This window comes from Leucoraja erinacea, chromosome 1 (assembly GCF_028641065.1).
Source record: "Leucoraja erinacea ecotype New England chromosome 1, Leri_hhj_1, whole genome shotgun sequence".
In the NCBI taxonomy this organism is placed as follows: domain Eukaryota; kingdom Metazoa; phylum Chordata; class Chondrichthyes; order Rajiformes; family Rajidae; genus Leucoraja; species Leucoraja erinaceus.
Window position 1 is genome coordinate 60,248,212 of NC_073377.1, and position 144,179 is coordinate 60,392,390.

Sequence of the window (144,179 nt, forward strand, 5' to 3'; positions counted from 1 at the left end):
GTCCAGCTTCCGGGTTCACCCTTCGCAGGAGTTCCCACGGTACACGCAAGAGTCAGTACGGATATCGCACTGGCCACTACGTGCATATAATGTTGCAATGTTCAACCACAAGTGTACAAGTCACTCTTGGAGAAATTCAAGCTTGTTTGAATTTTCTCCCGAGTCACCAAGTTACACGAGTACCTGCCGTTAGCGCCACGGTGGTCCACGGTGGTCCACGAATGCCGTACGGTTATCGCAAGAGGTTCCCACGATGTTCAACTATGGTTAACTCTTGCGTCAAGTCGCCCCGTGAAAAAGGGGTTTTAAGGGGCTATGCGACTCATAACTCTGTTTGGGAGCAATGCAATTGCTCCAGATGACGAGGGCATCTTCCTTTTTGAGCTAGTCTACTTGTATGGCCTTTTGTGCTGGTCTATTTGTGGACATGTCCTTTTCTCATCTCCCTTTTCTTTTCTATCTCGCCCTATGTTCGGCTCCGAGATACAAACAATTAAAACCCAGATCCATGAGTGAATGAAGGTATTCACCTGATTTACTTGAGATTTACCTGAAGATGAACGGATTGCATTGCGTAAGTTCCAGGGTGAATGCTAAGGAAAGAAAGACGATGAGGTTCAGAGAAAGTAATGTTGATTGTGGTTGAATTAAAGAGTGTGCGGCAAGTAGTGACAATGTACAACGAGCAAGAGAGAGAGAGAGAGGGGTGATGAGTGACATGTAGGAATCTGTCAATATTGTCTGTTTCTTTAAACTGTTAAAAATTCAACCCTCTTTCTAAATTGTGCCCACAACTTGGACACAATGCTCCTTTAGCTCATCTTTCATTACTGATGATCATTGGCGGAGAATCCCACGTTTGCATCACTAGGTCTGGAGGCCTTTGGTTACCAATCATTCACAACCTCCCCAATTTAAGTTTGTAGACAGTGTCTTTCTATATAGCTGATATCATATATCTTCAAACCTGCTGGATTGTTTGGAGATGTGACATTACGTAACTATCTTAATTGGATCAGTTGAGTTAAGGTTATGGATTCTGATCTGTTCAGCTGTGCTCGGGGCTTTTCCTGCAAATTCTCACACACGGACACTTTTGCTGCACGAACATCATCTTCAAATTAATAGTAGGTTCGAAAAGTGCAGCAGAAAAAAATCATCTAAAGTTATCACTTGCTGAACTTATTTTCCAGTTGAGAAATCATTAGTAAGATTAGCTGGAAGATTGACATAATGGTCCCATTAAGATATTGTGTCAATTTTTGTAATTCCACAAAGTAAATTAGGTTGGTTGTGTAATGAGAAGAATTATGCCTGAACTTGGTAACCTCTGCCTGAGGAAATCAATTATGTCTGCAGGTGTTGAATTTGAATTAATTTACTTTCCCTAAGTGGCCTACAAACGTCAGCCTGGAAATTGCATTCGTTTGTACCAATTTTTCATGCTCAAATCATGTATACAAATGGATTTACCAACACAGTGCTGATCATGTTGCAGATCATTTCATGGTGAGGTTGGGAAGACAAGAGGCCTGGGCAAAGGGGAAGATGCAATATAAATGGAGAGGACAAATGGAGAGAAATAGGGCGGCACAGTGGGTGCAGCGGTAGAGTAGCACAGCGCCAGAGACCCAAGTTCGATCCTGACTATGGGTGCTGTCAATACGGAGTTTGTACGTTCTCCCTGTGACTGCGTGGGTTTCATCCTGGTGCTCCGGTTTCCTGCCACACTCCAAAGGTTTGTCAGCTTGCCCATTAATTAGCTCCTGTAAATTGTCCCTAGAGTGTAGGTTAGTGCTAGTGTTTATGGAGATCACTGGTTGGCGTGGACTTGGTGGGGTCAAAGGACCTGTTTCCATGGTGTATCTCTAAAAGGTTAGAAGTTGGTATGGAGGGAGGTGTGGGAAAGGTTAATGGACAGAATAGGCAGACGAAAGGCTGCTGGTTTAATCTGCAAGTATTTTAATACAAGGGGCCTGATGGGTAAGGCGGATGAATGTTCAGGAGAGTTTTCTTAAGCAGTATGAAGAGGGCCACACATGTGAGAGGGCAACCCTGGATCTAATATTCGGAAATTGGGAAGGGCAAGTCAATGAAGTGTTTGTGGAGGAGCCTTTTGGGACTAGTGTCCGCAGTTCGATTAGGTTTAACATAATTATGGATCGGGACGGAGAGGGTCCACATGCCCACACAAATGCTCATCAGGGGTAAGGTGAACTTTGAGGGTATGAGAGAAGTTCTCGCTCAAGTTGACTGGAGCAGGTTATTTGAGGGGAAAGGAACATATGCCAAGTGGGATGTTTTTAAAAGTCGACTGGCGAAAGCTAAGGATGTGTACGCCCCCGTTAGAGTGAAGGGCAAAGCAGGCAAATGTAAGGAATCTTGGCTGATGAGGGCAATTGAGGCATTGGTCAAAAACCAAAAGGATGCATGGGACAGGTTTAGGCAGCTGGGATCAAGTGCATCCCTGAAGGAGTTTTGGGAACTAAGTAGTAAACTGAAAAGGCAAATCAGAAGGGCAGAAAGGAGCCAATAGATAGCTCAGGCGGTAGCATTCTGGACAATCCCAAAATATTTTATAAATGCATAAGGGGGAAAAGGGTAATTAGAGAGATTGGGACCTCTCAGGAATAAAAGCGGTCACTCTGTATTTACCGGGGAGAAATACAGTAGGACCGAGTCAATGGAAGTGTTTTGAGAGCAGTCAGTGTTACCATCGAAGAAGTACTGAAGGTATTGTCGTGTGTGAAGGTAGACAAATCTCCAGGGCCTGATCAGATATATCTGAGGACATTGCTGGAAACTAGACAGGAAATTGCAGGAGCCCTGGTTGATATTTGCTAGTCGTCCTGATAATATCAGACATTTTGAGTGCTTGATAAAATGGAGTATTTCTGCTTCTGTAAGGCCTGCTTGTCATAACCATATAATATAACCATATAACAATTACAGCACGGAAACAGGCCATCTCGACCCTTCTAGTCCGTGCCGAACACTTATTTTCCCCTAGTCCCACATACCTGCGCTCACACCATAACCCTCCATTCCTTTCCCATCCATATAACTATCCAATTTATTTTTAAATGATAAAAACGATTTACGAACCTGGCTCCACCACGTTCACTGGAAGCTCATTCCACACAGCTACCACTCTCTGAGTAAAGAAGTTCCCCCTCATGTCATACCCCTAAACTTCTGTCCCTTAATTCTCAAGTCATGTCCCCTTGTTTGAATCTTCCCTACTCTCAGTGGGAAAAGCTTATCCACGTCAACTCTGTCTATCCCTCTCATCATTTTAAAGACCTCTATCAAGTCCACCCTTAACCTTCTGCGCTCCAAAGAATAAAACCCTAACTTGTTCAACCTTTCTCTGTAACTTAGTTGCTGAAACCCAGGCAACATTCTAGTAAATCTCCTCTGTACTCTCTCTATTTTGTTGACATCCTTCCTATAATTAGGCGACCAAAATTGTACACCATACTCCAGAATTTGCCTCACCAATGCCTTGTACAATTTTAACATTACATCCCAACTTCTATAATCAATGTTCTGATTTATAAAGGCCAGCAAACCAAAAACTTTCTTTACCACCCTATCTACATGAGATTCCGCTTTCAGGGAACTGTGCACAGTTATTCCCAGATCCCTCTGTTCACCTGCATTCTTCAATTCCCTACCATTTACCATGTACGTCCTATTTTGATTTGTCCTGCCAAGATGTAGCACCTCACACTTATCAGCATTAAACTCCATCTATCATCTTTCAGCCCACTCTTCCAACTGGCATAAATCTCTCTGTAGACTTTGAAAATCAACTTCATTATCCACAACCCCACCTATCTTAGTATCATCTGCATACTTACGAATCCAATTTACCACACCATCATCCAGATCATTGATGTACATGACAAACAACAGTGGACCCAACACAGATCCATGTGGCACCCCAATAGTCACTGGCCTCCAAGCTGACAAACAACCATCCACCATTACTCTCTGGCATCTCCCATTCAGCCACTGTTGAATCCACTCCACCATTAATACCCAACAATTGAACCTTCTTAACCAATCTTCCGTGAGGAACCTTGTCAAAGGCCTTACTGAAGTCCATATATACAACATCCACTGCTTTACCCTCATCAATTTCCCGAGTAACCTCTTCAAAAAATTCAAGAAGATTAGTCAAACATGACCTTCCAGGCACAAATCCATGTTGACTGTTCCTAATCAGACCCTGTTTATCCAGATGCTTATATATATTATCTCTAAGTATTCTTTCCATTAATTTGCCCACCACTGACATCAAACTAACAGGACTATAATTGCTAGGTTTACTCTTAGACCCCTTTTTAAACAATGGAACAACATGCGCAGTACGCCAATCCTCCAGCACTATTCCCGTTTCTAATGACATTTGAAATATTTCTGTCATAGCCCCTGCTATTTTTACACTAACTTCCCTCAATGTGCTAGGGAATATCCTGTCCGGACCCGGAGACTTATCCACTTTTACATTTTTCAAAAGTGTCAGTACTTTCTCTTCTTTGAATCTCATAGTTTCCATAGCTACTCTACTTGTTTCCCTTACCTCACATAATTCAAAATCCTTTTCCTTGGTGAATACCAGAGAAAATAAATTGTTCAATATCTTCCCCATCTCTTTTGGCTCTGCAGATAGCTGTCCAATCTGACTCTCTAATGGACCAATTTTATCCCTCGTTTTCCTTTTGCTATTAATATATCTGTAGAAACCCTTTGGATTTACTTTCACCTTACTTGACAAAGCAACCTCATATCTTCTTTTAGCTTTTCTAATTTCTTTCTTAAGATTCTTTTTACATTCTTTATACTCCTGAAGCACCTCATTTACTCCATGCTGCCTATAATTATTGTAGATCTCTCTCTTTTTCCGAACCGTGTCCAATTTCCCTTGAAAACCATGGCTCTTTCCAATTTTTACAATTTCCTTTCAACCGAACAGGGACATAAAGATTCTGTACTTTAAAATTTCACCCTTAAATGTCCTCAATTTCTCTTCCACATCTTTCCCATAAAACAAACTGTCCCAATTTACTCCTTTTAAATCCTTTCACATCTCCTCAATGTTAGCCTTTCTCCAATCAAAAATCTCAACCCTAGGTCCAGTTCTGACCCTCTCCATAATTATATTGAAACTAATGTTATTGTGATCACTGGTCCCGAACTGTTCCCCAACGCATACCTCTGCCACCTGACCCGTCTCATTTCCTAACAGGAGGTCCAGCACTGCCCCTTCTCTAGTAGGTACTTCTATGTATTGCTGCAAAAAACTATCCTGCACACATTTTACAAACTCCAACCCATCCTGCCCATTTACAGAATGTGTTTCCCAGTCTATGTGTGGAAAATTGAAATCTCCCACAATCACTACCTTGTGCTTACTACTAATATCTGCAATCTCCTTACATATTTGCTCTTCCAATTCTCGCTCCCCATTTGGCGGTCTATAATACACCCCTATAAGTGTTGCTACCCCTTTCCCATTTCTCAGTTCCACCCAAATAGCCTCCCTAGACGAGCCCTCTAATCTATCCTGCCAAAGCACTGCTGTAATATCTTCCCTGATAAGCAATGCAACACCTCCACCTCTTGCCCCTCCAATTCTATCACACCTGAAGCAACAAAATCCTGGAATATTTAGTTTCCAATCACAGCCCACTTGCAACCATGTTTCTCTGATCGCCACAACATCATACTTCCAGGTGTCAATCCAGGCTCTAAGTTGATCCACCTTTCTTACAATGCTCCTAGCATTAAAATATACATTTAAGAAACCCTTTTGCAGAATATACACATTTAAGAAACATCTTTTGCAAAAGCTGCAAAGACCATGAGGATCGTGGCTCCAGAGCGTCGGTGGCCTGGGAAGCGGTTGAATAGAGGTTGATGTCCTGATGGCCTTTAATTGTTAATATGTATGAAATTTTGCAGAAGGAGCTAGGCCCATTTGCAAAAGCATGCTTGGGATTGGTTGGGAAATGATGGGTTACAATAATGTTGCAGACCATGTTGCATAGTCTTCCTGCTGCCAATCATGATTGGCCCAGGAGAGGGGCCTTACCCTAGATGTTTATTTTACCCTAGAGAATGTTTCTTTACCTACAGAATTGTTTCCCCCTAAGTGCTTTATGTTGAAACTATGTTATGTGATGTTTAATGATTGGGCTAGGGAACTGTCATTCAATGTAATTTGTAACCCTTATCGATAATTGGCTTGTAGGGGTTGTAGAGCACATTGGGGTGTGCCAATCTTCTGGGGTTGTTCTATTCGCATGAGGCTGATGGGTTTGAATTAGTAGAGACAAAGATCAGACCCGCGGTATTGGATTGGGTTTTATAGACAATAGACAATAGACAATAGGTGCAGGAGTAAGCCATTTGGGCCTTTGAGCCAGCACCGCCATTCAATGTGATCATGATTGAGCATCCCCTAATCAGTACCCCGTTTCTGCCTTCTCCCCATATCCCCTGACTCCGCTATTTTTAACAGCCCTCTCTAGCTCTCTCTTGAAAGCATCCAGAGAACCTGCCTCCACCGCCCTCTGAGGCAGAGAATTCCACAGACTCACCACTCTCTGTGAGAAAAAGTGTTTCCTCATCTCCGTTCTAAATGGCTTACTCCTTATTCTTAAACTGTGGCCCCTAGTTCTGGACCCCCCCCCCCCCCCCCAACATCAGAAACATGTTTCCTGCCTCTAGTGTGTTCAAGCCCTTAACATTCTTATATGTTTCATCCTTCTAAACTCCAGAGTGTACAAGCCCAGCTGATCCATTCTCTCAGCATTTGGCAATCCCGCCAACCCGGGAATTAACCTTGTAAACCTATGCTGCACTCCCTTAATAGCAAGAATGTCCTTCCTCAAATTAGGGGACCAAAACTGCACACAATCCTCCAGGTGTGGTCTCACTAGGGGTCTGTACAACTGCAGAAGGACCTCTTTACTCCTATATTCGATTCCTCGTGTTATAAAGGCCAACATGCCATTCGCTTTCTTCACTTGCCTGCTGTACCTGCATGCTTACTTTCATAGACTGATGTACAAGGACCCCCTAATCCCGTTGTACTTCCCCTTTTCCCAACTTTACGCCATTTAGATAGTAATCTGCCTTCCTGTTTTTGCTACCAAAGTGGATAACCTCACATTTATCTGCATTGAACTTCATCTGCCATGCATCTGCCCACTCCCCCAACCTGTCCAAGTCACCCTGCATTCTCATAGCATCCTCCTCACAGTTCACACTGCCACCCAGCTTTGTGACATCTGCAAATGTTCTAATGTTACTTTCTTTAGATTGGTATTGGATTGTGTAATAAAGAAAGTTGGATTTCCAGTGCTTGTATTCAGTGTTTGACTGAACCAGACTAAGGGGGGTAAGATTAGGACCGGAATTGCAGTCCTTAACTACAGGGAAAGTGCAGGAAGACTGGACGGTGGCAAATGTTGTGCCTCTTTTCATGAAGGGCTGCAGGGAAAATGCTGGGAAGGCTGATGGGCTTAACATCTGTAGTTGGAAAGTTACTAGATAGTATTCTGAGGGATAGGTTATACAGGCATTTGGATGGGAAAGGGCTGATTAGGGATAGTCAGAATGGTTTTGTACGTGGGAGGTTGTGTCTCACAAATTTTTTTGAAGATGTGACCAAAAAGGGCGATGTCGGCAGAGCTGTAGATGCTGTGTGCAGGGATTTGAGTAAGGCGTTCAACAAGGTTCCGCATGGTAGGCTGTTCTGGAAGGTTGGGATGGGATCCAAGGAGAGATAGCTGAATGGATGGCAAATTGGCTCCACGGAAAGAAGCAGAAGGTGTTGGTGGAAGGTTGCTTCACAGACTGGAGGCCTGTGACTAGTCGTGTGCCTCTGGGTTCGGTGCTGGGCCAGTTACTGTTTGTCATCTACATCAATGTTTTGGATAAGAACATACAGGGCAAGATTAGCAAGTTTGTTGATGATACGGAAGTTAATGATTTTGCAGATAGTGAAGATGGTTGTGAAAGATTGCCACAGGATCTGGATCGATTGGCCAAGTGGACTGAGGAATGGTTGATGGAATTTAAAACAGAGAAGCGTGATGTGTTGCATTTTGGGATGTCGACCAAGGGCAGGACCTACACAGTGAATGGTAGGCCTCTGGGTAGTGTCGTAGAGCAGAGGGATCTGGGAGTACAGGTGCATGGTTCCTTGAAGGTCTAGTCACAGATAGATAAGGTGTTCAAAAAGGCTTTTGACAATTTTACCTTCATCTGTCAGAGTATTGAGTCTAGAAATTGGGAGGTCATGTAGCAGTTATATAAGATGTTGGTGAGACCACATTTAGAATATTGTGTTCAGTTCTGGGCACCATGTTATAAGAAAGATATTGTCAAGCTTGAAAGGGTTCAGAAAAGATTTATGAGGATGTTGCCAGGACTAGAAGGTGTGACCTATAGGTTGAGTAGGCTGGGTCTCTATTCTATGGCACCGGAGGATGAGGGGGCATCTTATTATGGTCATAAGAGAAATAGGTCGGGTAGATGCACAGAGTCTCTTGCCCATAGTAGGGGACATCGGTTCAAGGTGAAGGGGAAAAGATTTAATAGGAATCCAAGGGGTATAATTGTTACAGAAAGGTTGGTGGGTGTGGAACAAGCTGCCAGATGAGGTGGTTGAGGTTGGGACTATCCCATAATTTAAGAGATGGTTAGACAGGTACATGGATAGGACAGGCTTGGAGGGATATGGACCATGCACAGGCAAGTGGGTAGTAGTGCAGCTGGGACATTGTTGGCCGGTGTGGGCAAGTTGGGTTGAAGGGCCTGTTTCCACACTGTATCACTCAATTACTCTATGACTCTACTGTTTTCTGATTGAGGAAAACGGTTGTAAAATTGGAGCAAATGATCAAATTATTTAAATGCAGGCAGATAATATACTTTATTGAATAGATTTAATGGTGCACCTTGGAAGAAAAAGAGGAGAGGAATCACACAATAACTGGTAAAACTGAGTTAGAAGCACTCAGAGGTTCAAACACTCAAACCATTGCAACGGATAATGTTGATAAACCTGCGAAAGAAAGAACATTCTTGCTTCAAGATAGATGGAGAATGGAGGAAAGAGATAATTCTGAACATACACATAGCATTGGTTAGATTTGGATAGAATTTGAGCAACACGGCACAGGCTGAGAGATGAATCTCGCTGCCTTTTCTCGGCACCCTTCATCTCCCTCCGAGATGCAGGGAAACGTCTCCTGTACGGGCTCTTCCTCCATACCCTGTAATTTCTCCATTAGGTCTGGATACAAAGTGGCGGTCAGTGTTGCCTTTCGGTCATGAGAGGGACCCCCAGTAGGGTCCCTCTACGCAAGGACTCCCCCCCCCCCCCTCTACATCGGGGACCTGTGGTGGAGGGCACTGCACTGCGGAGTCCCTTGCAACCTGTTTCTCTCGCGGTTCACAGACTCGCCAGCCACCTGCCACTTTTCAGAGCTGGAAGAGTCTAAGTTCCAAGTGTATATGGAATGTGTGACATTGCAGCCCCTGTTCGATCATCTAAAGGGCTGCTCCTTGCCTTCTGGCTGAAATTCACACCCACCATCCTCATCTTTGGACACCCTGTGCATAGGGCCGAAGATGGCCTGGTTGGGTTGCACCTGGACGTGGCCAAGCTGGCGATCTGCAGGTCACAGTGCCAGGCGGAAGGGGGCTCTACCCAAGCCGGCTGCGTGCCCCTTTTCAGGGGTTACTTCCATGCCCAGGTGATACTTGAGAGGGACTACGTGCTGTCCATGAGCAACCTAGAGTATTTCCGGTACCGTTGGGCGCCGTATGGGTGGATGTCATCCTTAATAAGGATTGTAATATAGTTGTATAGTAGTTTATTTAGTATAGTTGTTTGTCTTGTGTTATGGTGGTTCATTTTGTTTTGATTTATGTTGCGCTGTAAATATTATTGTTAATGGATTCAATTATGTTTGGTTAAAAAAAATTTAAAAAGAGATGAATTTCTCCATCAGTTTTAACAATTATAGGTCACAGCCTCTGCTTCGATGGTACTGAGAAGTAAATAGCCTGCAGTAACTCAGATCTCAGGAATTGTTATGAGGCAACTTTGATTGCATTAGGCGATTGCGATTGGCACATCTTACTGCAGAGGATGATGTTCTCTACAATAAAATCTTACCTTGACCTTTGTTTGTTTTTGACATTTCAAACTAGTGGAGAAAGGTGAGGAGGCGCAGCGGTAGAGTTGATGCCTTACAGCGAATGCAGCTCTGGAGACTGGGTTCGATCCTGAAGGGGCTGTCCTACTGTGGCGACCAAATCTGCGAGTTTAGAAGAGTTTGCCCTCGACTCAAACTCGCAGCATGGTCAACACAACGTCCTAGGAGGTCCTACAAGGTCACTAGAACTCTCCTTCATGCTCGAGGGAAGTTCCCGTGTACTCGCGGCCTCAGTTTGGTCGAGGAAAAATTTCAGCATGTTGCAAAATCTTCTGCGAGTAAAAATTGGTTGGCATGGTTCATTTGAACTCATAGTGCAGTGGAGTGGGGTCGCTATGTAGTTACAGGCAGTTGAGGGCAGCCGTAGGCAATCTCCTTTGCTGACCGGGCATTTTAATTGGCTCATTTGAGTTTTCAGGACCAAAGAAAACTGACCGGTAATGTTTATTGCCCGCTAAACTTTATTAAAAGTACTTAAATTTTTGAAAAATACAACCATACCAACTGTTAAAATGTGGATTAGGAATATGATGGACATAGCACGCCTTGAAGAAATGAGACTCCGACTAATAGATAAATATGACCAATTCTTAAGGAGTTGGTCTCCTTTCATCGACTTTTTGGAATCATGTGATGCAGCGGTACCGTAAAGATTGCTGATTTCAGTTCATGACGCGGATAGATCTACATCTCCGAATACAGATTTGAAAAATTCTCTTTTAAGGGGCCTTCTCTTCTATTTCTACTTTCTACGTGTGTGTGTGCGTGTGTGCAGACGGTTGATCCGGCTCGTGGTTTCATCGCTGTTTTTCAGGCAAGTGCCCTCGAACTTGAAGGTTGAAGACAGTCGCTGAAAAGTCGCATCAGTGGGACAGATTACGTGAAGAGCCCGCTCAGCACGCATGCGCGGCATACTTCAAAGCAGCGGTGTGGAATCACAGATAGACACAGTTATTGAAGTAAACATAATAAAGACAAGGAGACATCAGTTTATCAGTTTGCCCATATTATTGAGGGTGGGAGCGGAGGGCACATAATCCCTCATCGTAACTCCTCATAAAATACAGATCGAACTTCAAACAGGTAATTTCTCGTTTAATCTTACTATTTTACTTCGAAGTCACGTGAGTGATTCTGTGATTCTGTGAAGACTTCAAAGCTCTGTGATTTCAAACCGTGTAACAGTTATTACTTCACGCACTGCCGAAGTCTTTGAGGAAGTGTTATCGTAATCAACCAATTAATCTGTTTGTAGAAAAACACAATGGTATTTTTTTAACAATAACAACAAAGAAATTAAATTGCTCCCCTGGGCTTAAATTAAATATTTGCAGTCTGTAAAATCTTTCCTGCAAATAAAACAGGTTTTGCCAACGGCTTATTATAAAATTTCTGAACGGTCTTTCCCCCGACCATCCTGCTGTAGCCAGGATGTGGTCCATAGGCACGTCCATTCTTTTAGTCGTCGACGTGGATGCTGCCCTGGTGGAATAAAATTTGTACATGTTAGTGTTTATCCCAACAGTTTTTAGCACCTGCTTGAGCCATCTCGCAATGGTTTGGCTCGTCACCCGACCATAAGGTTTTTTATGACTGACCCACAAGGCTTTTCATCTCCCTCGAATATTTTGGTTGTGTCTATGTAGGATAGTAGGTGGGTCATAGAAACATAGAAATTAGGTGCAGGAGTAGGCCATTCGGCCCTTCGAGCCTGCACCGCCATTTAATATGATCATGGCTGATCATCCAACTCAGTATCCCGTACCTGCCTTCTCTCCATACCCTCTGATCCCCTTGGCCACAAGGGCCACATCTAACTCCCTCTTAAATATAGCCAATGAACTGGCCTCAACTACCCTCTGTGGCAGAGAGTTCCAGAGATTCACCACTCTCTGTGTGAAAAAAGTTCTCCTCATCTCGGTTTTAAAGGATTTCCCCCTTATCCTTAAGCTGTGACCCCTTGTCCTGGACTTCCCCAACATCGGGAACAATCTTCCTGCATCTAGCCTGTCCAACCCCTTAAGAATTTTGTAAGTTTCTATAAGATCCCCTCTCAATCTCCTAAATTCTAGAGAGTATAAACCAAGTCTATCCAGTCTTTCTTCATAAGACAGTCCTGACATCCCAGGAATCAGTCTGGTGAACCTTCTCTGCACTCCCTCTATGGCAATAATGTCCTTCCTCAGATTTGGAGACCAAAACTGTACGCAATACTCCAGGTGTGGTCTCACCAAGACCCTGTACAACTGCAGTAGAACCTCCCTGCTCCTATACTCAAATCCTTTTGCAATGAAAGCCAACATGCCATTCGCTTTCTTTACTGCCTGCTGCACCTGCATGCCTACCTTCAATGACTGGTGTACCATGACACCCAGGTCTCGCTGCATCACCCCCTTTCCCAATCGGCCACCGTTTAGATAATAATCTGCTTTCCCGTTTTTGCCACCAAAATGGATACCCTCACATTTATCCACATTAAACTGCATCTGCCAAACATTTGCCCACTCACCCAGCCTATCCAAGTCACCTTGCAGTCTCCTAGCATCCTCCTCACACCTAACACTGCCCCCCAGCTTAGTGTCATCCGCAAACTTGGAGATATTGCCTTCAATTCCCTCATCCAGATCATTAATATATATTGTAAATAGCTGGGGTCCCAGTACTGAGCCTTGCGGTACCCCACTAGTCACTGCCTGCCATTGTGAAAAGGACCCGTTTACTCCTACTCTTTGCTTCCTGTTTGCCAGCCAGTTCTCTATCCACATCAATACTGAACCCCCAATGCCATGTGCTTTAAGTTTGTATACTAATCTCTTATGTGGGACCTTGTCGAAAGCCTTCTGGAAGTCCAGATACACCACATCCACTGGTTCTCCCCTATCCACGCTACTAGTTACATCCTCGAAAAATTCTATAAGATTCGTCAGACATGATTTACCTTTCGTAAATCCATGCTGACTTTGTCCAATGATTTCACCACTTTCCAAATGTGCTGCTATCCCATCTTTAATAACTGACTCTAGCAGTTTCCCCACTACCGATGTTAGACTAACTGGTCTGTAATTCCCCATTTTCTCTCTCCCTCCCTTCTTAAAAAGTGGGGTTACGTTTGCTACCCGCCAATCCTCTGGAACTACTCCAGAATCTAAAGAGTTTTGAAAGATTATTACTAATGCATCCACTATTTCTGGAGCTACTTCCTTAAGTACTCTGGGATGCAGCCTATCTGGCCCTGGGGATTTATCGGCCTTTAACCCATTCAATTTACCCAACACCACTTCCCGACTAACCTGGATTTCACTCAATTCCTCCACCTCCTTTGACCCGCGGGCCCCTGTTATTTCCGGTAGATCATTTATGTTTCCTTAGTGAAGACGGAACCAAAGTAGTTATTCAATTGGTCCGCCATATCCTGGTTCCCCATGATCAACTCACCTGTTTCTGACTGCAAGGGACCTACATTTGTTTTAACTAATCTCTTTCTTTTCACATATCTATAAAAACCTTTGCAGTCAGTTTTTATGTTCACTGCCAGTTTTCTTTCATAATCCATTTTTCCTTTTCTAATTAAGCCCTTCGTCCTCCTCTGCTGGTCTCTGAATTTCTCCCAGTCCTCCGGTATGCTGCTTTTTCTGGCTAGTTTGTACGCATCATCCTTTGCTTTGATACTATCCCTGATTTCCCTTGTTATCCATGGATGCACTACCTTCCCTGATTTATTCTTTTGCCAAACTGGGATGAACATTTTTTGTAGTTCATCCATGCAGTCTTTAAATGCCTTCCATTGCATATCCACGGTCAACCCTTTTAGAATTAATTGCCAGTCAATCTTGGCCAATTCACGTCTCATACCCTCAAAGTTACCTTTCTTTAAGTTCAAAACCATTGTTTCTGAATTAACAATGTCACTCTCCATCCTAATGAAGAACTCAACCATATTATGGTCACTCTTGCCCAAGGGGCCACGCACAACAAGACTACTAACTAACCCTTCCTCATTACTCAATACCCATTCTAAAATAGCCACCTCTCGTTGGTTCCTCTACATGTTGGTTTAGATAACTATCCCGCATACATTCCAAGAAATCCTCTTCCTCAGCACCCCTGCCAGTTTGATTCACCCAATCTATATGTAGATTGAAGTCACCCATTATAACTGCTTTGCCTTTGTCGCAAGCATTTCTAATTTCCTGTTTGATGCCATCCCCAACTTCACTACTACTGTTAGGTGGCCTGTACACAACACCCACCAGCGTTTTCTGCCCCTTATTGTTTCGCAGCTCTACCCATACCGATTCCACATCCTCCAAACTAATGTCCTTCCTTTCCATTGCGTTAATCTCCTCACTAACCAGCAACACTACCCCACCTCCTTTTCCTTTCTCTCTATCCCTCCTGAATATTGAATATCCCGGGATGTTCAGCTCCCAGCCTTGGTCACCCTGGAGCCACGTCTCCGTGATCCCAACTATATCATAATCATTAATGGCTATCTGCACATTCAACTCATCCACCTTATTACGAATACTCCTTGCATTGAGACACAAAGCCTTCAGGCTTGTTTTTACAACGCTCTTACCCCTTATACAATTATGTTGAAAAGTGGCCCTTTTTGATTTTTGCCCTGGTTTTGTCTGCCTGCCACTTTTACTTTTCACCTTGCTACCTATTGCTTCTACCTTCATTTTACACCCCCCTGCCCCTCTGCTCTTGTACCCATCCCCCTGCCACATTAGTTTAAATCCTCCCCGACAGCAGTAGCAAACACCCCCCCCAAGGACATTGGTTCCATTCCAGCCCAGGTGCAGACCGTCCTGTTTGTACTGGTCCCACCTCCCCCAGAACTGGTTCCAATGCCCTAAAAATTTGAATCCCTCCCCCTTGCACCATTTTTCAAGCCACGTATTCATCTGCAATATCCTCCTATTTCTGCTCTGACTGGCCCGTGGTACTGGTAGTAATCCAGAGATTATTACCTTTGAGGTCCTACTTTTAAGCTTATTTCCTAGCTCCCTAAATTCATCCTTTAGGACCTCATCCCTTTTTTTATCTATATCGTTGGTGCCAATATGCACCACGACAACTGGCTGTTCACCCTCCCCCTCCAGAATGTTCTGCAGCCGTTCAGTGACATCCCTGACCCTTGCACCAGGGAGGCAACATATAAGATCCTGGAGTCTCTTTTGCGGCCGCAGAAACGCCTATCTATTCCCCTGACAATTGAATCCCCTATTACTATTGCCCTTCCACTCTTTTTCCCCCCCTCATGTGCCGCAGAGCCACCCATGGTGCCATGAGCTTGGCTGCTGCTGCATTCCCCTGATGAGCAATCTCCCTCAACAGTTTCCAAAATGGTATACCTGTTTAGGAGGGAGATGACCGCAGGGGACTCCTGCACTACCTGCCTACTGCTCATGGCACATAACCGTGGTTCTGGCGGGTAAGCCCGGAATTGCACGACTGGATTAGGTGTTCCTGGTCTGCTCTGTTTGATCAGTCCCTGGATAACAACAGAGATCTGGTCTGGAGCTGTGAGCATGCTGTCCAGTCGCAATAGGTGTAGTGACTGGACCCTCTGTGCAGATACAAGTGCCATCAACATGAGTGTTTTGAGCATAGATTGTTCCAGGTTGAGGGATCTGGCTGGTGGCCATCCCCTGAGGTATGTCAGGACCACACTGACATCCCATGTATGGGTGTACCTTGGTCTAGGGGGTTAGAGTTGTAAATACCCTTCATTAGTTTGACCACCAGCGGGTGGGACCCCATGGCCTGTTGTCCTGGAGCTGGTTTTAAATAGACAGGCAGGGCACTTATAGCTGTGTTGATGGCTCTGTAGCTGAGTCCTTCATCGTGGTGAAGGTTCGCCAGGAATTCCAGTACGTTGGTAACTGTAGCGGTTGAGTAGGTGGTCCCTGTATCCAAGCAGTACTTCTCCCATTTCTTGATGCTGTACAAGTGCTGTTTTTTAGTGGATGTTCGGAGGGATGCTGACATGGTGTCGATGGTTTGTTCTGATAATCCCAGTCCCAGAAGTGGTTTGTGCAGAATCTGCAACCCAGGAGTTTGATTTTTTCATGGCATGGGTGACTTATGCCCGATACTGGGTGTTAATAACTCTGGGTCATTGGGGAATACCATCGGAGTTTCAACAACCATGTCATGGAGTTTTGGGGAACCATGGCTGCGTAGGCCAGTCGGGTACTATCAAAATACCTGAAGCAGAGTCCATTTGTATTGTGCGTAGTCCCCAACTGATGAGGCAGAAGGGAGGAAATGCATAGAAGAAGAATTTCCCCAATCCAGCGCGAACGCATCTACCGCTGCTGCCTCAGGGTCTGGTTCCCAAGGGACATACATAGGTACCTGGTGATTTAGCCTTGATGCAAATAAATCGATATCTGGCATGCCATATTGCTTGATAACTTTTGCTAATTTTATGGGGTTTAACATCCATTCGATGTTGTCATTAAATTTACGTGACCTGGTGTCTGCCACTGTACTTAGCTTACCTGACAGGTAAGTTACTGATAGCCAAATATGTCTTTCGACACACCATTGCCAAATTGTGTTGACCAACTTGTCGCATAATACCGATTTTATGCCGCCCATATGGTTAATGTAGGCCACCACCGTAGTATTATCTATTTATAACCGTACATGTAAGTGATGCATATTTGTGCATATGCTTTTAAACCATAAAAGTCACCCAACATCTGTAGATAATTAATGCCCAGTGTAAGTGGTAACGATGACTCTGGGTTAGTCCATCTACTACTTGTTAGTGATGATAGTAGGTTGAAATTATGCCAAACGTTTTTTGCCCACCACTGTAGTTATGATATTGCTTCAATGGGTAACTTCATGACACAATCATAATGACCTGTATGTCGTTTTGGTGCCTCTACCTTTGCTCTTTGTAAGTTTTGACAGTGCAAAGGTCCGAATTGTGTAGCCGGAAATGCTGCTACCATTTTCCCAATTACTCTGTTACTTGTCGACTAGTTGGGAGTACGTGAACCATTAATTGTTGCATGATTGTGCCAATTCAGCTGTTTTGTCTCTTGGCAATGTTACAGTCACGTAGACTGAATTAATTGTGAAGCCCGAGCAGTCCACGATTGTGGATGGCTTCAACTTAGATTTATCTGGATGCAAGACAATCCCAGGGTTTTGAATAACTGTTTGGTAGCTGATACAGCTAACATAGTCAATTCCATGGTAATGCCTATTTTTTTATTTTTTTAAGATATCATCAAGATATGCCATGGCAATATGTTTTTGTCTTGTGAATATTGCCAGAGCTGGTTTTAGTATCTTGGTGAATAATCTTGGGCTGATGTGAACCCATTGGGTAACGCTTTAAATTGCCATATCTGCCCCATCCAGGGAAATTTCAGGTATCTGCGATGACCCTTGCAAATGGTACTAAATAGTAAACATCTTTAAGATCAATGCTTGCCATGAAGTATCCTTTGGAAATTAGTTGTTTGGCAGTAACAACCGTTTCTATTTTGAAATGTATATACTTAACAAACATATTTAATGAAATTAAGTCAATGATGATGCGACATCCACCATCTTTTTGAGTTTAGTGACGAATATTTAATACGAATTCCAAGGGTTCATGTTTCCCATGATACCCTTGTAATTAGTCTCACCAGTTCAGCTTGTCCCTCTCGTTTCTTTAACGGAGAGGGGAAAATACCCTCTGGGGTAAATGTTGAACTGGTGGCAATTTTTCTAGTATGAATTGTATTTTGTATCCACTAAAGCCATTGAGTATATACTGATCACTTGTGATAGACTCCCGTGCTTCTTAAAACAGGTGTAATCTCCCCCCTGTTAGTATTAAGCCCCTATTTTCTATACGTTGGTAGGAACCAGACCCGCTTACCTCCATGGTTATGGGTATTCTTATGTTTCCTGCCGGTCCAACGAGTCTTGCACGTTGTCTGACGTGGCGGTGATGTTAGTGGGTGGCGCATTTTCCATGGGGCCTGCTCTGGGCCCTGGTCTGAAAGGCTTACGGGATTGGCATGCAGGCCCCGAGCTTTCACCAGTACCATGAGGTAGACCCTCCTGGTGGACGCGTTAGAGGTACTGCTGACTGGTTTACGTGTGGTGCTCATTCCAGACCCTGCCCTCCTGCGCCGAATATTTTGGACACTTCGTCCAGTTTTTTAGGCTTGGTTTGGTAACTTAGCCAGACAGCAGGATCTGTGGTTGTGAGGTCGGCGTTCTCACAGTCCTGTAAAATTTTTTGAGTTGAGGGCAGGTTTTATAACTTCCTGAGAAGTTGCGGAGCACTGCAAACAGTACGGTCAGGTGTTTTGCCATACTACCCTGACCCTCTGGAAAGAGCATGCGAAAATGATAACCGACGTCAGGGATATCAAATTCATTTTAAGATATTTGGGTTTTTAAAAGCGATGCTCAATGTACCCCCCCAATAACGGTGGGCACTTTGAGTAAATGCAATTTAGGGGGGGCGTGATGAAACCCAACACCTCATGACTACCTGTCTTGGAGAGGTTTTTTGAAAAGAACAGGTAGTAAGCTGGCCGCCAGTTGAGACTGAAAAGCCATCTCGCTAGTGGTGGAGCCACATAGCGGCCATACCCAGCAGCTCTTCCTGATCCTGTACCTCAAGCATACTCCCGATGTTCTTCAGCCAGTGACCCCTCTTCTTGACCAGCCCAGCTCTGGTTCCCATCAATCCCTCGACAAGGGAGATGGCCAGTGTTGTTAGGCACTGGAGTGGGAGTGTTAGCTCCCTTGGCGGACTTGCCCCTGCTCCTGAGGTAGTCTCGCTGGAGTTTTTTAGCTCCATGACCTTCCTCTGGCTTGGAGAAACAGACACTTGTTTCTTGTTTGAAGTGCTGATCCCATCTTCCGTGTCTGTCTCCAGCCTGAGGTTGGTCCTGACCTTGCTGTTAGAGGCTGTCTGCCGTTTTCGGGCGGCATTTCAGCGGTTCTCGGGCGGCGAGTCTCCTTGTCGGGAGTCTGCAGGGGTGCCGGCCGGTTTTAAATTTCCCTCCAGTCGGCTGCTGTTGGTCAAACAGCTGTTTTAGCGGACTGGGCATCAGCGCAGCACCCGTGTCTGTGGACCGCAGCGTGTTCGGTCCCGTTGCCGCCTCTCCCCCCTCCACGGTCGGCTCCTTCCCTGGAGTCGAACGGAGCCGCTTCCCTCTGCTGCTTTGCTCCCCCTGGAGCAAAAACAAATGCAAAGACTGACTTTACTCTGAAGGTAAGTACTTACCAAACGTTCCTTTCCTTCAGGCTCGTAGCGGGAGCGCTTGACTCCCGATGCGCCACTGTTGCACTGCTGGCGTTAATGCCGCGCATGCGTGCTGAGCGGGCTCTTCACGAAATCACTCACGTGACTCCGAAGTAAAATTAACTATCAGCTACATTAAAGCAATGGAGGATTTATGCTAATAATATAAGTAACGTCGGTTATAGTTATTTAGAGTCCAAGATCTGCATCTAGACATAATCCCTGTATCTAGCCACAGGCTTGCTGATCCGTCCTGCACATGAATGGTACAGGCCTTCAGCCGTGCCCCTCACTGGAGATGTCGCCACAGGCATGGTCTCTTAGCAGGAGTTTCTTAGCAGGCGACGATTCAACCAGCACAGGTTTTACAGGGGGATTTGTCGACAGGCTTTACAGGGGTCTTCATCATCGGCTGTCCTTTTGCAGGAACAGAAACAAAGTTCTGATCCCAGAATTGCTCACCGTCTGCTGTCACATGTCCCTCATTCAGATAATCGTTTCATGCTCTGTCCACAACACATCATCTGGGTGATCGGCATCATCATACTGAAGCTGCCTCAATGGCTCCGGCTCATTTACAGGCAGAATATTTCCTTGGTTTTGGCTGTATAGACCTCCACCAGATTGTATATAAGACTTTGGTTCCGACACACCTCCTTGACCGTGCCCACGCAGTCATATCCCTTCTGGGTTTGGAGATGGACCACCTGGCCCTCCGACATTGGTTGGAGAGGACAACTAGAACGGTCATAGAATGCCTTCTGCATCATTCTTTTACTCTACAGATGCGCCCGAACTTCCTCGGGCTCACAGACTTGTGGCTGGAGCAGCTGCTGCGGGACTGGAAGAGTAGTCCTAGTCTGTCTGGACATGTCGCTGAGCCGGCAAACCGAGTGTGGGATCACGTGGAATGTTGCGGAGATTGAGAAGATTCAAAAACACGGCAGACCCGGCCCTGCTGGACTTCTCCATGAGCTCCTTTGCTCTGCGGACAACTCGCTCAGCCAGGCGTTCAACTGGGGGTACTCCGGACTGCTGGTGATGTGCTTAAAGTCCATCCCTTTGCAAAGTCCTTATAACACTGGCTTGTGAATTGGCCACTATTGTCAGACATGAGGGTTTGAGGTACCCCATGGACCGATAAATGCCTCGCAGGTTTTTGACGACCGCCGCAGCAGAAGCTGTGGGGAGCAGATCGATCTCAAACCACCCAGAGTAAGAGTCAACCAGGACAAAGCATTGGTTGCCGCCCCAGTCGAAAATGTAAGTAGCCACCATAGACCACGGCAAGTCAAGACTGGGTGCTGCAAAAGAGGCTCTTTCTATTGATGTAGAGCCATGCTGTTGCACACAGTGCAGGACTGCACTCTCTGGCGTATATAATCTGGCATGGCAGGCCAGAAAAATATGCTCTTTGCTCGTTGCACCCTAGCTTCAGAGCCAGGATGGCCTCTGTGTACGGTGTTAAAGTACTTCTGTTGGAGTGAAGCCGGGATCACTGCCTTGTGGCCCTTTTTGATAACCCCCACCTTCAATGGCCAGTTCATCTCGAACAGAAAAGTAAGGCCAAACAGCAAGCGGAAGCGAATGCTGATTGCCATGCCATCCGTGATTGATGACGTGATCCGTGATGAGGCGAGCATCTGCAGGGTGGCATCTTCTGGTGTGCGAACTACCAAAGTATCCAGATGTGAAGGATGAGGATAATTGCAATAATGTCAAAAGTTTCTATTTCTGATGTGTGCTGGACATTCGACCTCCTGGGAGCACGAGATAAGGTGTCAGCCAGGTACATGTGCTTACCCTGCTTGTAAGTGAGGGAGATATCATACTTCAGGAGCTGCAGCATCATTCCTTGCAGCCACACCGGAGCAGCATGTGTATTGTTTAAAATGGTAACCAAAGGTTGGTGGTTGGTCTCTACGGTAATAGCCATGCAAAAAATGTAATTGTTGAATTTAACACATGCAAAGACCACTGCCAGTAATTCCTTCTCGATGTGAGCATACCTCGTTTCCGTGTCCGTGATCATCCTGGAAGCAAAAGCAACAGGCTGCTCATGCTGCAGACATGCTGCCCCGAGGCCATACTGGGATGCGTCAGTGGTCAAAGTAACAGGTTAATTGACATCTTAATAAGCTAGGGTAGGGGGACACGACATCTGAAGTTTTAGAGTGTCAAAAGCATGTTGCTACTATTCTTGCCATGTCCAGGCAGTGTCCTTGTGAGTAAGCTGCCGCAAAGGAGCCGAGATCTCGCTGAAGTTGGGAACAAATTTTCCGAAGTAATTAACCATGCCCAGAAATCTCTGCAGGCCTTCAACATCAATGGGTGTGGACATTTCGCTAACAACCACAGTCTTAGAAGGATCCGTCTTGAGACCATCAGCCGTGAAAATATGCCCCACGTAGCTCACCTGGTTAACACGGAACCAACATTTTCTGGGGATTCAGTTTTAAGTTCACTTCCCTGGCACGCTCGAGTACCTTCTACAAATTGGCATCATGTTGTTCCATGTCTTTGCTACTAACGATGATATTGTCCACGATGATAGCACAAGGGTATCCATCAAACAGTTGCCCCATGAAGCGCTGAAACACCTCACTGTCTGAACGGATACCAAACGGCATACGCAAAAATCTGTAGCAGCCAAAAGCAGTGCTGAAGGTGGTACGCATAGATGATGCACAATCCAGGAGAATCAGCCAGAAGGAGCTTTTGGCGTCTAATACAGAGAATACCGTTGCCTTACCCATGTGGGCAGCTACCTCCTCCACTGTACGCATGGGGTGATGGGGCCTTTTCAGTGCGGTGTTCATGTCCCTCAGATTAATACCTGTATGAATCTCCGGTTTATTCTTCTTTGTAGCAGCCACCATCGAGGACACCCAGTCTGTGGGTTCTGAAACAGACGTGATGACTCCCAATGCCACCATCCTGTCCAGTTCGGATTTGACCCAGTCTCTCATGGCAATAGATACACGCTGAGCTGGATGAACCACAGGTCGCCCTCCGGGTCTAAAGACATAGAGTAAATGTCTGAGACCATGAAAAACCTTGTAAATAACAGCCAAAGTCAAACCGAAATCCCACTTCTGTCACCATGTGCAAAGTACTATTGATACCGAGTCATTATGTATCATAACACGTACTTTAATGAGAATACATATATAGACCACTGAAATGAGAACTGCAGGCTCAGAGTCACAAGTTAAACAAACTAACATGGCTGCCCGCATTCCACCAGGTTGTAGTGTGGCAACCTGACATGGATTATGGATCAGGTCAGCAGCAAAACTAGACATGAATCAAATCAGCAATGCTGTTTCATCTACAGTGAGCAACACAGGGACCCCACAGAGGATGGTCCTCTCTCCCTTCCTGTTCACCATCTATAACTTGTACTTCAGATATAACTCGGTCTCCTGCCAGCTGCAGAAGTTTATGGGTGACTCTGCAATTGTGGGCTGCATTAGTGAGAGGAGGGAAGCTGAATACAGAGGTGAAGTCAACAACTTTGTTGAGTAGTGTAGGCAGAATTGCCTACAGCTCAACACTGACAAGACAAAGGAGCTTGTGGTAGACTTTAGGAGGAGAGGAACACCCCTGTCCTCTGTCTCCATCAATGGTGTGGATGTGCACGCAAGTAGGACTAGTGTAGCTGGGACATTGTTGGCCGGTGTGGGCAAGTTTGCTGAAGGGCCTGTTTCCACAATCACAATCACAATCAGTTTTATTCGTCACATTGCACATAAAGTGCAAGTGAAATGAATTTGCCAGCAGCGGTACAATGAATAAGAACACACAAAAACACAATAAAAATTTAACACAAACATCCACCACAGCATTCATCACTGTGGTGGAAGGCACAAAATTTGGCCAGTCCTCCTCCATTTTCCCCCGTGGTCGGGACCTCAACCCTCCGCAGCCTCCGGTGCGGGCGTCCAGATGAGTAGACATGGTTAAATTCCAGATAAGTCCTGAATCGGTGCCTCCCCACCGGTGACCGCGGCTTCCAGTTGGTGTAGGCCGCAGGCCGGTGGTCAAAGATTTCAAATTCCCACCGCGCCGCAGCCAGAAGTACCGCAGACTGCAGGGCCGGCGGTCAAAGCTCCCCTCCAGGGATCCCCGGCAAGGGACCCCGCTCCGGATGGTAATCCCCGCCGCGCCCACGATAGAAATTGGCCGTGGACCGGCGGTCGGAGCTCTTCTTCTCCTGGGTCCCCAACGAGGGATCACAGGCCCAGGATGCTGCGCTGGCTGGAGCTCTGCAGACCCCGGCTTCAGGCTGCCACGGGCCAGCGAATGGAGAGCTTCCCTCCGGCGAGCCCAGGCAAGAGTCCACGCTGCGCCTGCTGCTGAAGCCCCGGGCACGTCTCCGTGTAAAGGCCGCACTGATCCTCGATGTTAGGCCACGGGGGAGGTGACATAGAAAAAGTAGCCTCTCCGTGGAGGAGGCGACCAAAGCTGTTTCCCCCTTACCCCCCCACCCCCCCACCACACCCCCCCCCCCCCCCCCCCCCCCCCCCCCACACCATCCCCACACACCCCCCACCACCCCCCCCCCCACCCCCCCACACACAGAGAAAACATTAAAAACATACATTTAAACACACTAAAAAAACTAAAAAATTAGAAAACAAGTTAACACAATGCAAGGTATAACTGGCTTCTCAGCAATCAGTCAACACAGAGATGCTTTGACAGATTGTTGCCAAGTCTCACTAATTTTTGAAGGGGTCCAATTAGTGCAAAATGCAACACATGTTCAGCACACAAAACAGAGTGAAACTTAATTGTAAGCAATCATGTTGCATCTTACATACAATTAACATAGTTGTTCACGTATCTCCTCTTCAAAGTATTTGCTATACAATTCACCATGTCTGGCTTTTGTCTCAGTTTCTGTATGATAGCTTGATTTCTGTTTAGCTTGCACCAGTCTCTGAAAATGCATGAAAAATATATCAGAAAATAAACTGTCTGAATAAACCCAGAATGAAGTAAAGGCAAAAGTAAATTATACACAATTCTAGTCATTTAGGTTTGTATAATTTAGCCCTGACAGGATACATAATTCACAACACAAGAATTTAAGATACAGAATAAATTTGCTTTCATGGAATTTAAGTGAAAAAGATGTAAATAAATCACCCAAAAAAATATTTTTTGTAAGCTATTTCCTGTTTCTTCATATTACAGAAAATCATGATGGGCCATTTTCTAGGAACACAACTCTGTTGCAAAGCTGGTATAGCTGCTGCCTAACAATGCCAGCAATCCAGGTTCAATCCTGACCTTGGACACCATCTGCCTGGAATTTACAAGTGACTGCGTGGGTTTCCTCCAGGTACTCCACAGACCAAAGATGTGTGGGTTTGTAGGTTAATGGGCCTCTATAAATTTCCCCTAGTGTGTAGAGTGGATGTAAAAGTGGGATAACACAGAACAATTCCCACCTCTGAAACAGTGGGGATTGCCTGTACAGCAAATATTGGAAAACAGAAATGAAAGTAGAAGATGCTGGAATTAATTAATGTGCTCTGAAATACAAGCAGAGTGGGCCTCGAGAGCCATACAGAAGTGTTTGCAATGAAAGGCAGGAGATCTTTTACCAATAATGACCTAGAACAGGAGGCTAACAAAGGAAGCATGCTGAGGTATACCCAAACAATGCAAAGAGGGAAATCAAACAATTGCAGAGGCTAGAAATCAGAAAAACCCCCAGAAAATGCTGGAAACACTCAGCAGGTCAGAAAGCATTTTGCAGAAAGAAACAGTTAACATTTTCAGTCTGGAGACTTGCATCAGAACTGAGTAAGAGAGAAACAAGTCTTGGGAGCAGAGAGGGTGAGGGAAGAAGCAAAGAGGTCCTTCAACAGTTGTACAGGGACATCGTGAGACCACACCTGGAGCATTGTGTGCAGTTTTGGTCCCCTAATTTGAGGAAGGTCATTCTTGCTATTGTGGGAGTGCAGCGTAGGTTTACAAAGTTAATTCCCGGAATGGCGGGACTGTCATATGTTGAAAGAATGGAGTGGCTGGGCTTGTATACACTGGAGTTTAGTAGGATGAGAGGAAATCTTATTGAAACTTATAAGATTGTTAAGGGTTTGGATACGCTAGAGGCAGGAAATATGTTCCCGATGTTGGGGGAGTCATGTTAGAGGCAGGAAACACGTTCCAGATGTTGGGGGAGTCCAGAACCAGGGGCCACCATTTACGAATAAGAGGCAAGCCATTAGAACGGAGAAGAGGACAAAGACTTTTCTCACAGAGAGTTGTGAGTGTGGAATTCTCTTCCTCAGAGGAGCTGTGGAGGCCAGTTCTCTGGATACTTTCAAGAGAGAGCTAGATAGGGCCCTTAAAGATAGCGGAGTCAGGGGATATTGGGAGAAGGCACGAAAGGGGTATTGATTCGGGATGATCAGCCATGATCACATTGAATGGCGGTGCTGGCTCGAAGGGCCGAATGGCCTACTCCTGCACCTATTGTCTATTATCTATTGTCTCCCCACCTTCTCTGTTCCCAAACCTGTGACCTTTGGGCAGCTGGTGCATGGCACACCTTTGGCTACAAGTTTCCAATCAAGCTATCCACCATCCTGATTTTGAAATATATCATCAATCCTTCATTATTATCATTCATTCATTATCATTCCAATACCTTGGAACTGTTAACAGCGCTATAGGAAACCTTTCTAATCAATAAATTGGTGGTATAATGAATAATGACTTTTCAGATGACTCCAAGATCGTAAAAAATACTCTCCGGTTATAACAGAATATTGATCAATGGAGGTTTGGAGGACTTTGTTTTCTTTTTGCACTGAATAGTTTTTTTTATTTATTGAACTTCTTTAGTTTGTTTGTTGTGCAAAAGGGTCTGGACTCGAAACGTTGACTTTTCCTTTTCTCCAGAGATGCTGCGTGACCCAGCATTTGATGCTTGAGTTACACCGAAGATAGACACAAAATGCTGGAGTAAGGCAGCATTTTCAGTTCCTTTCGGCACAACTAAAATATGAATCTGGTTAGTGATATCATTGTGATATGATTTTTCAACAGGCCTAAGTCAATTTTTCCCCCGTTACTACATTGTATTCATCATGGGTAGTTAATGTAAGGATTTAATATACTCCCATTGCAGCACCTATTAATTTCTAGAATCTGCTGTGGTGAACTAACATATTAGACAGGCATCTTCTGCTGCGTTCAGGAAACAGTGAGGTACATGAGGAAAATACATTGCAGTTGACACCCGCGAGAGAGCGTTTCTCTCCAAATGTTCAAATTTAACACCAAGGCACAAAGTTTTCAATGAAGCTGTAGATCCAGTGCCAACTTTATCTGTAGGGTGTGGACTGAAATTAGAGATAGGCTTCTCACTTCACTTGGCAAAGTCTTAAGCCATTGGCGCATCCACAAAGAGAGGTTCTTTAATCTGGTACATAATGCACAAGAAAGTCATCTGGTATTCTGATGAGATCATTAATTCAAAAGTAGCAGGACTGTAATTTGCACGGAAAGCCTGCAAATGGCTTAATATGCAAATGATGAAATGAAGAAATTGAAAATTTATAATATTTGTCATGGAACAAATGTCAGCACATTTTGAAGAAAATTATTAAAATTAATCCCAAGATGGCAAGCACAAATCCATAATAGTTAATGGAATGTAACAGTCACAAAATTAAAACTGGTGGGCATACTGAGGACTACAACAAAAACACAAATTGACTATTTAAATGGCCATTTTAAGCAGAGCATGTGGAGGAAATTAGATGATCCGGATGGAATCAGGTTGGTCAATTATTGTCTCCACAGAGTGCATTGATGTGGAAGCTGGGACTAGATGATCTTTTCCAATGATATGAGGAAAAAAACTGATACTGCCAGCAAGAAGGCATGGATTAATGTGGCTGAGGCATTGTGCCCTGATACTTTTCTCAATGAAGGAAGGACTTAAACCATTTAACCAGGCCAGATATCCATCCTGGTGTGGTGTGAAATTGGGATGAGTGAATGGGCAGAAAACAAGAGAGTAGGAACAAATGTATCATTTTCATTTGGGAAGTTGCAAGGGCGCTACAGATACGTGTATTGGGGCCCATTGATTGCAATCTGGTCAATGATTTGGATGAGGAGAATAAGTGTAATAAAGAAAGACTTTAAACTTTTAATCTTCAGAGATACAGCGTGGAGTGATGGCAGCCTCTGCCTACAGTCTGTCTGTTTCTTCGTCTTTTTGTTATTTTTAGTCTGTTTAAAAGTATGTTTTTGGAGATTTCTTAGTCTTTTATGTGGGGGAGGTGGGGAGGGTTAGGAGGGAAACCATTTCTCAGTCACCTCCTGGTCGAGGATGCGACTATTCTCTGAGTCACGCCTTCGTACTCCCTCTGGTGGCCTACCATCTGGATTGGTGCGGCCTTTCCTGTCAGAGACTGACCAGACCTTCAGCAGTGGTGCAGCACTGATTTACCATTGCGGAGCGGGCGATGCCTTACCGGGGATCAGCATGTTGAAGCTCGGAGTGTTGGGCCTGCTGCTTTGACATCGTGGAGCTGTGGTTGCGGAGCTTCTAGCTGTGGGTGGTGCTGACTATAACATCGCGGAGTCCTGGGATCCCTTTGCCGAGGGCCGACAGTGTTCAATATCTGCCCAGCTCGGCCTGTAGACTTTGGGAGCCGTGGTTTCAGGTAAGAAGTGGCCGATTCTCCAAGCTGCTGGGAATGTTATTCCATTCCGATGTCGGAGTTTCGATTAACCCGGTAAGAGGGCCTCACTAGCGGCGACTGTGGAGGGCTCAAAAGGCCCCGACCATGGGTGAACAAAGAAGAAGATGACTGAACTTTATTGCCTTCCCTCACAGTGGGAAACGTTGATTCTGCTGTGTGGGGATGTTCATGTTAAATTCTATCATGTGTTGTGTTCTTTTTATTCGTATGGCTCTATGGTAACTCAAATCTCACTGTACCAATTGGTGCATGTGACAATAAATGTAAATTTGAACTTGAATTTGAATTTGGAAACAGGCCTGCTGATTCTGCACCGGCCAGCAAATACCCCATACATTATCCTACATACTGGGGACAATTTCACAACTTACTGAAGCCAATTAAGACCTGTATGAATTTGGAGTGTGAGAGATAACCTGAGCCTGGGAGGAAACCCATGTGGTCACGGTGAGAATTTACAAACCTCTTACAGACAGCACCAATAGTCAGGATTGAACCTGGGTTTCTGGCTCTATGAGGCAGTACTCTATCACTGCACCACTGTGCCGCCAAGATTTGTTGATGATATCAATCAATCAATCAATCAATCAATCAACCTTTATTGTCATCTTGCAAGCAACAGTTGTACAGTGCAAAATGAAAAGACGTTTCCCAGTGAATAGCAGAGCATCGCACATGAAATTTAAAACACTTCACACATAATAACACTAAAAAAAACAATCCAGTCCCTGATGGAACAGTATAAATAGTTAAAAGCAGGTAAAAAAAAAAACAAAAAAAAAACACAATGTTAAAATACAATAAACCAATCATAAAAAATGTCCGGGGCCGCTGATTTGAGTGGCCAGTGCCAGTATTAAAGTGTCCGTGCCAGCCGCAGAGTCAAGTCAAGTGACTGTGAGTGCAGAGTGACTGTTTAACAACCTCACAGCCTGTGGTAGGAAGCTGTTTAGCAGCCTCGTAGTCCGGGCTTTGATGCTTCGATATCTCTTGCCTGATGGCAGGAGATCCAGGTGTGTGTGGAGGGGGTGCAGTTTGTCCTTGGCAATTCTCTGTGCTTTCTTCAGACAGCGGCTCTGGAACAGTTCTTGTACCGAGGGTAGGGAGACACCAATGATCCTCTCTGCTCCCCTCACTACCCTCTGCAGAGCCTTCCTGTCCGAGCAGTTGCAGGTACAGTACCACGTATTTATGCAGTACGTGAGTACAGACTCCACCGTGCCCCTGTAGAAAGTCCTGAGGATGTTGGTGGGGAGTGAGGCCTGTTTTAGTTTCCTCAGGAAGTGCAGTCGCTGATGGGCCCGTTTGACGGTCCCAGTGGTGTTCCTGGACCAGGTGAGGCTGTCCGTTATTTGCACACCGAGGAACTTTATGCTCTCCACTCTCTCCACTGCAGTGCCACTAATGTTGAGCGGTGTATGCTTTGGCTGCGCCCTCCTGAAGTCGACAACCATCTCCTTAGTTTTGTCGACATTCAATTCTAGGTTATTTTTGCCGCACCAGTCCACCAGTTGTTCTACTTCCTCCCTGTACATTGTTTTTCGTCATCTCCACTGATGAGTCCCACCACTGTAGTGTCGTCCGCAAATTTTATGATTTTATTGTCCCTGAATCTGGCAGCACAGTCATGTGTGAGCAGTGTGAACAACAGCGGGCTGAGCACACAGCCTTGAGGGGAGCCGGTGCTCAGCGTGATCGAGCCTGAAGTGTTCTTGCCAATACGGACTGACTGCGGTCTCTCTGTCAGAAAGTCCAAGAACCAGTGACACAGGGTGGTGTTGAGGCCCAGCAGGGTTAGTTTCTCCACAAGTCTCTGTGGGATGATGGTGTTAAACGCTGAGCTGAAGTCAATGTACAGGATTCTGGCGTAGGTGTTCTTGTTTTCCAGATGCACGATTACTGTGTGCAGCGTGGTAGAGATGGCATCCTCTGTTGAGCGGTTGGGGCGATAGGCAAACTGTAGGGGGTCTAACGATGAGGGGAGGCTGGCAGTAATGTGGGGTTTCACCAGGCGTTCAAAACACTTCATTATTATTGGGGTCAGGGCGACAGGGCGGTAGTCATTTAGGCAGGCAACCTCTGGTTTCTTCGCTATGGGGATTATCGTGGAAGTTTTGAGGCATGTGGGGACAATGGCTTGACTAAGGGAGATGTTAAAGATGTCTGTTAGCACATCTGCTAACTCCTCAGCACATTCCTTGAGCACACGTCCTGGGATGTTGTCGGGTCCGACTGCTTTCCACGGGTTGACCTTAGACAGGATTCTCCGTGTGTCCATTGTATCTATGGTCAGGACTGGCTGGTCAGTTTGTAGGCAGGGGCTGGCTCTCCTCTTGGGTGTGGTGTTTGCTACATCAAAACGTGCAAAGAAGTTGTTCAGTTTATCTGGGAGAGAAGTGTCCGTGTCGGTTACCTGCTGCCTTGCCTTGTACCCCGTCAGTGTTTCGATTCCCTTCCACATCCTCCTGGTGTCTCCTGTGTCGCAGAGGTGTCCCTGGATTTTCCCCGCGAAGGCACGTTTCGCTGCCCTGATTCATTTTTCCAGTGCAGTCCTGGTAGATCGGAGAGCGGCTGTGTTATCGGCTCTGTAGGCTGCATCACGAGCCCTCAGCAGCGAGTGCACCTCTGCTGTCATCCATGGCTTTTCGTTTCCACGTGCAGTGAAAGTTTTCATGATGGTGACATCCTCAGTGCACTTGGCAATGTAGCTTGTTACAGTCTCTGCGTACTCCTCGATGTTGATGAGGTCATCATAGGATGCTGCTGTCCTGAACACATCCCAGTCAGTGTGCAGGAAGCAATCCTGCAGTGCTGAGGCTGCTCCCTCTGGCCAGACCCTGGTGTGTTTTCTCTCCGCTCTGATTTGCTTTTGCAGAGGTCTGTAGGCTGGTGTTAAAAACACTGAAATGTGGTCCGAGTGGCCCAGGTGAGGGCGTGGGGCTGCCTTGTAAGCCTCTGGGGTGTTGGTGTAAACCAAGTCCAAGATGTTCTCTCCCCTGGTCTCAAAATCCACATATTGCTTGAATTTTGGGAGCACAGTCTTAAGGCTGGTGTGATTAAAATCCCCGGCCACCACAATGAAGCTATCAGGATGTTTGGTCTGGAACTCACTGACGGCATCATGCAGGGTTCCCAGTGCTTCGTTGGCCTTAGAATTTACATTTGCACTTGGTGCAACATATACAGCCACAACAAAAACAACGGAGAATTCCCTCGGCAGATAGAAAGGCCAACATTTCACGATGAGGAATTCTATCAGCGGAGAGCAGTGTTTCCCCGCTATAGTAGCGTTCACACACCAGTCCTTGTTTATGTACAAGCACAGGCCTCCACCCCGGCTCTTACCAGAGCTAGCTGCCTCTCTGTCCGCACGGAACAATGTCATTCCCTCCAGCTGTATCGCCGTGTCCGGGATATTGCCGTGGAGCCATGATTCCATGAAAACAAACACACAGCAGTCTCGTATATCCTTGTATGTTGTCCTGAGAAGACGCAGTTCGTCGAGTTTGTTGTCCAGGGAGCGGACATTAGAGAGGAGAAGCGAGGGCACTGCAGGTCGGGTGGGGTTGGCTGTTAGCCTAGCGTGAATGCCTGCTCTTTTCCCCCGTCTCCGCCTCGTGTAAGAGCCTGCTCTTTTACCCCGTTTCTGCCTCCTCTCACACCGCTTGCGTCTCCTCCTCCTCCTCTCTCTCCTCTCTCGCCTCCTCTCTCCGGTCGTAGTCATATCTGCGGCCGATATGTTCGGCTTCGCAGCCGGTAGTAGAAGTCCATAGCGGCGTATTTGGTCTAAATCGCACCAAAACGCGCCTGTACTACTACCGTGGTTTGCCCCGATGTTTAGGAGCATGTTCCTGCAGTACATATATCTTGGACAGACTGGACAAGACACACAACACTCACTTTTTAAAGCTCCGACTATCTCCCGAGGGGCCGCTGCGACTGTGCGCGCCGCCATCTTGGATACTGATGGACTAGTGATATGAAGCTGGATGCTTGTACAAATTGTGAGGAGGATGCAGAAATGGTTAAAGGGGGTTTGGGAAAACAAAATGAATGGCATGGGGGATGGAATAGAATGTGGTCAAATATGAGGTGAAAACTTTTGTGTAAAAAATCAGTGAAGTAGTAAATGGTGAGAGATTGAAACAACTTGGTGTTCGGGATGCCCTGGTGAATGCATCGCTGAAACTCAGCATGTTGGTACTGCAAGAAACTAGTGATACAAGTGTTATGTTGGCTTAGACTCCAAGGGATATCAAGAACTACGGGGCATAGATTTAGGTGAGAGGGTAAAGATTTAATAGGAATCTGAAGGGCAATTTTTCCACACATAAGGTGAAGGGTATATGGAACGCTAGCAGAGGAAGTAGTTGAGGCAAGTACGATAACAACATTTAAAAGACATTTGGACAGGTGCATAGATAGGAATGGTTTAGAGGGATATCTGGCAGTGGGATTAGCTTCAATGAGGAATCTTGGTTGGCATGAGTGAGTTAGGGTGAAGGGTCTGTTTCTGTGTTGTATTATCCTATAACTGCAATGAGTAAAGATGTATTACTGACATTATATGTCCATGGAAATCGAGTACTGGTGAGACCACTCCCGAATACTTTGTACTAGTCTCTCAATCTGAGGAAGGATACACTTGCAATGGAGGGAATACAATGAAGTTTCATCTGATTGGAGAAGATTTTCCCATGTGCAGATTGGGCCTGTACTCGCTAGAGAAGAGAGGTGATCTCGTTGAAACATGTATAATTTGTACAGGGTTTAATAGGATAATTGCATATATGGCTTAATTAAATATTCCAAATAACAGAGAAAAAGAACATTTACCATTGAGTGCTTCCAAGAGCACTGACATCCGATCCATTCACCCTCTTACTTCCTGACATTTCATTTTCTCTCACATGTTTATCAACTCCCATTTAGTTATCCTGCCACCCATCTACATCAGAGTAACTTTATACTAACATCCACCAAGATATTTTGGGGATATGAGAGAACTCACAGGAAAACATATGTGGTCACAGGGAGAACACTCCACACCTTCAGCATTGGAAGTCAGGATCAAACCTAGGTTTCTTGAGCAATGCAGAAACAGCACTAACCGCTGTGCCACTGTGGAGTTATCTACTATGCAGTTTGTCCACCTTGTTGTCCCATCTGCTGACTGGGATTTCTTGAACTAGGGATCATATTCTCAAACTAAAAGTCGCGTTATTCAGGATCAATATGAGAAGATATCCCGTCACTTGACTTTTTTATCCAAGAATACTGTAGTGGCTTAGTGAGTAAATACATTCAATACAGAGGCTGATATAATTTTGTACATCAGCGGGATTAGTGGCGTTGAGGTAAAAGATCAGGCATGATCTAATTGAATAATGAAACAGATGTGGGAGGCCAAGTGGTCAACTACTGCTTCTAATCCTCAGTGCTTCCACATTCCTATCTATCATTCAAAACTTTCAATGAGGCCAAATCGCCTGTGACTAAGTAAAAAATATCATAGTGGCTTAATTTATAAAGTAACCAATTAATCAGATTTGTTCTAATGTGGGATACTGGCAAATTATATAAAATTTTGAGTCTGGTTTTTAGAAGCTGTTGTCATCACAAAAGTTAAGAGTCAAGAGAGTCCCGAGTCAAAAGTGTTTTATAATAATAATAATAATAATAATAATAATAATAATAATAATCTTTATTTATATAGCACTTTTCAACAAAACCAGTATTTGAACCAAAGTGCTTTACAGAGATTGATTAAATTAATTGAACAGATCAAATGTCAATAAATCCATAAAAACAAAAAAAGAGAAAAAAAGACACAGAACAGTACACTATAGAAATCAACATGAAACGTCCCCCCACAGCAGAATTCACTGTGAGGGAAGGCACTAAAAATATCCAGTTCTCCCCCTAATAGTCCACCCGAGGCCGGGGTCTATATGTGGCCTCCTCAGCCAACTCGATGTTCTCAGGCCCTCTGCCGCGAAGCTGGATCATCGGCGTCGGGTGAACGTTCTTCAGCGGCCTGGACTGAAGTGGCCGCTTCCTCCCTGAAGACTGCAATGTCCAAAGTTCTCAGTCCGCGCTGGCCGGACCTCTGACACTGGCGAACTCGGACACCAGGCCCCGCGGTGTTGAAATCCAGTGCCGCCCGCCCGCGGCTGGACGCTCTGCTGCCGCAGCTCAGCGATGTTCCCAGTGCCCAGGAGCTTACCCGAAGGCGACCCGGTAAGGCATCGCCCTTCATATATTTTGGGATATATGATTTTTGTCATATATCCCAAAACGAAACAATGAAATTCTTCCTTCAATGCATCTTAAGCCAGCAATGTGCCACATGCGGTAGAGATGAATAACCAGTAAATATACCTTTGCTAATCCTGAATAAATGCCAGTTCCTTGTGGATGGAGTAAGAAATTGACCACTAGATCTACTTGTTCCACCTCAAATATACAATTGCACAAACACAACAATTAGATGGCAACTTAATCAAGTCATTTTGGAAAGTCCTGAAAAGAAATTGAAGCATATATAAGTGACTGTGACACCATCATTAAATTTGAGCATGTGTCTGTAAAATCGAGTGCGTGTTTCTGAAAATTTGAGAGTGTGTTTCTGAATATTCGAGAGCGTGTTTCTGAAAATTCGAGTGCATGTAAAGCTTTGATATTAAAGGAACAAGTGCATTATTTCAAAATGCATAAATCAAACACGGGTAAAATGCGCCTGTACATACTTAGATTTCCTGAAAGTCTTTAATAATCCCCAACATAAAAGCCTAATAGGTAAAATTAAGACATTTGTGTACAAAATCATGGGAGGAATAGGGTAGATGCACAGAGTCCCTCGCCCAGAGCAGGGGAATCGAGGACCAGAGGACATAGGTTCAAGGTGAAGGGAAAATGATTTAATAGGAATCTGAGGGGTAACTTTTTCACACAACGGGTGTAAGGAACAAGCTGCCAGAGGAGGTAATTGAGGCTGGGACTATCCCATCATTTAAGAAACAGTTAGACAGGTATGAATGAATGAAGTAATACGTCTATTGGCCAAGTATTCACATATAAGGAATTTGCCTTGGTGCTCCACCCGCAAGTGACAACATGACATACAGTGACAGTTAGGAATGACACATAAAACATTAAACATTAATAATACAGCATTATTGATTGAACATGTGAATTAAATAAAATACCAGATCAAAAGGAGGCTACAGATTTTTGGTTATTGAGTAGAGCTACTACTCGTGGAAAAAATGCCGTTTTCTGTCTGGCTGTGGCAGCTTTGACAGTCCGGAGTCGCCTTCCAGAGGGAAGTGATTCAAACAGTTTGTGCCAGGGTGAGAGGGTTCAGAAATGATCTTACCCGCTCGCTTCCTGGCCCTTACAGTGTACAGCTTGTCAATGAAGGGAAGGTTGCAGCCAATAACCTTCTCAACTGATCAGATGATTCGCTGCAGCCTCCGGATGTTGTGCTTGTTGGCTGAGCCAAATCAGACCATGATGGAGAAGGTGAGGACAGACTCTATGATGGCCGTATAGAATTGGACCATCATTGCCCGTGGCAGATTGTGCTTCCTCAGCTGCCGCAGGAAGTACATCCTCTGTTGTGCCTTTTTCCAGGTACATGGATAGGACAGGTCTGGAGGGATATGGACCAAGCGCAGGCTCGGACATGTGTGAGACTTGGACATTGTTGGCCAGTGTGGGCAAGTTGTGCCGAAGGGCCTGTTCCACATTGTATCAATCTATTACTCTATGACTATATAATGTGTTGGCATGAATTGAATGCTGTTTGATGCCGGAGAAACAGAGAGTAGAAGTTTATACGGCTGGCAGATGTTAACTCGTTGGGCTATGTAAAACATATATTGTTGATTTATATACGGAAAATGAATGTATTATTTCTAGCTTTGCCAATGACACTAAGCTGAGGGGGTTTGTGTATTGTGAGGAGGATACAAAAATTTTACATATCATTTAAATGATTGTAAATTGCAGAGTGTTAGGGTACAAAGAAACTTGGCCATTCTCATATTCCAGTCCAGAAATAAGCCTATTGGGGAGATATGGTATGAGCAAGCGTGTTTGAGTACAGGACCACAGATGTCTTGCAGAGTCCAGGACTGCTTCCGAGAGCACCAGGAGTCTTAGTGAGACAACACCTGATTTTTTTTGGTCATTTTTGGATGGCGTACCAAAGAAAATATATATTTGCTCGAGGTGGAGAGTAACAAAGTTTACTAGACTGATTCAAAGGATTGCAGTACTGCCCTACAAGAAGAGAATATGTTGTGTACTTGAGTTTGGAAGAATGAAAGGGGATTTAATGGAAACTTATCAAACTATGCAGGCAGCATCTCTGGAGAGAAGGAGTGGGCGATGTTTCGTGTCGTGACCCTTCTCAGACCAAACTATGACATGGCTGCAGAGGCTGGACATGGGAAGAATATTTCTATATATGGAATCATAGAGCTATACAGCATGGAAACAGTCTTCTCAGCTCAACATGTTCATGTCGACCAAGATGCCCCATGTAAACCCCATCTAAACTAGTCCAATTTGCTTGACCACAGAGGTCATTTTTCAGACTGCGGAATAAGGGATTTAGTTGTGATTTAGGAGAAATGTCTTCACCCACACTTACAGGTACAATCACAATGTTTAAGAAACATTTAGATGGGAACGTGGATAGTAAACGTTTAGAGGGAAATGGGCCCAACGCAGGCAGGTGGGACTATAGTTGATGGGATATGTTGGTCGCTGTGGGCAAGTTGGGCTGAAGAGCCTGTATCACTCTATGAAAAGGTGGCGAACCTGTGGAATTTTCCTTCACATGACAGTGGAGGTCTGAACGTATTTAAAAAAAAGATGGACAGATTTCTGTGCAATGAAAGATTTAAGGGAAAAGAGAATGGAATATGGTATCCACTGTGAACATGCTATATTGTGGAGCAGGCTCAAACACTTACTGTGTGGCCTAATCATAGAGTCAAAGAGGCATCGAGCCATACAGCATGGAAACATGACCTTTGGCCTAAGTTGCCCATACCAGCCAACATGTCCCAGCTACACTAGTCCCATCTGCCTGCGTTTGGTCCATATCCCTTCGAACCCTTCCTATCCATGTACCTGTCTAACTGTTTCTTAAACATTGGGATAGTCCCAGCCTCCTCTGGCAGGTCGTTCCATGCACCCACCACCCTTTGTGTGAAATCCTGCTCCTATTTTCTCCAATGCTATTATTCTGATCAAACTTCACCCGTGCTATTTAAAAGCTATTCCCCTTGAACATAACAGGGATTTGGGTAGTAAAATATGTTTGATATATAATTTTATTTCCCATTCCAACTGGAACTTCACCAGCTTGGCTGGGACGCTTACATCAATAGATCCAGTGTGTTAATTTGCAAAGTACATGCTTTTCTGAACATGTTTCAACTGCTCACAAGCATCGGTAGGTATGTCATGGATTTTCTCGGCAACTGTGGCTGTGGAGGCAGGAATTATATTGATCTGGCTGATGACGGTGCAGCCGAGTGTGACAAAAACTACATATCTATAATGGGCTGAGTTCAATGTTTTTTCAATAGTGTTTAGCTTGTCTGATTCTCAATCGCTATGAGAATAAATAGAATGCAAGAAAAAAAAACTAATGCATTGGACTATAAATTATGTATTTTCAGAGGTTTAGCTATAAAAACATCCATTACTTAGAACAACAGTGGCAATATTTAAATTTGATTAAGTCCATTTGAATTTTAAGACCAGAAAAATGATGAATAGCAAAAGGTACATCTCTGTTGGGTCACACGTATCTTATGAAGGAGGATAGTGTTGACGCAACTGTAATAGCCATTTGCGTCTTAACTGCCTGGACCGGCAAACTATTCATAAATATCAAGAACAGATAGGAGAAGGTATTTCAGTGGTTCAATAATACTCTTAGGGCTAACGGAATCAAGGAATATGGGGAGAAAGCAGGAACGAGATTCTGATTTTGGATGATCAGCCATGATCATATTGAATGGAGTAGGCCATCTGGCTCGAACGGCCAGATAGCCTACTCCTGAACCTATTTTCTATGTTTCTATGTTTCTAAGATGGTGACGGCATCACTTCCTTGAAACATTTGGGGATAAACAATAGGTGCTGGCTTTGGCAGCAATGTCAACATCGAGAGAATTAAAGAACAAATATAACCTTTGAATTTTTACCTGTTGTCTGAATGACTGTATTCAATTTATTATCATTATCTCATATTAGAGACAACAAAATGAATTTTCCTTACAGTCAAGCATCCTCTCCAGGAAGCGACTGAAGGATGGTATCCCCCTTACCGTACCCTCTTCCCCTACATAAAGACATAAACAAAACCCACAGAAAACGCACTTCAATATAACAAAACGATACCGGACTGAAGATGGAGGCAGCTAGCACCAGCGCCACCGGAAATACAATTTTACTTCGGAGTCACGTGAGTGACTACGTGAAGAACCCCGCTAGGACGCATGCGTGTCATATCGCTACACGCATTGCAACGAGTCACAGCAGGGGGTAGGACGTTCCCCTTTAGTGGCAGAATCAAAAAGCCGACAACAACTGGTAAGGGACTCTGCGTTTTTCCAACTTACCTTGCAGGTGGAAAGATGGACAGAGCAACTAGAAGGAAGGCTGCAAAAAAGCTGGAGGGGGAGAACCGCGGAGAACCAAATCCACTCCTTGGCCGGGCGGGAAAGCGAAGCAAAAGACGGATCGAATGCCAGACTCAGACGAGTCTGACTTTCAGCAGCCGCAAGCGGCCAGTGCCTGTGAGCACTGGGGCCGGTTGGAGCGGTTGCAGGATGACGAGCAACAGCCTTGGCAATACAGGGCACTACCAAATGGGCTAACTTCAGCCCCCAGGTTATTCACAAAAATTTTGAAACCAGCCTTGGCGCTACTACGAAAACAAAAACATATGGTAATGGCATATCTGGATGACATATTTATTGTTGGCAAAACTTTGGAATTGGCTAAACTAGCAGTAACAGCCACAAAACAATTGTTTGAAGAACTGGGATTCATCATCCATCCAGTTAAGTCTAAATTAACGCCTTCACCAAAAATGGATTACCTGGAGTTCACCATTAACTCGGTTCTCATGTCAGTGACTTTGCCGATAGAAAAGGTTAAAGCCTTAAAAGAGGCTTGCAGTGAAATCATTGACATCACCAAACCCTCCATTAGACTGGTAGCCAGAATAATTGGGAAAAGAGTGGCCGCATTTCCAGCCACATAATTCGGACCTTTACATTATCGAAATTTACAGAGAGCAAAAATAAGAGCACTCAAAATTAATGGTGGCCATTTTGACAGGCCAATGAAGCTACCTACAGAGGCCATAATAGAACTAAAATGGTGGGAACACAACATCAAGTATTATTCCAACCCACTAATTATCAGCAACCCGTCTATGGTACTACAAACTGATGCCAGTGCAATTGGCTGGGGAGCCACCAATTCCATCTCGAGCTGTGGAGGGAGATGGAATGCACAGGAGACATCATTATTAAAAGCATGGGGTATAAACTACCTGGAAATGTTAAGTGCATTCCATGGCCTTAAGTCATATTGTTTGGGGTTAAATCACCAGCATGTTAGACTACAAATTGACAACACCACCGTGGTAGCATATATCAACCATATGGGTGGAAATAAATCGACATTATGTGACAATCTGGCCAACACAATTTGGCAATGGTGTATCCAGAGGAATATTTGGATATCAGCTACCTACTTACCAGGTAAACTAAATTTAGTGGCAGACACCAGGCCACGCAAATTCAATGAAAACACTGAATGGATGTTGGATAAAAATGTATTTGCTGAAATTACAGCACGGTATGGAACACCAGATATCGATCTTTTCGCATCCAGGCTAAATCACCAGTTACCAAGTTATGTTTCATGGGAACCAGACCCTGGGGCAGCAGCTACAGATGCATTTTCGCTGCATTGGGGGAAATTGTTTATTTATGCATTCCCTTCTTTCTGCCTCATCAGTCGGGTACTAAGGAAAATACAACAAGACTCTGCATCTGGGATTCTTATAATACCCGATTGGCCTACTCAACCATGGTTCCCGGTAATACTAGACATGGCATTAGAACCATGCATCACCATTTAACATAGACCAAATTTACTGGTCCATCCAGTAACACAGGAATGTCACCCCTGTCATAATCATACCAACTTATTAATTTGTAGAGTCTGAAAGCGCCTCTACAACACATGGGACTGACCGACCGAACAATGGACATGATTGCATCGGCCCACAGACAGTCCACCAAAAAACAGTACTTGGTGCACATCAAGAAATGGGGGAAGTACTGTCACGACAATAACCTCAACCACAGATCCAACACCATTCCATCTGTTCTGAAATTTCTGGCCAGCCTTCACTACGATGAGGGGCTCATCTACAGTGCCATCAACTGTGCCAGAAGTGCTCTGTCAAACTACCTGTGGCAAGTAACAGGGTGGCATTCTGTAGGGACACACCCCCTGGTAACCAAACTAATGAGGGGCATTTTCAACACAAATCCCCCAAGAACCAGGTACACCCAAATTTGGGATGTGAGCATTGTATTGACCATGTTGAGAAACTGGTCTCCACCAACAGCTCTGTCCCTACAGACACTAACAATGAAAATGGTCATGCTGATGGCTTTGGTCACGGCACAAAGGGTCCAGTCACTACAAAAACTAAGGCTGGACAACTTGACTATTTCATCTGGGAATTTGACCTTTCATATCCATGACTTAATTAAACAGAACAGACCGGGAACAGCAGGGCAAAAAATAGAATTCAGGGCCTACCCGACGGATGATCGCCTCTGTATAGTAACTCACTTACTATTATACATAGAACAGACAAGAATCATCAGAGGGAAAGAAATGGCACTGGTAATTAGCCACAAACAGCCACATAAAAAAGTGACAGCCCAGACCATCTCACGATGGCTATAACAAGTCCTATTAAAGGCAGGAGTAGATACTAACGTTTTTAAATCTCACTCCACCAGGGCTGCAGCCACATCAGCAGCAAAACAATTGGATGTTCCTATGGACCAAATCCTCAAGACTGCAGGATGGTCAACGGAAAGAACGTTCCAACGATTTTATCTTAAACCGGTCATAGAATCTGGAACATTTGCAGAAACACATTTAAGTTCTGTAATATGATTTTACCCATAAATAGGGGCTATGATTTGGATTTAATTAAAAAAAACTCATCCACCAGCAACAGTGCCTCTCTGGCAGAACAGCTCAACCACTTCTTTAGGAGCCATGAGGGGAGAGAGATGGTTATGCCCACTACTCCAGCTCCAACACACAACAGCCAGACACTCATCATACAGACCTGCTGATGTCACACACATCTTCCAGAATATGAACATACGGAAGGCAGCCGGTCCGGATGGAATCCCAGGACTGGTTCTCAGAGACTGTGCTGTTGAGTTAACTGACGTATTTACAAAAATCTTCAATCAATCCCTGGCACAATGCATGGTCTCCACAGGCCTAAAAAACATCGGAAATAGTGCCAGTTCCAAAGCAGACAGCCATAATCTGCTTCAATGACTTCAAGCCGGTTGCATTAACACCAATAATTATGAAGTGCCTGGAGAGATTGGTTGTTAAGCACATCAAGGCCGCTCTCCCATCAACCCTGGATCCACACCAATATGCAAACAGATCAACAGATGATGCCATTGCCACTGCCCTCCATACTGTTCTGCTCCACCTAGAACAACGGGGAGAATACACACAACCACTACTTGTGGATTACAGCTCTGCATTCAACACAATCGTAGCCAGTAGACAGGTCTCCAAGCTGTCCGACCTAGGCTTCGAACACAACATCTGTCTTTGGATTAAGGACTTCCTTACAGACCAGCCGCAGCCAGTCACTCCCACACTGACATTCAGCACAGGGGCTCCACAAGGCTGTGTGCTGAGCCCCCTCCTCTACTCCCTCTATACCTACGACTGCATACCGACCCACAGCACGAACACTTCATTAAATTTGCAGATGACACGACAGTGGCAGGGCTGATCACTAAGGGAGATGAGTCAGCTTACGGGAGGAGGTACAGAGGTTAACAGGCTGTAGGTAGACAAAAATGCTGGAGAAACTCAGTGGATGAGGCAGCATCTATGGAGCGAAGGAAACAGGTGACGTTTGCGGTCGAGACCCTTCCTCAGTAAATAGGCTGGTGCTCAGGGAACAACTTAGAACTCAATACAAAGAAAACAAAAGAGCTCATCGTTGACTTCAGGAAGAAGCAGGGTGACCATCCCCCACTGCACATAAACTGAGAAAGAGTGGACAGAGTTTCCAGTTTCAGGTTCCTGGGCACCCACATCTCAGCAGATCTCAGGTGGTCAACTAACACGCTTTCCCTGGTAAAGAAGGCACAACAATGGCTTTACTTCCTAAGATCACTCAGGAAAGTCAACTTGCCACAACATCTGCAAATGTCATTCTACTGTCATTCATAGAGAGTGTCCTGACACATGGCATCCTGGTGTGGTACGGGAACAGTTCTGCGGCTGACAAGAGGCTCTGTAGAGAGTCATCAATACAGCCCAGAAGATCGCCAACACACACCCTGGAAGAGATCTATAGCTCCCGTTGCCTGCGGAAGGCATCACGCACACTAAAGGCCTCATCTCATCCCGCACATCACATGTTTGCCCTTCTGCCCTCAGAAAAGCGTTACAGGTCCATCACATCACACACCACAAGATTAACAAACAGTTTCTACCCCAAGGCCATTACCACTCTGTACTCTGCACTGAATACATACCCCCCATGGCCAATATTTTGTACAGGTGCACAACCTTTTATCCGAAAGCCTTGGGACCAGACACTTGTCGGATTTCGGACATTTTCGGATTTCAGAATGGAAGATTTTTAGCGTAGATTAGGTAGGTAGCGCGGGCGGCTTGAAAAGTCTGGAGCAGCTGCCTCCTCCCGGGTGACCGGGAGAATCATTGCATAAATGTTAGTCAGTTAGTTTGGAGGGATTTTATGTGGTGGTGGTGGTGGAGTCGGGGTGAAGGGGGAAACTTTAATTCTTAGTCCCCTACCTGGTCGGCGACTCCCAACCTCGCGGAGCTGGGGGCTCCGTCCGGCCGCGGGCGGCGCCGGTTGGAGCTCCGACCCCGGCAACTCTACCCCTGGCTGCGAGGCGCTCCAAATCCAGCGCCGCCTGCGGTCGGACGTCCCAGCTCCGGGAATGTCGGGAGACGGCGGCGTCGCAGCGCTGGGATACCAACGGGGAGCGGGCAATGCCTTACCGGGTCTGTGTGCGGCAAGCTCCGGAACGCTGTGGCCGCCGACACACAACATCGCGGAGCGTCGCTGGATTTGGAGCCGCGGAGCTGGGGGCTCCGTCCGGCCACGGGCGGCGCCGGTTGGAGCTCCAACCCCGGCAACTCTACCCCTGGCTGCGCGGCTCCAAATCCAGCGACGCTCCGCGATGTTGTGTGTCGGCGGCCACAGCGCTCCGGAGCTTGCCGCACGGCGACCCGGTAAGGCATTGCCCGCTCCCAGCGCTGCGACGCTGCCGACTCCCGACATTTGCGGAGCTGGGGCGTCCGGCCGCGGGCCGCGCTGGATTTGGAGCGCCTCGCAGCCAGGGGTAGAGTTGCCGGGGTCGGAGCTACAACTGGCGCCGCCCGCAGCCCCAACGGCCACAGCGCTGCGGAGCTTACTGCACGGCGACCCGGTAAGGCATTGACCGCTCCCCGCCTCTCCGACCAGGTAGGGGACTAAGAATTAAAGTTTACCCCTTCACCCCCCTTCACATAAAAGCCCTCCAAACTAACTGACTAACATTTAAGCAATGATTTACAGATGTTTAAGCGTCTCCCGGTCTCCAGGGAGGAGGCAGCCACTGCAGTAGTACAGACCTGGGTTGACCGTGGGTCGTTTTGGGTCAAGTTTGGCGCCAAACGCGAGCTTTGGTGCGCAGACGACATCTGGAAAAAATGGCCGGTTTTCGGAACTTTTCGGTTTCTGGAACACCGGATAAAAGGTTGTGCACCTGTACTGCCACAACACAACATACTGTGAAATATTGCACATTCTGACACCGTTTTTCTTGCCATTTTTGTAGTTTCCATTGTCGTTATTATTCATCTGTTACTTAGGAGCTCCTCTCGGGCAGCACGCCTGAAATTTCATTGTATGTATTTCGTTGACAATAAAGTGTATTATTATTATTGTTATTATGAACTCGGCCTGGTTCTTATTCTCGGCCTGGCCCTGGCTGTAGACTCCAGCCATCAGCTCGGCTGCTGCCTGAGCTCCAGTGCAGGCCCTGACTTTATCTCCAGTCTCCAGCCGTCAGCTCGGCCGCCACCTGGGCTCTAGTCCAGACGCCGACTTCATCTCCGAGCTCGTCCCTGACTCCGAACCCAGGATCATCCTTGGTTACTGCGACGGCTTCTTTTTCGGCCCCATCCCAAGCCCGGGGTCGGCCTTCATTCGAGCTCCAGCACCGCCCTCCCCGTCGGGCGCCTGGCGCCGGTAGCCGTTGCCACTCCTTGTTCACCACAAGCGCTGGAGTGCCCCTCCCTCCCGTCCCGTCCTGCATTGTGACGTCACTGGGTTTTTTCTTCCGAAATGGGTTAGTTTTCGGGTTGTTTTTAAAACCTTAAACGGTTATTAAGTTCGGAAATATAGATGGGAATGCGAAGGGAAGATGTTTATCGCCTCAACGGGAAAAATGGGAGTAGGATATGTGAAAATGGGAAGGCTGTGGGCTAGTGTTTGGAAGAAGATAGGAAAAGTAGATTGACACATCGTCGGCACAAACACAAACAATAGGAAAAGTTTTAGCAATATAGAGTTGTCCAGACTGCTGCTTCCTTCATCAGCAACTCTTTTACCTATCCTAATCATTAGCAAAGGCAGCAACTCTCTCTATCTTAATTGCGATAACACTCTTTTCACGTCTCTGCACCTACAAGCCGTTCATCACATTTACTTTTTCATTTAAATCTTCGTCACCCTGATCACCCCTCGTAATCTTTCATTTATTTACTTACATCATAATCCTCAGTCTGGCATTTTGAGAATTGTTTAAAGCTGCTGTACAAATTCAAGCTGTTATTTTCTGACATTGCACTGCTGCCAATGGTACATTAATTCTGTTTTTAACTGGTAGAGTTTGTTTTATTCATTATTCAGTATGCAGGAATCTTGAAAAGGCCAGCATTTGCAGGTATTACCCATTCCTAATTGCCCGTTTCTATCAACCCTTTGTTGCATGTAAACCTAACACCAAATACTTGAGTTTGAACTTAAATATTTTAGTTTTTGGAAATGTGGGTTCTCCCAAATTCAGCCCAACTCTAATTTGTTACTACCTGTACAAATGTTGGTGTAAATGTCTCCACATATGCTGCTAACTTGTAACCTACAAAATGAAAGCTGTGAGCTAATATTTTTTCCTGCATAAATATGTTTCACCAGCTGCTCAGTGTCAAATTGATATTCATTCTAGTTATTTCTAAAAATAGATGCGTTTCCTTTTCAGGAGCATTCTCTTCTGAATAGTAATTTCCCCCATCCTCTACCTCAGCACAGTCATTATTTCTACTTATCTCTCTGAGCTGCACAATTTTTTTTTTTTAATCAAAAAATGTATTCAATTATTAAAAAATAATATTTACACTACAATAAAACAAGCTAGAACCCACCACCATAATACAATACAAACATATATCCATAGTAAACTATTATACAATTATGACACAATCCTTATTGAGGATACATTCTACATCCTGCGGTGGCCAGCGGTCCCAGAGCTCCCTCAGGGTGCCCGTAGACAGGGCGTATTCCCTTTCTAACCGCACCCGGGCACGGACGTATTCCCGGGAAAGGGGCAGGCAGCCGGCTCAGGTAGAGCCCTCCACCGTCTAGCGCCTTGACTCGCGGATGGCCAGCTTGGCCATCTGAGCTGCACAATGGATCAGTTTGGTGGTAAAAAACCAGGGGGTATGGAGAGAACGCAGGTACAGGATACTGAGTTGGATGATCAGCCATGATCATATTGAATGGCGGTGCAGGCTCGAAGGGCCGAATGGCCTACTCCTGCACCTATTTTCAATGTTTCTAAAGTTGTTACCTTACAGCACCAGAGACCCGGGTTTGATCCTGGCTGTCTGACTGTTTGATCTCCACATGCCCACGTGGGTTTCCCCAGGGTGCTCCAGTTTCGTCCCACACTCCAAAATAGTACAGGTTCGTAGGTTAATTGGCTTCAGTAAAGATTGTAAATGATCCCGAGTGTGTCGGATAGTGCTAATGTACAGGGATCACTGGTCAACATGGGCTTGATGGGCTGAAAGGCCTGTATCTCAAAATTAAACTAAACTGATTTAAGATAGATACAAAATACTTGAGTAACTCAAGCATGATCAAAGAAATAAAGAACGGTTCATTGTTAGTTAAGGGGAAGGTGACAACGAGGCATATAAACAATAAAGTTAATGTGGAGAGTGAAACTAGTCGGAGAATCTACGGTGGGGAGGGGGCGCAGAAAGAGAGTAGTAGTAAGGGTTACATGAAGTTTGAGAAATCAATTTTCATACCACTGGGTTGTAAGCTGTCCAAGCGAAATACGAGGTGATGTTCCTCTGATTTACATATGGCCTCACTCTGACAGTAGAGGAGGCCCGGTACGGAAAGGTTTAAGAAAGGTTTAGGAAAGTCTGAAGAAGGGTCTAGACCCGAAACATCACCTATTCCTTCACTCCATAGATGCTGCCTCACCCACTGAGTTTCTCCAGCATTTTTGTCTATCTAGGACAGAAAGGTCAGTATGGAAATTGGAAGGGGGAGTTAAAGTGTTTTACTAGACTAAATCAACTAATCTTATTAAACTTAATTAAACGATGTGTCAAGGTGCTTCCGTCTAGGTTGCTCTTCCAGAGACGAAACTCCCTACAGAAATTTGTTTCGTTTTTTTAGTTTAGAGCTACAGCACGGAAACGGGCCCTCCAGCCCACTGAGTACGCATCGACCAGCGATTCCCGCACTTGACACTATCCTACCCTACTAGGGACAATTAAACATTTTTATACCATGTTAGGCGCCTTGCCTTCCCACCCACCTGGTGAATGCTATGTACTTACCTTTCTCTGTTTCTCTCCCGAGTACAGGCCTCGTGGCTGTGAATCTGGAATCAAGGGGTTAAAGGCTCCTGTACCTGATTGGCCAAGCTGCGTCAGGTGACAGGTGACTCATCTGAAGCTTAAATACCAGAGTTTCCCAGGATTCTCTCTCTTCTTCGCAGACCCTGACTTGTGAGCAGCCTGCTGGTGTGAGCTGAGGAAGGCCTGGCCACATGGCATAGAACTTTGTGTACTTTCACCATTACTTGGTAACAAATATTGAATTGGGATGGATAAGGGCTGACCTTAGTGTTTTCGGGTATTTTGTTTCAGGATTATATCTCTTTAGGCAGGTTTTAGAGTCTCCGGTTCGACGGCCCATTACGTGGCTGGCTGGAGCACTGTTTAATTGTTTGTTAGTCCATCCATATCCCTGACTGGGTTGTTTGAATCAGGTTTGGGTTTTGTGTTAAAATGGAAAAATTAAAACTATTTTTGAACTTGAACCTGGTTTTTGAATTATGTTATGCGGCTCTGCATTCGGGAGTCGTAACATACCAAGCCAATTAACCTACACATCTTTGCAGTGTGGGAAGAAACTGAAGATCTCAGAGAAAACCCACGCAGGTCACGGGGAGAATGTTCAAATTCCATACCGACAGCATCCGTAGTCCGGATCGAAACTAAGATCCGGGTGTCTGGTGCTGTAAGGCAGCAACTCTACCGCTACTTCTTAAGAACTGCTTATTAACAATTTATTGATGCTCCTTCTTACCATTCGACACTTTGAATTGGCATCCATACCCACTTTCAGACTTGTCAGAATATCATGGATGCACTGATGTAGCTGCTTGTGATATTTTTTATACATTTATTATTGGGACGTGGACTAGAATGGCAAACCTGTTATTTATTGCCCTTTCCTGGCTGCCCTCAGAAGTTGTTGGTTCATGAACCACTGAATATGATTTGATGAAATTGACTGGTCTCTTGAGGTCAGTGGAGAGGTAGCTAAAAGGCAAACCTATATTGTTAAAGAACTGAAATCAAACGTAGGCTACAGTGAATAGGAACATGCTTTATATTTGAAGTTGTAGCGGCCGTTGTGGCTAGACGTGGTGTAAGAACCTGTGAGCTAAGAAGCTATTTTGAGAATAAAATAAGTTACAAAACTTAGTTGTCGTTCTTGCGACCGCCATAAAGTACACTAATGATTTCACAACAATCTGGCAGCTTCAAGGCCCCTTTTACCAAGTGTAGTTTTCAATTACAAAAACAAATTTAATTCATTACTGATTTTCAATCACTATTGAGGAATTTAAGTTTATATATTCTGAACTACTAGCTGTTAGTTATATTCATTTTCATATAGTTTGTGGCACGGATGAAATGGAATGATTTTAATACTGAATGTATCAAATTGGCATAGTTTAGCTGCTCCAATAATTGGTTCTCCTTCCTTAGATCTTTGTTTCTTCTCCAGCCACAGGCAAGATTCAGAAGGACTGGAGAGTGGCCAATGTTGTTCTATTTGAAGGTTTAAGAAAGGAAGTAGAGAGAATCTTGGGAGCTATAGGCCGACGAGCCTCATGTCAATAGTAGGGAAACTACTGGAGAGAATTCATTGAGATAGGATTTACTCCCATCTGGGATAGCCAGCACGGCTTGTATGTGGCAGGTTGTGTCTCACTAACTTGATTAAGTTATTTGAGGTGATGAAGGAGAGTGATGAAGGTAGGCTGGTGAATGTTGGAGATGTAGTTTTTAATAAAGCTTTTGATAAGATCCCACATGGAACACTGATCCAGAAGATTAAGATGTACAGGATTCATGATGACTTGGTCCAATAGATTCAGAACTGGCTTATTCATAGGTCAGAATTGTGGTGGAAGATGGATATTCTGGCTGGAGTTGTCACTGGCTGGAGTTCCTCAAGGAACTGTGCTTGGACTTCCCACTGTTTGTGATATGCATATAAATGACCTAGGCCTAAATGTTGGGTTGGTGAGTAAAGGGCCTGTCCCACGGGCGTCATTTGCGCGTAATTTACGCAACATAATTTATGAGTCATGACATGCACGTGATGCGCGCATGGTGCGCATTACGCGTGCATGGTGAGTGGTGATATAGGCAGTGATGCGCGGTTGCGCGCGGCACCCCAGGATTTTGGGATGTACAAAATCTTTGCGCGTCATCTGCGTGACGCACAAGTAGGACAGCCCTTAAGTTTCCTGATGACAACAAGTCAGACGGGTTATAGACAGTGAGGTATGCTGTCAGAAGATACAGTGTGTTATAAACCAGCTGCAGAAATTAGTGGGGAAATGGCAGATGGAGTTTCCCCTAGATCATTCCCTTCCCATGTACAGTATATCCAGGGCACCCCACATACCCACCATTTTGATAATCTCTGATTCCCCAGCCTCCATTGCTTCATCTTCACCATTGATGTTAAGTTTTATACATCTCCATTCCCCATCATGAATGTCTTAATGCCTTCTCCTTCTTTCTGCAGCAATGATCCAAACCGTTCTTCTACACCAATACTCTCATTCACCTGGCTGAAATTGTTCTTATCTTGAACAACTTATTTTTTGATCGCTCCCACTTCCTGCAAGTCAAAGATGTAGACAGGGGCAACTGCATGGGCCCTAGCTACACTTGTCTTTATGTTACCTTTCCTGGAACCACCCCCCAAAACCTTCTCTATTGCATCAACAACTTTATTGGTGCTGCTTTCTGTAGGGATTGAATTAATTAATTTTATCACCTTCATTGCCAACTTCCACCCTGCTCTCAAATTCACGTGGTCCATATTTGTTGCCTCTCTCCCTTTTCTAGGTCTCTTTTTTCCATTGCAGAAAACTTACTATCCACTGACATTTGCAATAAACCCATTGACTATCAGAGCTATCTAGACTATATTACGTATATACAATCACCAGGAACATAGGTAAGCGTAGGTGAAGCTAGAGGGTTTTAGGAGAGATGGGATAGAATTAAAGTGGAACTAAGGGCAATTATCACATATAACAGACATTTGGACAAATACATGGATAGGAAAGGTTTGGTGGGACATGGGCCCAATGTGGTTGATATGAATAAGTTGGATTGAGGGGCCTGTTTCCACGCTGTATAGCTCAATGAGCCTATGGGTCTATAACTTTATCAGCCTGTCTCTTGTAAGAGGCCACCCCTTTCACCCAGTTCCTCAAGGTACAAAATGAGACCTTCCACTCAGGACATCTGAAATATTCTCTGTTTTCAGAAAACTGGCTTCCCTCTTACTATGGTTTATGTTAAACTCCCATGTTTCCTCGTTTCTTGGATACCTGTTTTCATCTCAATTCCCTCCAAGGAGAACAGAGACAGTTTCGCTATCCTAACCTTTCATAGTACTAGCCTTCGCATTCAACATATCATCCTTCATCATTTCCACTGGTCATTATGTTAAACCTGGCTAAATTGGAGAGGCTAAGAGTTCAAAATGGGGTAAAAGCTTCATAGCTGCTGGGAGATTTGGCCAATTTGGAATTGCTCTCTGCAGAGCTGGGACAGCTGCGGAATGGTGCCAGTTGTGTCTGGAGCCCAGATACAATTTGCAAGAAAAGAATAAGAACATCTGCAGACCCTGTCAATTAGGTGCAAAATGCATAGAATGGATTGGATGACTGTAAACCAGACATACACCTTGTAAATAATTATAAATAATGTTGCAGAGTTCAACTTTGCCAAGTGTTAATTGGGTGAGGTATGAGTCTTGACTGTGTTTCTGGCAGATCAGGGTAAATGTTTCTAAGTTGGCTTCCTTGCGAAGTCCGGTTTGAGCTGCTGTATTATTGGGTTAGGGGAATGCATGTTATGTATGAGGTTAATCATGATCTGTAATTGGATTATTAAGAGACCACCTCCATGTGGTTCGGCCCCTCGAGGTCCCGGGACACATAAAAATCCGCTACCACGAGGACCAGCATCGATCTTCTGGGAGAGCGCTTCGGACGGACTGCGTAACTTTCTGGAGTGTCTCTGTCTGAGTGGAGCCTAGAGGGCTTGAACAGGCACATACAAGGATCGAACCCGCGGTGGGATAGGTACAGTAGTTGAACTGTAATGTGCTTTTGTTAAAATAAAGATTAGTGTTCAAGTGCTTGATTCAGTGTTTTTACTGAAACTAGACTGGGGGAAACTTAGAAATGAGCAATTTCCATTGGGGGCTCATCCAGGATCTCAAAAGACCCCCAAACACAAGTTTGCGATCAAGGGTGTTGAGCTGTTTCGATCGCGAGTGCAGAAATCGGGCCAACGATGCGGTTTTCACATTGATTTTTGGCACTTCATTAGTCGGAGAGGATCGATCATTCACGGGCTTGGGAAAGGGTCTAATCGAGATCATTACAACAGAGTCTAGCAAACACGGGTGAGTGGTTAGCATGCCTTTGGGTTAGAGGCCCATAAAACCAGGATGGGGTTAGAGGTCCTGCTAGAGTTGGGTTAGAGGCCCACTCCTGGGTTAGAGGCCAAAAACTTTGATTGTAGTTGGCAGACTGCAGCTACTTTAACGAGACGCAAACGCGCTTCATCGGGTGGGGAGTGGCCCGGGGTTAGACTTGGTATCCAAATTGGTGGGGTATTAAAATACAGGTCTGACCTTTGATTGGATAATTGCCGGGAGCGTGAATTGAAAAGGTCCACTCTGAAAATCGGCATCGATAACTCACAGCGCGAAGTGGCTATGCGCTGAATCCTCGGTGCCCAGCAGGGAGGAGTGTCTGTGTGAAGGTATCTGAGTTTCTCCCTGAAGTGATGGACGAAGAACATCGTAATGGTACTGGGCTTGGATAGACAGAGTATAGATTGGCCGGAATCCTCCAGTCTGTTGAAGAATTCAACTGGGCAATTTTAGTTTGATTCAAGACCCCGGGTAGTAGAAAATATATGCACTAAAATTAAGAGTTCGAGTTTAGTCTATATATGCAAAGCTAAATTTTCAAATACTGAATTTTATATTGAAGTTTTACCAGTAAGGTGGAATTCGAATTCTTGTATATAGAACTTTGGTGTTGGTGCATGTCCGTGATTGATTCCGAATAGCGGCTAATCAACTGTGAATAATAACCCTTTGGTCGATTGTTGACTAGTACCTGATAGCGAAAGAACATGAGAGACGGGAACCTGTTTACTTGATGAAAAGTAATCCGAATAGTGAAGGGTACCCCTAATTTTGTCAAACTTAGAGAGGAGGAATAGAGGTCCCCCTGTAGAAGTCCAGTCTTAGCAGAGGGATAGTAACATTCAGGAGGGAAAATAGTCATTTAAGGAGTAGTACCCCTCAGCAAAGAGTAAGCTAGGAAGGGGAAAATCTTTGTTATCAGAGGGAGAGGTTAACTGCGTGATAACAGCGTGATGCAGCATTGAGATTGAGCTTTCATGAACTGTACGCTAGTGCTTTAAATCATTTTGTAAATTGTAAAAATCTAGTTTTTCGTATTGTCATAGGATCCGGATTTTGTAAATATTCTATGTATGTTTGAATAATTGAATAGGAGTGATTGAATAGGGGTGACTGGGAAACAGTTGAGACCGATTGCTAGAGTAAAGCCCCTGTCCCACTTAGGAAACCTGAACGGAAGCCTCTGGAGACTTTGCTTCCCACCCAAGGTTTCCGTGCGGTTGCCGGAGTTTCCCGGAGGTTTTTTGTCAGTCTCCCTAATGGTCGAAAGTGGTTTCCGCTTCTTCTATGTTCCGGCGATTATTTCGAAAAATTCAAAACCGGCCGCGACTAAAAATAGGTTGCCGCTTTAAAAATCAGTAATTTTTTAGTCGAAGCCGGTTGCGATGCTAGTTGAAGGTGGCTGCTGGAGGTTGCAGGTAGTGGAAGGTCTTCCTGCATGGGAAGGATTGTTCAAAGGACATCAAGAAGGATGAAACTTGGGAAGATCTGGTAACATGGAATTACTTAGGGAATATGAGAGTTGGAATTAAAATTGGACTTAAAATTGGACTTAAAATTGAAAATTAAAATGGGAATTGAAATTGAAATTGGAGTTGGAATTGGAAATGGTCAAAAGAGGAACTGTGAGCAGCAAGACTTCTCTTTAAGAGACTGGACTAAGGAATTATTCAGTAGTTAAGAACTAGTATCAGCGAGAACCCGTAGACAATGAACGAAGCCAATAGAATAAAAGTGAGAACCCCTAGACAAAGAACGAAGCCAACATAGTAAAGAGTCAATATAGTGAAGAGTCTACATAGTAGAGAATCAACACAGTAACAAGTTAACATAGTGAGGAGACATACATAAACCAGAAGAGGTACTGGAGGAGAGACTTAGTAAATTGGAGGGAAAAACTTGTAAAGGTATTGAGAATAGCAAAGCCGATACATATTTGCCCAATGGATTTGAACTGTTTAACCCTTGATGGTAAAGCGGCTTCTATTATCAAGGTGGAAAGAAATAGTCCCTGGATTTGGCAGATGATTGGACAAGATGAAATTGATAGCATATGGAAATTGATTGTTTAAATTTGAACAGCTGGGAATTCCACAAGAATTGGAAGGGAATTGTATTATCGGCTACAATGCTGTGGAACGAAAAGAATGAGATGGATATTGAAATTTGAAATAGTAAATTGAAGGCTGGGACTGAATTTGCTTAAATTGGGCCATTTATCGTTGTTTGCTTTAAATTAGTCACGCCTGTAGGGAAATCTGGACTGAACCCAGCTGAAATTTATATGACTACCCGTCATCAGATATACATATTATAACATGGTTGAGTATGAAGAAGGCTAATTAGTATTGATCCTAGAATAATGAAGTATATTAGGGAACAGAATGGGATAGGGATCTATAGGGTAATATAATAGGTTCAAATAGGAACAATATTGCAGAACTATATTGAATGTATGGGAAAGCATGAGTGCATAATGGTAACTTGCTTTGTCCAAAGTTTTTCAGGAATGGTTTTAGGTTCGACTGTGGAAGGTGAAGGAAGACTGGGCAGCAACACGGATGGAGGGAATTCACGGCCACGTAAACTCGGGAGGTGAAGACTCATCAGATGGAACTTGTGAATTTATGCCCATGAAAACTCGGAATGCTTGACAAGATTCTGGGAAGAAACATCATCATCTTGTGTTGCTGATCATTGGGAAATGTAAAGGACACGCTTATGTATATCTGGTTAGCTGAATATTGAACTATTTGGTTATCATAAATGATGGGTTATCATATATGATAAAAAGGAAGGAATGTTAATCCTGGCTATATTGGAGAGACTAGGAGTTCAAAATGGGGTCAAAGCTTCAGGGCTGCTGGGAGATTTGGTCAATTTGGAATTGCTCTCTACAGAGCTGGGACAAGCTGCGGATTGGTGCCAGTGTGTCTAGAGCCCAGATACAATTGCAAAAAAAGAATAAGAACATCTGCAGACTTTGTCAATTAGGTGCAAAATGCATAGAATGGATTGGATGGATGCAAACCAGACATACACTTTGTACATAATTGTAAGTAATGTTGCAGAGTTCAACTTTGCTGAGTTTTAATTGGGTGAGGTATGAGCCTTGTCTGGGTTTCTGGCAGATCAGGGTAAATATTTCTAAATTGGCTTCCTTGCAAAGTCCAGTTTGAATACAATGTATTGAGCTGCTGTATTTTTTTTTAAATTTATTTTTTTTTTTTAAATCAAAAAATGTATTCAATTATTAAAAAATAATATTTACACTACAATAAAACAAGCCAGAACCCACCACCATAAATACAATACAAACATATATCCATAATAAACTATTATATAATTATGATACAATCCTTATTGAGGATACATTCAACACCCTGCGGAGCCCAGCGGTCCCGGAACTCCCTCAGGGTGCCCACAGACAGGGCGTATTCCCTTTCTAATCCCACCCGGGCACGGACGTAACCCCGGAAAAGGGGCAGGCAGCTGGCTCGGGTAGAGCCCTCCGCCATCTGGCGCCGTGACTCGCGGATGGCCATCTTGGCCAGGCCCAGGAGCAACCCAACCAGGACATCTTCAGCCCTACCCTCTCCCCTACGCACAGGGTGTCCAAAGATGAGGATGGTGGGTGAAAAATGCAGCCAGAAGGCAAGGAGCAGCCCCTTTAGATATTCAAACAGTGGCTGCAGCCTCACGCACTCCATGTACACGTGGTACACAGACTCTTCCAGCCCGCAAAAGTGGCAGGCGGCTGGCGAGTCTGTGAACCGCGAGAGAAACAGGTTGCAGGGAACACCTCGGTGCAACACCCTCCACCCCAGGTCCCCAATGTAGAGGGGGAGAATCCCTGCGTAGAGGGACCGAGCTGCTGTATTATTGGGTTGGGGAAATGTCTGTTATGTATGGGGTTAATCGATATCTGTAATTGGATTATTAAGAGACCACCCCATGTGGTTCGGCCCCTCGAGGTCCCGGGACATATAAAAATCTGCTACCACGAGGTCCAGGGTATATCTTCTGGGAGAGCGCTTGGGACTGCATGACATTCTGGAGTGCCACTGTTCGAGCGAGGCCTAGAGGGCTTGAGCAGGCAGATTCGAGGATTGAGGTGGGATAGGTACAGTAGATGAACTGTAATGCACTTTTGTTAAAATATAGATTAGTTGTTTCAAGTGCTTGAATCAGTTTTTTTTTACTGAAACTAGCCTGGGGAGGGGGGAAGCTTAGAAACAAGCCATTTACAATTGGTCTTGATTAACTTAAATGAGATGAATGATTTGCCAATAATTGCAGTGGTAGTTATATTACAAAGGGGAAGTACAACGGGATCTGGGGGTCCATGTTCATCAGTCAATGAAAGTAAGCATGCAGGTACAGCAGGCAGTGAAAAAAGCGAATGACATGTTGGCCTTCATAACAAGAGGAGTTGAGTATAGGGGCAAAGAGATCCTTCTGCAGTTGTTCAGGGCCCTAGTGAGACCACACCTGGAGTATTGTGTGCAGTTTTGGTCTACAAATTTGAGGAAGGTCATTCTTGCTATTGAGGGAGTGCAGCGTAGGTTCAGAATCAGAATCAGAATGCTTTATTGTCATTGCATGTGTCACATACAACGAGATGACTGTGTCTCTCCATTTAAAAAAACTTCAAACATTCACATACTCATACTTTTTACACTACCTCCCTCCCCAAACCCACCCATGGATTCACATTTACATAAATTAACACTGTCTCCCACCCCCCTCCTTCCCCATAACCCGCTCCCGAGACAGAGTTCAGTTCCAAGATTGCTGATGGGTAAAAGCTGTTCTTGAGTCTGGCAGTGCGTGACTTTAGCGACCTGTACCTTTTTCCTGAGGGCAGCAGTGTGAAAAGGTGGTGACAAGGATGTGTAATGTCTTTCACGATATTACAGGTCCTGCTGCGGCGTTTGGAGTGGTAAATGTCCTCCAGAGGGGGCAGGGGGAGTCCAATGATACCCTTGACAGTTTTTATCACCCTCTGGAGAGCTGCTCTGTCAGCTGCTGAACAGTTCCCAAACCAGGCAGTTATGCAGTAAGTCAGTATGCTTTCTACCGAACAGCGGTAGGGACTCCAGCAGTTTAGCAGATAGATGGGCCTTCCTCAGTGTTCTGAGGAAGTAAAGTCTCTGTTGCGCCTTTTTCACAACTACAGCATAGTTCACAGACCATTTAAGATCCTCACAGATGTTCATCCCCAGAAATTTAAAACTAGGCACCCACTCCACCTCCTCGCCCCCTATCTCCATCGAAGCCCCTCACCCTGAGCACAGGATCGCCCCAGGGTTGCGTCCTCAGCTCCCTATTGTACTCCCTGTACACACATGACTGTGTGGCTAGGTTCAGCTCCAATTCAATAATTAAGTTTGCTGATGACACTGTGGTGGTGGGCCTGATCTCAGACAATGATGAGAGGGCCTACCGGGAGGAGGTGGCTGATCTAGCACTCTGGTGCCAGGAGAACAGCCTCCTCTTGACCATCAAAAAAACGAAGGAGCTGATCATGGACTTTAGGAGGGCACATCATCCGAGGACGTACACTCCATTGAGTATAAATGGGGATCCTGTGGATAGGGTGAACTGTTTTAAATATCTGGGAGTCCACATCTCTGAGGATATGACATGGTCATGGTCATCACACGCCTCAGCACTGGTGAGTAAGGCAAGGCAGCGCCTTTACCACCTCAGGCAATTGAGGAAATTCAGAGTGTCTCCGAGGATCCTCCAGTGCTTCTACGCAGCGGCGGTGGAAAGCATCTTGTCCGGGAACATTACCATCTGGTTCGGGAATTGCTCTGCCAAGGACAAGAAGGCTCTGCAGAGAGTAGTGCGTTCGGCCGAACGCAATATGGGAACTTCACTCACCCCCCTGCAGGAACTATACAACAGGAGGTGCAACTCCAGAGCAAACAAAATCATGAGGGACCTCTTCCACCCCTGCAACAGACTGTTCCAGCCGCTACGGTCAGGCAAACGCCTCCGTTGCCATGCAGTGAGAACGGAGAGGTTGAGAAGGAGTTTCTTCCCAGAGGCAATTCGGACTGTAAACGCCTTTCTCACCAGGGACTAACTGTACAGAACGTTTTTCCTTCTATTATTTATTATGTAAAATAATATGTGTGTTATGATTGTGTTTATAATTTGTTTGGTTGTTTTGTTGTTCCGCGAGCATTGCCACTTTCATTTCACTGCACATCTCGTATGTGTATGTGACAAATAAACTTGACTTGACTTGACTTGACTTGACTCCAGTGGCCTGAGCTCCGCTCTATGTCGCCTGAAATCAGTGATGATCTCCTTTGGCTTTTTAGTGTTCAGAGAGAGATCGTTGTGAGCACACCACTCAGAAAGTCTGTGCACCTCCTCTCTATAGGCGACCTTGTTCCCATTTTAGATGAGCCTCACCACGGTTGTATCGTCCGCAAATTTTATGATCCTATTTGCGGGGTGATGGGGCAAGCAGTCATGTGTGTATAGGGCGTAGAGGAGCGGACTGAGCACACAGCCCTGCGGTGCTCCTGTGCTGAGGGTCAGGGATGTCGAGGTGTAGGGTCCAAGTCTCACGTCTGTGGGCGTTCACTGAGAAAGTCCAATATCCACCGACACAGTTGACTGCGGTTCACTAGGTTAATTCCCGGGATGGCGGGACTTTCATATGCTGAGAGAATAGAGCGGCTGGGCTTGTATACCCTGGAATTTAGAAGGGTGAGAGGGGATCTTATTGAAACATATAAGATTAATAAGGGTTTGGACCCACTAGAGGCAGGAAATACGTTCCCGATGTTGGGGGAATCTAGAACCAAGGGCCACAGTTTAAGAATAAGGGGTAAGGCGTTTAGAACGGAGATGAGGAAACAATTTTTCACACAGAGAGTTGTGAGTATGTGGAATTCACTGTCTGGTCGGTGGGGGCGCAGCGAGTTGGCTGCCCTGCCAGAAGCGTGTTTGTTATTCCTTCTTTTTTTGTTTTATTTGGTGTATTTAGTGTTAGTTTGGGTGTCTCTCTGTGTGTGTTGCGAGTGGGTTGGTGGGGAAGGGAAAGGGGGAACCGTTTCCGGTCGCCTCCTCCAGGGAGCGGCAATTTTTTCCATGTCGCCTCCCTCGCGGCCTAACAGCTTGGATTGGAGCGGCCTTTCCCGGAGTCGGGCAAGGAGCATCGACAGCAGGCGCAGTGTGGACTTTCCATCGCGGAGCGTGCAAACTCTTGTGGGGGATGGCAGAGAGGAGTTCTCCGATCGCTGGCCTGGTGACTTTGGCATCATGGGGCTGGACTTACCATCACCTGGGTAAGTCCTCACCGGGGATCACCAGAGAAGAGTTCCGACCACCAGCCTATAACATCGTGAAGCCGCGGTCTCCGGTAGGAAAGTGCTGATTCGGGGCCTCCATGCCGCGGAATGTGTTCGACCTTCGCGACGTCGGAGTTTCAATCATCCTGACGCGTGGACCTGTACATCGGGCCGTTGTAGCGGCAACTACTGAGGGTTTATGGCCCCGACCACGGGTGAACAAGGAGGAGGACTGGCTGAACTTTGTTGCCTTCCACCATAGTGAAGAATGCTGTATAGTGTATTGTGTGTTCTTTTTAAGTGAATCTCTGCTGGAAAATTCATTTCACTGCACCTTCGGGTGCATGTGTCAAATAAAATTGACTTTGAATTTGCCTTTGCCTCAGAGGGTGGTGGAGGCCATTTCTCCGGAAACCTTCAAGAGAGAGCTAGATAGGGCTCTTGAATATAGCGGAGTCAGGGGATATGGGGAGAAGGCAGGAACGGGGTACTGATTGTGGATGATCAGCCATGATCATAGCTGGCTTGAAGGGCCATATGGCCTTCTCTTGCACCTATTTTCTATTGCCTATTGTCTATTGGTCCATCAGAATGAGTGATGAGAATCAAATCTCCAGTGATAAAACCTCTTGAGAGAGACTAGGAACATTGTTTGCAAAGTTTAAATTCAGAGACAAGATGAAAACTCAATGCTTAGCTCAGAATGTAGCATTGCTGATAAACTGGATGTGCCGCCTTTGACAGACTGTTGCATTGATTGTAAGCTTGCCAGATATTCAGGCTGGTATGCTGCTTCTCATACTATTATTATTCCAGGATGGTTCTTGACATTATTTTCATTTAAATGTGGCCACAATATAAGTGGTTACAAAAGAACATTTTCAGAGGTATTGCTTACATTTTTTGAAAAAGCTATTTGCCTTTCCTCAAATGAAACAAAAATATATCTATCCCCATTGGTCTAATTTTAAAAGGTTATAGTTTTCATTAAAACATCACCTATCATCCTTAGAGTGGCTGTTAAATAAATTAACTCCTGGTCCCTTTTCAGCTGGAATGTCTGTCAGTAGCTGTGCAGTATATATCTGAAGACTGTATCTGTCCTTGACTAGAGGATAGACTTCAGAATGTAGCTGTCATTCATCGAAAATCATCTCAGTTGTAGCCGGATTGCCGCAGTAAATCTCTTTCAGTCACAAAGGTTCAGGGCTTGAGGTCAAAGTTATTCAAAATTCTATAGGTTGCACTGAACGTCACACTGGCAACAGAAGCACCGCTGAAGGTCCATCCATTTCTGCTGTTTTTACTAGATGCACGACTATTATCTTGGTTACTTTACTTTACTTCAGAGCAACCAATTGAGAATTATAAGTTATTCTGATTACTTCGATATGTAAAAAGATGAATGTGGGTTTTCCAAAAAATGACCATTCATTTAATCAAATAATTTCTATTGATTGATTTTTCAGCTGAATCCAGTTGCATATCAGTCAAAATACACGTTCAAATAAATTGAAACTAATCAAACCTGGTGGCAAATCTCACATATAAATACTGCAAGCATGCATCATGTTGTAAGCATTTGCCTGAATCAGTCCAATGTGACCCACTTTAAGTTGATGTATTCTTTTCTGAATTTGAATCAAATTCAATTCCATCTTCTCAAATTATGATGGTGTAGTAACAATATGTGTCTGCTGTTATTGAGAGCATATGTAAAAAACATTATTTTCTTTGTTTTATCTGTGCTGGAAGAGTCGATGAATTTATATTTGGGAGCAAGTGTTTCCAGACTTGTCCTTTTATTAAAAGTACAAGGTGCAATTTACTATTGAATATTGATCCCTGGATTTCTCAACTGAATGCAATTTGTTTCTTTGTCAAAAAGTGAATTGTAATCTCTCTCATATAGTCATTTTGACAGGAGGGGTATGAATGTAGGGCATCTGTCTGTTTAATATTTGAAAGGAATATATGAAATGAACCATGTTAGGTGGTATCAACTGTTGAAAAAACAGCAGTCCTTTCTAGACTATGTTAATGAATAAGAGATTCAGGCTGTTAATTTGATACAATCTATTCTGTACTGTTGTCCCTGGTGATTTTTACCCTTCTGGCTTTGGGCAAGAGTATCTGATTAATTAATCCTTAAAAATGCACAAATTATTTAATTTGCATCTATCTTGAGTTCTGCAGAATAACTGAAACCTTGACTAACAGAGAAAGGGAGATGAGTGATGAGTTGATTGGGTGGAAAATAATGTAATTCGACAGAGAAAAGAAAAACCTATTGATTTGTATCAAACATGTTATAGTCTCTGGATACAGTAAAATATTTTTTGTGTAAGACAAGTATGGGATCTCGGCAATGCGAGCTAGGCAAGCACTTTATGCCTATCTGCAATTGCCCCACATAAGAAGGTGTTGAGTTAATTTCCTGAATTCCACCAATCTGTATACTAGTGACAGGACTGCCATTAAATATGAAGTTCACAAGTTCATGCTATAGGAGTAGAATTAGGTCATTCGGCCCACCTACTCCACCACTCAATCACGGCTGATCTCTGCCTCCTAATCCCATTTTCCTGCCTCCTCCCCATAACCCTTGATACCCGTTCTAATCAATAATTTGTCTATCTCTGCCTTAGAAATTTCCATTGGCTTGACCTCCACAGCCCTCTGTGGCAATGGGTTCCACAAATTAACTACCATCTGACTAAAGAAGTTCTCCTCACCTTTCTAAGGCTCTGCAGAGGGTAGTGAGGGGAGCAGAGAGGATCATTGGCGTCTCCCTACCCTCGGTACAAGAACTGCTCCAGAGCCACTGTCTGAAAAAAAAGCTCAGAGAATTGCTAAGGACAAACTGCACTCCCTCCACATACACCTGGATCTCCTGCCATCAGGCAAGAGATATCGAAGCATCAAAGCCCAGACTACAAGACTGCTAAACAGCTTCCTACAACAGGCTGTGAGGCTGCTAAACAGTCACTCTGTACTCACAGTCACTTGATTCTGCGGCTGGCACAGACACTTTAATAACTAGCACTGGCCACTTTAATAACTGGCACTGGCCACTCAAATCAGCTGCCCCGGACATTTTTATGATTGGTTTATTGTATTTTAACGTTGTGTTTTACCTGCTTTTAACTATTTATTTATACTGTTCCATCAGGGACTGAATTGTTTTTAGTGTTATTATGTGTGAAACGTTTTAAATTTCATGTGCGATGCTCCGCTATTCCCTGGGAAACGTCTTTTCATTTTGCACTGTACAACTGTTGCTTGCAAGATGACAATAAAGGTTGATTGATTGATAAAGGAGCACCCTTTAATTCTGAGGCTATGACCTCTGGTCCTAGTCTCTCCCACCAGTGGAAATGTCCATTCCACTCTATTTATGCCTTTCATTATTCTGTAAGTTTCAATGAGGTCTCCCCTCAACCTTCTAATCTCCAATGAGTAGAGGCCCAGTGCTGTCAAACCCACATCATATGCTAACCCACTCATTCCTGGAATCATTCTTGTAAACGTCCTCTGGACCCTCTCCAGAGCCAGCACATCCTTCCTCAGATATGGGGCCCAAATTTGCTCACAATACTCCAAATACGGCCTTACCGGCACCTTTCAGAGCCTCGGCATTACATATCTGTTTTTCTAATCCAGCCTTTTTGATATAAATTCTCGCATTGAATTTGCTTTCCACATTATGATCTTGAAATGATAAACATATAGTTAATTGTTAATCAAATTTGGTTGTTTCTTTTTGAATTTTGTTTGCTTTGCTGATCTCAATATATTATAACTGGAAGGAACAAGAAATGTGATATAAATCCATTTATCTCACTTAAATTGGGGATTAGGAAATACATTTCAGTGATATCAGTTGAACACTGTTTTTGGCTTTGTGGCTGAGGGATAATGTGAAGCAATACAATCAATGGAACAATCTGAGGAAATAAAAACCATTCAAGTATATTAGGTGCCATTACAAGCTAGAACTCATTTTAAATTAATTCAGTGAAAGCAAGAAGTGGGTGACAATAAATCGACAGGTCATTTAGCACAGACCCATTTATTTTCAATTGGAGTAGTAAATTGGATGCATTGTGCTATTTCGCACTCTCACCTCTGGACAGTTTCACTGCCCATTAGAATGTCTATCATCATAGTACTAAATATAAACATAATAATACTTTTGCAATATTTAGTGATCCAACATCTAATAGTTTTCATGCTTCTGTGATGACGTAAAAGAAGGGAGAAGATAAGAGCATTGACCATTCAAGTTGAGGCTTCAGTAATCTCTTTCTTCAAGATAATTATAACTAGCATGGAACAGCATATTTTAATCTTTCAAAGCATTTGGAAGTGTTGTTCTAGAGATTTTATCCTTCAGGACAAAATGTGGAATAACATTTCTTATCTCTGAAAACTGATGTGCGGATTGTGAGATACAATCGTTCTCCATCCGTTCACCGCGTCACAAGCAGTACCTGAAAGCTGCTGCCAGGCAAAGGTGGTCAATGGATGTCCAGGTTAGCAGGAGGTGAAATATCGGGAGAGGCCAACACTGCTTTAATGCAGCCTGTATGACTTAAATGAGAGGTGTATAGAACTCTTTGGACATATGGCCAACTTTAGATAAGCACAGCAGAGTTGATATCAGGAATCAATGCAATATTGGAAGAGATTTAATGACCCAACGCACATTAGCAAGATCAGTGAATTACTCTTCAAATAGCTTAATGTGTCAATTCAATTGTCAGTTTTACCCCTCCTCCTCCTCCTCCTCAGGAGTAGGCCATTCGGCCCTTCGAGCTACCTTATTTGATTGTGCACGCCGGGTTGATTGCATTCATCGAAACAGTGGTGGACCATGTGAAGGTTGCAATCTTCCACCCCAACCCACCATGCATAACCCCTAACATCAGCTCCAAATATCTCTCACACTTAATTTCAATTTTTAACAATGGGGATTCAAATTTGCAATTCAAATGCTTCATCTCATTCTGATAGAGCCAACGCAAGCACACACATTATGCTTTAAACTACTAACTTGTACACATGGCTAGGGTCTAGAGTCTAGAGTGATTAATTGTTGTTTGCACCAGGGCCGGAACAGTCCAATTCTGGAACCTAGAACAATCAGAACAAGAATAGGTCCTGTGAGTCATAGTAATAGAGTGATACAGTATGGAAACAGCCCCTTCGGCCCAACTTGCCCACACCGTCCAACATGTCCCAGCTACACTAGTCCCTCCTACCTGCATTTGGTCCATATCCCTCCAAACCTGTCCCATCCATTTAAAGGTCTAACTGTTTCTTAAATGTTGCCTCAATCTCCTCCTCTGGCAGCTTGTTCCATACATCCACCACCCTTTGTGTGAAAACGTTAACCCTCAGATTCCTATTAAATATTTTCTCCTTCACCTTTAACTTACGTCCTCCAGTCCTCGATTGGCCTACTCTGGGCAAGAGACTCTGTGCATCCACCATTCTATTCCTCTCATGGCCTTATACATCCGTATAAGATCACCCCTCATCCTCCTGCACTCCAAGGTATAGAGACCCAGCCTACTCAACCTCTCCCTATAGCTCAGACTCTCTAGTCCTGATATATATTCTTCCCTGTTGACAACAGCTTGACAACATCTTTCTAATAACATGGTGCCCAGAACTGAACACAATACTCTAAATGCAGCCTCACCATCGTCTTGCGAAAATGCCACATGACCTCCCAACTTCTATACTCAATACTCTGACTGATGAAGGCCAATGTGCCAAAAACCTTTTTTACCACCCAATCAACCTGCAACTCCACCTTCTTTGTGCTGTACATGATACCAAGATCATCTATCTACATGCACAAAATCCAATTCCATGCATTCCCTGCATATTTATATACCTTTTCAAGAGCCTCTTAAATTACACTTTTATATCTACTGCAACCACCAATCCCAGCAGCACATTGTAGACATTCACTACCCTTTGTGCAAAAATGTCCTGCACATCTCCTTTAAATGTTGCCCCTCTCACCTTAAAGTATGCCCACTAGTATGTGATATTTCCGTCCTGGGAAAATGGTCCTGACTGTCTACCCTATCTATGCCTCTCATAAATTTACATGCTTCTATCAGATCTCCCTGCACTCTACTGTGTTAGAAAGAAAGCAAACCATAAACTTTCCATCTTCCTCTTGCTAATGCCCCCGAATGGAGGAATCTCGGGTTGTGATAGGATGATTCAATTGCCTGATAACAGCTGGGATGAAACTGTCCCTGAATCTGGAGGTGTGCGTTTTCACACTTCTACACCTTTTGCCCGATGGAAGAGGGGAGAAAAGGGAGTGGCCAGGGTGCAACTCATCCTTGATTATGCTACTGGCCTTGCCGAGGCAGAGTGAGGTATAAATCAAGTCAATAGACGGGAGGTTGGTTTGTTTGATGGTCTGGGCTGCGTCCAAAATTTGCTGCAGTTTCTTGCGATCTTGGATGGAACTGTTCCCAAACCAAGCTGGGATGCATCCTGATAAAATGCTTTCTATGGTGCATCTGTAAAAGTTAGTGAGAGTTGTAGGGGAAATGCCGAACATCCTCATACATCACCACCAGGGGCGCCGCACGATTGGTAGTCCCACCAACAGTCTGTTTTTTTTGTTTTTTCGTCTTTTTAAAATTTTCGTGTGTGTTAAAAGCTCGTGTAAATGTTCTCCGGTTTGTTTTATGTGAGGGGAGGGGGAGAGGTCGGGGGAATTTTTTTTCCCAGTTTCTTACTTTGCCGGAGATGCGATTAATGTTCGGATTGCATTCTCCGGTCGCTCTGCGGCCTACATTCGATGGAGCTGGAGGCCTCCTCAGAGGCAAAGCATACTTGGCTAATAAAGTATTATTGTGATTAATACCTCACACATGCTCAGATTAAACTAAATCATACATTTCCCACCCATTCCTGTAGCTGATCTATACCTTGATAGCTTTCCTCACAGTCTGTTACCCTAGCGTTTTGGTGTCATGTGCAAATTTACTAACCAACCCATCTACATTTATGTCCAAGTCATTTTATTTATCACAAACAGCAACATATCCTTGCGGAATTCTACTGGTACAGACCTTCAGCTTGAATAATGTTCTTCCAGCACAACCCTCTGTCTTCTATCACTGAGCCAGTTTGAATCCATAGACCAAGTCAATGTTAATTCAATGGATTTTTCTCTTCTGGATCAGCCTACCAAGGGGACGTTAACAAATGTCTCACTAAAATCCATGTTAACATCACTATCCTACCCTTATCAATCATATCTGTCATCACCTCAAAAGAGTCAATCAAGTTAGTAAGGCATGACCTGCCCTGCACAAAGCCATGCTGACTGTTCCTAATTAATCTGTTTTCTAAATGGTAGTCAATCCTATCTTGAACAATCCTCTCCAATAGTTATGAATGAATAAATATGATTATTGGCCAAGTATTAACATACAAGGAAATTTCCGTGGTGCTTTAATGTTATTAGTTGCCTTCTTGAGGCAGTGATTCTTGAAGATCCCTTTGAAAGCAAACTAAATGCTAGCATTTATTGACGGGGCTTCTGTACAAAAAAAAATGGATGTAATGTTAAGGCTATATAAGGCACTGGTAAAGCCGCATTTGGAATATTGTGAGCAATTTTGGGCACCATATCAGAGGAAGGATGTGGTGGCTCTGAAGAGGGTCCAGAGGAGATTTACAAGAATGATCCCAGGATTAAGTAGGTTAACCAATGATAAGTGTTTGTCGGCACTGGGCCTGTACTTGCTGGAATTTAGAAGAATGAGGGGGAACCTCATTGAAACATACAGAATAGTGAAAGGCTTGGATAGAGTGGGCGTGGAGATGGTGTATCCACTAGTGGGTGAGTCTAGGATTAGAGGTCATAGCCTCAGAATTAAGGGATGCTCTCTTAGGAAGGAGATGAGGAGAAATTTATTTAGTCAGAGGGTGGTGAATCTGTGGAATTCATAGCCACAGAAGGCTGTAGAGGCTGTCAGTGGATATTTTTAATGCAGAGATAGATCTTTGATTAGTACAGGTGTCAGACCTTATTGGGAGAAGGCAGGAGAATGGGATTAGGAGGGAGAGATAGATCAACCATGATTGAATGGCGGAAATAGACTTGGTAGGCCGAATGGCCTAATTCTACTCCTATAAATTATGACTTTATGATGAGGTGGACGTTGATGGTGCAAGCAAAGTTAACTGGCCTCCTTTATTCTTGGGCATTCAAATTACTGAACCATGCTGTAGCGCAAAGAGTCAGTATGACATCTATATCACAATCTATATTACTAAAGGTCTGATCTTGACCACTTCCTGTTGTTCTGTATATTGAATTTTAAGAAAACCGCTGCCACTTACGGCTGGGTTTTTGGCCATCTTACTCAGAATCCCACTCCACTGCGCAGGACAAGAGTATTTTTCCCATCGATGAAAAATAAAAGAGTTATTAGGGTTTAAAAAATGGTGAGGTTCTCTCTCCTGGAGGCCACGCCCCTTCCGGAGGGACAATAAAACCCGGAAGTGTTGAATGCCTCAGTCAGTCTCTGCAAGATGGGGGAGCGAGAGGGTCATGTCTCAGTCTGAGCTGTGAATAACATTGAACACATCTCGAATAAACTGTAAGTGTGGTTTTACTGATCTTGAGTGCCCTTAATGTGGTTTGAAAATGAAAATGTGGTTGGTTTGAAATAAAGCACAGCACATGGTTGGTGGTGGTTGGTTTGTAATCCAGCACAGCAAATGGTTGGTGGTGGTTGGTTTGAAATAAAGCACAGCAAATGGTTGATGGTGGTCGGTTTGAAATAAAGCACAGCAAATGGTTGATGGTGGTTGGTTTGAAATGGCATATGATTAAAGTCTGAACTTGACAACCGTGTTTGCACTGTATATTGATTTTAGATAAAACGCTACCAGTTACGCTGTTATTTTTGGCCATCTTAGTCCCCCTCCGCTCATCAGGTGCAGAGGATTCTTCCCATCAATTAAAAATAAAAGTGTTATTAGTGTTTAAAAAATGTTGAGAATCTCACTCCCCTCAATCACGCCATGAAAGCCACGCCCCTTCCAGTGGGAGAGAGAGATTATAAAACTCAGAAGTGTGGGTATGGCTCAGTCTCTGCAAGATCGGGGTCACGACTCTGTCTGAGCTGTGATTCAACTGAACACACTGAATGTCTGCTGAACTGTGAGTGTAGTGTTTATGTAGTGTTTATGTGGTGTTATGTGGTGTTTTATGTGGTGTTTCACCCTGCTGGTAATGGTATGAAACTGCATTTGAATGTGGTGGCCTTGCACCCTGCATGAAATTGTATGAAACTGCGTTTGAATTTGGTGGCCTTGCACCCTGTATGAAATGGTATGAAACTGCATTTCAATTTGGTGGGCTTGCACCCTGCTTGAAGTGGTTTAAAACTGCACTTGAATTTGGTGGCCTTGCACCCTGCTTGAAGTGGTATGAAACTGCACTTGAATTTGGTGGCCTTGCATCCTGCTTGAAGTGGTATGAAACTGCACTTAAATTTGGTGGCCTTGCACCCTACTTGAAGTGGTAAGAAACTGCACTTTAATTTGGTGGCCTTGCACCTTGCTTGAAATGGAATTTCAAGGAATAGCCGTGAGTCAACTGCCAACCCACCAGCCATGAGTGAGCCGCCAGCACACCAGGCTTGAGTGACTGAGGCACCCCAAGAATCCATTTGGCCCAATGTCCATACTAGCAATGGAAATGAAATGAAATGAAAATGCAATGAGCTGTTTGGACTGCCCTGTGCTTGAAACAGCAATGGAAATGGAAATGAAATGAAAATGCAATTAGCTGTTTAGCTTGCCCTGTGCTTGAAACTGCAAAGGAAATGGAAATGAAATGAAAACACAAAGAGCTGTTTGGCCTGCCCTGTTCTTGAAACTGCAATGGAAATGGAAATGAAAAAAATGCAATGAGCTGTTGGCCTGCCCTGTGCTTGAAACTGCAATGGAAATGGAAATGAAATGAAAATGCAATGAGCTATTTGGCCTGCCCTGTGCTTGAAACTGCAATGGAAATGGAAATGAAATGAAAATGCAATTAACTGTTTGGCCTGCCCTGTGCTTGAAACTGCAATGGAAATGGAAATTAAATAAAAATGCAATGAGCTGTTTGACCTGCCCCGTGCTTGAATCTGCAATGGAAATGGAAATGAAATGAAATGAAAATGAAATGAGCTGTTTGGCCTGCCCTGTGCTTGAAACTGCAATAGAAATGGAAATGAAATGAGCTGTTTGGCCTGCCCTGTGCTTGAAACTGCAATGGAAATGGAAATGAAATGAAAATGAAATGAGCTGCAAGGCCCTGTCAAAAAAAATACATCTGGGATGATGAATCACAGGTTGCCTTGGTAATAATTAGTCAATGGGCTAATGGATCCATTTAACCAATGATCATTATCAATGAGCTTGGGTGGAGGTGGGGGTGTCTAGAGAATTAAAATATGAATCTCTTAACATGGATTTATTCTTCACGAGTATTTTGCTAGACTCTTCTGTTTACTTCAGTTCATGTTAGCTGCTGATAAATTTAAGTTAATGAAGTAATTCAAATGGTTATTAAGGAATTGGTTTGCTTAGGTCCATTATCAATGAAGGTAAGCAAAGGCTAATGAATGCCAGTAATTCAATGGTACAACTATGTGAGTATAAGTTGACATGTTTTTCAAAACCCATCACTAACTTGCAAATGTTAACTGCCCACTTCAGTGAAAGTGGTTTGAACATTGATGTGAGATGAACATTTGCAGAGCCTAGGATGATCTGGCTGGTTGGGTGAGTGCGTGCAGTGAGTTATAGCAGATGCTCACAGGACGAACACTAGATCAAAACCTACTTGATCTTGTCCTCACCGATTTACTATTATTGGTATATCTAACCATGAGAATATAGTCTGGAGGCAATAAACACAACAACTCTCTGTAGTTTAAGTTTTGTTTTCATATTGCGGGTAATTTCCTTCCTGTTGAGCATCATTTTCTTCATAACTCTGCTGGATTGGATAGGCTCAGAACAGAGCTGCCAGCACAAAACCAGCCAGGCATGGAATTCCATGGGTCTGCAGCAAAACTGTGTTCTGCAAGACCAGCACATCTTATTAATGCATAGTCTAATCCTGACCATTATTTTCAAGTCACGGGGGGAAACTCTACTTTAATCATGATAGTAGAAGTGAGGCTAGGAGGCACTGCTGAAAACTAATTCCCAACCCGCAGTCAGAGGGCAACAATCATGTTAAACAGTGAAAGCAGGGTGATCTGGACAGAGCTAAGTGATCCCAGAACCAATTTACCAGATCAGTACTTTCCATCAAGCCATGAACAGTTGTTGACAATTAATAATAGAATCATAGAATAGTTTTGGCACAGAAGGAGATCATTGACTGTGTTCTGACTCTTGGTCATGCTAGTCTATCAGTCATATTCCCTTTGTAATTCTCCCTCGCTCTGCAATTTATTCTCATTCAGAAGCCAATCCAATCTTATTTCAACATTCTGATTGAACTGCATAGTAGGCCCCCCCTCGGTCATTACTGACCATGGGTGATGCATCCTAGTTTGCAGGTGATGTGTGGTCGGATGCAAGCCTGGGCGATGTCATATGGAGAACAGGCTGTTGCCCATGCAGCACGTCTCCCCTCTCCACGTCGCTGATCGATCCAAAGGAACAGCAGGGCCATTATAGTTTGGCACCAGCGCCATCGCAGGAGCTGCCAGAGCGAGGTTGTAGACAACGAAGAACTGCCTTAGGGGCTCCGACTCCGGATTTTCTTGAGCTTTACTCCTGGAGCCTTTTCCATGACTGGATATGGCCAACAGGCAGTGGAGGTTTTAACTCTTGACTCTTGACTCTTAAGCTCTTGACTCTTGACTCTCTCTCTTGACTCTTCCCTCTCCTAGATGGATCACCTTCCCAGGCTGACGAGCCCCATCTGCCCGAGACTGAACTTCAGAAGCTATAATTTTCTTCATAACTTTCCTGTATCTTTTACCCAGAGTTTTAAAATCTGGTCCCCTCAATCTTGAACCATCCACAACATTAGTGAACCATCCAACAGTTTTCTTCTGTTTATGCTACTCATCATGAACTTGTACACATCTGTCAAATCTCTTCTCAGCCATCTTTTATTGAAAGGGAACAACACCTTCTCCATCTTCACTCATCAATTGGACTATAATTGTTCAAAAGTGGCTCACTACCTCTTTCTTAAGAGCAAGATAGAGGCTCAAGGAACTGTAAATGCTCGAACCTTGTATAGAACATTAAATGTTGGAATACGTTAGCGGGTCAGGGAGCATCTGTGGAAGGAATGTTTTGAGTGTGGAAGGTCCTGAACCAAAACTTCACCTATCCATTCCATTCACAGATGCCGCCTGACCCGTTGATTTACTCCAGCAATTTGTGCTGTATTCTGAAGAGCAATTTGGGATGAGTAGCAAATGCTGCCCATGCACCCTGTGAATGAATAAAAGTGACAAATATGATACAATAGTAATAACACTATACAGTACAATAAGTATACTAACCACAAGGATAAGTTTGTTCTGTTTCTTGGTGATATTTTTGATTTCATAATCTACTTCAATGACTGTTAGTTGGTGGATTAAATGACATTGACATTACTCATGTTCAAGTATCCTAAAAAGAGCACGGAAAATTTAACAAATCTTTTATCATAGTCAATGAAATATACTGAAGGTTGAAGACTGGAACATTTGCCACTTTCTTCTCTCTGTCATTGGTTATAGTGACACCAGCTTCAAGTAAAATAGAGACTTTAGGATTAAGCTGAGGAAATTTTTGTGCGATAAACTAGAACATTTTATCTGATCAAAAAAGGATAACTCAGAAAATCTTTAGTAATAGCAAGTGGATCTTATTTAATTTAATTTAGCTTAGAGATAGAGAGCAGAAACAGGCCCTCCGGCCCACCGAGTCCCCACCGACCAGCAATCACCCTGTACACTAGCACTATCCTACACACTAGAAACAATTTACAATTTTTACCGAAACCAATTAACCTACAAACCTGTACCCCTTTAGAGTGTGGGTGGAAACCAGAGCTGCTGGGTAAAATCCATGCGGCCATGGGGAGAACCAACAAACTCGGTACAGACAGCACCTGTAATCAGGTTCGAACCTTGGTGCATATTTTCTGCAAAAAGAAGAAGAGCCAGAGGAGAAGTCCTCTACCCTGAAGATGCTTGGAAGTGGAACAATGCATGAGTAAGTGGGACTTAGTTACACATTCTTACCAGCAACCCTCAACAAGTACACAATCTTTCTTTGTGTAAGGAAGTGGCCTCATGTCCTATTAGCATTCTGTTGCATTGCTGGTGCTGGCTTGACACCATATCCCACTAAACCTGTCCTATTCATGTATCTGTCTAATTGTTTCTTAAATGTTGCAATAGTCCCTGCCTCAACTACGTCCTCTGAAGCTCATTCCATACACCCACTACCCTCTGTCTGAAAAAGTTGCTGCTCAGATTCTTATTAAATGTTTCCCCCTTCACTTTAAACCTATGTCCTCTGGTTCTTGATTCCCCTGCTCTGGGCAAGAGACTCTGTGCATCTACCTGATCTATTCCTCTCACGACTATCTACACCTCTATAAGATCACCCCTCATCCTCCTGTGCTGAAAGCCTTCTTGACTACCCTATCTACCTGTGACTGTACTTTCAAGGAACTATGTATCTGCACTCCTAGATTCCTCTAAAATGACAAACACTGTACACAGATGCATTTATTGTTCCCTTATTCCTGAAATTGTGTTGTACAAGTGTTGTACTTCCGGTGGCGCTGGTGCCAGCAGCCTCCACCTACAGCCCGTTATCTTTTTGTTTTTTTGTTTATTTAGTTATGTAAAAGTGTGTTTTTTTGTGTTTTTTTGGTGTTTTTATGTGGGGGAAGAGGGCACGGTGCGGGGGATACCGTCCTTCAGCCGCTTCCTGGTGAGGACCATATAACCATATAATATAACCATATAACAATTACAGCACGGAAACAGGCCATCTCGACCCTTCTAGTCCGTGCCGAACACATAATCTCCCCTAGTCCCATATACCTGCGCTCAGACCATAACCCTCCATTCCCTTCCCATCCATATAACTATCCAATTTATTTTTAAATGATAAAAAAACGAACCTGCCTCCACCACCTTCACTGGAAGCTCATTCCACACAGCTACCACTCTCTGAGTAAAGAAGTTCCCCCTCATGTTACCCCTAAACTTCAGTCCCTTAATTCTCATGTCATGTCCCCTTGTTTGAATCTTCCGTACTCTCAGTGGGATAAGCTTTTCCACGTCAACTCTGTCTATCCCTCTCATCATTTTAAAAACCTCTATCAAGTCCCCCCTTAACCTTCTGCGCTCCAAAGAATAAAGCCCTAACTTGTTCAACCTTTCTCTGTAACTTAGTTGCTGAAACCCAGGCAACATTCTAGTAAATCTCCTCTGTACTCTCTCTATTTTGTTGACATCCTTCCTATAATTAGGCGACCAAAATTGTACACCATACTCCAGAATTGGCCTCACCAATGCCTTGTACAATTTTAACATTACATCCCAACTTCTATACTCAATGCTCTGATTTATAAAGGCAAGCACACCAAAAGCTTTCTTTACCACCCTATCTACATGAGATTCCACTTTCAGGGAACTGTGCACAGTTATTCCCAGATCCCTCTGTTCACCTACATTCTTCAATTCCCTACCATTTACCATGTACGTCCTATTTTGATTTGTCCTGCCAAGATGTAGCACCTCACACTTATCAGCATTAAACTCCATCTGCCATCTTTCAGCCCACTCTTCCAACTGGCATAAATCTCTCTGTAGACTTTGAAACTCTACTTCATTACCCGCAACCCCACCTATCTTAGTATCATCTGCATACTTACTAATCCAATTTACCACACCATCATCCAGATCATTGATGTACATGACAAACAACAATGGACCCAACACAGATCCCTGTGGCACCCCAATAGTCACTGGCCTCCAACCTGACAAACAACCATCCACCATTACTCTCTGGCATCTCCCATTCAGCCACTGTTGAATCCATCTTGCTACTCCACCATTAATACCCAACCATTGAACCTTCTTAACCCAACCATGAGGAACCTTGTCAAAGGCCTTACTGAAGTCCATATACACAACATCCACTGCTTTACCCTCATCAATTTCCCGAGTAACATCTTCAAAAAATTCAAGAAGATTAGTTAAACATGACCTTCCAGGCACAAATCCATGTTGACTGTTCCTAATCAGACCCTGTTTATCCAGATGCTTATATATATTATCTCTAAGTATTCTTTCCATTAATTTGCCCACCACTGACGTCAAACTAACAGGTCTATAATTGCTAGGTTTACTCTTAGATCCCTTTTTAAACAATGGAACAACATGCGCAGTATGCCAATCCTCCGGCACTATTTCCGTTTCTAATGACATTTGAAATATTTCTGCCATAGCCCCTGCTATTTCTACACTAACTTCCCTCAATGTCCTAGGGAATATCCTGTCCGGACCTGGAGACTTATCCACTTTTATATTTCTCAAAAGTGTCAGTACTTCCTCTTCTTTGATCCTCATAGTTCCCATAGCTACTCTACTTGTTTCCCTTACCTCACATAATTCAATATCCGTCTCCTTGGTGAATACCGAAGAAAAGAAACTGTTCAATATCTCTCCCATCTCTTTTGGCTCTGCAGATAGTTGTCCACTCTGACTCTCTAATGGACCAATTTTATCCCTCGTTATCCTTTTGCTATTAATATAGCGGTAGAAACCCTTTGGATTTACTTTTACCTTACTTGCCAAAGCAACCTCATATCTTCTTTTAGCTTTTCTAATTTCTTTCTTAAGTTTCTTTTTACATTTTTTATACTCCTCAAGCACCTCATTTACTCCATGCTGCCTATAATTATTGTAGATCTCCCTCTTTTTCCGAACCAAGTGTCCAATTTCCCTTGAAAACCATGGCTCTTTATAATTTTTACGATTTCCTTTCAACCGAACAGGGACATAAAGATTCTGTACTCTTAAAATTTCACCTTTAAATGTATTCCATTTCTCTTCCACATCTTTCCCATAAAACAAACTGTCCCAATTTACTCCTTTTAAATCCTTTCGCATCTCCTCAAAGTTAGCCTTTCTCCAATCAAAAATCTCAACCCTAGGTCCAGTTTTGTCCCTCTCCATAATTATATTGAAACTAATGGTATTGTGATCACTGGTCCCGAACTGTTCCCCAACGCCTACCTCTGCCACCTGACCCATCTCATTTCCTAACAGGAGGTCCAGTACCGCCCCTTCTCTAGTAGGTACTTCTATGTATTGTTGCAAAAAACTATCCTGCACACATTTTACAAACTCCAACCCATCCAGCCCATTTACAGAATGTGTTTCCCAGTCTATGTGTGGAAAATTGAAATCTCCCACAATCACTACCTTGTGCTTACTATTAATATCTGCAATCTCCTTACATATTTGCTCTTCCAATTCTCGCTCCCCATTTGGCGGTCTATAATACACCCCTATAAGTGTTGCTACCCCTTTCCCATTTCTCAGTTCCACCCAAATAGCCTCCCTAGACGAGCCCTCTAATCTATCCTGCCAAAGCACTGCTGTAATAGCTTCCCTGATAAGCAATGCAACACCTCCACCTCTTGCCCCTCCAATTCTATCACACCTGAAGCAACGAAATCCTGGAATATTTAGTTTCCAATCACAGCCCTCCTGTAACCATGTTTCACTGATCGCCACAACATCATACTTCCAGGTGTCAATCCAGGCTCTAAGTTCATCCACTTTTCTTACAATGCTCCTAGCATTAAAATATACACATTTAAGAAACCCACCCTCTCTTATTCTCTGATTATTTTCTTTTTCTTCTCTCTCCCCTACATTTTGGGTCAGAGTGCTACCATTCTCTGCCCCCTGCTTCACACACTGACTGCTAGCTTTCCCCATTTGAGTCCCTCCCCCCAACCATACTAGTTTAAAGTCTCCCCAGTAGCCTTTGCAAATCTCCCCGCCAGGATATTGGTCCCCCTTGAGTTCAAGTGCAACCCGTCCTTTCTGTACAGGTCGCACCTTCCCCAAAAGAGGTCCCAATGATCCAGAAACTTGAATCCATACCCACTGCACCAGTCCCTCATCCACGCATTTATCCTCCACCTCGCTTCATTCCTACTCTCACTGTCGCGTGGCACAGGCAGTAATCCTGAGATTGTTACCTTTCCAGTCCTTCTCCTTAACTGTCTACCTAACTCCCTAAATTCTTCTTTCAGGACCTCTTCTCTTTTTTTACCTATATCGTTGGTACCTATATGCACCACAACCTCAGGCTCCTCTCCCTCCCATTTCAGGATTTCTTGGACACGTTCAGACACATCCCTGACCCTGGCACCAGGGAGGCAAACTACCATCCGGGACTCCTGTCTGCGTCCACAGAATCGCCTATCCGACCACCTGACTATAGAGTCCCCAATTACAATTGCCCTCCCCTTCTTTTCCTTACCCTTCTGAGCAACCGGACCGGTCTTTGTGCCAGAGACCCGGCCGCTGTTGCTGCCCCCAGGTAGGCTGTCTCCCCCACCCTTACTCAAGCATGAGTACTTATTTCCAAGGTGTACAGCCACGGGGGTACTCACCAGTCCCTGCCTCTGCCCGTTGTTTCTAACTGTGACCCAGTTTTCTGTCTCCCGTGGTCTTGGAGTGACCACCTCCCCGTAACTCCTTTCTATGACCTCCTCGCTCTCCCTGAGCAGACAGAGGTCATCGAGTTGCTGTTCCAGGTTCCTGACACGGTCCCTTAGGAGCCCCATCTCGACACACCTTGCGCAGATGTGGACGTCTGGAGGGCACTCCGACTCCATGACCTCCCACATCTGACATCCAGAACAGTAAACTGCCCTGGCCCTCATTCTCCCCCTTATCCAAATACAATAAAGCCTTACAATTACAATACAAATACAATACAAGCCAATCAGCTGCTTCTGCTGGTCCTCTTCCACCAATCAGAGGCTTCCACCAGAATCAGAATCCTTCTCTGGAATTGAGAATTGAGATGGTAAATCCTCCTCTCACCAACGGCTCCCCGGGCCTCTGTAGAAGCAAACCCCGCGCTGTTTTTATACTCACAGCTCCAGGTAAGTCCTCCTCTCACCAACGGCTCCCCGGGCCTCTGTAAAAGCAAGCCCCGCGCTGTTTTTATACTCACAGCTCCAGGTAACTATTACCTGGAGCTGTGAGGTACTATTATTCAAGTCGCGTCCTCGCCCCACACCCTCCCCCCACAGCGGCCTACCTACCTGGATTGGCGCGGCCTTCCTGCCGGGATCGACCGGAGCTCCAGCAGCGGCGGGACAGCGCTGAAACATCGCGGGGCTGGCGATGCCTTACCGGGGGTCGCCGTCTGGAGCCCGGAGTGCTGGACCTGCTGCACCGACATCATGGAGCTGCGGTTTGCGGAGCTCCCAACGCGGGCGGCGCTGATGGACAGCGCGGGGTCCTGCGACTCTGCCCGGCTCAGCCTGCGGACTCAGGAGCTGCAGACTCCGGCAGCGGGAGGCGGCTGATCAGGAGGTCCGGGCCGCTGAGGAGGAGGATGCTCACCATCGGGGTTCGGCGTCGGCGTTCCACCAGCCCGGCGTGAGGGCCTGAACATCGGGCCACCCGGGGCGGCGACTGCGGGTGCTCGGAAGGCCCCGACCACGGATGAACACAGAGGGGAGGCTGGCTGGACTATGGTGCCATCCTCACCTTGGTGCCATTTATGTTATGTTGTGTCGTGGACTTTCTGTGTTTGTGCTTTTTTTTCAATTCAATTTCAATTTTATTTTTAATATGTTTTATTATTTGTTTATTTATTATTTATTTATTTTTTTGTGATTTTTTTTATGTTACTGCCTGTAAGGGAAATTCATTTTGTTGTCTCAAATTGAGACAATGACAATAAATTTGAATACAATACAATACAATACAATACAAAATTTCTGAAATTCCTTATTCATGTTCTCCAAAGTTGCTGCTTGCAGGGTCTCGATCAGAAAAGTCACCCATTCCTTCTCTCCAGAGATGCAGCCTGTTCCGCTGAGTTACTCCAGCATTTTGTGTCTTGCTGGTTGACCAGCTGAGTTATATGAGCACTTTGTTTTTTGCTCAAGATTCCAGCATCTGTACTTCCTTGTATCTATATATTTTTGATTATCATAATCTTCTTCAGAATCAAGGCTGATTTGCAGTTCCGTTCTCTGGGTTCTGGGATGACAGATGAGAGCAATGTGAGACCTGCAGGTTTTGGCCTCAGGTAGGCGCAAGTGATGCCTGCTCTAAGCATGTGGGTGAGTAGTTTGTGACATAGTGCCTTCCTTCCCCCACTCTGTGTGCTCCTTTCCAAATACATTTTTGGATGATCAGTTTTTAGCACCAAACCACCCTCTACTGTGGTTCTTGATCCCCTGCTCTGGGCAAGAAACTGTGTATCTACCTGATCTATTCCTCTCATGATTATATGCACCTCTATAAGATCACCCCTCATCCTCCTGTGCTGAAAACCTCCTTAACCACCCTAACAACCGGTGACGCTACTTTCAAGGAACTATGTACCTGCACTCCTATGTACCTGCACTCCAATCAAAAAATCTCAAAGGTGAATGAGAAAAAAGTCTAGGGGGAGAGAAGGCACATAACCTGTCTGCACACATGCTGTAACTGACAATATGAAATAAAACAGAGCACTGAAAGGAAATATAATTGCTAAAGAACAGGCTACATTTTTCCGTTATTAACTGACCAAATGAGGTCTGTGTAGCACATGCGATCACAGGGAGAATGTACACAGTCCGTACAAATAGCACCCTTAGTCAGGATCGAACCCAGGTCTCTGGCACTGGAAGGAAGCTGTCCAACTGCACCACAAGTTGAAGCAAATGGCCATAACGACATGAAGAACACCACTTTATAGTCATCACCACATAGTAAAATTAGCGAATAAAGGGAAATGTTCCCCAAATCCATCACAATGAGATTCAGCCAGTATGTAATGAAGCACTGGCTTACAAAAGGCCATTGTAAACACTAACCTGAGAGTGATTATCTGTCCATGAGCACAGTTCTTCTATGGTGTTCTAAACAGTGCGTTTTTAATAAGTATTTAAACAATTCAATTACTCCCCTGCAATAACACGAGGATAAACAGCTGATTCTGATCATTAGAGATCTTGGATTCAAGGAATTAGGTTCCTCTTTGTTGTCACTGATTCCTCTCGTGGTTCTTAGTAATCAGCTTTACTTTATTCAATTTTGGAATCTGAGCTTTGCTGCAGAGGTCTACACTTGTTGCCCATCTCTAAGTATCCTTGCAAAGCTGGTGATGAGGGTATTCTTATGAATAAAAACAAACAATGTTATAAACATAGAAACATAGAAACATAGAAATTAGGTGCAGGAGTAGGCCATTCGGCCCTTCGAGCCTGCACCGCCATTCAATATGATCATGGCTGATCATCCAACTCAGTATCCCGTATCTGCCTTCTCTCCATGCCCCCTGATCCCCTTAGCCACAAGGGCCACATCTAACTCCCTCTTAAATATAGCCAATGAACTGGCCTCAACTACCCTCTGTGGCAGAGAGTTCCAGAGATTCACCACTCTCTGCGTGAAAAAAGTTCTTCTCATCTCGGTTTTAAAGGATTTCCCCCTTATCCTTAAGCTGTGACCCCTTGTCCTGGACTTCACTAACATCGCGAACAATCTTCCTGCATCTAGCCTGTCCAACACCCCTTAAGAAGTTTGTAAGTAAAGCTCCACTGATCCCCATGTTTCTCTAACACAATTTAATTTGTTTTTAAATGTAACGTTCTATAGATGCAATGTGATCTTACAATATATGCAATGCCTTATCGATGCCTACCAAAGCCTATTGATGCAATCACACACTCGAAAGCTCTGATGATAAAAGTGGTTTGTTTGTACTTAGTAAATGGCAATTGTGTAATTTATGTAGACATTTGAATTAAGTAGTCTGGGAAGAACCAACGAACGTTGATTTTGAATAAAACAAGGTCAAGTATGTGAACATTTTTACAGGGCCAAACACATATAGAAAGCCTTTCGAAAAAGTTACCAGTTGTTACTGTGAATTGGAGACTTGAACAGAGAGATGCACTAGCTCTTGGCTGTGGCTTAAACCACTGTACAAAGCTAGTGCATCTCCTTAATCATGTGTTCTTCTTTAAGCTATTCCAGTGGACTGGATGATGAATATTTCAATTGGTTGCAGATTGTTAAGAGGATCACAGTGTCACATATGCGAGGGGCCAGCTGTCAGTCACTTTTGAATGTTTGTAATACCTTAAAGAGACTCGAGGTTATTGGAGCCTGTAAACGTCTTTGTAATGTATTGTTATTGACATGACATGTTAAATGCTTTAGTCTTTCCCTAACCTTTGTGATTTTTCATTTTAATGGTTACAATATTCCCCCCTTGATAAGCACTACTGATACAGTCATAGAGTCTTACAGCATGGAAACAGGCCCTTTGGCTCAACTTGCCCACACCGACCAACATACCCCATCTAAACTAGTCCCTCCTGCTTGTGTTTGGCCTATATCCCTAATGACCTATCCTATCCATGTACCTGTCTAAATGTTTCTTAAACATTAATAGTACCTGACTCAACTACCTCCTCTGGCAGCTTGTTCCATACACCCACCACCCTTTATGCAATAAAATCACCCTTTAGGTTCCTATTAAACCTTTTTCTCCTCACCTTCAATCTATGTCCTCTGGTTCTCGATTCCCCTCCTCTGGGCAAGAGACTCTGTGCAATTACCCATTCTTTTCCTCTCATGATTTTGTACATTCCTGGACATTAAGTTAGTGGTAAGAAAACTTAAGGAATCTTGGATATTAAACACCTGTAAATATCTTAAAAAGCCTGCAAATTGCTGTTACCATTACAACAGCGGTGGAATATAAAATTGTCAGTATCAGTGGCACTCCAGATCAATCTCCGAGAAAAAAGCCTGCTGCAACTAATCTACGAGTGAGGTACTAAAGGATGATTTTATTTGCAAAAGTATTTCTTTGAAATGACAGGCTGCTGACCATAAAGGTTTATTGACAATAAGTATAACAATGTATTTTTGTGCTGGAGGTCAAAGTAACAATTAAAAAAGTATTTTTAAAAAATCAATTGAAGTTGGTTAGGTCAACAAAATAAATGTTTGTATGTTTGTATGTTGGTGAACCTGTCATACTTTGGTGAGTCTGCCGTACTTTGTTATTACTTTAAAAAATAAATATGTTGAACTTGATCTGACTGTGTCCAGTTTGTCATCTCATGTTGGTGTTTGGTACAGACTGTCCACGTATAGAGGAGTACATTCCTGGTACTGGTATGAGAAAGTACTTGATGGGAATACTGACACCAAGCTCACCAAAGTCAGCCAGAATTCCTTTGATTTCAATGCCAAGAGAAGATGTTAAAATCTCTAGAATGAATCTAGGATGCCTCTCCATTGAAGAGACTACAAAACAGAGGACATTGTAGGTGTGTTGTTGCAGAAGAGGATAGAACAAAGGTGCAGAGAGTGACCAAGGGGGAACAGCTGGTAGAGCCTCTAACTTACTGCAGCAGGGACCTGTGTTCACACCTCATCTTGGGCTCTTTCTGTGTGGACACGGCACTTGTTCCCTGTGACATTGTGGATTTTGTCCTGGTGCCTCATTTTATTCAGATTGTTTTTTCCACTGGTATGTCAGAGGTTGAGGGGAGATCTGATAAAAGTATATAAAATTATGAGATGCATAGTTAGTAGTGAATGGTCAGACCCCTTTTCCCAGGGTGGAAATGTCAAAGATTAGCGGGCATAGCTATAAGGTGAGAGGGGCAAAGTTTACAGGAGAATAGACCGTGCAGACCCATTGGATCTGCTCCCCCAATGCAATATTCCACCACTCAGAGTGGGAGAGGGAGGGGAGGGGAGTAGATAGGGGTGGGTAGTGGAAGAGGGAGGGGGGTAGAATGGGGGAGGGGCAGAGAGAGAGGGGGGTGGAGAGAGAGAGAGAGGGGGAGGAGGATAGCGAGGGAGGGGGGTAAAGTGGGGGGGGGGGGGGGGGGGTGCACACACACATACATACGAGATGAGACTTTTATAGGTATAGAGATGTGTAGGGCAACATCACTGAGAGTGGTGGGTGCCTGGAATATGCAGCCAGGAGTGGTGACGGAGGCAGGTTAATAAGGTGTTTAAGAGATTTTTGGAAAGGCAGGGAATGAAGGGATATGGATTTTGTACAGGCAGATGAGATTAGTATAACTTGGAATTGTGGATCGAAGTGCTTGTTCTTGTGCTGTAATCTCCTTCTGTAGGGTTAGTGGGAATGAGTGGTTGACAGTCAGCAAGAACTCAGTGGGCCAAATATGCTGTTTCTGTGCTGTATCTCTCTATAACTGTCCGCATTTAGACAAATTATCCCTTCACAATTGCTTTCTCCTGTAAGGCACATAGTTGAATTGATTGGGAGAAATAGGTTCTGCAGTGGCCATGAGATAGTGGTTCTAATGTCTGCTGTAAGACCCTGTTGTGACTAGCACAATTAATACACGTCCGACATCTTGTAAGAAAAGTTTATTATATCCAACAGTTTCTCAACAGAAACTACTAGAAGGTCACTTGTCATCAGTCATGAGGTACAGGCACACTCCCCAGCTTGTAGTCCTGGCCTCAAGAGGCATCTGGCATTTACACATTGATGACGCATACAAATGTTTCAAGATGGCACTAGCATTTACATCACAGTGGTCAACCATGTGCTGCAAGTGTGATATATGTAAGTCATCTTAACAACCCTGCCATCTCCCATGCATATTATACTAATTTCCCCATGTTTCACTTCAGTCAGCATATGAAAGCAATCTACTTCCAAGCATTTTCCCAGTGGGTGAATATGATGTAGATTACAATTCCTTATGTCATTTGGGTTCAGGAAAGGAGACAGTCCTATCACTCCTTCTCCAACCAAACACATCTTTAAAATCCCTTGCTATTCTGGAAATTTGGTATTCTACTGAATGATTTTGCATCGGAAACGTTTATTGCACTCTGATCGGTGGAAGTCCAGGAATGTCTAAGTTTAAGAATAAGGAGCAAGCCATTTAGAACGGAGACGAGGAAACACTTTTTCTCACAGAGACTGGTGAGTCTGTGGAATTCTCTGCCTCAGAGGGTGGTGGAGGCAGGTTCATGGCTGATCATCCAACTCAGTATCCTGTACCTGCCTTCTCTCCATACCCCCTGATCCCTTTAGCCCCAAGGGCCACATCTAACTCACTCTTAAATATAGCCAATGAACTGGCCTCGACTACCCTCTGTGAAAAATGTTTTCCTCATCTCGGACCTAAAAGATTTCCCCCTTATCCTTGAATCTGTGACCCCAGAATGCATGAGCCTGTTAAGTTTTGTTTGGGGAGGCACATTGATGCAGCAGTAGAGTTTATAAGGGTGATGTGTGTATGGAGATTGTACATTCTCCCTGTGACCACGTTGGTTTTATCTGGGTGCTCCGGTTTTCTCGCACACTCCAAAGGTTTATAGGTTAATTGGCTTTGGTAAAATTGTAAATTGTCCCTAGTGTGTGGGACAATGCTAGTGTATGGGGTGATTGCTGGTTGGCGTGGACTCGGTGGGTCAAAGGGCCTGTTTCCATGCTGTATCTCTAAAATTGCAAGACTAACGGTACTGGATGATATTGTACGTTATCGGTTCCAGTTTGTGAGGGTTCAGTGAAGTTGATACCTTGAGAGCCACAGTCCAACCTTTCTTCATGTTCTGTGGTCATTCATTTACCTCAGGGTTCAGCAATCTCCTGCAATCTGCAGCTAGCTCTTCATCTAGGTTGACAGAAGGGCATGTGACATGACATTCATGCTTTTGACTCAGCAACAGCTTTGTTAACTGATGCTGTGGCTTAGGAATCTGTGATTTCTCACAGTAACTAATTTATACAACATTTAATCTGTAATAATTTTCCAGTAAAAAATAATTAGAACATAAGTATAAACAACAGTAATGAATTGGAAAATTTAAATACCTCAAACATGTGTTATATTGGTGGTGCATAGTGGGCTAATTGACATTCAAGTTGTGGACCTATCCCTATAAAATTCTGTGGTGCACAAATCCCCAGCACAATCTGCTGTAGAGAAAAGCCATTGAATATTTAATGCTGTGGAAGGCTTTCCAATGGACCTTGAAAAAAGAAACCAGATAGGTTGTAATGTTGGTTTACAAATCTCAGGTCATGGAGTATTGAGACCAGTGGAGCAAAAGGTGTAGCTTCAGTCCAGAGATGACAGTCCTTGTAGGCTGCAACGGAGCATCAAGGAGATGGTGGTTATTGTTGGGATAGGGTGAGAATACACTTTGGGTTGCATGGTTGGACTCTTAATCAAGACGGACATAAGCGATACATTAGTGGAAGGGAGGGATGCTTACTGTTGAGATTATTATCTCAAGAGCTGTCTATTATGACGATTCCTTTTTCAATGTTAAGATGAAATAGCTATTCCACGCCTGGGATTTTTTGCTCAAGAAAGCAATTATAAGGAATGATGGTGCAGGCCTCCCATGTTATGAAGGTCTGCTTCTGCATAAGAGACCTATATTGTCTGTGGGGTTTATATACGTGCATACAAATCATTGAGCTAGAGTCCAAGCAGATTGCTTGCCACTGAATACCACTGAATATTTTTATTTGCCTGCGTTCCATAATGTGCAAAATTATAGAGGAACCTGAAAGAAATATGCACAGTTCATACAGAAAGTACCAGACATTATATAACTAAGTATTCTTGGTTAAAATAACACTGCGAGGGTTTTACACGATAGAGTATTTGCTCTTTTTTCTAATTTTTTATTTGTATTATTAATGTTCTATCTTCTGTGGAATACCCATATATTAATAACTTATTTTTTATGTATCTGCGTGGAAATGGATACATAAATTCTGCTTAAAATTACACTGGAACATTTGAATTTTAAAGGATTCAAGTGTTTTCACTGGCCTCCTTTGTATTGCAATAATGTTTTATTAGGTTTTAAAACATGGCATTTAATTCTATGTATTGATGGTTATGTTCCTTCTAAAAAATACCAAGGCCTGCTAGAATTAATCAAACTGCAGCAGAATGATCCCTCCTTTGAAGCTGCATTGTATTCTGTTTTCCCTTTTTAATTCAAAATCCATTGTAATATCCTGAATAGCTTGCTATGACTTTGGGCTAGATTTTAATGTATTACTTTTTTTAAGCTTAGACTTGAATGAACCTGCAGTTATTTCTCCAGAGCTGCCCAGTATTCCATTATTTTTTTTTAATGAGTTTAATGTGTTTTATTTTAATTGTTAAGATCCAACAATGTTACAAAAGGCTGTTGATAAAGCAGAAAGTAGGCATAGGTTTTAAAAAACTAATTCTGAAGAAACTAATGTTAAAATAAGTTTAGTAGCACATTCATTAGCTATCAGATTTGTGTGGGATGTTGAGTAACATGATTTTATTCTTTCAATTTAAAAGCCAATATTTAAGTGCGTAAATTTATTTATACCATCTTGGATCATTTCATGGAATGGTTTTAAAGTATGGTGAAAGCTAAAATTGTTTGAAAGTTTGGATCTCTCAATACACTGCTTTAATATTCAATGTGTGTTACTGGAAAATGAAAGTGCATTTCTTTCTTTGTCACAGTAAAACTGAGTAACCAATTTGCTCAATGTGTTCCATTTTGCAACAGCAACCAAAAGATTTTTGTAAGAGCGTTTTGCAGAGATAGGGGTCATTTAAAGAAGGTGCCTCGTGGGCAAACTGTGTAACATGGATTTATAAATTAGCACATCACTGACCAGTTTGCATGTTTTGCCCAATGTCAAAAAGATCTAATGGTTTGAAGACAAAACATGGTGAAATCGAATGAAACCATGAATCACTCGAGGCCAAATTGCAAACCATTACAACATACTTGAATGCAGATTCTTTATTTGATTGATTTTGTTTTCCTCCTGTGGGTTTTTGTTCTTCAGACAGGAACCAAATTTTAGAATTGGGTGAAGAAGCAGATTTAGTTTTATTCAGCCTGAAAGCAACTATTGCAAGACAAGGCCAGTCATAACCATATTGAAGTACCAGGTGTGTGTCATTTGTTAAATGTAACAGCACTTAATTAAATGTGTGTCATTTGTTAAATGCAACTGCAACGAACAGACAATACCTCCAAACATTGTTCCGGATTTCTCTCACTCGCTGGAGTTTACATTCCCCCCCAAGCCTGCGTACGTGAGGTGCAAACACAACTCGCTGACCAGGTAATGAGGATAGAGAGTGACTTCTCGGATTCCATGGTCATTGTTTTGGGGGATTTTAACAAAGCTAACTCAGCTGTGACCTTCCAAAGTACAGACTTCAGGTTACCTGCCCCACCAGAGGGGAGAGAACACTTGACCACTGTTGCACGTCAATCAAGAACGCACATCGCTCTGTTCCCCGGGCAGTTCTGGGTCTCTCTAATCATTGTCTAGTTTACCTTCTTCCGACCTACAGGCAGAAACTAAAATCTGCTAAGCCTGTGGTCAGAACAACGAAAAGATGGACAAGCGAGGGCATTGAGAACCTACAATCCTGCTTTGACTGCACAGTTTGGAATGTGTTCAGGGAAGCAACCACAAACCTCGATGAGTATACAGACACTGTATCATCATATGTCAGCTTTTGTGAGGACAGTTGCATTCCAACTAGGACCTGGACCTGGTTCAACAACAACAAGCCCTAATTTACTGCAGAACTCAGACAGCTTCGCCAGTCTAAAGGGGAGGCCTACAGGAGTGGGGATACAGACCTCTACAGGCAGGCCAGGTACAGGCTGAGAAGAGGAACCAAAGCTGCCAAGGAAAGGTACTCTGTCACGTTGAGGAGCAAGTTCTCAGCTAGTGACTCTTCTTCAGTTTGGAAGGGCTTGCAAGAAATCACCAGCGACAAATGGAAAGGCCCCCACTCTTTGGAGAATCATCAGCTGATTAATGACCTGAATGAGTTCTACTGCAGGTTTGACAAGTAGAAACGTAACACTGTAACCCCCTCCGCAAAAAACACAGCCAGACCCCAGTCTACGGCCCTCCTCCCCATTCACCACTTTGCACCTACTTAAAGCAAGACTCCATTTAGAAAAGACTGGACCTTTTCCCACTACAACCAATATTTCACATCCACTCACAGCCTGACCTCAGTCTGCAAAGACTGGACCCTTCTACACCCACTCCTCCCCAATCACCACTTCACACACACTTAAAGCAAGACTCCAGTCTGAAAAGACTGGACCCTTTCCCACCCACCCCTCTCCAATCACCACTTCACACCCAATTACCCATCCCCTCCGTGCTGCACAACATCACTTCTCCATCATCAACAATAAAAATAGAGGAGGTGGAGATGCTGTTCAGAAGAGAGAAAAGCTGGAAATCACCAGGACCGGACAATGTTTCACCCTCTACTCTCAAGCTCTGTGCCGAACAACTGGCACCGGTCTACACAGACATTTTTAACCAGTCCCTGCAAACTTGTACTGTCCCTGCCTGCTTCAAAGTTTCCACTATTGTCCCATTACCCAAAAAGGCAAGGATTACTGGTCTTAATGACCATAGGTCTGTCACACTGACCTCTGTAATCATGAAGACCCTTGAAAGGCTTGTGCTGGCCAAGCTGAAAAATATCACAAACCCCCTGCTGGACCATCTGCAGTTTACATATCAGGACAATAGATATGTGGACGATGCAGTCAACCTGGGCCTGCACTTCATCCTCCTACACCTAGACTGCCAGGGGACCTATGCAAGGATTTTGTCTGTTGATTTTAGCTCTGAATTCAAACCATTGTGCCAGAGCTACGACACTCCAAACTTTCCGAGTTGACTGTACCTGAACCCCTCTGTTGGTGGATCACCAGCTTCCTGGCAGACAGGAAGCAGCATGTGAGGCTGAGAAAGTACATCTCAGACCCACAAACCCCCAGCATAGGAGCAGCACAAGGCTGCATACTCTCCACTCTCCTCTACTCCCTCTACACCAATGACTGCACCTCCACAAACTCCTCTGTCAAGCTTCTCAAGTTTGAGGACAACACAACCCTGATAGGACTTATCCAGGATGGGGAGGAATCTGCCAACAGACAAGAACTGACACAGCAGGCATCCTGGTGCCATTGCAACAACCTGGAGCTCAATGCTCTTAAAACAGTGAAATTGATAGTAGACTTTAGGAGAGCTCCCCCTCCCCTCACCCCACTCACCATCAACAACACCAATGTTACATCTGTGGAGACTTTTAAGTTCCTGGGAACCATAATCTCCAAGGACCTTAAGTGGGGGGCTACCATCGACTCCACAGTCAAAAAGGGCACAACAGAGGATGTACTTCCTGCGGCATCTGAGGAAGCACAATCTACCACAAGAAATTATGGTCCAATTCTACACGGCCATCGTAAAGTCTGTCCTCACCTTCTCCATCATGGTCTGGTTTGGCTCAGCCACCAAGCACGACATCCAGATGCTGCAGCGAATCATCCAATCAGCTGAGAAGGTTATTGGCTGCAACCTTCTCTACATTGATAAACTGTACACTGCAAGGGCCAAGAAGCGAGTGGGTAGATCATCTCTCACCCTGGCCATAAACACTTTGATTCACTTCTCTCTGGAAGGCAACTCCGGACTGTCAAAGCTGCCACAGCCAGACATAAAAACAGCTTTTTATCCACGAGTAGTAGCTCCACTCAGTAATCACAAATCTGTAGCCTCCTTTTGCTTTGGTATTTTATTTAATTCACATGTTTAATCAATAATGTTTTATTATTAATGTTTAATGTTTTATGTGTTATTCCTAACTGTCACAGTATGTCTGTTGTCACTTGTGCGCGGAGCACCAAGGCAAATTCCTTGTATGTGAATACTTGGCCAATAAACTTATCCATTCATTCAATCATTCAATCATGCATTCATTCATTCATCATTCATTCAATCATTCATTCAGATTGAAACATCATATAACCATATAATATAACCATATAACAATTACAGCACGGAAACAGGCCATCTCGACCCTTCTAGTCCGTGCCGAACACATAATCTCCCCTAGTCCCATATACCTGCGCTCAGACCATGGCGATGTTTAGATTCAAGACATCATCACTATTTCAAAGATGATCTACTCAATATCATGGCTGTTAGAAGTAGCAAATTAGCTGCTGCATTGTTAACTTAAAAAATATTTCACTTGTTGCAAAGGACATTTCAGGGCATAATGAACATTCGACCCCCTACATTACCAACACAGTGCAGCTGCTAGGACTAGGGGCTTTAAAGGCCCAGATAAGACTCAATATTTTCAACAAGAAACTTGAAAGTTATAAGATGGTGCCGGAAACGTGGTGACACTTCCTGTGCTGCCTCAGAAGAAATCTACTTTTTTTTTTTACCCTACAATTGTTGTACTCTTTTACTCGTGGATGATTGTACTTATGTACAGAACGATTTTACTGCATAGTATGCAAACAAAGTAGTTCAAAGGCCATAGTATTCCACTGTTTCTCGGTACATGTGACAACAAAGTAACTATTGAACTAAGTACTATTGTAGTCTAAATATACAATGTGGGATTGTGAATCTTTTCTATTTTTCCATGGATTTCCAAGCAATCTTTAATTAAAGACAAAATCAAGTGCATGTTGACATCTCATTTGTTGCACCATGCTTTGTATCATTTGAGGCTCTCAGGCAGACTGACCTAGCATTGTCCTACTTGCTCACAGGGAGCTTGTGCATCAGTTACATTTTTGGATGGTTCATTTCCATTGGGTGGCGCCACCACAGTGGCTGCCTCGCCTGCAGCTGTTAGTCCTATCACCCTTTTTGTTATTTTGAGTGTGTCTAAATATATGTTTTAAATGTTTCTTAGTATGTTCTATGTGGGGGGTGGTGGTAGGGAGAAACCGTCTCTCTGTCACTTACCTGGACAGAGATGCGTCTTTTCTCTGTGTCACATCTTCGCCCCCCCCTCCCCCTCGCGGCCTACCAACTGGTTTGGCGTGGTCTTTCCAACCGGAGATCGACCAGAGCTTCAGCAGCGGCACAGCGCTGAATTAACATCGTGGAGCGGGGCGATCCCTCGCCTGTGTTGGAACTCCGGAGTGTTGGGCCTGCTGACTTTGACACCGTGGAGCTGTGGTTTGCGGAGCTTCTAGCAGCACTGAATTTATCATTGCGGAGCGAGGCGATCCCTTGCCGGGGATGGCCAGTGTTGTAGCTCTGTCAAGCTCGGGCTGTGGACTTCGTAAGCTGCGGTCTCCGGTGAGAAGCGGCCGATTCAGAAAGCCATGAGTGTGTTCTGATCCGTTCCGATGCCGGAGTTTCGATCATCCCGGCGAGAGGACCTGTACATCGGGCTGTCCATTGCGCCGGTTGCGGAGGGTTCAAAGGCTCCAACCACAGGTGAACAAAGAGGAAGATGACTGAACTTTATTGCCAGTGGTGTAAAACGTTGATTCCGCTGTGGTGGATGTTTATGTTAAATACTATCGTGTATTGTGTTCTTTTTATTTGTATGGCTGTATGGTATCTCAAATTTCACTGAACCAATTGGTGCATGTGACAGTAAAAATGAATTAAGCTTGAACTCTATACAATATTCAATATATTAAATTAAATATTTAATTTAATCCCCATCGCAAGCAACAGAGTACTGACCGACATCTACTACAAAGCCACTGACTCCCATAGCTATCTGGACTACACATCTTCCCACCCTGCTTCCTGTAAGGACTCAATCCTCTACTCCCAATTCCTTTGTCTACGCCACATCTGCACCCAGGATGACGTGTTCCCAGTCCTCATTCTTTAGGGAACGGGGGTTCCCCTCTTCTATTATAGATGAGGCTCTCACCAAGGTCTCCTCTATATACCGCAGCTCCGCTCTTATTCCCCATCCCCCTACTCATAACAGACAGAGTCCCCCTTGTTCTCACCTTCCACCCCATTAGCCATCGCATACAACATATAATCCTCCGACATTTTCGCCACCTCCAAAGGGATCCTACCAAGGGCCACACCTTCCCATCTCCTCCCCTTTCTGCTTTCTGCAGAGACCGTTCCCTCCATAACTACCTGGTCAATTTGTCCCTTCCCACCCAAACCTCCCCCTCCCCAGTTACATTCTCTTGCAACCACAGGAAAAGCTACACATGTCGCTTTAATCCGCCCTTTACTCCATCCAAGGACCCAAGCAGTCTTTACAGATGAGGCAGAGGTTCGGCCAACACCTCCGCTCAGTTCACACTAACCAACCTGATCAGCACTTCAAGTCCAGCTCAGCACTTCCCCCTCCCATTCCGAATCTGACCTTTCTGTCCTGGGCCTCCTCCATTGCCAGATTGGAGGAACAGCACTTCATATTTTACACCCCAGCGGTATGAACATTGTCTTCTCTAATTTCAGATAATCCTTGCTTTCACTCTCCTTCCCCTCCTCCTTCCCAGCTATCCCACAAGCCTACTGTCTCTGCCTCTTCCTTTCTCCCCCCCCCCCCCCCCCCCTCCCCCCCGAGCATCAGTCTGAAGAAGGCTCTTGATCCGAAACGTTGCCTATTCCTTCTCTCCATAGATGCTGCCTAAACCGCTGAGTTCCTCCAGCATTTTTGTCTACCTTCGATTTTTCCGGCACCTGCAATTCTTTCTTATATATTTACAGTTGATGTTTTGGGATTTGGAAGTTCTACACAATTCTACGCATGTTTCCCATCTATTGTTGGCTCCATTAAAATTATCCAGAGAGAAAGTAATCCAATTTCTGGAAGAACCTTGCTTTCATCTTCTGCCTATCGAAGAAGATTGAGGCATTTGGTCATTGGAAATTTAAAAAAAAGGATCAGTTTAATTTAGAGATACAACATGGAAACAGGACTTCGGCTCTCCAAACCCACACCAACCAGTGATCCCCGTACACTAGCACTATCCTACACACCCTTGGGACAATTTACAATTTACCAAGCCAATTAGATTCAGATTCAGATTCAGATTCAATTTTAATTGTCATTGTCAGTGTACAGTACAGAGACAACGAAATGCATTTAGCATCTCCCTGGAAGAGCGACATAGCAAATGATTTGAATAAATAATAATAAGTGTCCGGGGGGGGGGGGGGGGGGTGGTGATTGGCAGTCACCGAGGTACGTTGTTGAGTAGAGTGACAGCCGCCGGGAAGAAGCTGTTCCTCGACCTGCTGGTTCGGCAACAGAGAGACCTGTAGCGCCTCCCGGATGGTAGGAGGGTAAACAGTCCATGGTTGGGGTGAGAGCAGTCCTTGGCGATGTTGAGCGCCCTCCGCAGACAGCGCTTGCTTTGGACAGACTCAATGGAGGGGAGCGAGGAACCGGTGATGCGTTGGGCAATTTTCACCACCCTCTGCAATGCCTTCCGGTTGGAGACAGAGCAGTTGCCATACCATACTGTGATGCAGTTGGTAAGGATGCACTCGATGGTGCAGCGGTAGAAGTTCACCAGGATCTGAGGAGACAGATGGACCTTCTTCAGTCTCCTCAGGAAGAAGAGACGCTGGTGAGCCTTCTTGATCAGAGTAGAGGTATTGTGGGTCCAAGAGAGGTCATCGGAGATGTTGACTCCCAGGAACCTGAAGCTAGAAACATGTTCCACCTCCGTCCCATTAATGTGGATGGGGGTGTGCGTGCCGCCTCTGGATATTTCAATTAATCTACAAATCTGTACATCTTTGGAGTGTGGGAGGCAACCGGAGTTCTCGAAGAAAAGTCTTGCAGGTCTCGGGGAGAACATACAAACTTTGTACAGACAGCACTGTAGTCAGGATTGAACCCGAGTCTTTGTTACTCTAAGGCAGCAACTCTACCGCTGCACCACCATGACACTCTAAACTGTTCCGAACTGTTGTCTAGCAACCTGCACTGTAAAGTATTTCTGCTTGTGGATGCTGAAGGACAATAGGATCAGGTTGAAGAAAGCTAGAAGGTGGGGGCAGGACAAATGTTAGCAAGTGATAGGTGGATACAGGTGAGGTGGGGGGATTTATAGAAACATAGAAACATAGAAAATAGGTGCAGGAATAGGCCATTTGGCCCTTCGAGCCAGCACCACCATTCATTGTGATCATGGCTGATTGTCCCCTATCAATAACCCGTGCCTGCCTTCTCCCCATATCCCTTGACTCCACTAGCCCCTAGAGCTCTATCTAACTCTCTCTTAAATTAATCCAGAGGTTTGGCCTCCACTGCCCTCTGTGGCAGGGAATTCCATAAATTCACAACTCTCTGGGTGGAAACGTTTTTTCTCACCTCAGTCTTAAATGACCTCCCCTTTATTCTAAGATTGTGGCCCCTGGTTCTGGACTCCCCCAACATTGGGAACATTTTTCCTGCGTCTAACTTGTTCAGTCCTTTTATAATTTTATTTTGGAGGTGGAGACAAGAAAGCAGGGAGGTTTGTTTGCAGGGAGAGAGACGGGAGAGAGACATGTGGGTCACGTTAAGGAAGGGCAAGGGGCAGAGGCAGGAACGAGTGAGTACTCCAATGTCGGTACACCTCGCAAATAAGTACTCCTGTTTGAGTACGGATGGGGGTGACAGCCTGCCCGGGGGTAGCGACAGCGGACGGGCCTCCATCACAGAGACCGGCCCTGTTGCTCCAAAAGGTAGGGAAAAAAAGAAGAGGGCAATAGTAATTGGGGACTCTATTGTTAGGGGGTCGGATAGGCAATTCTGTGGACGCAGTCGGGAGACCAGGATGGTGGTCTGCCTCCCTGGTGCCAAGGTCTCGGACGTGTCTCAACGCATCCAAGATATCCTTAAATCAGAGGGAGAGGAGCCTGAGGTCGTGGTACATATAGGTAGCAATGACATAGGTAAAAAAAGGGAAGAGGTCCTGAAGGGAGGATTTAGGGAGTTGGGAGGAGAGTTAAGAAAAAGGACTAAAAAGGTAACAATCTCAGGATTACTGCCTGTGCCACGCGACAGTGAGAGTAGGAATGGAGCGAGGTGGAGGATAAATGCGTGGCTGAAAGACTGGTGCAGAGGGCAGGGATTCAAGTTCCTGGATCATTGGGACTTCTTTTGGGGAAGGTGGGACCTGTACAGAAAGGATGGGTTGCACTTGAACCCGAGGGGGACCAATATCCTAGCGGGAAAATTTGCAAAGGCTGCTGGGGAGACTTTAAACTAGAATGGTTGGGGCGAGGGACTCAAATAGCGAAAGCTAGTAGACAGAATGGGAGGCAGGAAGCAGAAAAGGGAAGCACTCGGACACAAGAGGAGAAAGAAAAAAAAGGAAATAAACAGAGAATAAGAGACGGGGGGTTTCTTAAATGTGCATATTTTAATGCTAGGAGCATTGTAAGAAAAGTGGATGAGCTTAGAGTCTGGATAGACACCTGGAAGTATGATGTTGTGGCGATCAGTGAAACATGGTTGCAGGAGGGCTGTGATTGGAAACTAAATATTCCAGGATTTCGTTGCTTCAGGTGTGATAGAATTGGAGGTGGAGGTGTTGCATTGCTAGTCAGGGAAGATATTACAGCAGTGCTTTGGCAGGATAGATTGGAGGGCTCATCTAGGGAGGCTATTTGGGTGGAATTGAGAAGTGGGAAAGGCGTAGCAACACTTATAGGGGTGTATTATAGACCGCCAAATGGGGAACGAGAATTGGAAGAGCAAATATGTAAGGAGATAGCAGATATTAGTAGTAAGCACAAGGTAGTGATTGTGGGAGATTTCAACTTTCCACACATAGACTGGGAAACACATTCTGTAAATGGGCTGGATGGGTTGGAGTTTGTAAAATGTGTGCAGGATAGTTTTTTGCAGCAATACATAGAGGTACCTACTAGAGGAGGGGCAGTGCTGGACCTCCTGTTAGGAAATGAGACGGGACAGGTGGCGGAGGTATGTGTTGGGGAGCACTTCGGGTCCAGTGATCACAATACCATTAGTTTCAATATAATTATGGAGAGGGTCAGAACTGGACCTAGGGTTGAGATTTTTGATTGGAGAAAGGCTAACTTTGATGAGATGCGAGATGATTTAAAAGGAGTGAACTGGGACATTTTGTTTTATGGGAAAGATGTAGAAGAGAAATGGAGGACATTTAAAGGGGAAATTTTAAGAGTACAGAATCTTTATGTTCCTGTTCGGTTGAAAGGAAACAGTAAAAATTGGAAAGAGCCCTGGTTTTCAAGGGAAATTGGACATCTTGTTCGGAAAAAGAGGGAGATCTACAATAATTATAGGCAGCATGAAGTAAATGAGGTGCTTGAGGAGTATAAGGAATGTAAAAAGAATCTTAAGAAAGAAATTAGAAAAGCTAAAAGAAGATATGAGGTTGCTTTGGCAAGTAAGGTGAAAGTAAATCCAAAGGGTTTCTACAGCTATATTAATAGCAAAAGGATAACGAGGGATAAAATTGGTCCATTGGAGAGACAGAGTGGACAGTTATCTGCAGAGCCAAAAGAGATGGGGGAGATATTGAACTGTTTCTTTTCTTCGGTATTCACCAAGGAGAAGGATATTGAATTATGTGAGGTAAGGGAAACTAGTAGAGTAGCTATGGATACTATGAGGTTCAAAGTAAAAGAAGTACTGACACTTTTGAAAAATATAAAAGTGGATAAGTCTCCAGGTCCTGACAGGATATTCCCTAGGACATTGAGGGAAGTTAGTGTAGAAATAGCCGGGGCTATGACAGAAATATTTCAAATGTCATTAGAAACGGGAATAGTCCCCGAGGATTGGCGTACTGCGCATGTTGTTCCATTGTTTAAAAAGGGTTCTAAGAGTAAACCTAGCAATTATAGACCTGTTAGTTTGACTTCAGTGGTGGGCAAATTAATGGAAAAGATACTTAGAGATAATATATATAAGCATCTAGATAAACAGGGTCTGATTAGGAACAGTCAACATGGATTTGTGCCTGGAAGGTCATGTTTGACTAATCTTCTTGAATTTTTTGAAGAGGTTACTAGGGAAATTGACGAGGGTAAAGCAGTGGATGTTGTCTATATGGACTTTAGTAAGGCCTTTGACAAGGTTCCTCATGGAAGGTTGGTTAAGAAGGTTCAACTGTTGGGTATAAATGCAGGAATAGCAAGATGGATTCAACAGTGGCTGAATGGGAGAAGCCAGAGGGTAATGGTGGATGGCTGTTTATCGGGTTGGAGGCAGGTGACTAGTGGGGTGCCTCAGGGATCTGTGTTGGGTCCTTTGTTGTTTGTCATGTACATCAATGATCTGGATGAAGGTGTGGTAAATTGGATTAGTAAGTATGCAGATGATACCAAGATAGGGGGTGTTGTGGATAATGAAGAGGATTTCCAAAGTCTACAGAGTGATTTAGGCCATTTGGAAGAATGGGCTGAAAGATGGCAGATGGAGTTTAATGCTGATAAATGTGAGGTGCTACACCTTGGCAGGACAAATCAAAATAGGACGTACATGGTAAATGGTAGGGAATTGAAGAATACAGTTGAACAGAGGGATCTGGGTATAACCGTGCATAGTTCCTTGAAGGTGGAATCTCATATAGATAGGGTGGTAAAGAAAGCTTTTGGCATGCTAGCCTTTATAAATCAGAGCATTGAGTATAGAAGCTGGGATGTAATGTTAAAATTGTACAAGGCATTGGTGAGACCAAATCTGGAGTATGGTGTACAATTTTGGTCGCCCAATTATAGGAAGGATGTCAACAAAATAGAGAGAGTACAGAGGAGATTTACTAGAATGTTGCCTGGGTTTCAACAACTAAGTTACAGAGATAGGTTGAATAAGTTAGGTCTTTATTCTCTGGAGCGCAGAAGGTTAAGGGGGCACTTGATAGAGGTCTTTAAAATAATGAGAGGGATAGACAGAGTTGATGTGGACAAGCTTTTCCCTTTGAGAATAGGGAAGATTCAAACAAGAGGACATGACTTCAGAATTAAGGGACAGAAGTTTAGGGGTAATATGAGGGGGAACTTCTTTACTCAGAGAGTGGTAGCGGTGTGGAATGAGCTTCCAGTGGAAGTGGTGGAGGCAGGTTCATTGGTATCATTTAAAAATAAATTGGATAGGCATATGGATGAGAAGGGAATGGAGGGTTATGGTATGAGTGCAGGCAGGTGGGACTAAGGGGAAAAAAAAAAATTGTTCGGCACAGACTTGTAGGGCCGGGATGACATGTTTCCGTGCTGTAATTGTTATATGGTTATATGGTTATATGGGAAGATCCAGCAGGCATTATTGGACCGAACGCAAATGTTTGGCAAAACAAATTTGCTTATCCTACGTTTGGTCTCACCAATGTTAAGGAGGTCACATTGGGTACACCGCATGTAGTAGATTAAGTTATAGAAGGTACATGAAAACTTCTGTCTCACCTGGAAGTGTTGCTAGGGTCTCTGGATGCATGGGAGAAAGGAGGTATAGGGGCAGGTGTTACATTTTCTGTGGTTGCTGGGGATAGTATGTGGGGAGGGTGGTTTGGGTGGGAAGGTATAAGTGTACCAAGGAGTTGCAACTGTCACAGTGGTGCTCTCGCTCCTCGTCCCCCCCTTGATGGAACAAGAATAGCGTTCTGGCCCCTATCTTTCACCCCAGTAGCCTCTACATCCAGCACATCATTCTCCGACTACCACAACCTTCAACGCGATCCCTCCACCTGTCACTTCTTCCCATCCCCATCCCTTTCTGCCTTCTGCAGCGACCGCTCTCTCCACATCTCCTTGGTTCATTAACGATAATCTTTTTTGACTGTAGATTAAAGAATGCTTTATACAAAATCAAAGTGTCAGAAACAATGCTGTTAAAATTCAGAACATTTTGTACAGTATTAGAGAATTAAATCTTTAGGGATCTACATCAGGATCATCCAACTTCATAAGTCTCTTTCAGATAAGGGCTTTCAAAGATATAAACTTGTTTTTGTGTCTGCACTAAATTTTTACTTTAACCCCAGTGTCTAATATACTTTTTTCAAATTATTTGAACAGTTCAATCTTCTTTAAAGACTTTCAGTTTAATAATGACAGTCTGATTTTTTTTCCAAAATAAAAGGACAGTTGCTGCAATTACAAACAAAATTGTATTTCCAACCAAATATATAATTTGGTACCTGGCACATCTATTTTTCTATTTTAGTCACATTTTTCTTTACGCTTTATTCAGATATTTCATCAATCTAGTCACTTAATCCTCCCCTGAGTAAGCAGTTGTTGATTCAATCATTTGGAGGCCAATGTCTGCAGAATCGTTGGGGGTGGAAATCATATTCATATTGCTCTTATCAGGGAAGAAGTGCTTACGTGCCTTGTCATGGAAATTGTTATGGCCTTGCAGTTTAATGCTTCAATATATGAATGGTCTTTAGTATGTGTGTCATGTCTCATTTACCGTGACAAGAAGCAAGTGAAATACCAAATGATAATGTGGAAAATGGTGAATTATTTTTGCTGCATTGAGAATTTAATTGCAAATTCCATGTTGCACAAGCCAAATTGCCAACTACATGTAATTATTAATTAACGCATTTGGAAATTAAAAGGACATATTTGTTATTTTTGAATAAAAATGCCAATGTAAGGACAATGGTTTTGCACTTACTAGAATTACTGTGAGAACCAATCTTTTTAATTATTTATTTTCAATACAATATTTAATGTTGGATGAGTATATGAATTAATTCAACTTTTAAGTTGAATTGCTCAAGATTTAAATTTTTTATGCAATTCTGATTCAAATTTGATAAAACCAGCATGAATTCAGTTAGATTTTTCTGGAGAAAAATGAATCGTTTTACTGCAGCATTCTTGCTTCAATTTGTAGCCAGTCTTGAGCTGGTCCAAGGCTGGATAGACTCGGCTTGCACTCGCTGGAATTCAGAAGACTGAGGGGGGATCTTATAGAAACTTACAAAATTCTTAAGGGGTTGGACAGGCTAGATGCAGGAAGATTATTCCCGATGTTGGGGAAGTCCAGAATTAGGGGTCACAGTTTAAGGATAAGAGGGAAGTCTTTTAGGACCGAGATGAGAAAATCATTTTTTACACAGAGTGGTGAATATGTGGAATTCTCTGCCACAGAAGGTAGTTGAGGCCAGTTAATTGGCTATATTTAAGATGTGGCCCTTGTGGCTAAAGGGATCAGGGGGTATGGAGAGAAGGCAGGGATGGGATACTGAGTTGGATGATCAGCCATGATCATATCGAATGGCGGTGCAGGCTCGAAGGGCCGAAAGGCCTACTCCTGCACCTATTTTCTATGTTTCTATGTTTCTATGTTCACTCTGGCTCAGATGGTAGAATGAAGTGAAAATCATTATTTGTGCTCTTACCTTGGTGGAAGGGGATGGAGGTAATGCAAAAGTTCAGTCTTGAGTGTAATATAGAATCCTTGTGGGAATATATTTCTGCTCGTGTATGCTGAATTACAGTAGGATTGGGTTCATCTCTAATATCATGTGTAGTCACATTGCCTCCCTATAGTGATAACCGCAGGCCCACTCATAATGTAAACATGATAATACTCCTCTGAAAGACTGGTGAAGTAAATGACAATGATAGATTTGTGAACTATAATCTGGGGAATGGCTTAGTTTTATTTAGTTTAGTCTATTGTCACATGTACCAAGGAACAGTGAAAACTTTTTAGTGTCAGTCAGCAGAAAGGATTACAATCAAGCCATCCACAGTGTACAGATATAGGATGAAAGGAATAACATTTAGCGCACGGTAAAGTCTGATTCCAGATAGTCCGAGGTTCGCATCAACCAACCTGATCGCCCGGTGGCTCAGCACTTCAACTCCCCCTCCCATTCTGAATCAGACCTTTCTGGCCTGGGCCTCCTCCATGTCCAGAGTGAGTCCCACCGTAAATTGGAGGAACAGCACCTCATATTTCGCTTGGGTAGTTTACACCCCAGCGGTATGAAAATTGACTTTTCCAATTTCAGGTAGTCCTTGCTTTCTCCCTCCTTCTCCTTCCCTTCGCAGCTCTCCCACAGCCTACTGTATCTGCCTCTTCCTTTCTTCTTCCCACTCCCCCCACCCCCACATCAGTCGGAAGAAGGGTCTCAACCCAAAACGTCACCTATTCTTTCGCTCCATAGATGCTGCCTCACCTGCTGAGTTTCTCCAGCATTTTTGTCTACCTATAAGAAACATGCTATCACTTTTTCCAGGTAACCATTATGTATCTTGGAGTTTGATATCACATCAGGCATTCATATTCTCTTTGAGAGAGATCTACCTTTGTTGCATTTAAAATAATTCTGCAAAGTAGCATATCTTCTCCAATCTTTCCATTTTGTTTGAACTTTCTCACAATTAAACCATATAATCCATCAACTGTTTCATCAATTGTTCATTAACGTCATGATCTTTCAGGCTCTGAATAATTATATTTGAACCTGGCCTCGGGCAGGAATATTATCTTCAATTTCGGTGGAAATTAATATTTTCACCCAACATCAATGGAGATCTTCCAAATCTATGCTCTGAAACACAGCATTAACAATGTCAACAGCAGGTGAGGAGGCAAATGATTAATATTCTTTCACTCCCATTTTGGTTTCAATAAAATTTTTCTCTGTGTAATTTTAATTACTTATTTGCATACTGCAATTTTTTTGTAATAGACAATAGACAATTCGAGCCAGCACCGCCATTCAATGTGATCATAGCTGATCATCCCCAATCAGTACCCCGTTCCTGCCTTCTCACCATATCCCCTGACTTCGCTATTTTTAAGACACCTATCTAGCTCTCTCTCGAAAGCATCCAGAGAACCTGCCTCCACTGCCCTCTGAGGCAGAGAATTCCACAGACTCATCACTCTCTGTGAGAAAAAGTGTTTCCTTGTCCCTTATTCTTATATCTACCCCTTATTCTTTTTTTCCACACACTCTCCTTTACATGTGGTTAGAAATGAGGAACTTTCCAAAGAAGATTTTCAATTAGACGGTATCTTGTCACAATGGCTTTCTATGTGACACAATGTAAAATGTGTAGAAGGCGATTATTTCTAATCAAAACAAAGCAAAGCAGCGCTCTAATTTGTAAACCATTTATCGCTAGTTCCATTCATCACCGGTCTTTAGCTCAGCGTTTAATACCATCATCCCACAGAGACTTGTGGAGAAACTAACCCTGCTGGGCCTCAACACCACCCTGTGTCACTGGATCTTGGACTTTCTCACAGAGAGACCGCAGTCTGTCCGTGTTGGCAAGAACACTTCAGGCTCGATCACGCTGAGCACCGGCTCCCCTCAAGGCTGTGTGCTCAGCCCGCTGTTGTTCACACTGCTCACACATGACTGTGCTGCCAGATTCAGGGACAATAAAATCATAAAGTTCGCGGACGACACTACAGTGGTGGGACTCATCAGTGGAGATGACGAAACAAGGTACAGGGAGGAAGTAGAACAACTGGTGGACTGGTGCGGCAAAAATAACCTGGAATTGAATGTCGAAAAAACTAAGGAGATGGTTGTCGACTTTACAGGAGGGCGCAGCCAGAGCATACACCGCTCAACATTAGTGGCACTGCAGTGGAGAGAGTGGAGACTTCTCTCGGTGTGCAGATAACGGACAGCCTCACCTGGTCCAGGAACACCACTGGGACCGTCAAACGGGCCCATCAGCGACTCAATGAGGAAACTAAAACAGGCCTCATCCCCACCAACATCTTTTCTACAGGGGCACGGTGGAGTCTGTACTCACGTACTGCATCAATACGTGGTACTGGCACCACCTGCAAATGCTCGGACAGGAAGGCTCTGCAGAGGGTAGTGAGGGGAGCAGAGAGGATTATATGGCGTCTCCCTACCCTCGGTACATGTTCCAGAGCCGCTGTTTGAAGAAAGCACAGAGAATTGCCAAGGACAAACTGCACCCCCTCCACACACACCTGGATCTCTTGCCATCAGGCAAGAGATATCGAAGCATCAAAGCCCGGACTACGATGCTAAACAGCTTCCTACCACAGGCTGCTGCTAAACAGTCTCTGCACTCACAGTCACTTGACTTGACTCTGCGGCTGGCACGGACACTTTAATAACTGGCACTGGCCACTCAAATCAGCGGCCCCGGACATTTTTTTTTTTTTATGATTGGTTTACTGTTTTTAACATTGTGTTTTTACCTGATTTTAACTATTTATTCTGTTCCATCAGGGACTGGATTGTTTTTTTTAGTGTTATTATGTGAGAAGTGTTTTAAATTTCATGTGCGAGGCTCCACTATTCACTGGGAAACGTCTTTTCATTTTGCACTGTACTTGTTGCTTGCAAGATGACAATAAAGGTTGATTGATTGATAGATTCCATTGGGTTCAACAGAATAAATGGAGATAGGTGCAACAATATTTGTGTGCAGGAGTATTGACATGAATCTAAATATTTTGAAAGGACACGAAGAGTCCTTTAAATGTGTTGACTCACTTCCTTTGAACCTATTTGTGAATGTCTTGAGCAAAATACAAAGTGCTCGATCAACTCAGTGGGTCATGCAGCATCTGTAGACAGGTGACCTTTTGGGTCAGGACCCTTCTTCCTTGGTTCTCATGAATGTACCATTAGCTTCTGTTTAAATACACAGGACAAATGTTAACAGTTCTTATAGAGAGGAAACTATTACAGGATTTTTTAAAGCACAGTTGTCTCTTTGGCTTCACTGAAGCAAATTGATGCTTGCAGATCGTATTTCTAGATGATTATTGTGGTGGAGCCCACTCTTTGCCCTTCAGTCAAAAGGAAACTGAAACCAAATTTCTCCCTTGAAAGATCATATTATTGCTCCATATCATTGAGTTCATTATCAGCATCTAGTTAGAACACAGCAATGCCATTGTTATTTCAGGAAAAATAGTAGGGCAGTCAACCGATGGAAAGGAAAACCAAAAAGAGGCAAACGAGATGAATGCTTAGTAAATGGTGCCATTTACACTGATGTTTAGTGCCCCTTTTAAAATGCTTCTGCCCATTTCCTGTTGATGGGTGGAAGTGGGAGCGGGGTGTTGCTAATGAAACCCCCCCTCTCATCCATCTACCCTTTTATCCTGATTCAACCCCCTCTCCCCCACCCCCTCCCACCAATATCCTCTCTCTGGTTTTACATTTTACTTCTTTTCTTCTTCTCTAATACTGTTTGGATCCTTTTCACCTTCAGCTGTTTTCAATCTCAATCTCCCCTTAACTGCCCGGCTTGGTCGTCTCCCCCCCCCCCCCCCCCCCCCCCCCCCCACCTCTCTTTTCCAGTTTTCTCCCCCTTTACTAATATTAGTCTGAAGAAGTGTCCCGTCCCGAAACACTGTCCTTACGCATGCTGCCTGACCCACTTCCAACGTTTTGTGTTTTGCTTAAGATTCCAACATCCGCAGTTCTTTGTGTCTGCCTATTTTTATTGTCATTCCTAATATAATTCAGGCTACACTAGCTTTGCAGCAAGTACTGTTGTGACTTCACAGCCTCCTTCCCAATTTAGGCAGGTAATGTCAAAAGTAGCATTTCAGCATTTCAACTTGTCAAGTAAAGAAAAAGCAAGACGAAACCATAATTGCATTGATTTTCGCCAACAGTATAGCTATCACAGTGGATCCTGTGTGAATAACTAATCAGTTTAGTTGCAAGGCTCAGAGCATAAGCAGAATTTGGAATTGATAGCTGAAATCATTGCAAATGACAACTTTTTCATGATGGCCCAAAACACATCAAGAATGGCTTGAAAAACTGTTGGCAAGTTGGAAGCTTATGCAGTGATCAAAGTATCATCGCTTTAGAGAGGATCTGACTCAGACAGCTTTGGATCTGGGTTTTATAAGCCATGCATAGCTTCGCTTGTCTGAAATTATTATGATTTGCGAGGATAGAGTAGCACGCTGAGACCATGAACTCTGGTTTGATGTCAGTTCTGCATTAAAACCACAAGGACATTTTTGATTACAGTAGGAAATGGCTCAATCCACAAATAATGCAAACCTTATGGGCCTGTCCCACAGGCGATTTTTCAGCGGATTGCCAGCGACTGTCAAGTTGCCGGCAGTCGCCTGCAAAACCGGCAACTGGGACGGCGACTGTCAGAGTGGAACACACACAAACACATCGTATCCTTCACCAGCCCGCTATGCAGGCAGGGGACAGGGCAAGAAGGGGGAGCGCTGTCTAATAAATTCACACGGTGCAAAGCCAAGGTGATACAGACACACACCATGATGAACAGGAAGGTTGGCGCTGTAATTAAGATGGCTAGCACAGTTTACTTTCAGAAAGCTTTCGACAAGGTCCCACATAAGAGATTAGTTTACATCATTGGCTATATTTAAGAGTGAGTTAGATGTGGCCCTTGTGGCTAAAGGGATCAGGGGGTATGGAGAGAAGGCAGGTACAGGATACTGAGTTGGATGATCAGCCATGATCATATTGAATGGCGGTGCAGGCTCGAAGGGCTGAATGGCCTACTCCTGCACCTATTTTCTACGTTTCTATGTTTTTATGTGTACGGTGTCCTTTAAAAGAGAGGGGGGGGAAGGGGGGAAGGGGGGAGAGAAGGGGGGAGAAGGAGTGCAGATAACTTTTAATAAGCCAGAGATACACAGCTGTGAAGCTCGGCAGACATTTAATATTACCGGTTGGTTATCCTGGGTTTTGAAAACTACTGCTTACCTTTTTTTTCCCAATGAGCCAATTAAATTCACCGGTCAGCACCGACTACAACCTAAGGGAACCTCCGAGAACCTTCTGGCAACCCATTACGACTTCCTGGTGACCCGAGAATTCTCGCTACTCTCCATGTTGAAAAATTTGCGGCGACCATAATGAGGCCGCGACTAGTTCCCAGAATGCAGGAACTTCTCGCGACCATGAAGGCGACTCGTCTGCAACTACCTGCGAACATGTGGCGACCATGTGGCAACTGCAGTCGCCTAAAAAAGTCACCAATAAGAGACAGGCCCATTCATTTCATTTCTAAGAAATAGGCTTTCTGATTCGAAGCAACATATCTTTGATAGTAGTTGATCCACTGATTTGGACAAAAATACTCTGAGGAGGTTGCTAGGTTCATCTTGTGGACACACAATGTGCCCCATACAAAGCTGCAACATTAACAATAAGCAAATACAGTATTTACTAGAGAGTAAAATCCAAAGTCGTCAATGTGATTTATTATTTTATAGTTAGATCCCTGAGGTGGGAAAGGAACTTTTTATTCAATTTTTTAATGAACAAAATCCTGACCTTGGGTGCCATTTGTGTGGAGTTTACAAGTTCTTTCTGTGACACCGCGGGTTTCCTCTGGGTGCTGCAGTTTCCTCTCAAATTCCAAGACCTGCAGGTTTGTAGGTTAATCGGCCTCTGGAAATTGCTCCCAGTGCATAAGAAGTGGATGAGAAAGTGGGATAACATAGAATAAGTATGAATAGGTGATCAATGGTCTGGTGGGCCTAGGGTCCTGTCTGCACGCTGTATCTCTAAACATGTCTAGTCTTTATTTTTACTGGATGTCAAACTGAAATAATGCTTTTACTTCATAATTATACTTGAGAAATAATATAATAATAAAGCTCTGACAATGAAAAGCCAGGGAATGCAACACGAGAGAAACGACAGCTAATACAGTATTTGCTGTGGATATGTCACCTTTTCCAGTCCTGCGATTGGACGTGTACCAGACCTTGACCAACTCTTCATAAGATAAGTGATAAGAGTAGAATTGGGCCATTAGGCACATCATACTACACTGCTATTCAATCATGGCTGGTCTATCTCCCTCCTAACCCCATTCTCCTACCTTTTCCCCATAACCACTGACACCTGTACTAATCAGGGATTGATCTATCTCTGCCTTAAAAATAGCCAGTACCTTTGTTTCCTTATGTGGCAAAGAATTCCACAGATTCACCACTGAAGAAGTCATCAGATCAAGAGTGTTTATTGTCATATGTCCTGGCCGGGGCAATGAAATTCTTACTTGCTGCAGCACAACAGTGTATGCGAATATGTAAACATTGTATATAACGAGAAAAAAAAGAAAAAGTTCAATAAATAACAAATGTAGCACAAAAAAGCAAATGATAATACAGTCTTTTGCAGTTCAGATTTCATAGCTTATTTGTTGTGTTTAATAGCCTGATGGCTGTGGGGAAGTGGCTGTTCCTGAACCTGGATGTTACAGTCTTCAGGCTCCAGTACCTTCTTCCTGATGGCAGTGCTGAGATAAGTGTGGCAAGGATGGTGTGGGTCCTTGATGATTTTGGCTGCCTTTTTGAGGCAGCGACTACGATAGATCCCTTCAACGGTGGGGAGGTCAAAGCCGGCGATGGACTGGGCAGTGGTCACAACTTTTGTAGTCTTTTTCCTCCTCATCTCCTTCCTAAAAAAATGTCCTTTAATTCTGAGGCTATGACCTCTAGTCCACGACTCTTCCACAAGTGGAAAGATCCTCTCCACATCCACTCTATCCATGCTTCTCACCCACCCCCTCGCTACATGCCTCAGCCCCTAACCACAGCTTAATTTGTGGTTAAGGGAGGTGTTGCACTCCCAAAGTGCAACACCTGTCATTTTCTTGGATGAGAGAATGAGTAAAATAGAAACATAGAAACATAGAAACATAGAAATTAGGTGCAGGAGTAGGCCATTCGGCCCTTCGAGCCTGCACCGCCATTCAATATGATCATGGCTGATCATCCAACTCAGTATCCCGTACCTGCCTTCTCTCCATACCACCTGATCCCCTTAGCCACAAGGGCCACATCTAACTTCCTCTTAAATATAGCCAATGAACTGGCCTCAACTACCCTCTGTGGCAGAGAGTTCCAGAGATTCACCACTCTCTGCGTGAAAAAAGTTCTTCTCATCTCGGTTTTAAAGGATTTCCCCTTTATCCTTAAGCTGTGACCCCTTGTCCTGGACTTCCCCAACATCGGGAACAATCTTCCTGCATCTAGCCTGTCCAACCCCTTAAGAATTTTGTAAGTTTCTATAAGATCCCCTCTCAATCTTCTAAATTCTAGAGAGTATAAACCAAGTCTATCCAGTCTTTCTTCATAAGACAGTCCTGACATCCCAGGAATCAGTCTGGTGAACCGTCTCTGCACTCCCTCTATGGCAATAATGTCCTTCCTCAGATTTGGAGACCAAAAACTGTACGCAATACTCCAGGTGTGGTCTCACCAAGACCCTGTACAACTGCAGTAGAACCTCTCTGCTCCTATACTCAAATCCTTTTGCAATGAAAGCTAACATACCATTCGCTTTCTTTACTGCCTGCTGCACCTGCATGCCTACCTTCAATGACTGGTGTACCATGACACCCAGGTCTCGCTGCATCTCCCCCTTTCCCAATCGGCCACCATTTAGATAATAGTCTGCTTTCCTGTTTTTGCCACCAAAATGGATAACCTCACATTTATCCACATTATACTGCATCTGCCAAACATTTGCCCACTCACCCAGCCTATCTAAGTCACCCTGCAGTCTCCTAGCATCCTCCTCACAGCTAACACTGCCCCCCAGCTTAGTGTCATCCGCAAACTTGGAGATATTGCCTTCAATTCCCTCATCCAGATCATTAATATATATTGTAAATAGCTGGGGTCCCAGTACTGAGCCTTGGGGTACCCCACTAGTCACTGCCTGCCATTGTGAAAAGGACCCGTTTACTCCTACTCTTTGCTTCCTGTTTGCCAGCCAGTTCTCTATCCACATCAATACTGAACCCCCAATGCCTTGTGCTTTAAGTTTGTATACTAATCTCTTATGTGGGACCTTGTCGAAAGCCTTCTGGAAGTCCAGAAACACCACATCCACTGGTTCTCCCCTATCCACGCTACTAGTTACATCCTCGAAAAATTCTATAAGATTCTTCAGACATGATTTACCTTTCGTAAATCCATGCTGACTTTGTCCAATGATTTCACCACTTTCCAAATGTGCTGCTATCCCATCTTTAATAACTGACTCTAGCAGTTTCCCCACTACCGATGTTAGACTAACTGGTCTGTAATTCCCCATTTTCTCTCTCCCTCCCTTCTTAAAAAGTGGGGTTACGTTTGCTACCCGCCAATCTTCAGGAACTACTCCAGAATCTAAAGAGTTTTGAAAGATTATTACTAATGCATCCACTATTTCTGGAGCTACTTCCTTAAGTACTCTGGGATGCAGCCTATCTGGCCCTGGGGATTTATCGGCCTTTAATCCATTCAATTTACCCAACACCACTTCCCGGCTAACCTGGATTTCACTCAATTCCTCCAACTCCTTTGACCCGCGGTCCCCTGCTATTTCCGGCAAATTATTTATGTCTTCCTTAGTGAAGACGGAACCAAAGTAGTTATTCAATTGGTCCGCCATATCCTTGTTCCCCATGATCAACTCCCCTGTTTCTGACTGCAAGGGACCTACATTTGTTTTAACTAATCTCATTCTTTTCACATATCTATAAAAACTTTTGCAGTCAGTTTTTATGTTCCCTGCCAGTTTTCTTTCATAATCTATTTTTCCTTTCCTAATTAAGCCCTTTGTCCTCCTCTGCTGGTCTTTGAATTTCTCCCAGTCCTCCTATTAACTTCAAAATACTGTGAAGAATAGTTGTAAGTCTGGTGAATTGTATAAAAAAGGAAACAAAATAGGCTGATTAAAATAAACTAAGGAACATTAATTATGAGATTAAATTAACAAGAAATATAAAAAGAGAGAGTAGAGCTTCTACAAGTATGTAAAATTAAGATAATAAAAGTACATAACATTTAGGATAATAATCTTAGAACATTAAACGCAGGAATCACCAATGGGAAACAAGTAAATATCAGAGATTTTGAAATACTATTTTGGATCGACCCGAAGACTTTAAAACATCCAAATAACAGCAGAAAATTGGAGTTTGGAGCTTAATTTGGAGTTTCTCATTATCACGAGAATGGAACTAATGGGATTAAAAACTAACAAAGTGCCTTACATCTAATGGTGTGCATTTTGAAGTCTTATTAGAAGTGATTATAGAAATGTTGAATGTATGATTGTTAAAAATTCCCTTGATTTTGGAAAGTTTTCAGTCAATTAGAAGAGCACATAAGTGATGCCCTTTTTAAAGATAGGAGGAGACAGAAAGTATGTAACTGTACGTAAATTAATCTACACTCTGTTATTGGGAATTTGTGGGAATTTATTATGTAAGTAGCAGCAGAACATTCAGAAAATCAGGATTAACCAAAGTCAATTTGGTTCTATGAAAGTAAAATATTGCCTAACTAATTTATTGGATTAAACTAAATTTGTAATGAGAAGAGTGGATAAAGTGGGCCCGCAAAATGGAGTTTTGTTTTGAAATCCAGAAGACATTCGAACAGCTGCCACTTAAAATGTTACTGCACAAGGAAAGGGGGCATTGCTTTGGGGATAACATATATGCACAGATGGATGACGATAACTGACAGAAAACAGAGAGAGAAGACATTTTCAGAGAGACAGTCATTTTCAGCTTAACTAAATGTAAGTGATGGGAATAGCAAGAGGGATCATAGCCAGGGCTTAACATATTTAATATATTTTGTCAAATAACTTATATAAAGGGACTGGGGCTTGCAGGAAATGTGCTCATTATACAAAGAAAGCATACAAAAGCAAGCTGTGAGGCGGATAACTGATCTGCAAATAAGTTAAGATAAGTTAAGTGAATGTAAAACAGTTAGACAAATGGAGTATAATGTAGGGGAAGGAGAGGCTATCTAAGGTAGGAAGAATAGAAAAGCAAAATGTGGTCAAAATAGAGAAAGGCTACAGAATACTGTTGTACAGACAGTGCTGGATGCAAGAATGTAAAAGTGGAAACAAAAAATAGGCTAAGTGGCCTCTCTTGCATGCTCCACCATTCATTAAACTGATGATTGATATTTTACCTGAGTGCCTTTTCGTGTCCTATATCTATAATCCTCGACTCACTTAATATTTAAAAGTTAGCCAATTTCTTTGAAGACTGAGACTAGGAATAAATGGATGAATGTAACTTGCCTCAAGGATCAGTTTCACATCCATGAAAAATTAGCATGCGGGTCTCACATGTGATAAAGAAACAAAATGGACTGCTTTTTTTATCTCTTTCCTCAACGGAGATGCAACTTTTTCCATGTCGTATCTCTGTCTGCACTGCGGCCTAACATCGTGGAGCTGGTGGCCTCTTGCTGGGACCTCGGAGCTCGAACTGTGGGAGCCTGCGGACTTAACATCGTGAGCTGGTGATCCGTTGGCCAGGGATCGACCTCGGAGCTCCAAACACAGAGGCCTGCGGACTTTAACATTGTGGAGTTTGCGGTCCCTGGTTAGAGACCGGCTCCGGAGATCAAAGCCTTTGATCACACTGACATGGGAGCTTCGATCGCCGGCTGCGGGAGCAGATGGTTCGACTTCCCCGAACACGGGAGAAAAGGAGGAAAGAAGATAAGACTTTATTTCCTTCCATCACAGTGGGGAATGGGGATGAGCCACTGTGGTGGATGTTTATGTCAATTTTTTTAATGTAGTTGTGTGTCTTGTTGCTTTTTTAGTATAACTGTATGGCAACCAAATTCCTCGTATGTTGTAAAACATACTTTGTTAATAAATTATGATTGTGATTATGATTAAAAGAGTTGCCCCTTAGGTTCCTTTTAAATCTTTACCCCCTCACTTTAAACCTATGCCCCCTGGATCACCAGATTAATTCCTGGGCTGAAAGGTTTGTCTTATGAGGTTGGTTTGAGCAGCTTGGGCCAGTACTCAATGGAGCTTTGAAGAATAAGAGATGATCTTTATTGAAACATATCATGTTATGATGGTTGGTAGACAAGAATGCTGGAGAAACTCGGTGGGTGAGGCAGCATCTATGGAGCGAAGGAATAGATGACGTTTCGGGTTGAGACCCTTTGTCAGACTGAGTTATGATTGTTAGCTTGTTAAGATAGATCTGAAACGATGTTTTCCCGAAGGAGGATGTGTTCAAAATTTCAAATTAAGTGTTTGCCCATTTCAGATGGAGGTGAGGAAGAAATTCTTCCTGTACAGCAGAAACTATACAGAATTTGATTACCCCGAGAGATGAGCATATATAATCATTGTCTATATTCATAGGTAAGAATTTTGGACAATAGATGGGTCAAGGATCATAAGGAAGTTTTGGGAAAGTGTAGCTGAGATTAAAATCAATTCAGCCATGATCTCATTGAATGACAGAGAAGGTTGGAGATCTTCCATGTCAACCTCATGTCCCAATTTCCACCATTCATTAGAAAGCAAAATACCTCCCTAAGCCTTCAGAGATTTGTTCAAAGAACGGCTGAGAGCCTTTTTATGCTTTAAACATCAATGTGTTTCACATGGTCTGTGGCCATGTTTAAGAAACTGGAGTAGCAACATGAACAGAGACAAAGACAGGATCACGTGACAATAATATGATCCAGCCCCCGGTTTCACTTGTTGATGAAACTAATCTTGCCTTAGTCGAAGGCTGTCTGGAAATGAGAATGAGCAAACAACAAGCTGTGAGTTTGCTTTATAATTCTGCTCACAATTTTGTTTCAGATATATCCTGGCTCAAGCAGAGTAGTGGCTATATGAAAAAAAACACTCCAGTGCCTTTAATGTAGAAAAATAATTCCCCAGGCACTTCAGATTGGTGTAATCAAGAATGCAGTTTTAACATCCATTACATCAACATCTGCCTGTGGTGGCATGGTGAGGAATACTGAAATTATTTATTCTGCTTAAATCCTTTACCCCTTTCTAGCTGTTAACTGTCTCTGACCCCACAGTAGCACTTTTCATCACTCAAGCCTTCTGTGTAATTTGTACCTTCAGGTTATTATGGCTGATCACAGCCTCAGTCGCCCCATTTGCAGTGCCTGGATTTTTGTCTCCACATGCCTCACCATCTCCTGATCTCACAGTACAAGATGCAAGACCCTCTTTATAAAAAAATGATTCTCTTTTTTCATCTGTTAGTTGCCCACATTATTCCTTGCGAAATATATGAAAGGATTGTTATTCTTGATTTCTTTGGAGCCGAAGATCATAGACCAGAGCCACTTGGATTTTGACCTCTGTTCAATCTAATTCAATCTTTTGGATTATATACTCATGTTTGACCACTTTCTGAATGGTGTATCAAATGTAAAGCATTAAACAAATGAGTCATCATAGCCTAATCTGAATTCTTTCAATGGGTTGGAGAGCTTTGATTAAGTTTGCAAGGCATTAAATTAACCACTTTAGTTACTGTGCAATGTTCAATTATTCAAGACTATCGCAACTGGGCAATTCCATCAATCTGGTCCTCAGGGTAACCGGTTGGAATTAAATTGAATTCATTGAATTAATTCACCGTTTAAAGAAATTGCCTATCCATTCCAAACTCAATCCAATCAAATATATACCATTTCAGGATTATTGAACAACTGCTAACTGCAAACCATCATGATGCATAAAAAAACATCATGTATGTTAAATGCATTCATGCTCTGTTGTTGATGTATGTTAGATTTGAACACTGGACAGATTTAAGATATTGCATTTCCAGCCCAAACATGAATTTATGCTTCATTTTCAGTGGCTCATCTGCACTGTTGCTGAATTTAGTATGGGTAAGTGTGAGATTATGTATTTTAGTAGGTGGAACCTAAAAACATACTATAATCCAAATGGAGAAAAATTGCAGATGAGCAAAATACAGAAGGAATTAGGTGGGCTGGTGGATGAATCACAAAAGGTTAGTATGATCACCTGGGCACAGTCAAGGAGATTTGCACAGAGCCAAGATCCTATTTGGGTCAGTCGGAAGGAGGTCTTTATAGACGTAACCGGAAACATATCCTGCCGGTGAATGAACCGGTGCCATGGCAGCAAGTCCTATACGACAACCCAGATGAAGTGTTGTGGACAGAAGATAGAAATGCTTGTTTAAATGATGGACATGTAACAATAGACCGTGACCAGTTCCGGGATCAGGAATTTGTCTCTACACCATTGAAAGAACCGCCAGTGAGGTCGGTGCCGATGGTGAAATCTCCTGTATGGCCTGTCAAGTAATCCCCCGTGAAACCTGTGCTATTCCATAGTAAGATTAGATTGGGGGCTGCATAGCTCCCAAAATTTCTTCTTGAGACACACGGGGTCCTCTTTTGATTCAGCAGGGGTGTTAATCTCTCCTCCATCCGTCAGGAGGCTGTCTCACCTCCTCCGCATAGACAAAGGATTTTGCATGTTGGATAGCCTCCAGTCCTGCAAGATTGAAGAGAATGTACGCTTGGATGTGGGGTGGTTTATCGTGGTGAGCAGCATCAATGAAAACATTGTATTCTTGCTCGAAGATATGCCATCGCTCTCCTATATTGCTGTCAAAAACAGGTGGGGGTTCTGAAAAGTGTATCAGCAATTCTTTATCCAAAGAAAAACAGACTGTTCTTGTGAGCAGTCAATGAAAACATTGATTCTTGCTCGAAGATATGCCACGCTCTCCTATATTGCCTGGTCAGCCATGGGTCCGTTTCGTGAAGTGTATCAGCCCATGTCAGTTTACTAAACAAAATCAAATCCCTCTTCTGCAAAAAAAAGAGAGAATAAAACTCATGAAGTTCAAGCCAATTTAGTGCCGGAGTAAGACTTCTGACACCATGTAAGAAGTATAAGTAACACTAAGTCATTTAACTTCATAAAAGGTTATTTATTAAGAGTACGTGCAGAAACCATTAGCATTGGCATACGCAAGGTATAGCATCGTAGATTAAACTGAAGTCTTAGCTAATCGCATACCACCAGATGACATAGTGGAAATGCGGTATGAATTATGGATTGGGTTGGCAATAGTAAAACCAGATATGGATCAAATCAGCAACAGTGAGTGATCTACTGTTAGCAAGCAGGTGCAGAAAATAGTTAGTAAAGAACATATCACATGACCTTAATTGCAAAAAAGATTAGAAATTGAGAATTATTGTTATAATTGTAAAGGGTACAGGTGAGGCTACCTTTGGAATACTGTGCACTGTTTTGCTACCTTTAATAAGAAAGGATATCCCTGTCCTTGGAGGTAATCTGCAAAAGAGTCACAGGACTATATTCTGGGCAGAGAATGTCACTCCATTTGAGGCCATTTCAAGAGACTGAAGAAAATAAAACTATATTCTTTGGAATTTAGAAGAATGAGGGGTTAATATCCATAATTACTGAAACTCTCATTTTGTTTGCTTGTGTGTGTGTGTGTGTGTGTGTGTGTGGTGTGTGTGTGTGTGTGTGGGTGTGTGTGTGTGTGTGTGTGTGTGTGTGGTGTGTGTGTGTGTTTGTGTGTTGTGTGTGTGTGTGTGTGTGTGTGTGTGTGTGTGTGTGTTGGTGTGTGTGTGTGTGTGTGTGTGTGTGTGTGTGTGTGTGTGTGTGTGTGTGTGTGTGTGTGTGTGTGTGTGTGTGTGTGTGTGTGTGATCTCTGATTCGGTGATGTCCTCAAATTATGCCAAAACGGTACACAATAGTGCTACAATTTTTGGACCACCTTACTCACAATTGTCATGTGGTGGTTTGTATCAAGTTTCGTTTAGATTGATGTTATATGTTACAAGTTACTCACAATTTTAACTTTACAAAATCCCATTTTAAGAAACATTTCTTCCATCTGACACTGGCTGTTACAGCTATGATGTCACAATGGGATCCAAATCCTTGCTGGCCCTCCCTGTAACTATCTTGCAATCACAGAACACTGAGTCCTGCCAGCAAGTCTTTAACTGTGGAGGAGGGGGAGGGAGTGCTGGGGGAGTCAGGGGAAGTGCAGTTGGAAGAATTATTTATAGTCTGGCACAGGGGACACTGTGTGTTACAGGGGGGGATGTGGAATTATTTGGGGACAATGGGGAAATGTGCAATTAGTGCAATTAGATTATTTTTTAAAGTCCTGGCAGCAAGTGTAGTTGGGAGGATGAAGAGAAGGGGGAGGGATGCTGGTGGATAAGGGGAAATGAGCCGCCCCAGCGCAGTTGGGGCTACGGTTGAGTGGTGGAATATTGCGTCTGGGGAAGGGTTGTGTTGGGTGACTAGACCTCCGTGTGACAGGGACCAATGGGTCCCACTTGGTCAAGTCAACTTCTGAGAACACATGGCTGGGTAGATGTCAAAATGTTTCCATGTGAGAGAATCTCAAATGGAGGGTGATGGTTACAATAATGTGTAGGCAAATTAAAAAAAAGTTGTAGGGATTTCTTCTCAAACAGGGTGCTAGATCTCTGGAATTCTCTTTTCTGGAGGATTGGGGAAACTAAATCACATTTAAATAGGAGATAGACACATTATTTTAAATATCAGGGAATTGAGAACAATGTGGACAGGCACAGGAAAGATGGTCTGAGGCAGAGCTGCCATGATCACATTGGCTCGAGGGGCAGTGATGAGGGGCCAAGGGGTCCACTAAAGGACCATTTGCTTTTAATTTAAAGATACAGTGAGGGGAGAGTCCCTTTGGCCCACCGAGTCCATGCTGGCCAACAATCCCCCGCACACACTAGGGACAATTTACAAAAGCCAATTTGGCCCACAGAGTCTGTGCAGATCGATGATCACCCGCACACTAGTTCCATGTTATCCCACTTTTGCATCCTACACACTAGGGGCAGTTTACAGAAGCCAATTAACCTGCAAACCTGCGTGCCTTTGGAAGAGATGAATCTGTGAAATTCATTGTCACAGAGGGTGTGGAGGCAGTCAATGCATATTTTGAGGGGCGGAGATAAAAAGATTTTAATTAGTACCACTTTGTCATCCTCCCACACCTATGGGCAGTTTACAGACAGCCAATTCAAGTTGAGACCTGAAGAGATTTGGAAACCATGTCTGTGGAAATTCATTGTCAAGTAGACTTTATGGGTGTCAATGGCCTAATTTTGCTGCTATCACTAAAAAGATTATTAATTAGTACAAAACCAGGCACCCGGGGGAAAACCCACAGAGAATCAAGTTGACAGGAAAGAAATAGATCACTCCATATAGAATAGTCAAAGTAGAACCCAGGGTCAGGAACTGTAAGGCATCAATTCTGCCACAGTAATGCTCAATGATTAGGTATGTTACAATACTTAAACCGCGGCACTGCAATTCTGCCAAACCCACCAGATTACAAGAGAAAGTACAAACCCATATGATAGGGGGGTCGAACCCAGGTCTCAGGAACTGTAAGGCACCAACTGCGCCACAGTAATGCTCAATGTTTAGGTATGTTACAATACTTACCTTCAGCGGCGCTGCAATTCTGCCACTGGCCGTTTGAAAGGGGGGGGAGGGTTAAAACACATTTTTTTCTTACCTTGTCCTCGATTATATTTGGTTGGAGTGCAAGTTTTTGCCTAAGAATCGTTCCGACGGGCGTTCTGTGTATTTTTTTTTTATCACCCGACTAGTTCAGCGCTGGAGTCATTTTAAAATCAGCTTCTAAAGCCGTCAACGCCGACAACGGGGACGGATTTCAGGTAGGGGACAGGTAAACGAAAGGCGTTTATTTTATGTATAAAAGTGGTCCTTAAGATGCCTTTATTTCACATTTTATGTTGTGAAACGGTGATTTAGTCCCCATACGAACCGGCAGTGTTTTTCATGCCAATATGGGGACTAAATCACCGCAAACCGCAACGTTCCAAATGATCGCGTTCCAGAAAAACCCACTCGCAAGTTGATTTAAATGGCCATTAATTTACAGGTATTAAACATTAAATTCCTTCCATTTGGCATAAATCCATGACAACGAGATTTAAAAATTATGTTATATTGTGAATTCTTGTGTGAATGTTATTTGGACACTTAGGCTATTTAAAAATGTTAATCTATTATTAAGAAATTGATGGATGTTTAGATCTAGAAATTGAATTTTGTAATTAACTACAATTAGGTAACTAACTAAATATATGCTTTAATTTCAAGTCATCTAAGTAAGATTGTTTCATATTTGTCTCAGAATGCTTCAATCTATAATAACTGAAAATGTCTTTCAGTTCTCTTAATTTTTAAGAAAGTTATGGCCATTTGACTGTCCTCGGTCACAGCTTTTGTGTTAAGTCAATGGAAAAGCAATAGGGAACAAGATGCTAATTTCTGAGTATGAAAATGGCCATATCTTTTTTAATACTGAAAATATGAAAGTGAATTAAACGTCTTTTTATGCTTTATCTAATGTGATAAATTACAGACTTGATTTTTAAAATCTCAAAATTTTGTAACATTGCTACAATGTTCTAATGTTCTAATTTCAGTACTTTGACGTGTATTTATAACAAATTACCTTGTCAAATACCTAAAATCACCAGAAATAACTCTCTGCAATTTAAATAATATAGCCATTATTGGCTTGTTGTTTGAAAGCAATCTGAATTTAAAGTAGGCTGTTAATAAATGTTAAAATCTGCAACTTCATGTATTCAGTAAAAATAAGCAGCATATGCTTGTGTTTTTAAAATTACCTGAGTGGTCCTCAGCGTATAGGAATAGATTGATAAGTCAGATGATGTGGTTGAAGGGATGATGTAGGATGGAGGGCTTTTGATATATGGCTAACTATAACCATTTCTAGGAAAGGTGAGACTTGCACAAAATGGACAGGTTGCACTTGAACCAGAACAGACTTAAGACAGGTAAATATATAGAAGCTTTTGAGTACAATGTCAATGGTAGGGAAGTTATTGAAAAAAATCTGATGGGTCAGACAGCATCGATGGAGAACATGGATTGGTGCCATTTTGGGTAAGGACCTTCCTTCAGATCGGACTGACCCAAAATGTCACCTAACTATGTTCCAGCATTATATTTCTTGTTTTGTATGAACGATTAACTGTAGTTTCTTGTACCTACTAAGAAGAGAGCACTTCTCTCGAAGTGGTCACTCTTTGCTATGCCTTGATGGTGCACAAAAACTAAGGACACAGTGGACTATTGGAATATAAAAAGGTCATGACTACTGACTGAGTACCATCGTGTTGATGTGGGTATGGTCACAATGCAGTTGCACATTCAGATAATCGCAGAACACATCAGTATTCTAATGCATCCACCTCAAAGCAAAATGAGCACTGTCCTGCTGAGTTACTCCAGAATTTTCGGCCTACCTTCGATTTAAACCAGCATCTGGAGTTCTTTCCCACACATTTTGTTCTCTCCACTGCAAAATTTCCTCAAGGTATGTCTACTTTGAAGAAGTTCTCCTCCTCTCTCCGACGAGAGTTCAGCAACATCTTTTCTCACTGCTCCCCCTCTGTGATTCTGCCTTCCCGCCAAAAAAATTGAGCCTGAAGAGGGGTCTCAACCCAAAACGTGAATGAATAAATTGTGCTCTAACTACTCCATGCAGCAAATAGGAAGTAAATTGTTACCCAATCAAACAACAGGTTCTTAAAGCTGAATTTTGGGGTAATGGTGGTTGAAAAAGTCTGTGTAAAGGAGGAGAGATTTTATATTTCAAAAAATCTAGAACAAAAGAGAAATAAAAGTTATAGTAGATGATAAAGCAGGCCATATATATTATGCTATTATATGACCTAGAGTTTTCATTCATTCATTTACACATGAGTAATTAGTTTTGCAGATTGAAAGAAAGTGGATTATAGGGAAGACTAGAAACATAATTATAATTCTCCTTGGATAGATCCAACTACTCTGCTCCTTGCTTTTCGCCTTTTATGTTTTGTTTTGTTTTAATATTCATTTATTGTCTTTTGGTCGTGTTACAGAAAACAAATATCTACATTATTATTTCCATGCGCATGCATTGATTTTATAATTTGAGCCTGTAGATCTTGCACGTTCATTTATTGGAATATCAAAAGCATGATTTCAGGTTATTAGCAGCTTCTTCTTCTTCATGCGAATGAAACATAAACCAACGGAGTAGTTAGATCTCCTGGGTGTTGAGCAGCCAGGTTGTTGTCTCTGCATCAGTGTTTGCCAGGCCCTGAGCTCCATTTGATGGGTGGTAGAGCGGGCACCCAGAGATGACATGGTCGGCTGTCTGTTGTTGTGCTCTGCATTCACAGGCTGGGCTCTGGCGGAGCCCCTATCTCCACATGCTGGCATTGAAACGCCCAACTCCAGTACGAAGTCTGTTGAGCTTCACCCATGCTCCTCTAGGGAGGTGAGATCCTGGACAGCTTTTATCTGGTGAAGAGATGCAGCTGTGTAATGGAGATGAGGTTGCCTTCCACTCCTGTGACCACTTAGCAGCTGATGGACAAAGGGAGAGTTGAGATGGGTAGCATCACAGGTGTTTGAGAGCATGTGCTGTATCAATAGCCTGCCTGTCCATACTGAATCTGTTTAATCCCATGGTCTTTACAGCATTCCTTGCACCTTGACACACCAGTATACCAGTATACCAGAATTATCTTAAATAATCCTCAGTAAGAACATTAAAAAAAACACAAAGTGGGCCATTTTGGAGGAGGATACCATTCAGCTATTATATCTGTTCTACCATTCACTAAGGTAATGGGTGATCATGGACCCATTTAGTTTTGTTCAGTTTAGAGACACAGCATGGAAACAGGCCCTTCAGCCCACTGGTTCCGTGCTGATCAGCAATGAACCAAACATTAGTTCTATCCAACATACCAGGAACAATTTATCCAAGCTAATTAACCTACACACCTGCACGTCTTGGAAACCAGAGCACCCGGAGAAAACCCACGTAGTCAGGATCGAAACTGGGTCTCTTGCACTATTGGCAGCAACTTGATCACTGAGCCACTGTGACGACCTCTGCAATACCGTTTGTACCAGCTCCGTATTTCCCAGATTCGATACGTTTCACATGGGTTTATGCTAAATCATTTTGGAGTAGTCACAATGCCGTCAATCTGGAGATCTCAAACATTCCTGACTGGTTTGTACTTACAATACTTTAAGGAGTGGTAAATAGATCACAAAATATAAATCCTTTAAGCTTGAGTAATAAATCCTTTCCATAAATACCAAAAGTGCAATGACAAATCCAAGGTAATGGTTTGCTCAGGATGTATTTCATATGACAGAACTGGTAGTGCAGTCAGTATTTTGCAAAGGTCATAATCATTCTGTACACAATTGTGCATGAATAATATATTGAAGCAGGGGTGCAAAAGAACTCTGATCACTTATTATCTGATTAGGATTACAGTGAAGATGCTAAACAGAAAAGTGAATGTAGGTCTGGCTGGACCTATTTTATTAATGTAGTAACAAGCAATTGCAGATGCTAGTATTCAAAAAAAAGACCCATTGCTGGCATTGGGTCAGACAGCATCCCTGGAGAACATGGATAGGTGACATTTTGAGTCTTCTTCAGATTGATTGTGGGATGGGGGGCAGAACAAAGCATGACAGGTAATAGATGGACATACTGTAAGTGAGTGGTTTGATAGGCAAATGGTTGGACAAAAGCCAGAGAAGAAGAAAAAGGTGCAAGACAAAACGATTGAAGTTGTGAATCGTGATGCTAGAGGAATAAATGTAGGTGGGGGGGTTGAGGGAAAGGGAGAAATAGGTGCATTCCCATTTTGTATCTTCACATTCAATTAAGGTTAAAACGGCCGACAAACACAAGTTAGTACATTTTATACAAGGTGAAATAGGGAATTTTCATAACATTTTCACATGTGCATGGAAGCGATGAACCATGAAAGTTTCCCTCAAATTTGCCATGATCATAAGGTCATAAGTGATAGGAGCAGAATTAGGCCATTCGGCCCATCAAGTCTACTCCGCCATTCAAACATGACTGATTTATCTCTCCCTCCTAACCAAATTCTTCTGTCTTCTCCCCATCCTTGACACCAATACTAATCATGAATTTATCTATCTCTGCCTTAAAAATATCCATTGACTTGGCTTCCACAGCCTCCTGTGGCAAAGAATTCTACAGATTCACCACCCTCTGACTAAGTGGAAACATCTTCTGTACATCCACTCTATCCAGGTCTTTAACCATTCAGTAAGTTTCAATGAGGTCCCCCCTCATCCTTCTAAACTTCTGCGAGTACAGGCCTGTGCCGTCAAATGCTCATCATGTGTTAACCGATTTGACTGATCAGTTAATTTGTTAACTGATGCAGTCAGACACAGGACATGATCATGAGTGTGGGGTGATTGGTCCAAAGGTGCCAGGGTGTGGTAGATAGGTAACAGTTGGTGAGTGAGGGGTTAGGTGGCTGTTGATGCGATTATGGGAAACTCAAGTGTTGTGAAAAGTAAAAGGGGCTTTTCAGTGAACGGTGTAAGAAGTTGGTGCAGTTTGAACCGTATATTCCCATATGGTTGATAAGGAACTGCAGATGCTGGAAAATCAAAGGTAGACAAAAATGCTGGAGAAACTCAGCGGGTGAGGCAACATCTATGGAGTGAAGGAAATAGGCAACGCTTCAGGTCGAAACCCTTCTTCAGATTGAAGAAGGATCTCAAACCGAAATGTTGCCTATTGCCTTCGCTCCATAGATGCTGCCTCACCCACTGTTTCTCCAGCATTTTTATATTCCAATATGGTGATCTTTTAACATTTAACAGGATGCAGTCAACAAATCTTCAACAGCTACAGCTTCACTTCCAGCCTTAGCTTTAATTCCTAACAGAATACTTGTTAGATTTAATATATATCTAGCTTCAGTATTCTTGAAATGCTATTTTTCAGAGGTGCATTTGATCTTTGTGATGGAAAGGAAATGGGGTCAGAACCTCAGCTCATTTGTAGTCATTTTCCACTAAATTACTTGTCTGTAATTTACATAAGCCCGGTTACAATTGTGCAGCTTCAGCATAAATTACATTGAGTGCAAAGTATAATTAATATCAGCAGAAAGGAACATTTGAGAAATAATTGCTTGTAGAATGATACTGGTTTCATTCAATTCCTATTTATTCTAGTGTCCATGCCTCCTTAGTTACATTTATAACTCTTGCCCTCTATTACATGCCTCGTCTGCATTTACACCTCAGCCACACTGCCAACCACAAATAAAATTCCAATTAATTTAATGACACCCAACCCTCACCCACACAATTTGCCCAAATTGTCAGTGAATTAATTGGTTATGATGAGTTATTAAAAAAAAAGCTCTCATCAATCCACACGCAATTCTAACTGGTGACATCCATTTATGTGCTGCGATCTCAGTCAGCTATTTTTTTAATTTTGTGCCACCAACAGAATGAATTTATGTCAAACCAGTTTTCAAACCATTTCCTGTAACATCAGTGGAAGGCGCACAGAAAGCATGGCAAACTAGCTACTTGCACTGCATGCAAAGAGTTCCCTCGCTTTTTTCACTAAACTATTGCAGACGGATGTGAAAGTCCCTTTGGAAATTCAGTCCTAGGTGCCCTAATGCTAGGTATTCATTGGATTTAATGGACATAAAGATTTGTACTTCAATGAGATGTGCTCAACAAATCTGAGCAACCAAATCTGAACTAATGCTTTCAAATGTCCCAAGAGTCATCCTTTGATTTCTCTGAGTGTGAAGGTCAAAGCAGTTTAGAAAACAACCCTGTGTTTTGGCACCCTTTGCCTTTGGAGTGACTAGCTATGGATTGTCCAAACTCAATGCTGATGGCTATTGTTGAGCCTTTATTAAGAGGGGCTATAGTGAAATAGCTGGGAGCTAGAGACTGATAAGCCTAACATCTGTAGAAATAAGGAACAGCAGATGCTGGTCTACAGAAAAAGACACAATAGACAATAGGTGCAGGAGTAGGCCATTCGAACCTTCGAGTCAGCACCGTCATTCAATGTGATCATGGCTGATCATCCACAATCAGTACCACGTTTCTGCCTTCTTCCCATATCCCCTGACTCCACTATCTTTAAGAGCCCTTTCTAGCTTTCTCTTGAAAGCATCCAGAGAACCTGCCTCCACCGCCCTCTGAGGCAGATAATTCCACACTCACAACTCTCTGTGTAAAAATGTGATTCCTCATCTCCATTCTAAATGGCTTACCCCTTATTCTTAAACTGTGGCCCCTGGTTCTGGACTCCCTCAACATCGGGAACATGTATCCTGCCTCTAGAGTGTCAAAACCCTTAATAATCATATGTTTCAATAAGATTCCCTCTCATCCTTCTAAACTCCAGAGTACACAAGCCCAGCTGCTCCATTCTCTCTGACAGTCCCGCCATCCTGGGAATTAACCTTGTAAACCTACGCTGCACTCCCTCAATAGCAAGAATGTCCTTCCTCAAATTTGGAGACCAAAACTGCACACAATACTCCAGGTGTGGTCTCACTAGGGACATGTACAACTGCAGAACAACCTTTTTCACTCCTATACTCAACTTCTCTTGTTATGAAGGCCAACATGCCATTCGCTTTCTTCACTGCCTGCTGTACCTGCATGCTTACTTTCATTGACTGTTGAACAAGGTCCCCCAGATCCTGTTGTACTTCCCCTTTTCCCAAGCTGACACCATTTAGATAATAATCTCTTCCTGTTTTTGCTATCAAAGTGGATAACCTCATACATATCCACATTAAACTGCATCTGCCATGCATCTGCCCACTCACACAAACTGTCCAAGTCATCCTTGCATTCTCATAGCATCCTCCTCACAGTTCACACTGCCACCCAGCTTTGTGTCATCTGCAAATTTGCTAATGTTACTTTGAATCCATTCATCTAAATCATTGATGTATATTGTAAATAGCTGCGGTCGCAGCACCGAGCCTTGCGGTATCCCACAAAGTGCTGGAGTAACTCAACGGCTCAGACAGCATCTCTGGAGAACATGGTTAGGTGACATTTCGTGTCAGAATCCTACGGTAAGTCTGAAGAATGGTCCTGACCTGAAACATCATGTTTTCCAGAGATGCTGCCTGACCCGCTTCGTTATTCCAGTACTTTGTGTCCTTTATAGCCTAACCTCTGTGGTAGGTATGTTATTCAAGGTGATTTTGGAAAGACAGCGATTGATTAAGGATAGTCAGCATGGCTTTGTTTGTAGAAGATGGCATCTCTTTAGATTAGATTAGATTAGATTTTAGAATTTATTTGTTGTCATTTGAACCCAGAAGTTCAAACGAAATTTAGTTTCTGCAGTCCTACAAACAAGAAGAAGAACCAAGGCACAACACAATTTACACAAACATCCATCACAGCGAATCTCCTCCTCTCTGTGATGGAAGGCAAAGTCTTATCTCTCCCCTGCACTCCCCATTCTCCTCCCGATGTCAAAGTCAAAGCCCCCGGCGGCGATGGTAAATAAGTTCTGCGGCCATTAAAGCCGCGCCGGGCGATGCAAGGCCGTGCTCCTGGCGATGCAAGGCCGCGCTCCGGGTCTTGATGTTGGAGCTCCCGGCGGGTGCTAGCAAGTCCCGCGTCAATTTGAAGCCGTGCCGGGCGATGTAAGGCCCCGCTCCATGTCATCCTTAACCCTGCAACTCGGGCGGGAGAAGTCGCCGTTGTGGAAGCTCCGAAAAGCGGTCCCCCACCAGGGACCCGTGAGCTCCCGGTGTCACCGTCCACCGGGCCGGCGGCTGGAGCCTCCGAATCTCCGGGGTCGGGTTGCAGCAGCGCGCCACCACAGCTCTTCCCGCTCCGAACTCGTCCAGCTCCGCGATGGTAGTAGGTCCGCAGGCTCCGCGACTGGAGCCCCCAGGTCGTTCCGATTGGAGGCCGCTCCACGGTGCTAGGCCCCAACGACAATGGAGACCCGACAGAGAAAAGGTCGGGTCCACCGTACAGGGAAAAGATTTTAAAAGTATAAACTCCACTCAAACAAGAAAATAAAAAAAAGACAGATGGACTGCAGAGGCCGCTGTGACATGGCCCGTGCCGCCCAGACACCTGTCACCATCTCACCTATTTGATTGCATTTCACAGTGAATGGTTTGGCCCTGTGGAATGTAGGCCCTGGGGAGTATCCCAGAGGAGGGATCTTGGAGTAGAAGTACATGTTCCCTGAAAGATAGGGAGGTGGAGAAGGCTTTTGGCATGCTGACCTTCAACAGTTCTGATATTGAAAATAGGTATCAAAGGTATCAAAGGTATTTTTTTGGTCACATTCACATACACCAAGGTGTAATGAAGTGAAATGCTTTTTGCCATTTTGCAGCACACAAAAAAAGAATACAGACATAACACCAATGAGAGTCTTAAACACATAGAACATCCCCCCACAATGGCTCCCACCATGAGGGACGGCACAAAGTCCAGTCCCCAACCCCAGTTCACCCATAGTCGGGCCTATTGAGGCCTCCACAGTTGCCTCTACGGAGGCCCGATGTTCCTGGTCGTTCTCGCCGGGTGGTGGTACTCCGGCGTCGGGACTGTCCTCACAGCGGCATGGGAACCCTGGAACGGCCGCCTCCGTACTGGAGGCCGTGGCTTCCGAAGCCGACAAGGCCGCGCCGGTTGGAGCTCCACAACTGGCGATCTTGTCGCGAGATCCCAGGCTCCTGGTGTAAAGTTCAGCGCTGCCGTCCGCAGCTGGCCTCTCCACAGTCCCGCAGCTCCGCGATGTTTTACCCGGAGGTCTCAGCTCACCGGAGCTCCAGCGCGGCGACCCAGGCAAGGCATCGCCCGCTGCACGATAGCGCTCCAGTGCTGTGCCACCGCCGAAGCTGAGGTTTTGGGCAGTCCACGACAGGAAACGCCGCTCCAGGCCTGCTGGTAGGCCGTGAGGATGGGTCGAAGCTGCAGCCCAGAGAAAAGCTGCCTCTCCGACCAGGTAGGGACCCTGAAAGGTAGTTTCCCCCTAGAATAGAAATAGAAGTTGGAATGGTATGTTGTCGTTCTACAAGTCATTGATGAGACCGCATATGGAATTCTGGTCACTCTGCTATAGGAAAGAAGCAATTAAACTGGAAAGAATTTTCAGCAGTCAATTCAAATCTTAAATGATGGCAAATTGTGGAGGCATACTGCCAATTTTTGCTTTTAATCTAGGTAGGGTAAAAATGCCAAGAAATATCATACCACAGACAACTAATACAAACAACTAATTCTTCTTTGATTAATATTATTCTTACTCTTAAATTAATTGACCAACTGAGGTGCAGATATATTTCACGGCACCGAATGTGACATCAATTACCCTTTTAAAGTTAGAAAATGTGCATTGTGCATCAAAGTGTCCAGTAGGTTCTCTTAGTATGCAAGGTTCCTGCGACATCCGCGAGCCATCAAAATGAACTTTACATCCTTTCTGCAAGCATCTCCATCTCTATACCTCTTTGTGAACCTCCAGTTCTAGTCTCCTGCTCATCCATAGTTCCTTAATTCAGATTCTGGCATTACAACTTAGCCCTATGGTTTGAATCATCCTCGGCATTGACATTTCTGGAAACCTCTCTCTTTGACCCAGCTTGTATTCACTCCCCTAATATTTATTTATATGCCTCAATGGCAAAGTTTTTTTGATAAGCACATCGGCAAAGAGCCTTGAACTCTTTTACTATATAAAATAAAACAATTAAATGCAATTTGTAACCAATAGCAGTAAAAACTGTATTATCATTAAAGGTTTTTACAATGCCTTTGCTACAGAATTAATTAACCCCAGCAACTGATAAGAATTGTTTGCTGGATCAAGTCAGAAACATAGAAACATAGAAAATAGGTGCAGGAGTAGGCCATTCGGCCCTTCAAGCCTGCACCGCCATTCAATATGATCATGGCTGATCATCCAACTTAGTATCCTGTACCTGACTTCTCTCCATACCCCCTGATCCCCTTAGCCACAAGGGCCACATCTAACTCCCTCTTAAATATAGCCAATGAACTGGCCCCAACTACCTTCTGTGGCAGAGAATTCCACAGATTCACCACTCTATGTGTGAAAAATGTTTTTCTCATCTCGGTCCTAAAAGACTTCCCCCTTATCCTTAAACTGTGACCCCTTGTTCTGGACTTCCCCTACATCGGGAACAATCTTCCTGCATCTAGCCTGTCCAACTCCTTAAGAATTTTGTAAGTTTCTATAAGATCCCCCCTCAATCTTCTAAATTCCAGCAATACAAGCCAAGTCTATCCAGTCTTTCTTCATATGAAAGTCCTGCCATCCCAGGAATCAGTCTGGTGAACCTTCTCTGTACTCCCTCAGGCAGGGTCTCACCAAACCAAATACTAATGCCAAAAGCCTTCCTCACCTCCCTATCTTTCAGGGAACGTATGCTTCTACACCAAGAACTCTCCCCAGAGACACTCCCCAGGGCCTACATTTCACAGTGGTTGCATTCAGGCCAGGTCCGTTTTCAAACAGAGACAGAAATAAACTTCAAGCTCATTAGGTTACAAACAAGTATAGACCAGTGGATTTTTATGTCTTTTTATGCCTTTACTAATTGAGTCAGGTGGTCCTCTTCTACCACAAAAAAGTATATGTGCTGCCATATTAAGTGCATTTGAAACTGCAAATGGTAGATTATTTTAAAAAAGGGGCAAAGTGCTGGAGTAACTCAGCAGGTCAGGCAGAAACCCTAAAGAATAGGGATTGCTGCCATTTTGGGTTGGGACCCTAATAAGATTTGTCACCAATCTATGATCTCTAAAGATGCTGCCTGGCCTGCTGAGTTACTCCATCACTTTGTGTATTTACTTCAGATGGTTAAGTGTCAGCTTTATTGCTTAGAAAACAGTTTCAGATTTATACAATTTCTTGGCCTTTATCTTTGAACTGAATGTACTCTAAATGGTATTTTATGGCTCAGTAAATGGCCTTAAATGGCTCAGTAATTTTGCAACATTATTGGGTTGTGAATAATTAGGCGGCAATATTGGTGAAAGCTGATCAAATAAAAGTGGTTCTTGAATGCTTCAACAGTAAAGGTTACATTTTATGAATTTGTGCTGCAGATGCAAATCTTCCTACAGACCATTAAAATCATAAACTTATGTGCATATGGCAATATTGCAGAGTATTTTTGTTGATAATGCAGTTTTAAAAATAATTATAGTTTGCTTTCAATATACGACTGTCGGTGCAATTTTCCTCCAACTATGGTAATTACATGCGGTTACTGCTGGATTATTTACTTTGCAATGAAACTTACAACTACTGTAATTAAAAGCCCTGTCCCACGATACGAGTTCATTCCAAGAGCTCTCCCGAGTTTGCCCTGATGCGCACTCGGAGATTCACGGTAATGGGCACTCGTCGGTACTTGGGGTTCTCGTGGACATTTTTCATCATGTTGAAAAATCTTCATGTCTTCCCCTGCTTACCTGCCGTTAGCGAATCTTCCCGATTCCCTGCCGTTAACGTTACGAGCTGCGAAGAGACGTCCCCGAGCTCCGACGTAACCGCTACGTTCATTCTCCATGCTTACCACGAGTTTGATTTTTTTTTTAAATCGGGAGCGCTCTTGGAATGAACTCATACCGTGGGACAGGGCTATAGGGTTCTTTCTCCTCAATAAGTTGGCTGCAGCAGAAATACTGGTATAATGCACATGATTTCAACCTGATTAACTGCATATTAAATGGCTACATTTGGAAGTGTTAGTTTCAAAAGAAAAGACGAAGCATGGGGAGGTTTTGACAAATCTGACACTAAATCTTTCAATTTTGATGCAAGGAGCATAAATGGGGACCTGATGCAATTGGTATGAATGTGCAGTTGATGCACAGATATATCTTGGAGTTCAAGTTGACAGTTCACTGAAGGTGGCAGCACAAATAGTTAGGGTGGTAAACAAGGTGTATGATATGTTTGCCTTCATGGCATTGAATATTATTCAGCAAGTCATGATGCAGCACAATAGGACTTTGGTAAGGGCACATTTGGAGTACTGTGTGCAGTTCTGGTCTCCCCATTACATAGTCCAAACATATGAAGTCTTTGGAGTGGGTGCAGAGGAGGTTTGCTAGAGTGTTGCCTGGATTCAAGGGATTCAGCTGCAGGTATAGATTGGATAGACTTAGATTGTGTTCTCTGGAACTTCAGATAGTAAAGGGAGATTTGGTAGAAGTATATAAAATGATGAGAGTTGCGGATAGGGTAGAGAGTGAGAACCGTTTTCCCAGGGTGGAAATGACCAACACTAAATGGCGTATCTATAAGGTGAGAGGGGGAAACTTTAATGGAGATGTGCGGGGCAAGTTTTTTTACACAGAGGGTGGTGGGGTCCTGGATACATTGCCAGGGTGGTAGTGGAGGCAAATACAATAATGGTGTTTAAGAGGCTTTCAGATAGGCACATGGAAGTGCAGGGATAAAAGGGAAATGGATCGTATGCAGGCAAATTTGATCTGTTTTATTTGGCATCATGTTCAGCACAAACATTGTGGGCCAAAGGTCGAGTTCAAGTGCTGTAGTGTTCAATGATGCTTTATGAATGTAGTGGCTACATTGCTGATTCAAATTCTCACATTCTTGAATGCAACAAGGTTTTTGAGTGATCCCATGACTATAAAAGTAAACATTGCTCAATACCCAAAACCCCTCACTTTATGCCATTCAGGCCATGGAAATTAACCCTTACAGAATCCATAGAAACATAGAAACATAGAAAATAGCTGCAGGAGTAGGCTATTCGGCCCTTCAGGCCATTCAATATGATCATGGCTGATCATCCAACATCAGCACCCCATTCCTGCATTTTTCCCATATCCCTTGATTCCGTTATCCCTAAGAGCTAAATCTACTGTAACTCTCTCTTGAAATCATCCAGTGAATTGTCCTCCTCTTCCTTCTGTGGCAAAAAATTCCACCGATTCACAACTCTCTGAAAAAGTATTTTGTCATCTCAGTCCTAAATGGCCTACCCCTAATTCACAAATTACAAACCAAAAAATGATGATATGGAATCAAATTGACTGTCATAGAACTTACGTAAGGGGAAAAAAGTAAATAAATGAACATAAAATGTGTGTTGTATCAACTCATGTTTCTTAATTGATGATGCAGTTTAATGTCATGGAATATGGACCATTTTCTCAGAACGTAAAATCCCCCACAACCCGATGTCGCCCGTAGTTACCTAAAACCTGACATTCAGTAAAGAGTCACATGATGTGACATTCAAGGCGTAGGGCGGCACCTAAGACGTGGTTCAGCCATTTGCCTCAGATGAGAAAACTAGGAATCTACTGCAGATTTACTCTTTCCGAAGCTTAAACCTAGAATGTAAAACAATATAATTGTCATAACCTGGCAGCTTAATATGGAGGGCATGGTGGGTGTCAAGCATTGAATGGTTAATAATGGCACTGTAACTAACAGCTTTTATTGAGGAGATCTTTGAAGTTCCCCTTCCAGTTGACCTATTTTTGATAAATTGTGGATCCCAATGAGATTGACCCTTGAATATTTTGGCCACAAATGTCCTTAGCAATACAGAATAAACCCTGCACGTCATAGTTATCAGTGAGTTGTTGGATGTCCTACTCCATTTCAACCTACCATCTGTTCTTTAGGGAACAGGATATCTGTTGGTCTAGGCCTTCATATTCTTATAACGCTTTCTACTTGAGATGCAATGTAATTTCCCATTCAAGAATAAATGGAGTTTGAGATTAATTAGTTCCTGAACCCCTAGTCATTCTCATGCTGGTGTTTTCTGTAGATAAATCAAGGGTATTGTCACAGGCTTTAGGGCATTCAAGATACTAGGATCAATCTAGTGCTCCTGTATCAGGTTGATTATGAGGTGCTGTCAAAAACCATCAATGTTCATTTTCTTGCTGCAAGATTTTTGCTGCTACCATTGTTTTGGGGCAACTTTTTCTATTGAGGGAGTGCAGCATAGGTTCACCAGGTTATTTCCTGGGATGGCAGGACTGATATAAGATGAAAGAATGGATCGACTGGGCTCATATTCACTGGAATTTAGAAGGATGAGAGGATATCTTATAGAAATATATCAAATCCTTATGGGATTGGACAGGCTAGATTCAGGGAAAATGTTCCCCATGTTGGGGGAGACCAGCGCCAAGGGTCACAGTTTAGGAATAAGGGGTAGGCCAATTAATATTGAGATGAGGAAAAACCTTTTCACCCAGAGAGTTGTGAATCTGTGAAATTCTCTGCCACAGTAGGCAATGGAGGCCAGTTCATTGGATGTATTCAACAGAGAGTTAGATATAGCTCTTAGGACTAATGGAATCAAGGGATATGGGGAAAAAGCAGGAACAGGGTACTGATTCTGGATGACCAGTCATGATCATATTGAATGGCCGTGCTGGCTCAAAGGGCCGAATGGCCTACTCCTTCACCTACTTTCTATGTTTCTATGTAGGTCACATTGCGATGACAGAGTGGCCAGTCCATCAGTTACCGGAGTCTGTCATGGATTTGACTAGTTTATATTGGCATCGTGTTCTGCACATTGTGGGTAGAAGGGCATGTTCCTATGCTGCACTGTTCCACATTTTATGTTTTTTAAATGCAAGATGACTGCTGTACACCAGCAATCGCAAGTGGTTCACTGGGAAATGTCTTGATCCAGTGGCAAGGGCTTTCAGAAGACAAGGCTCTGCTGCATGGACACACACACAGGTTCAGTGAGGGTGCAGAGGATATTTAGGAAAATGATTCCAGGAATAAGGGTCATATGGATAGACTAGAGAACCTGGGACTGTTCTCCTTAGAACAGAGGAATGGATGTGATAAAACATATTTAAAATCATGGAGGATATAGACCAGTGGTTCCCAACGTGGGGCGTACGCCCCACAGGGGGGCAATTTGATTTTTAAGGGGGGCAATTGAGCGCGAATGAGGAGGTCTGGGTCCAAACATATGTAGTTTATGTTTCAGATGTTATTTTGAGTAAATAAAAATTTTTTGGGGATAAAAAATATTGTGTAGTTATTACATAATCACCGCGCCATCGCTCTTCATGTTTATTTCATTTTTCTTTTTCATGGATGCCATGTTCTTTTGAAGCTTGTTTAAACCAAGGTATTGGCGTTTTAAGCTTCTTCAGCTGAAACGGAGTTCACTTTTTAATTGATAAGAATTATATATCACCACATGGCGGGGGGCATCAGGATTTTAGAGGTGATTAGGTGGGGCATGGCCAAAAAAAGGTTGGGAACCACTGATATAGACACTGTAATGAAAGAAAATATGTTCTGAGGTTTGAGGCGACAATTGTTTAAAAAAAAACTTGTGGTGGTGCTTTTTTAAAATTATTCTCTTGTTCCTTTAAAGTCTTCAAAATTTTCCTAAATTGTACTGTCATTTAAATTTGCTTCAATCATTTTAATGGCTTTGAGTTAACCTTCAGACTTTCAGATTACATTGATATTATTATCATTTACATTAATATCCCATTCATCATCTTCATCTTTGTACCTAAAGCCACAGAGCTGAGATATGTTGAAATGTGCTCAGAGGATTGGATTCGGCTGTAAAACAAAACTTAATCTGTAATTGACCAGCACACAATTGAAATGGTCCTTTTTCATTTCCATGCCCCCTCCTTGTTTGACATCATCATCATAAATGTGACCTCTTCATGTTGAGCTCAATTAAATGTCACATAAATGTGAATTAGAAACAGCGATGATGATGACTACGCTCTGAGGCATCTGACTCAGTACTTCCACCAAAACATAATGTCCTCAGTGATGGCTTGATGCTCTCCAGACTACTGTCCTTCATCTCACTTGTCAAGGGTTTACCTTGAGTTTGTACTCTTCTTATTTTGACCCATAGACATTTGTAAATGACTGTCATAAATCTCTTAGAAATTTGTTGAATTATGCTCATTTGCATAATTAAATTGAATGTCATTCAAAAATATTAATCCATTATAGGCTTCACTCAGAGATACTGTCTAACATCCTCATTTCTAGAGGTATTGGCCTCGGGTACTAGGATATTCTAATGATAGCTTGTAAAATTGAAAATCCCTAACACAGCATTTACATAGCAGATATAACAGATTAAATAATTGGGAAAATGCCATTTAATGCAGAGTTTTTTTAATGCATTTTGAAATGCAGTGGGCAATCCATTCATCAGTTTTAATATGTAATCAATATTGAAGTCTGTTAGGCAAGGTTTCTGAGCAAGTAGAAGGAAAACCTGCAAAACAAAATGAACCTGATTGTCAGTAGCACTTGCACAATGGTACACTGTGATTATTGTGTGACTTGTCAAGATGTTACCAGGATACAGAGAAATAAGGAACTGCAGAGGCTAGTCTTCAAAAAAAGACACAAAATGCTGGAGAACTCAACGGGTCAGGCAAAAGCCCAAACTGCTTCTGATAATCACTAACCTGTTGTGTTAGGGGATTGATTGTACCCATGATGATTATTAGCTAACAATAAAGCTAGATGATCTGATAAAGGTATTCTGCACATATGGATATACAAAGTGCTGGAGTAACTCAACGACTGGCAGCATTTCCAGAGAGCATGCATAGGTGCGTTTCGGGTCATGGATCAGTCTGAAGAAGGGTCCCGACCTGAGAAGTCACCTACCCATGTTCTCCAGAGATGCTGCCTGACCCGATAAGTTACTCCAGCACTCTGTGTCTTTGAGAGCAGAATACCTTTCTCACATCATCTAGCTTTCATAATTGTCATGGGTATAATCAATCCTTTTAACTAGTAGACAGTAACACAACAGGTTAGTGATTATCCAAAGCAGTTTGGGCTTTCGACGCAAAGGCAGGACGTGATGTTGGATCTCTTGAGGAGCATTAAATGTGTTTAAATCCCCTAGACCTGATGGGTTCTTTCCCAGGTTATTAAGAAAATCAAGAGAGGAGATTGCAGGGACCTTGATAAAGATCTTGGCAACTTCTCTAGCCACAGGCGAGGACTCAGAAGACTGGAGAGTAAGCAGTCAATACCTATTTCCCAGTGTGGAAACATGAAGGACTAGAAACCATAGCTCTAAGGTGGGATGGGCAAAGTCTAAAGGAGATGTGCGATGCAGGTTTTTTTACACAGGGAGTGGTCAGTGCCTGGAGTGCATTGCCGGGGTGGCAGATGGAGGCAGATAGGGTAGTGCCACATAAGAGTTTTAACACAGGCATAATAATATGGGGGGATATAAATCATGTGCATGTAGTTGAGATTAGTTTATATTGACATCATGCTCGATACAAACATTGTGGGCCAACGATCCTGCGCTGTACAGCTGTATGTTCTATATTCACAGTAATACTAAATATCCATTGTACAAATCTATCCTAAAGCCTTCGATTGACTCTAAAGTCTGTTTCAACAAGACTATGCTCAAAAGGATTGTTATTTCAGCTGTATGATTTCAGTCACATATTTTGGATTGTGTATTAATTCTTCGAATTGGCCCTAAACCATATTGGGATTAAAACAAAAGTATTTTAGGGTATAGATACCAGTCTGTCTAAACTGCTAGATATTTTTAAAATATTTGCTGTGCTTTTTTTCCATAGAACACCTTCACTATTAATCATAAGTTAATTGGAGAGAGGAAAACTAGGTGTTTAATTAGGTGAGACATTTAAAGAGGGAAATACATGTGATTAGAAAGTCAGCCTGAATGTTAACCTCGACTTACATTACAAATCTTGCACTGATGTAAAAACAAAGCATTATATATTTTTTTACTTTTAGAGATACACCGTGGAAACAGGCCCTACAGCCCACTGAATCCGCGCCAACCAGCGATACCCCCTACACAAGTTCCATCCTACACACTAGGGAGAATTTACAGAAACCAATTAATCTATAAACCTGGACATCTTTGGAGTGTGGGAGAAACCGGAGCAGCCAGAGAAAACCCACGTGGTCACTGCAAGAATGTACAAACTCCATACAAACAGTAGCCGTAGTCAGGATCGAACCAAGTTCTCTGGCGCCGTAAGGCAGCAACTCTACCGCTGTGCCATTGTGCTGCCCTCAAGCACTGTAATAGTTGTAAAATTAATGGGAACTGCAAGGATAACTCTCAAATATAGGTTCACGGTGCACAATTCCCCTGCTCTGCTGATGAGCATCCTTGTACTGCTTGCTCATTAATGTCATTAGTGTGTGCAGCCCAGGAAAACAGATTGGTGCTTGTGTCAGCAAAAATTGACAGTTGCAGGCTCCACTTTTAAAACCTGCCTTCTGCAAACAGTCAGCATGCACATTTAGGTGGCACGGTGGCTCAACAGTAGAGTTGCTGCCTCACAACGCCAGAGACTCTGGTCCCATCCTGACAATGGGTGCAGTCTGTATGGAGTTTGTACATACTCCCTGTGACAGCATAAGTTTTCTCCAGGATCTCCAGAGGAAGCAATGGTAACGCACGCAATTATGACTTTTAAAAGACATTGGGACATATATATATGGATAGGAGAGGTTTAGTGAAATGGGATAAATGCAGGCAAATGGGACTCACCTAGTATGCCAACTTGGTTGGTATGGACAAGGGCCTATTTCTCTATTTTATGGTTCCAGATAAACAGATAACCATGAAGATTGATGTAAAAGGGCCTAGATAGATAGATGAAATTAAAAATTTCGGTGGTGTCTGTCTCAGGGTTTGCTGGATCTTGGTGGCTGGTGGTGATATTCACTTCTTGTTTATCTATTGTTCACAATAGATGGGGGAGGAGTTATACAGTTTGATACAAGGATTGAGGAGGTCAGAAGGGGGAGGAGTTATACAGCGATAGAAGGATTGGTGTTCTGAGGGTCAAAACAGTAAGTGAATGAGTGAAGATATTTCTCCATCTGAAGCGAAGCATAGGTAATTCCAATTTAATGAAATAAAATAAAGGGAATATTTAATGCTAATCTGCTGATATTGGTACTGAGTTGTGTAACTAAACGTCAGAAAGCTTCACGTTGCCTATGCCCATGACAGGCATATCCTCTCAGACGCAATTTTGTTATTATTCCTTGGAATGTATCTAGAAAACGGAGTCCCGTGTGAATGGTTGCTGAGAGGCTGACAAGCAAAGAAGTGCGGTTTCTGAGATCTGCAGAGGTTAATTGCTGGACAGAGGCCTTTTTGACAGGAGCCTTGAATAACTAGGCCAAGGCTTATGGGATCAGTCATGTTTATTCGGGAATCAAGAGAGACCAGATAGACAAGAGGATTGTAGGTGGAGAGTTATGATAGGGCGGCATCCCAGAGATGTCAGGTTGGAAGTTTCAGGATTTAGACAAAGAAACAGTGAAGGGACAGGAAGTTATATCCATGTCAGAACTGGAGGGGAACCTGCACAGATTGATATCCTAATTGTGTAGGAAGGAAGTGCAGATGCTGCTGTAAACTGACGATTGACACAAAATGCTGGAGTAACACAGCGGGACTGGCAGCATCTCAGGAGAGAAGGAATAGGTGAAGTTTCGGGTCGAGATGATCACACCTTATCCTCCTGCTGTCCAAAGAATAAAGTCCAAGTCTGAAAAAACACTCCTTATAGCACAGACCCTGAAATCCCAACAAAATACTCATAAATAATCTCTGCACTCTTTCCAGTTTAACATCTTTCCTATAGCAGAGTGACCAAAACAACACAATGTTTCAACAACATCTTGTACAACTGTACAACAGTCATTACTTTCAATATGCTATTTTTTGGATTGAGCATTGTTTCAATAAACTTTCAGTTTATGGAGTCATAGAGGCATAAAGCGTGGAAACAGGCTCTTTGGCCCAATTTGCCTACACCAACCAAGTTCACAATTCACAAGTTATAGGAGTAGAATTAGGCCATTCGGCTCATCGAGTTCCCCCCGCCATTCAATCTCTGCCTCCTTATCCCATTTTCCTGCCCATTCTAATCAATAATTTGTCTATCTCTGCCTTAATGTGCCAACATGCCTCCTCTTTACTAGTCCCACTACCTGCATTTGTCCCATATCCTTCTAAACCTATCCTATCCATGTGTCTGTCCAAATGTTTTGTAAATGTACAAGTGTGCAGGATAAAATTTAAAACATTTTTTAGACAATGTAGAGTTTGATGTGGAAACACAGTAGAAAATCTGGTTCTGTCTCTATCTCTCTATCTCTCTTTTTCTCTCTCTTTTCTTCTCTCTCTCTCTCTCTCTCTCTCTCTCTCTCTCTCTCTCTCTCTCTCTCTCTCTCTCTCTCTCTCTCTCTCTCTCTCTCTCTCTCTCTCTCTCTCTCTCTCTCTCTCTCTCTCTCTCTCTCTCTCTCTCTCTCTCTCTATCTCTCTCTCTCTCTCTCTCTCTCAATTTTCAATTTTCAATTCAATTTTAAAACTTTATTGGCATAATAAAATACATCGTTATATTGCCAAAGTATAAAACATGACATACATATTTAAAATGCATAAATATAAATACAAGTATACAGTGCATGGATAGATATGTCCCTGTACATAAACTCGCAATAGACCTATAGCCCTTTATTGATTGCTACACGTTCTTGCAGCTGTAAGCAGTACAACAGAATAGCAAGTTTAGCAATTCAATATTAATTTCTTAGTGTCACTTAATGTCAATTAGTGTGTGCGTGCATATGTGCATATTGGTCATTCACCATCTCTCAGGTTAAGGCATGTGGTTACGTATTGTGCACCAAGTTGTGCCGTATTTCCTTTGCCAAGGATTATTCTTAGTTTTGATGTATCAACTAGTTCTTTAAAATCAGTGGTTGCCACACTGAGTTTGTTTTTCTTGTTTTGTCAATTTTTTTACATTTTAGGAGGAAGTCTACCTGTGTTTCAGTCTCATCTGTCAAACAGTGGCCGCATATCCTATTTTCTCTTGGTTGTCAGAATCTCTTCTGTCTTCCTTTTTCAACTGCCAAATAGTGGTCACTTAACCTGTATTTGGTGAGGGTCTGTCTCTGCTTTATGTCTCTAACAGTTGAGAGATTGTCTGCCAATTTATAATCTCTTTTTAGGGCACGGTAACATTCTAATCTGCTTTGGCTTTTGGTTTCCTTACCCCAATGTTCTAAATACATTTCTTTACATTGTTTGATAATTTGGTTCACTCTAACTGGTGATTGGGGATCAGCATTTACCTGAGACTGGTCAGGGTTTAACTGGATAAGGTTTAACTGAATAGGGGTAGTTAGTCTCAGTACCAACTGACACAGGGAACTCTTTTCTGGGCTCCCCTCTTGTGTTTGAAGGGCTTTAAACTGGAGGGTATCTGGGGGTGCTAGATTTAAGGTGATTCCAAAAATTTAGTGCTATTTTCCAGATATTTATTATTAGTGGGTGTCTGCCTCATTCTGCCCTATATACCTTTGTTGGTGTTTTCCTTTGGATACGGAGGATGTGCCGACAAAATTCCGCATGCAGGGCCTCCGTTGTATGTTTTCCCCATTTACTATAACTCTGGTGACGGAGCGGACCCCATACTTCACTACCATAAAACGCATTAGGCTGGATTACACTGTCAAATATTTAATGTCATTATAGTACAACATTACAATCATTATTCACAATACTCTCAACCCCACGCGGTGACCAGCGCCCACGGAATACCTCCAAATTCCCCGTGAGCACCGCATGTTCCCTCTCCAGGGACACACGTGCACGGACATAGGCCCGAAAGAGGGGCAAGCAGCCGACTCTTGCCTGACCATCCATCGCCTGCTGCCTGGACCCACGTATGGCCATCTTGGCCAGGCCCAGGAGTAGACCGACAGGTAGGTCCCACCCTCCCACTTGGCTCTCCCCACACCCTGCCTTGTGTCCAAACACAAGAATCGTAGGACTAAAATGTAACCAGAACTTTAGGAACAACCCCTTCAGATATTGATACAGGGGCAGTAGCCTCTCACACTCCATATAAATGTGGAACACGGTCTCTTCCTCGCCACAAAAAATACAGGCAGCGGACGAGTCCGTGAACCGACTCAAAAGTTTGTTACAAGCCACCGCTCTGTGCAGCACTCTCCACCCCAGGTCCCCCACGTATAGGGGGACAACTCCCTTGTAGAGGGACCCCCACTGGGGACCTTCCCCTCCTTCAGGTGGTAACACCGTCCGCCATGGTGTGTCGGGACGGGAGACGAAGGCAAGGAGGTGCAGAATGTGCAGGAACATTCTATACAGTGAGCGTCTCTTCGCGTCACGAAACGGCATGCTGGTCATCTCCGAAAGGCGGCTCATGTTGTGTGGAGCCGGTGCCCGAGATATATCCCGGAACCGAGGCCCAATGAGCAGATCTGACGGAGCGGGTAAGGGCTCATTTAAAACCACTCTGGGCGCACGCCTCTCCTCGACACCCACCATGATTTGTTGAGGACCGGCCACTCCCGCAGCCGCAACATCCCCCTCCCCTCGTGGAGCAACACGCTGGCTGAAAACAACCAGATTCCTCACTCTTAACACATCCCGGTAGAAAACAGGCAAGCCCCTTAGGGCAGGTCGACTGATGCCCGCCACCGGGAGCCGCGAGACCCCCCTTAGACAACGACCCCGTCGGAAAAAATACGTGGCCAAAACGTGCCATCTGGGGGCGTTCTCTGTATACATATACCTCCTCAGAGTCCTGAGGCGGAGAGCCGCCACCTGGGTACGCACGCATACCAAGGACTGGCCGCCCTCCTCTAACGGGAGGCTCAGGACAGCTGCGGAAACCCAGTGCTTCCTATTTCCCCAAAAGAAATCCACCATCTTCATCTGTAAAGCATTTACAAAAATTGAAGGTGGGACAAGAGTAGCCAGCCGGTACCATAACATGGAGGCCACCAGCTGGTTTATGACCAACACCCTCCCCTGAAAAGAAAGAACTCCAAGCAGGCCTGACCAGCGCCCCAGCCTGGCAACCACTTTCTTCTCCAACTCCTGCCAATTTGCCGGCCAAGCATCCTCAGTGGGACTCAGGTACACCCCCAGATAGAGGAGGTGCGTGGTGCTCCACGCAAACATTGCCATCTCCTCTGGCAGGGAGTCCACCTGCCACTGACCCACTAAAAGTCCAGAGCACTTGCTCCAATTAATCCTGGCAGAAGATGCATCCGAGAAAATCTTCTGGCAATCACGCATCCTCCGCAGGTCACCAGGATCGGTGAACATAAGTAGTACATCATCGGCATAGGCCGAAAGAACCAACTCCACCCCTGGGCCCGGTAGGGCCAGGCCTGTCAACCTCCTCCGAAGAAGACACAGGAACGGCTCCACACAGACCGAGTACAACTGACCTGACATGGGGCACCCCTGACGGACCCCCCTCCCAAAATGAAAGGGAACCAACAACGCACCATTAACCTTCACAAGGCACTCCGCTGCAGCATACAAGAGGCGAACCCGGGCCACAAAATGCGGTCCAAATCCAAACGCTTGCAACGTTCCGAACAGGTATTCATGCTCTACCCTATCAAAAGCCTTCTCCTGATCAAGAGACAGAAACGCAGCTGACTGACCAGTTCCCTGTGCTAGATGAATCAGGTCCCTAACCAGGTGGATGTTATCCTGAATGGACCGACCAGGGACTGTGTAAGACTGGTCATGGTGAATCAGCTGAGACAGCACAGAGCCCAGGCGATTTGCCATCGCCCGTGCAAATACTTTATACTCTGTGCATAGGAGAGAGACCGGGCGCCAGTTTTTCAGCAGGCGGAGTTCCCCCTTCTTGGGCAGCAGGACAACCACTGCTCGACGCCACGAAAGGGGCATCTCCCCTGTCGCCAGGCTCTCCCCCAGAACCAACATGTAATCACCCCCCCCCAGGATACCCCCAGAGAAGGCTCTAACAAACTCTACCGTCAGCCCATCCAGCCCGGGGGACTTACCCCTCCTGAGCTGATGCAGTGCACAAGTCAACTCCTCCAAAGATAACGGGCCATCAAGAAGATCGGCCACCTCCCTATCTATAACCGGTAGACTCTCCCACAGGTCCTGCTGAGCTTCCCCGCTTACTCCACCTGCGGAGAACAGGGAACCATAAAAGGACCTGACCAAGGCACTAATCCTCTCCGGATCTGTGACAGAGGAGCCATCATCTGCGAGCAGCTCCACGAGCTGCTTGCGGGCTCCCCGCCCTTTCTCCAGAGAGAAAAAGAAAGGCGAAGCTCGATCCAGATCGTGCAGCATCTGGACCCGCGCCCTCACGTAAGCGCCTCGGGACCGCTCAAGTTGCAGGTTCCTCAAGGCTTCCTTCTTCTCATGAAACACACCCCATGCGCAAGAGTCACCTCCAACCTGACCCAGGCGAGACTCTGCGTCCATCAGCTCCCTCTCAAGCTTCTCAACCGCTGAGTCCCGCCGCCCGGTCGACCCCCACGTATATTCCTTACAAAAAATACGGATGTGAGCTTTCCCCACATCCCACCACTGCCTTAGGGAAGAGAAGCATCTCTGCCTCTCTCTCTCCACCGCACCCAAAACCGAGTGAATGACTCCCGGAAACACCGATCCTCCAGCAGCCGGTTATTAAAGTGCCAGTACGCAGACCCAGCCTGAACGCGTGCTGGATTAAAATCCACACGCACCAGACAGTGGTCCGAGCATGGCACCAGCTGCATTGAGGCCGCTGAGACACAGGAAACAAACGCTCGGGAGATATATATTCGATCAATGCGGGAACCACCGCCCTCAGACCTCCGCGAAAAAGCAGTGGAGTCTGGGTTGAGGTCCCGCCACGCATCAACCAACTCAAAAGAGTCAATCAACCCTCTCAGCTTCTTTGCTACAGCAGGGGCACACTGAGTACCAGAACGATCTCGCACCTCAAGTGTGCAGTTAAAGTCCCCCCCAAGGAAGACACACTCTCCCCGATCAATAGTGCTCAACAGCGCATTCACTTCCTGAATTAGGCCGGCCTGCATCGTGCCAGAGCTGGGGGCATACACGTTAATGAAATGCAACGGCATGCCATCCAGGCTCACGGCCAGATGGAGCAAAACGTCCTGGCACAACTTCTTGCACTTTTATATATATATAGGCAAGAAATTCTGAGCCAACAGAATGGCCACCCCACTCGAATTTGAGCTAAGATGACTCATATAGACCTCTCCTTCCCACTCCAACCTCCAAGTGGGTTCATCCTTGACAACAGTATGCGTCTCCTGCAGAAAACACACTGCAAGTTTCCCCTCCCTAAGGACCGATAAAAGCTGGAACCTGCGAAAACGCTCGCTCTACTCCCGTTTAAGTTTAGGGTAGCTAGCGTGTGAATGCACTGATACATTAAATTGAAATCCTCATACTTCTCCTCCTGGGCTCTGTAGCCCCCTCTCTTTTTTTAGGAACTCCAAAAAGTCCCTAAACTGACACTGCTCAGAGCCAAGAAGATCACTATCTTTGGTCGCAAGGATAGCCTCGAGATTTTTAACTAAGGACGCCAGATCAGCCCAGCGTCTCTTAGCGGCTTCTAACCTTGTTCTGTTCGTGCGGCTTGTTTTTAAAAATTCCCTCACTTCGCAGATTACTCTTCCATGAGAACCAAAAAATGAATCTGGGCCGTCGTCCAAGTTACTCGCACCTGACACAACATGCTCAGCATCCCCAAGGTCATTTTCAGAAATCGAAAAACCAGAGCTCTCTGGGATTTCGCCAACCCCTCCACACAAACTCGGCCCCACCACTCTCCCTCTCCTCCGGCATGATACCACCCCCAGGATCAATGCCGGGGAAGGGTCCCGAAGCCCCTCTCCACGTCACGCAGCCCACTGACTGGCTGGGCTCCTGCGCTCTGTCCTCACCCTCTATATCTGGGCCCGGGGAAGAGAAAATAAGAGGCACCCCCACGGTCTGTGGTAAACTGGCACCCCCAGAAACTGAAAGAAGGTCGCTGCCTGAAGTAACTCCGACCTCCACAGCACCGAAAGCACCCCGTCCACTGGCAACACCCAGAGGCTCTCCACTAGATTTTCCCCCCTCCCCTGCTACATCAGTCGGCAATACAATACACAGCGCAGAACCACCATTGGCTCTCAAATTGAGCACTGATTGGAACACCACTCCCCCCGACCCCCCCGCCTTGGTCTGACTCTGCTCATCCCCCGTCTCAGGGTCCGCACTACCAGGGGAGCTTACCCCACCCTCCTGCGTGCTAACACCCTCAGTAGGCCTCTGAAACGAGGGGACCTCCTCCGACCCAGAAGACACACCCCCAGGGGAACCAAGATCAACACACGACAAGATCCCCCCCTCGGAGGGCCCCTGAGACAAAAGGACATCCCCCCGCCCAGAGGACACAACTCCAGAGGGGTCTACCCCATCACCTGACCCTGTGGTACCCTCGAGAGATCCCTGAGGTGGATGCTCAACCTCCAACCCAGACAACGTCATTTCCTGACCTCCAACCACATCAGTGGTGGAAGGTCTGGAAAACTCCACCCCCCTAACTTTGGACTCACGTCCCTGCTCTTCCTCACCAGGCCCAATCCTCCTTTTAGTCCCACTAGCATGCGGAGGTGTGGTAACCTCCATAAGGAGAGGGTCTTCCTCCTCCACACTACCCCCCGCCTCCTTACCACCCACGCGTTTTGCCTTCGCTACCCCCTTCAGAGCCACCTCCGCTCCTTGCTGGGCCACGGCAGTTGCACTCTGGACCCCCCCGGAGCTGACAGGCGCCCCTTGGGTGATCTCCACACTCGGCAGTAGCACACCTTCCTGCTTTTGACTCGCTTGGGTGGTCTTTATCTGCCTATTCCTCTTCTTCTTCTTCTGCTGCTCCCACTCCCCTCCCCCCTCACCCTGTGTCTCACCTTCAGCCACCCCCTCAGGTTCAGGATGTAGGGGCCGGGGGCCCTTGCTGCCCTGGGTCCCCAAGGCTGAAACTGCAGACCCAGAAGGGCTCTCCCCGCTGCCCCGGATCACCGAGGCAGAGCCGGCAGCCCCTGCCAGGTCAGCGATTCCACCCCGCCCCTCTGAGACATGACGAGCACCCCCTGATGGGCCAGCAGTGCATTCCTGGGCCGCTGCGCGAGAAGTTCTAGCAGCGACCCCTTGAACAGGACAGTCCTTTCGGAGATGTCCATAACCATCGCACGCATGACACC